The following is a 115297-nucleotide window of genomic DNA, read 5'->3' as shown; positions in this document are numbered from 1 at the left end:
CGGGTGTTAGCAGAGGAAGTACAGAAACGCGCTAATTAGGGGGCTTTCTCAAGATGATCACTCATGGGTCTTTCTAAGGTCCTTCTCTGAGTGTCTCTGGTCTCACTCTTCTCTACCTCTCCACTAACCTGGATAGCTGGGACTGAGATCTTCCCGGGAAGCATGCAGGACAGGGAAGTTCAAGGCATTTCTTGAAAGATCAAATACCAAGTACAATGTGACTGCTCCTCCTCTAAAGCAAGCACAGGAAAGCATTGTACTCTTCTGTAAAAATCATAATAAAGCTATTCAGAGGGGTCATCTCCTTAGCTGTGGCTAAGAGTGGCTTTAGTGGTTATTTAGAGGATGCTGGAGGGAGAAAGAGGCGGCTCCTGGTTGCTGTGGACATCATTATATCAGCTCTGTAATTACAAGGTGTTCAATGGATAAGAGGCAGTTGAGTGGGAGTTTCTGGTCTCCCTGCCTCTCAAGAGAGACCAAACAAAAATCTGCAGGTTTAAGGGTGACAGATACAGAACTGATCAGAGAAAACAGTTTCACATTGAAGCTCCGGTGCCAGAGGAAATCTCCCAGGAAAATAATTTGGCCACTGCAGACAGGATGAAATGTCCCATAAAGCTATTTAAATGTCTACCGAAAACAAATGTTTGGGCAGGAATATCATTTCTCAGGCCTCGCATCTGGAATGACTCTCCAAAACCTGGTGGGGAGAAGGAGCCTCTCCCCAGGATTAAACCCAACCAGGCGATCCCCTTCTCCCCCTGCCCGACAGCAGCCGCGGTTATCCTTTGAGGGAAAAATTTGACTAGAAAACGAGGTTTTCCAGTGGAAAAAGGCCATTCCAGAGATACCAAGACAGAGGGAAGGAGCGGGATTACAGCAGACACTACTTACCCAGCGGCAGAGAGGTGCCCCAGTCTTGCTTGAAAACTCTCCTTGCTCCAGTGCCTTATTGCTATGAGAGAGGATCCTGGATGCAGCTACTGGGAGAAACGGGATAGGAAACCGATGCGGCTGAGATCCAGGACTCAAAAACAAAGCTGTTTTAAGGCAATTCAGAACAGCAATGCTGGCAATTCCTAAAGTGAGTGGGCAAACCTGGTGTGTGAAGCCCGGGGAATAACCCCAGTACAGGACAGAGCCGGGACGCACAGCACTGCTTGGGCTTTACCCTTGTTGCAGAGAAGGCTTATTTTCATGACACATAGCTGAAAAAAATGAGTCAATGACATATGGACTGACGAAGATGGAACAAGCATCACATGGAACGTGGGGTGTCGCCATCCCCTGTGGGGAAATCAGCTGTCTCATCCCAGCTGACTTCTCCTCCCACTGCCCAGCAGCAAGTAGCAAGTTTGGGATCTCTCAGAGAGAAGGGGAGCTTTTCCTCTTTCAGACATCGGTCATGGTGTGAAGGGCATGGTAGGATCCATCAAACCATGCGCTGATAATTGTTTCAGCAAGCTGCTGCTCCCTGCTGAAACTGTGAGCTGGTGGGCAGGGTACGTGAACTGCTTAAAGGCTCATCTCATAGTCCGAGCAGAGGAAAATGAAGCTTCAAACTTGAACCTTTCCCAATTCTTTATAGCCAGCAAGTCCACTGCAAAGAAAGCCCTGCCACAGGCAGGATTCTCAAAGCACTGAGAAGCTCCCAGACGTGCAAGCCAAGACATGCGGTCCCCATGGGACCGACTCTCCCGAGCCCCGGGATGTGCAGGGCACAGAGCTCCAGCCACCAAACCCACACGCTGGGAGACAAGGACCAGCCCGTGGTGTTTGCTCTTCAGTTATGTTTCCAAAGAAGAGGATTGCCCCTGCTCCATCAGCTGGCACACGAGAAAGGTGTACCGCCGCTGCCCACCCCCTGCACTGAGCTCGGGGTTCATGGGAGCCTTCCCTGGCCCCCACCAAACCTGACCCTTTGCTAGGTGCTTTCACACTAAGCCACTGCTTGTGGGCAAAGGTGACACAGCTCACCCAGCCACCGCTGAGCACACTCCTTACGGGGACCCGCTGTCCCGTGCCGAGCCGAGCCCTCCCGCTGGCTGGGAACTGCAATGTTCTCGTGCTCCCCTGGGCAGTAGAGGGCAAAGGGCTGGAGGTCAGCCCTGTCCCAGCCGCCCCCAGGGACGGAACACGCAGGGATCTGCTCTCCAGCGAGCGGTGGGAGAGCAGCACCTTCCCCGGGGGACGTGTCTGGAGCCCACGGCAGGGGCAGTGGTTGGAGGACGAGCCATGATGAGCACAAGCCAGCAGAGCAAACCTCTGCCGCTTCCTCAGCCCTTCCTGCAGGTACCAGACAAGGTTCTTTCCGCCCTGGCAGCTCCACTCAACAACTCTGCTTTATTGCTAGAGTTTTTCTTTGTCCCACATGGCTGGCAGAGCAAGGTTTGCCTCCTGGTGCCCTGCAGCACAGACACCGAATGAGAAACCCTGACTGGCTCCAGCCGGGAAGAGGCACCAGCCGGGCGGGCGGGAAAGAAAGTGCCATTTGTTTGGAGCATCCATAGCAATTGCTTGCACAGGCCATGAATTAGGTCTTGAATTCAATTTACAGACTATAAAGGACGACCCCAAAAGGCCCATAGCTATATTCTGCAAAACTCGTCAGGTTCTCCTTAGTCGCTATTCTGAGATTAAACTTCTTTCTCACTGTATTTCTGAGCTAACTGATTTCATCAGCCCCTGGGACTCCATCCAGGCTAAGCAGGTAGCTTTCTGGGCCAGAAAAAAAAAAAAAAAACCATTAGCAATAGAGAACAAAAAAAAAAAATCCCAAGTCTGCAACATGGTGATGAGTGTTTTCTGAGCCTGCTGCATCATCTGGCAAAGGGGAGCTGAAGTCTTCGGGGGACCTGTGCTTGGCCAGGAACTCCCGGCAGCACAAAGTGTTTGCATGCAAAGACAAACCTAGAGTTTCCCCTGGCTAAACTCAAAATGGATCTCTGGAGTACCCTAAATCTGGGATATCCTCTATTTTATAGCCCAAACTGATAACCTCTAAATAAGCCAGAACCATCAATGCCTAACTTTCCCCAGGACTCAATGAACAAGCTTGCTTTGCCAAAAAAAAAAAAAAAAAAAAAATCAATTAACAGTGTTTACACAGCTACACAAAAACCCGCGGGCTGGGGAGCAGGACAGGGCAGGACCGCGCATCTCAGCGGAGCAACTGTGACACCTTGCGGCCACATTCTGCTAAAATACCTGAAGGTCTGCGCTCATTTCAGCTCCGAAACCAAAGTCTGCGGGTGGGAGAGTTCTAAGGAAAATTGAGGAAGCGAAGGAGAATCGGGATGCTGTCGAGCCGGCGGTGGGGATGTGTACCCTGTGTCCCCTCGGGATGCTCTGAGGGGCCTTTTCCCACCCTATGTCACTGGGGATCTTGTGGCCCGGCTCCAGGTGGTATAAAGGGACTTTGCTTTCTTGACAAACTCATCTCCGTAGAGCTCAAGCTCCAAGATTTTCTAACATCCCTGATTTATACTTTTTAGCACTACAGTAGGCGACCAAGAAGAGACCCTCATGCCTGCAACGAGCTTGCTGTAACTATAGGAAGACGACAGAGGGTTTCATTTGTATTGCAGCCAGGGAGCATAGCCTGGCTTTGCCCGGATTAGGGATGGTGACTGAGTTTGTACCCACCAGCACAGAGATTTTACGTCCGTTTCTGCTTTGCAAAGTACCGTGCTCACAGAGTGGGTCTCAGGGCAGTCCGAATGAGAGTGTCCTGCCAAGACACCTGCAAGTTCAACCTGCAGTGACAGGGTGGTGGCGGTGATGGGAGGGGGTGCCACGTAAAGGAGCAGCTGTAGCACAGATAGTGTGGGGTACCTGAACTATACAGCCTAAGAAAAGGGCTGGGCAAAGAAGATGAATGGAGGGCTAAAACCAGGATGATTTAAGGCTGAAGATATTTCTCCATGGCAATACCATCAGCACCTGTTGATCACGTTATTCTGCCAACTCAAGAAACTGAGGGTGTGGGAAAGATTAGCCCATTAGTGGTGATTCTTTGCTTGTTAAAATCACATGCAAATGAACAATTCATGGTGATACAGAGCTAGGTCATGTCTTCTTATGCTCCTACAATAGAAAAATCCCAGCAATATCCTTTCAGTGGCTGATGAGGGATACATGTGATACAGGAGCCAAGGCTAGCTAACCTGCAATAGCTGAATTTCCCTTACCATGCTGGGCTTTCATTTGTTTCAGGAGTTTTTCCCCTTTCTCTCCTGAACTTCCAGCATCGCTGCCGGGTGCAAACCGGCTGAGCACAGCCCCAGCATCACTCACGCTGCGGCAGCTCTTCTGTGCAAACAGTTTGTAAAGCAACTCGAAATGCGTCTGGGATAAAAGATACTCCAAAATGCTTTCCTACTGTAAATAAACCAGGATGATTTTCCTCCAAGTGTCTCAGGAGAACATGTGGATGTTGGTCTGGGGTTGGAAGGGGAACATCAAAGGAGTAAAGCAGAGATATTCTGGATGTTGAATTTCAATGCGTGAGTGGCATTTCCTGTTAATTAAAATTCACAAGCGAGCTGCTAATGTGAATGGCTTTTGTGATGGTTGTTGGATTTTTACATTCCGAGAGAAATGGTGCATAGGCAGGCAAAGTTCCTTTAAAATAACATAGTCAGTTACAGAAGGTTAATACAGCACTTGAAATGCTCTTTCCTGGGAATTCTCATATCTCTACTCACATCACAGACCCTTCACAAATAATGGGCTTGGCTTACCATAAAAAGCTGCTTTTGGCCAATTTTAGTACTTCCAGCAGCAAATGGAATTCGAAATTATTCATGCAGGCCAGGTCACCCTTGAACCCCAGAAATACTAAATCTTAAAAAAAAAAATAAATTAAAAATCGAGCATGCCAGAATACGCCTGCTCTCACAGATGCCTGGATATGAAAAAAACAGAATTAGGTAATATTGTCAATCCACATGCCTGAAACCAGATTCTCTGGGGAGCCCTGGGAAACACAGGGGCTGCTGATAAAGCTGGCAGAAGCCAGGTCTTTGACTAAAAGTAGAGGTTTAGGGTCCAGGTGCTCCCCACACCTTTCCCAGGTCTGCCAAGGCCCCATTGTGTGACCTCAGGTAAGTCGCTGGTCCCCTCTCTGCCTCAGTTTCCCACATCCGACACAGAGATGATAAACCTTCCCTGGCTGCGTTTGTGAAATACCTTCTGACCTTTGACTGACAGTGCCACAGACGTGCCGGGACATGGGGAGCGACTTTCAGAGACTTTACACAAACTTTGTGGACTCAGTTGTGCTTTCACGCCTAAGTAAAACCATCCTCCTGGATTCAACTAGGATGCACCACGCCAGAGCTGAGCCCATAAGTAAACCTGTGACCTCTTACATCTGCAATGGAGCAGGACTGGATGTTACCTTTTGAGCCTGGAAATTAGATGATCCAAGCCTGCCGAAGGCCCTCGCCGCCTGCCCTCCAGGCTGCAGGGACAGAGGCAGCCCTGTTCCAGCCACCGACTCCCATCCCCACAGCAGCAGCTCCAGTCGCAGCAGGGCAGCGGGACAGCAGGGCTCCTTCCTGCGGCTCCCGGACACGCAGGGTACAGCCCGTTCCCTGGCCCCGGGACAGCGATGCCGTGCTGTTCACGGGACAGACGGCTGGGAAAGGGAACGGCGGGGAGCAATTTTCCCTTCCCCGTTCAGCCCATCTTCGCTAAGGCATGACGAGGAGCATCCATGAAGAACAACAGTGCCTTAAACCGACGCACAGCTGGCACGGAGCTGTGCTGGGGAAGCGGGACAGTGGTACGGGGTATCCCCAGCAAAGGCGCTTGCCGGGGCTGCACCTCTTTACCACAGCAGCCCTGAGACACCGGGCTAGGAACCTTCCGGTCTCATTGCTCCTCTGCTTAACAGGGCTCCGTTTGGGCTCAGACTGGGAGGGAGACCTCCCTGCCCTCCTGGGGAACCACTGCCCGAATCAGGGGGAGAAGCTATGGGAGGGCTTTGCTTATCTCCTCTCACTCTACAGAGCAAACAGGACGATGTGACGTGCTAACAAATGTGCTTTATTGTACGTTTTCCACAATCATTAAGGATTTTGTTGAACTTAAGGATTTCGTTGAACATTAAGGATTTTTTTTGAACTTGACTGATCAAAGTTCCACACTCAATCGGTTTTGGTGGTCTCGGTTCAACCCCAACAAGTCCCTACCTACCATGCCACCCCAGGGTAAGCCCCCGCAGCAGCAGCCGTGGCTGGTGAGCATCACCCCACCAGCTCTCCCTCCTGGCCCCGGGGTTTATCAGCAGCACAGGAACAAGGGGATGTGCTGGATCCCTACCCCGAGCCAGACCACCTTGCCAGCTCCACCAGTTTACATCCTCAGAGAAATCCGTCCCAGCACAGGGATCCAGTCGCTCACCTTCCCTAAACCAAGAATCATATCCTTCGTCTTGCAATCCATCTCTTTCAGTGACTGATCTTTAAAATCAAATATTTTAGGTTCTTACAGAAAATTAAAAAAAAAAAAATCAGATAAAATGGTGATTAAAATCACAGTCAATTTGCAATGCTTTCATTGAAAGTACCCAAGCAACCTGATTTAAAAAGATGTTAAGAATCAAAGCCTATTTTTCAGAAATGCCAATAATATTCCAATGCAACTTGTCCTCTGACCTGTGACTCGGCAGGTCGCTCATGAGTGAGTCAATCTCACAAACCTAAGACTGGCCACGTTCACCAACGGTGAACCACCACCGATGCCCAAAGTCACGTCAGAAATTAATTTGGTCCCAAACCCCCATCTGTGTACTCAGTGCAAAGAACCAGGCAGCAATTACTGCCCCAGGTTTTCAAAACACTGAACATGTTTGGAAACAAACTGTTGCCTTCCTGTTTCCAAATCATGGAGTAAGGCACCGAGTCCTACCAACGCATCTCCTGAATCATCCCTTCACACACAAACCCGAAGAAATAGTCTTCATCCTCCACAAGAGAATTACTCATGAGGTGGTGATGAGACCCCATCCTTCACATCCTGCTAGAAGCACCTGGCCACGCCGCCTTCCCCCCGGCCAGATTTTGATACACTCACTCACATTGGGTTGCACGTAAATAATCCAGTTGCCTCCACCCTGTTCCCAGGGCTACTCTGCAAAACGAGGTAGGGTATCAGAAGCTGGAGCAGCAAAGCTCGCTAGCTTTCACGGGGGAAGAGGCATCTACCCAAAGATGCTCAACGCTTACAGGGTTGTCCAGTTAACAACCACCTACGACAGATGGACTCTGGGAGAGTCTGACTGGTACCTGTGGAAGGTGGGGAAAGATCTTCAGAGAAAAGAACAAATGGATGTTGTGACACCGACCAGTATTTCTAAAAATAAAATTAAACCAGAGGGTCCCATACAGTGTGAGCAGCCACGTGGCTTTCCTCCTGTGCATACTCTGACGATTCCAGTGCCCAAGTCCTAAGTGAGTGAGTCCTTCCCCGGGGGTGGCTTTGTTCATATTTTATTTAGTGCACTTAAAGTGACATTTTCTACAGCTGTCAAGAGTGAGGTGGCATTTTCTGCATGGATGTTGGCCCATGCAGGGAAGGTCCCCAGCTGGAAGATGCTCTTGGCCCACGTGTTCATTGCCAAGCTAAGAAGCAGAACTCCCATAAGATTCATGAGCAACCCAGTTCTTGCCTACAAAAGAAATACAAAGTCAACTGTTGAGTTTAGACTGGACAACTACAGCATGTGAAGCATGAAGCTATTTGAATATAAACATTATAGAAATGGAAGGCTTAACTGCCGTTAATATTAGCAACATCTTAAGTGGACTTTCTTAAGCCACAAAGGCCATTCTGCAGATGCTTACCAAGCTTTGATCCATCAAAAACATGAACATCTGTTTAGCCTCAGGAATGTGAGCAGGAACTGGGACTGAGCCTAATTTTACTCATAAACTTTATTTCTCTGAGCTGGGGAACATTTCCTGCACCCAGAAGCCCATGAAAGTTGAGCTGCTGACACTGGCAGGAACAGGAGCAGGGTCTGGGAGATGCTGAGCATATTCAAGACCAGCTTTGTCACCATTTGGAGCCACAGTGGCTCCAAATTTCACAGGGCTCCTTCCATATACCTGTGCCTTCAGACACTGCTGAGAACAATATTAGACTTCTGTTTTTTCACTTTAGCACATGTTGAACTTGTAGCACTCCTGAAAATTCCTTTTCTAAACACTCCACTCAGACCGATTGTTTCCAGCATTATCTAAAAGAACTTACCATGTCCTTGACCATCAAGTGTCCAGAAGAAAATGCAATTGAATTAGGAGGTGTTGAGACTGGCAGCATGAATGCGTAGGAGCATCCTATAGTTCCTGGTATCATTAAATAGAGGGGATTTACTTTCAGACGAATGGCCTTGAAAAACAGAGAGGAACAGAAATTGTACCTTGGGGATTTGGAGTCACAGGCAGATATATCAAAGACTGCAAATAGCTAGTGCATCGTGCAGAGCTGTATCCCACACTCCATGACAAACAATCACACATCTCGCCAACAGCGTCTGAAGGATTATTATCCTTCGGTGTCCACATTATGCTACAGGCACTTGCTTTGTTGCTCCCAAGGATTTCAAAGCCCCTGAAGCTCAGGAGCAGGAGAACCACATGGTGCCCGTCACAGCACAGACGCGACACAAACCTGCCCGTGCAAGGGGCAGAGCGAGGAGGAGGGCAGAGGAGCTGCCATGGGAATACCTTACCAGCTCTGCCAAGACAGGCAGAAAGATGATAATAGTGGCTGTGTTGCTGGCAAACTCCGTGAATAAGGCGATGACAATCGTGATGAGGATGACAGCCACGGGCGGTGGCACACCCTCCAAGGGATGCAGGCGGCCTCCTATCCAGACAGACAAACCGGACTCCTGCAGAAGGGGAGAGCAGACCAGCTGGAGAGCGGAGCTCCTGCGTCCCTGCAGGTGAACTGACCCTTTCCTAGTACCGCAAATTACGTACGACCTTCACCCACCCACACAAGCACCTATACGCAGCGTCCTCAGGGTAGTTAACAGCAAGCAGTTTGAAAGGAGTTGCAAGGTCTCTTAACCTCCTGCGTTGCTGTCACTCGGAGTTGCGAAACATGTCCTTCAAGTGTTGTGACCCCACAGATGCAAATTTCCCAGAGCCAAATGAGAAGCCCAAGTGATACCCCGATAAAATCCAACTCTGTTGGGCAGGATGACTGCAACGGGGCATCTGCGGGGGGCCTCACCTCACAGCCCTTTGCCATGGCAAAGCCTCCTCCAAGCAGCAAGATGATGTTCCACGGCACCGTCTCTTGAGCCTTCCTCCAAGTCAGCAAGGGCTGCGTCTCAGTGTTTGGTGCTAGATGAAGAGAAAACCCCGATGTCAAACACCCACCCAAAGAGGAGCACATCAGGCATCATCTGACAGAATGACATCATGAGCCTGACATCAGTGCTGCAGCTCACTAACCATGAGTTGCTGACAAAATATACATATGGAATCTCTTAAGCTAGACAATTAAAAGATCATTTAACTTAATATCAGATCTTTAAAAAAAAAAAAGGAAAAGAAAAGAATTCTAGCACTTAAAAGTTTTCTTAGAGGCTTTCTTGAGGCAACATTTAATATCAGGTTAATGTTCTCTCTAACAGACATAAACATTTTCTTCAACAGATAGGAGTCCGCAGAAGAAGGAAATCTTCTATCATTTGAATTATGAAGATGTTATTAATTTTCCAATAGCCATTCAACAGCCGGCGAGTTTTATAGTGAAGAGCTCATCTCCCCTAAAGGCCATCTCTTAATACACGATGAAGTGAGCTCTGTCATATGGAAGGACGCACTAATGGGACTGTAATTTTCTGCTGAACAAGGGCATGTATATTTTATCCAGAGGAGGCCTGATTAAATATCTTCCTGCATATGGACAGCACAATAAACGTGCATGACTCAGAGCAGCAGGTATTTTGTTCCCGTAGACCCCAAGCAGTGCGGCACCATCCACAAAGGGCCTTCATCAGCTGCACCTCCACATTAAGACCATCTCTTATTCCAAGTGGCTTATGAATTAAAATTTGTGTCTCATTGCTAGTCAAGAGGCCAGACCCAAGATTTCAAAAGACTCCTGGTACTAAAACCAGCTGGGAAGTTTGGGTTTTATGAGTTTAAATTCTAAATCATTCTGGGAACTGAGGAAAGGCCCCTATTTTTGAGTAAGGATAACTCGCCCAGCTCTGCCATCTCAGAGGTTCATGCTCCCCGCTGAGGGACAGGAGCTGTTTGTGAGTCAGCAACCAAAGCTCCGTTTCACAATCGGGTCTGCTATGGTAAATCAACACCGATTTTGGTTCGCTTCAACCCGCCATGGCATCATCTCCGACAGCTACATGAGCAACTGAGTCATTCCTGCAATCGGCAGCAGGGCAGTGACTGCTAAACCTCTTCTGGCACTTCAGAAAAAAAGCCTCTGTATGATCAAATTGCACCTTCAAACCACGCTGCTCCAGACGGCCAGCGCAGCTGCTGTGGGCTGGGGCAGGTCCAAGGGGAGACAGCCTTGGCTCTTGCTCCACGCCTGCCCTGCCAGAGCACAGGCAAGGGCAGAGTCCCTGCCCAGGGGGGTCTCCTACTCACCTTTCATGTCAAACCACCACCTGAAGGAAGGTTTTTGCGAAGGGAAGAAGAACAGTATAATCACAATGGTGATGCCCGTGACTGCATCTGAGATAAACCTGTCCAAAAGCAGCAGAAACACTTGTAAGAAGCACAAGCCTGTAGAATTACAAAGTTTATGAAAACAGGGATTTAACCAAAGAAGATTACAAGTTTCCATCAGGTTTGAACAACGCTCATTGTTCACAGTTCAGTTCTTTTTTAATTCCCTGCCGAGCTACATTTCTACGATGGGCTGTGAACCCCCTAGAAAAGCTGCCCTACAAATGTAAAAACCAAGACCTAATCCCCACCGCACCGATGCTCTGGCTGTTCTGATTGCCGAGCCGTGATCAGGCCATGAGGGGTTGTAAGGACAAGTTTCCTCAGCTCATTGCAGGGAGGAAGAGAGGCACAGCCCAAACCATCTCATTTATATGAGCTCTGCAAAACGCTCAGACTCTAAGATGAAAGGCAGGCTCCATCCAGTAAAGAGCTTAAGCATGTGTTCGATTGCAAGGAGCTATTAACGGATGAGGAAAAAGTCCATAACTACTTTGTTGTATTAAGGAATCATTTACTAAGCTATGGATTTATTTTAGAAAAAACTATGAAGGTCTCTTCTGTTAAGAAATTACAACACCCTCTCTGAGCTTTAGCATTCTCCAACTGTCCGTTCTCTTCCCAAGGTATGGATGTCACAGGGGAGACAAACTTGCCAAACAGACAGGATAGCACTCAGGGTCATCTCCTGCCAGTGAAATCAGTGGATCACATAAAGAATTCAGTATTTCACTGTAAATCTACCTATAAACAGCATTCCCAACATTAAAACCTTAGGGGTGGCTTCAGATAGACGTACACCAGCTTCCCACCAGGCTTCATGTACCTCATCCGGGAGACAGAAACAATAAATCTGGGTCTGCTACTTGAAGTCCAGTTTAATTTATTCCAGAAAACCTGAGTAATAGTTTAGGCAATGCAATCAGAAACCCAGGAATCTCAACGACTTGGAAATGCTTTTGAAAAATGTGATGGAGGAATGAAAATAAAATCTTACCCTGGTGCAAACAAGCTTGCCCAGCCTGGGATGAATTTGGGATCCCTGGAGAATAGCATGATTGCAAACATGCAGAAGAAGAAGAAAATTGCCTGTTCCGCAAACCTAAGATGAAAAGAAATCCAGTTAAAATGCTGATGTGAGACGTTAGGCAGGTTTTCTAAAAATAACGACAGTGAAACATCGGAATAGATTGTTAACCTATTTGCAAATACTGATATCTGCCAGCAATTATCTCTTATTGGAAGACATTAAGGAGAGACAAGACGGGCATCAGGAATGCCCAGATGTCACAACAGGCGTTTGCAAGGTTGACCCTCTGGCTGCGGCAGAGGGGAAGGGCCAAGCAGCTTCTCGTGGTGACTCCTCTCACGGCTGCCCTCTGGGATGTCCCTACGGCACGGTCAGTCAGGGGTGGTTTCACTCCAGTTCAAGCAACGTAAACAGACGGCTGAGATTCAAATCATATGCGAGACAGCAGGAACAAACGGTCGAGGTCCAAACCTAAGCAGTATCCCTTAGACACATGACAAACAGCAGGGCAAATGGTAGTATCATTTGCTAAGTACCAGGCTTGACTCTAGTGGAGACAAGATTTAACCAAGACAATGCCTCAAAACACTGTTTAAAATCTCTCCGAGCACAAGGAAGGTCATTTAAACCGTTGGGAAGAGGCCACTTGCATTGATTTTAAGTTATGGGATTGCTAATCGAATTGGCAGAGCACAGCTTAATGGACTTTCTCACTTCTAGACCTCAAAGTGGGACTTTGATTCTTTCGGAGACATTTTGCAGGCTGCTCGATAATGTACTGAATGGAACAAATAAACCAATTTCTTTCATTTACAGCACAGGCACAGCCAATTGTCTTTGAAGAACCACTCCATTTTCCGCACAAGAGCAATAATTACAATGTCGATAGCACGACACAAACATCACTGAATCTTCACAGCATTGCTGTGAGTATGAAAATATTATTTTACAGATGGAGAAACACAGACGATTTAAGATTAAGACATACAGTTTAAAAAACTTTCACTATCCCTGGTTGCCTATAATATCAGTGGCTGGTTTGATTCTTGGAGACACTCAGCTTTTCCTGCTTCCCTCTTTTTTTGGCATTTCTCGTAAGTCTAAAACTCAGGTTCTGCTTGTTCCTTTCTCCAAAACATGATCCCCATCACTGCAACTTGCACCAAGCTTTTTCCAGAAGACAATACCTTTGAGAAACTACAATAAGAAGCTAAAAGAGTCTTGTTCTTTCTTCACCTAATACAGTTGAATGAGTTATTCAGAAAAAAAAAATAATGTTTTCCATGACATGGATCTGACTTCTTTCCATGGACTTTCTTTGAGCAGCTATTAAGCATTCTTAATGTATATCCACAATCTATATGATTCATATCTGTCATATGATTCATCAGCTTCCTCAGCAAAAGCTTCCTGCTGCGCACAAGAGGTATGCACAAACCTTCAAAATTTAGCCCGTGTTGGCTAGTACATAACACACAGAGGATTGGTTTTGTCCCTGGAGTAGAAAAATTACAAACAGTAATGAAACAACCCAGCATGAATTCACTCTATAATACGAACTTTGTTCTTGAGAAGATTTGAGTACAAGCTGCTATGTGCAATTATTCCTGTTAGTGAAGGTGGAGAGGCTGGGGCATGCAAAAAAGCAAACTTTGGCAGGTTACAAACACTCTGAGTGGAAACATCTATTTAATTTTCTTCTAAAAAACTCCATTTCCCCCAGTTCTCCACTCTTAAGACAGGACATTTCCAACCCACTTGACTTCTTTTTCATTTCAATCACTACTTTATGACTCACTTTGTTGGACCCAGTTTCTGATAGTCCTCCTTTATCACTTCTCTGGCTCGGGCTTCTGCATCCGCTCTTATATTAGACTTTTTATTTCTCCAGCCCCTGCCAAGAAACACAGTTATACCTTTACATGCCTCTAGCGTACCCGACACACAGTAAATGCTGCATTTACTACTGCGGCGCAGGTACACACGACGCACTCCTTCAGGGCCTGCTCTGCAAGTTTCAAAGAGCTGCACATCTCTGGTGGCTCAGTTTGCGTTCTCTTCAGACCACGCAGACTGATGATGAAGGTCTCTGGTGCAGACACAGGCAATAAGGCCCTATTTTATATATCCTTTCTCTCTGCATTCATACAAAAGAGACCCTGCAGAGGTTAGGAAGTTTCCTCTCATCTATATTCTGAACTGTTTCCTCCAGCATGGGCTGTGATTGCCAAAAGAAAGTCCCATCATTGCAGGATTTCCTCATTTCCTTGCAGGATTTCCTCCTCTCTAGCAGATACCTACTTGGTAGGTAGAATAACTAGAAAGAGGGTGACACAGAAAATTAATCTGTCCCTTCACTTCTCAAGTCACTTGCAACTTCCTGGGTGATCCCAGGATGCTGCTCAGGATCAACAAAAATGTGAGGAATTTCTAACTGGTGGGGAATGTTAATGTGCTCCTGGCTAAGCCTCTTAGCCCAGCCACGCTGACCGCACACACTGTTTGATCCTTTGTAGTATGCGCATACAAATGATATATTCATACCTCACACTTCATCTCCCATCACATCCCATGCCGCTGAAGCTGGGTTCTAACCCTGACTGTGACCTTGATTAAACCTACAAACCCCAACTTTCTGCATCAGATGCACCCACCCGGCCCCACAGCGCCTGCGCTTCCTTCGCTCAGTCACTGATTCAAAGGGATGGCGTGGCTGGATCTTCTATGTGGATGAATGGTTGATCATTTGGAAGTTCCTGAACCTCAAATAGATCTGCCCGGCCCTTCAATTTCTTATTTTTTGGGGGGTGTTATTAATGGCAGCTTCATCTCAGCTCAGCCAGCCCATACCTAAGCCTTTTCTTGTCTTTTGGATTCAAGCAAAGCTGACCTGCTATTGCAGCGGTGTCCGTCTGCTGCAGGCACCAAGGACTTGTCCCCATAGAAAGTCCAGCCACTGTCCCCCAGTCGCTATGGCCAGAGCAGCCCGACAGGCTCCTGCAGACGCTCGGCTGTACTTGCGCAGCTTTCCAATGTCTCCTCCGAGGCACCTCGCCACTGGGGAATACTGGTATCTGCGCTGGCCCAGCTATCCCAATAAAGCTGGGCTTTGTGCTCACAGAGACGAGCCAAACAAAACAAAAAGCATCACGTTCTCCGAGCACAAGAGCAATTTTGCATTTCGCCAGGGCCTTTGGCCAGCATAGCTACCTCTTCCCTCACCTGACCGTCCCGGGCCGTGACGGCAGGACGCCGGGGCCGTGCCCCAGCCCTCACCACAGGACACGGGAATTCAGGCTCTGCATCGCACAAGCCCTGGGCACGCGATGCAGAGGGGCTGCGAGCCCGCAGAGCATCCCACAGCAGCAGGCAGAGCCTCCTGCGAAGCCCCATGAGCAACTTAAGGACCGGCGTTGCGGCATTTTCCGGACTGAAACTTTCCCATTGATTTTTTCCTGTCTCGGAGACAATGTAAATATTTGGACACCTGTTCTCTTTTTTTTTTCCCCTCTTTATTTGCATTTTTAACTCAAAATAACAATTAAAGACTTTTCTAATACTAAAAATTCTGGTCCCTGGAGGAAGCAAGACTGTGAGTTTGTTACTATCACATATGTGAGTGTGCAGGGGGAAAAAGGGCTCCAAATGAATCAGCATGGCAACCATTTTAAGTAGTGTACACTAGGGTTTGCATGTATTCATCAAAGATTTACCGGAAAAACATGTTATTCTCAGTTACAGATTAACACGTTGTTGTAAAATTAAGCCCTGTTGTGAAGTAATCTCTTCCAAACCCAAGTTTCTGCCCCAGGAACAAATCCTGGGGGGTTTTATGTTCTAGGAGATTTTTTTTCTACTAATTCCAAGGGAACCAAGATTTCATGCTGGTCTTCAAAGTTCGATCCCGCTTTCCCTTCTATCGATGAAAGTCTGCCATTTACCTCCACAGTCCCAGGGCAGGCACTAAAACAACCTTTAAAAATTGTATGTTTAATTGAATGAAGATATAACACCTACTCTATACATGTATGTATTTCAGTTAGATAAAGTGTATGTAACTATGAGATATCTTTAAAATCTTCCTGTTGTATATCAGCTTCTTAAAAATGGATGACTTGTTATAGCATCCTGACGTTACTTATGAAACCCCCCACCATCCAGGAGATGATCCTGGGTGATATCAGTAGATTTAATACGAGAATGATGATGAACGTGTACTGCACAATGCTGGTATAACCAGACAACATATATGTACAGTGACTATAAACGTACCTCAGGTTAATTCCTCCATACAGGATGGAGATCCATAGCCATCCCAGGAGAAGAAAAATCAGCATTAAAGGAAATGCAAACATAAACCAAGAACCAAAGTTCACCACATCACATTCTGGAAAATAACTAAGCAAACGGGAAAAATCAAGTTAATGCAAGAAGGGAAAACATCCCGTCAATTTAAGGGTAAGCAAACATCTGAAATCAGCATCAAAGTATCCCACAAACTTGCCAGTGTGCATCTAAGAACTATTCCTCCGTGTGCATTAGCAGTTACCTGGGCACTAGGAGATTTGGGGAGCGTTGCGTTGGGACAAATCCCCCCAGGCCACCCTGCCACCCACAGCCCAGCCCAGCTGCGCAAGTCTCCACGGGAAGATGTGGAAGATCTCTCTCCAGGTGGCTGATGCTTTCATACAATGATATTCCTGAAGACCCAGGATTAAACCCTGCTACGATAACTGCTGGGGAGTCTGAGCACGAACCTCGTAGGGATGCTGTACATGCCTAGGAGAGCCTCAACAAACTACTTGTAGAGGCCAGCAAAGTTAAGAAATGCCTGTGGGCACTTAGGATGGCACAAATTTCTGTTCCTATGCACACAGGAGGCATCTTTTATGATTAAGAAAACAGGCCAGAAGTAGTAGGTTCCTTATTTTTCTTTCTACCATACAGCACTGGATGTAATTGCTCACAAAACACTACACAGCCTGTTTCATCAGAACAGTTACCAGGTTAATTGTAAGCGTGTAGTCAAGTCCCATTAAATTCAAAGGGATTAAGAGCATCAGGAAGGCGAAGCACATATGCACCAGCTTGGCTGACAGCCTGGCTGGGTACACTGGAAACCTGCTTATTACAGCTAAGGCCGATACAACCACCCTCTGCTTTCATCTGCTCACAAAGTTTCTCAGAATGTTCTGGAAGGGCATAAATTTTCTAAACTAGTTCTCGGCCCAAAAGGAAATTTCCTAGAGGGATGGAGAACATGTCTCTGTTTTCCAGGATTTACAGGGCTCTCCAGGATGGCCTCCCGTACCTCTTGAGCTGTCCCAGGAGGATGAGGTTTGGTGCAGTTCCTGTCAGCGTGGCTGTACCTCCGATGCTGGCTGCGTATGGGATTGAGATGAGGAAACCTTTCCATATATTTGTTTTGTATTCCTCCTCCTTCTTTAAGTCTGAGAGAGTATCAGTGGTAACCTCCTTCTCCTCCGTCAGATCTTTGCTTTAAAACAGTCCAAAAGAGAATCCAGTGAAAGACCTGGTTTAAGTACAGCGCAACCACTTCAGAGCCTTGACAGATGGAAAATTCCCAGTTTTTTAGAAATCCAAGCTAACACTGTCCTCAAGGACACCTAAGCAGCTCAGTGCAGCAGAGGGGTCTGCTCGGTGAACTGCAGCCTCGCAGAGGGCAGAGCACCCTCAGCACCCGTCCGTCGGAGCCGAGGGTGCACGTGCCTTGCCCGGCCCCTCAGCAACTTGTAACACTTAGCATAAAGTCCACAGGACTGCTAAAAGGAAAAAAAAAAAAAATAAAATTTGATAGCACCAAGAGGAAAGAAACATCTGTTCCTGAAAAGATGCTTCCTTCCCATCGTTGTTATCAAAGCAGGACCATCACCAGCGTGTAAATCCTGGTGGTTTTACATCACCAGCTTCACACCGGTGTGTTTGATGTTCCTGAGAAAACCAAGTCACAATTTCCCGTCAGGAGACACCTCTGACTACCATTTCAGAGTGACTGGAAAATCTCTGCAATGATTTGGACATGCAGAAGGATGCTGCACACACAGAGGAGGGTTTCTATCATCAGGCTGCTAGTGATTGGGACGTTTAGTATAATCAAAACATTTCAGTGATTGAATTTCAAATTCCTAAAACTTGGTCTAGCTCAGGGGATAATTCTCTCTTTCAACTCTCTAATACAAACTTTATAATTAACTTACTCCTCAGTACTTGCCAGAAACTGCATCTCAGTTGGCACAGTGTAAAGTTTATTCTGCTGTAAAGATGCTGAAAAAGAAAGATGAGGACTTTAAAACAGTTCAAAGCATCTAGAAAATTCTCCTTGAACCACACAGAGGAACGGAGGAACCAACCGCCATTTACAGAGGGGCTGTGCAGACAAAGGGGACAGAATCGGGAGCACCTGGCAGGGATGAACGAGCCTGTCTCCTCCTGCCACCGCTCCGCTCCCACCACAGTACCCAGCTTCTCCTTCAACGCCCAGAGGCGCTTGGTCCTTTTACTACTTCTGCCACCGGTCAGATCTTCTAACATGACCAGGAGTTCCAGGGTGTCCCTTAGCAAGTCATGGGTTTGGGGTGGGGGGGTGCATTTTTTGGGTAACCATAGCTCTTTCTTGGGAAGAAAAACTGTTGGGCCTGACGTATCTGTAAGGCACGTTCCCCAAGGTACATCAGGAGCTCATCCTGCTGTGGAGCGCCATTCCCAGGGGACGAGAATGTTATCCCCTGCAGATATCTAGTGCAAAGTCAACATAAAGCTGTAATTCCCTCTTAAAAGGCAAGAGACAGACACATTTGGGGATTAGGCTTCGTACCAGGTACTCTGAAATCCACCCTGACCACAAGGACCATTCCCAAGCCCATCACCCCCTCCCTGCATGACAGACCCTGCAGGCTGAGCAACTCGTCCCTGACACAAGTTTAGGGCAACCACAGGAAGACTCTGTTTCATACCCAGCTACCAGGGACCGTCCTGCATATTTCACACAGACTCTGCATCACCGTCCTCCTTATCACCAACCACAGGGAACACAAGTGGGACTTAGGAGCACTTGAGGAAAGGGTATATTTTGACCAATGTTCTCTTTGGCAGTAAACTGGGAGCTGCACACCACTCTACCACACACATACATATGCAAGAATTCAGAAATCAAAAGAGAGAAATGCAATACAATCACTTTTTTTTTACCAGATCCCACACTAAGGCTTGTGACATTTGTAGCCCTGGTTCATGGCTTGACCTCCTGAGGTTGGGAGTAGACATGTGCTATTAAACCCCATTTTCCATATTCTTCCTCAGGACTGGAGCACTTGTGAGTTTTATGCACCTTCGGCCCAGGTGGCCCTTCCCTGTCACCACTGGCTCTGCTCCTTTTCTTGTCTCTGCATATTTTTGGGTCCAGAGGCCTGTGTCCCTGCACTTCTCCAGGCTCTGCAGACCACTGCCTGCAGAGCCCAATTCCTGGTACTGCCACCCAGCAGTCCCCAAATTTCCTTGCACCCCTCCTCAGGCTGAAACACCATCCTCTTCTACCTATGTATGCACTAGAAACCAAAAGTAGTGCATGGAGATTAGCCAGTGGTCAAAGTCTCTGGACTCATTCATGTGTGCGCCGAAGACACCGAGCTCGTTCCAGCTCAGTGATCCAAGGATTTTTGCAATGTCATGTTTTACACATCGCTAATTTACTGAATTGGAGTTAATTGGTTTGGACACACACATGCTGAGCTTTCATCCCAAAGATGCCGGGACAGAGGGATGTAATCAGAAGGACAAACATTAACCCATGGTTGACTGTTGATCCCCCAAAGCATTTAGCCCAAGGCCATCCCACTCAAGCCTAGTGCTGTCTCCGCAAAGGCACATATTTCATTCTACCTCTTAACATTTCTCAACTTTTTCTTCCTTGCTAAGCCCAAATTCCCACCCCATCCTGACAGGACAATCTGTGAGTTACCTCTCAAGGAAGGTTTGCAAAAGGCAACCATGCACAGGAAAGCCAGAGTTGCTGCAGAACAAACTTTTCCTACGAAACTTGTAAAAAGCAGTTGAAAATTGTTACAGGTCCGTAAGTCAGAAGAGGCCAAAGACCACTGAGGCAGGACCTGGCTGTACACATCTCTCACCGAGCAGTATTCAGTGGCCATTTAACTCAAATACCTTGTATACCTTAGAGGCAGAAAGGCTTGTCCTAAATAAGTTTGGCTTTAGTGACGTTTTTATTACTTCTAAAAAGTTGAAAAGGCCTGAGAAGGAGTATTTCCTGGGGCTGTACCCTGCCAGCAGGGCTGGGGTCAGGCAGCCAAACCAGGCAGTGGTGTCCAAAAATGCACATTTCCCACCTGCCGCTTCAGAGACCTCATTTCCAGGTCTGCGACCCAACGAAACACCTCAAGCACTGGCTGCAGTTTATCTTGAATTTGCAGAAGATATTTTCTATGCAGGAAAAAAAAAAAAAAAAAAAAGGATGGAGATAGTTTCTTGTGATTTTTACCAGGAGATACTTAAGCTGCTCAGAGAAATGAGATATTGCCAATGACGGGTTAGTGGGCAGAGCGCAGGAGATGGTCAGGCTCACTAGCACAGCGGTTTCCAGTTTGTCACATGTCTATCACACAGTTTGGGTTTAGGGCTGGAGATGTCAGATAGAGTTGTAGGGCATCTATAACCCACCTCCAAAAGGAAAGTTCTGGAAGTTGAAAAAAGCCTGTTGGTGTTCAGTTTATAACCCTGCTTGGATCAACCAGAACCAGCTGGGACTTCAGCCACCAAAGCTCATCTAACTGCATTCTGCCATCAGTAGCCAATAGGGTCAAAATCAACAAAACACTCCACCAAATTTTAGCTATCAATGACATAGGCATGCCAACATTTACTGCTCTATAACATGCTGCCCACATGGCTGAGCACAGACATAAGCGATTGCGACCTTGAGGTTCTCTCCTCAGCAAAAAAGCGTGACCAACTGATCAGAGACGCCGCTTTAATTCTGGCACTGTGTGCGTAAGCAAAGCCTTTCACAAAGCTGGTTTCATACACTTGTTGAGATTTCTTCAGAAAACCAAATGCTTTTACATGCTACATATTCTTTAATATATTTTTAATATTTTTTTTTAGCCACCCAAGTATTTTTTAGCCTCTTGGACACTACTACAGTATTATTAAAGCATATCCCAGATATTCTTTATCATATGCCATTGTAAAAGTTTGCTTCCACATACAGTCCTCTTCGCCATTAAATCTGCCTGTCTTTTTTGCAACACAGATTACGATTCAGTTGGATTATAAAAATTAAGTAAACTATGAAATGAGTATTCCTTTTTCTCAAATGTACGTTCCTTACATTTGGTTGGGTTTCATCAGGCCTGTGAAAAAACTAACCGGGACAGCCCCACTGGAGATGTGCAACCAGCCCTGGCCACAGACGACACCCGACAGCCAGGAACCCCCTGCAGAAAGCTCACCTTCACCTCTCCGCTCCTAGAGGTAACACCGGATTCGTCGCTTTTGACTGACTTCAGGTTTAGGGCGTCCTTCAAGGAACTCAGCTTTTCTCATCCATTCAGAAAGATTACAGAAAAGGCTGAGTTCACCTCGGGACACTAAAGTTCAAATAAGAAGTCTACAAGAAAACTTGCATTTTGATGTTGTACATTTTTCAGATGACCCCTCCATCACTTGTATTTATTTCTTTTATAAGTCTCTACCTCAAAAGAAAAATGCATCATCACGCCATCACATGGTATTTGCAAAGCATCACTTTATTCATTCTCTTTGCAGGCCCCTCACTTTGCCTTTTCTGGCTTCTCTCACCACTGTAAGCCTTGTGAGCCAAGGACGTTAATTTAGTGCTTGCCAATGCCTAGGGCAACAGGGGTCTTGATTTTATGTATTCCCAAACTCTACTGTATTTACAGTCACAACTACACACCCAAATCATTTCAGAGGATGGGGTCAGGTAGGTTAAAAGCAGACTGACAAAACACAACGCTTCTACAGAATAAGGAATTATAGCAAGAAGGTCAGGGTGTTTGATTTTAATAGATGTGAACAGTCAAAAATTCATAAAGCAAATGTGATAAAGCAACCTGGAGTGCAAAGATCTCATGATTGCTAGACATTAATGATGAATGATTAATTATATCTTTATTAGAGTACACACATGTTTGAGTCGTCTTCTGGGAACTCATTTTGTTCTGCCTTAGGACTCAGTGGGAACCAAAAAGCCATTGCTTTTAAATCACAGAAGAAGTAGTACTAATTAGTGCAAGAAAGAGAAGCCACAACTACTGCTCCAACTATCAGTAATAGCTGCAAAGGGGACTTCATGACTCATTTCTCTTTTGCTGTTTCTCATCACTGTCTGCCAGAAGCCCAAACTCCTGGTAAGTGACTTGTGAAGAGAGGGCTGGAGGAAGACCTTGTCTGACAACGTACCCCTGACCCAGCCTGGACGTGACCTGCTCAGGAGCAACACCAAGCAGTAGCACCAAGCTGGGAAACCACAAAGCCCTTTATAAATCACAGAATCACAGAATGGTCGGGGTTGGAAGGGACCTCTGGAGATCATCTGGTCCAACCCCCTGCCAGAGCAGGGTCACCCAGAGCAGGTGGCACAGGAACGCGACCAGGTGGGTTTTGAATGTCTCCAGAGACGGAGGCTCCACCACCTCTCTGGGCAGCCTGTGCCAGGGCTCTGCCAGCCTCAAAGTAAAGAAGTTCCTCCTCATGTTTAGGTGGAACTTCCTACGCTCAAGTTTGTGCCCGTTACCTCTTGTCCTGCCACTGGGCACCACTGAAAAGAGCCTGGCCCCATCCTCCTGACACCCACCCTTTGAGTATTTATAACCATTGACAAGATCCCCCCTCAGCCGTCATTTTTCCAGACTGAAGAGACCCAAATCCTTCAGCCTTTCTTCGTAGGTATTTAACCTACTGGTTACGTATTTAAATAGGTATTTAACCTACCAGCCTTCCCTTCTGTCCTCCCTTTCTCCTCCAGCTCAGGCTCCCGCTTCATGGGGGAACAAATAGGAAAATGAGAGGAGAACCCAGCTGTCCACGAGCGCCGGGCAGCCCTGTGTGCTGCCATGGAGGGGCCGCTGTCCCCACTCTTGCCCCGCTCTCGCTGCCTGGCCAGTCCCTGCCTGTCCCTCCAGCAACGCACCATGAAGCACCACTCATCTGCCCAGGTGTTACTATCCACAGCCCCCCCGGCCCCGGCTCTGGCTGTCCCTGCAGCGAGGCACCCTACGAATCCCATCACCACCGTGCCCACAGAGCTGGACCGTGACTGGTGCCAGCAGCAGGTTTATGGAGCAGGTTGGCTGGGCGTCACCACTTCTTGGTTTTTCCAGACAACTCATGAGCATTGCCTCCTGCATGACATGAGGAAGGGACAGGATAAAAGGGAATTTTATGCCACTACTATTCCACCGAAATAACAAAGTGTGTATTAAAATGGGACCAGCACTGAGATCAAGCTGCAGCAAAGAAAACTGGTACTTGTGCCAGTGAAGTCAATAAAATGGGGCATATTTGATGGCAGATGGGCAGACCTCAGCTGGCTTGTACTACTGTCCTGTCTCATTTACCTTGGTTTTCTTCATTATCCCTGTTCATATCCTTAGATGTGTCTTTGTCCCCAAAGAGGCTTTTTAAAATTGCATTTGCAATTGGAAGCATCATAGCAGTGGAGGCAGTATTACTTAACCACATGGACAGGAAAGACGTTGTCAACATCATCCCTAAAATTAGTCTGGAAGAGAGAAAAAAAGGAAAAGCTGAATTTCTTCAGGTTAGCAAGCTCTCTGATATATTATAGCTGTAGGAAGAAAAGCTCATGTGCAGGGATAACAAAACTAATAGCAAAAAAGACTTCTGTGACTATCCTGTAACTGGATGGAGCACAATTATGGGGCTGAACCAAATGATTCTCCTTGTGCTCCGCCGGCCTCTGAGCAAAGGCAAAGAGATGATTAACTCAATAAGCTGGAGAAAATGGGATGTGGGCAGCTCCCTGGCAGGGGAGACACCCGCATCACGGCCCACCACAGCAGAGCCGCTTCCCAAGCGCCTGCAGCTCACATCCCCCATGGAGATCCCCCTGCTCCCATAGTCACCTGGCTGGCTGGACTCCCACCAACATGAGGACCCGGAGCGCGATCCTGCGGTGTAAATTCCACTCCTCAATGGCCGAGGCCATAATTAAACCACTGAGGAAGAGGAAGTTGGTGTCTAAAAAATATTGTGGGCAAACTTTGTTAGACGGGAGGATCCCCAGGAAGGGAAAGAGGACGATAGGCAGCAGAGCTGTCACGGCCAAGGGCAGAGCCTCTGTGCACCAATACAGGGCCATCAGCAGGATCACATAGAGACATCTTCCCTCCTGCAAAAGGAGAGAGGAAAAGTAAGACATGGCATTACAGAGACATCTTTCCACTTGGAGACACTCAGACAAGAAAAACGCAGCAGTTACTCCTTGAAGGATACAGTATTTCTCCCAAATCAATTCCATCATGCGCAACACCTTCACCCCTATATTGCGTAGGGGTTCAGGACTTACACTGATCCTCTGAGACCACCGCAAAACCCAAATCCTCCTCGGTCGCCTGAGCTTCCTACGTGCTGCAGGGTAGCAGTGCACTGGGGCATCAACCAAGGAAGCTCCGGAGAGCAGGAACTACCCATCCACGTTGAGTTACAGCGCTAATCCCCAGCAGGCACTGCTGCTAGAGCAAGTGCTGCGAACACCCTTAGGTGTCCCATTTTCTGACCCTGCTACACTTAACTTGTTTGTGCTTTCTCTCCCGCTTCCACAGAGTGTGCTCTGCACGTCTATGGAAAAACAGCTTTGAGATGGCTGTATCGAGTCCCCACATTCGCAATAGGAGGCACACAGAAAGGTTTCTTTTCTTGGATCAGAGGCTCCCGAGAGACCTGCGAGAAACCATTTGACAGCAACCCATCCCAGTCCCCACGGAAACCAGTAAATCAAGCGCCCTGGTGTCACATCGCTTCCTGAGGGCAGGGAGCTCACCCATGCCCAGCATCGCCCCAGCCTGGGCCAAGGCTGGCAGAAACCCAGCACCCCCCGCGCCGTGAATTCATTCATCCACCCAGGAGGTGCAAACTAGACCAAAGCCATTTGTCACGACAGGCCACGGCCGAAATAATGAGCGACGGAAAGAAGTCAGGAGAACAGCTCCAAGCCCAGGAGGGGAGAGCCCCGGGGGGGCAGGGAGAGCCCGGCACGGAGCTGGGCTCGGGCACGGCAGGGCTGAACAGGGATATTGTCAGCGACCGCGGGGCAGAGTGCCCACAGTGCTATAAATAACAGCTGAGAGTCATTTGGAAGCCACAGAGCTATTTATTTTACCACTTTTCCAGCTTGTTGGACAGGTTGAATTGTTACTCAAAGGCACCTCTGTCCCTCTGCTTGGACCTTCCTCCCTGGCACCCAGGGCTTTGGTGAGGGAGATGATGGCTCCGTTCCCTGGCGTGGCTGGGTGGGGAACAGCGTGGGCTGGGACCTGTGTAGAGCTGCATTTTGGGGACAACGTGGTCTCGGCTGGAGCGTGCAGCAAGGTACGGCAGAGACACAACTTGCCTGGCCACCTGCAAACAATTCACTTCAGGCCTCAGCTGAATGTGGTTGCTCCCAAGCTCCTAGAGCAGACACCAGCACAGCAACACCCCCACAAACTGAGGATAAAAAATAACCACGGATATTGAGAAAGCCAAAGAACTGAATCTACCCTGAAACCCCGCTGGGTGCACAGAGTCGAGTGAATTGAAACCGATACGGGTTTATTGCCCAATACATCTGTACTGAGTGTTTGAAAAGTGGGAAGAATGACGGAATTTCTGATTTGTTTTGCTTTTAGCACTCAGGCTTTGCATTTCACAAGCAGTTCTGCTAGCAAAGCTCCAGTGCTTCAGTGCACGTGGGAACGCAAATATCACAGAACTGAGAGTAATTTGCTTTGATTTATTTTTTTTTAATACATTAATTGCAGCAGAGCCAACGCGTCATGTAAAGTTCCCAAGATCTGGATTTAAAGATCATTTGCAGTCCTAATTTTAGATCCCAGTAAAGAGACATACTGTGAAGTAAACCCTTTACATTCCCAGGGCTCAGCCCTGGCACCTGGCAGTTCCCATGAGCTCCCCATGGCTTCGCTTCCTCCAAACCAGCAGGACAAGAGCAGCAAACCTGTCAGTGATAATTTTTGCAAAAATAAAGAATCATCTTTTAAAATGTTTGCACGCTAGATCAGTGATTTCATTCCCATTGCAGCCAATAATTTCTCTTTACTCTGGTTCTTTTTATACACCAAAGAAACAGCTTTGCTCTCATTAAGCACTTTTCCATTTGATCTCTAAAGGCCATATAAATAATTTTTTCTCCCACTGGCAAAATATTCTTCAGTTTTCTGCAAGGAAAGTTGCACCAAAGTCAGCTTCAAAATAAAGACACTTTGCCTCTTACGGTGGTACAGCAACTGAAAATATTTAACAATGTCTTGATATAAGAGAATATCAGTGAGGGCTTTAATTGACTTGATGAAATAGATGAAATACAATTTAGAAAACTAATTATAAGTAAGGAATATTTATTCTCTGATGTATGGAAAACATTCTGGAAAACATTGCAATGAAACACAGCATGAATCTAATAACTAATCTTCATTGCAAAAATCAAAGGCCAAGGGGTAAAACCAAAACAGAGCAGAAAGAACTGCTATATGGAGAGTTTTCCTGAAATTTCAAAACCTATACGGATCAACAGCAAACCACTTGGAAAGACTGCTGTAGCATTGTTTATGCAATTTATTCTGCCCCAAAAGAGGGCAAACTGCACCTATATTAAACAAGTTTTTCACTGAAGATGGGACCATCATTCAACAAAAAAGGAACAAGACCACTTCAGAATAACTCAGATTTGGAGCAAGCACTCCCCAGAATAAAACAAAAAAATTCAAAACCACTAATAAAATTGAACCAAACTGTATATAAAATCAAAACGTTAATCAATGTTAATTAATTAATGCTCCCAGTGCCCAGCAAGTTTGGTTAGTATGCAAACAATAAATGCTAACAAACGGCAGAAGAATGGTCCTTTAGAGAGACGGCCGCAGCTGCCCCGGGACACTCCGGGCTGCATCCACTGTTGTGTGCAGCACCATCACCCCGACATGATCTTTATCCTTCGATCCCTCTGCTGTGTCACTGTCAAACGACTCCTCACCTCCCTGCAGCTTTTTTTCAAGATAAGTCTATCAAAGTTCAGGGGGGAAAATGGTAGCACATACGAACTTTAAAGTGGGTCTCGTGATTGGGTTAATTCTATAACCACTTAATGATTTCCAGGGAAGTGCTCTGGACTACAGCGGCTCTCCTTCCTGTTGCTCAAGAGCCTTGAGAGCGACCTCTGCCCCTCCAGACACAGATCCTGCCTTCGCTGCACTGAAAGCACCGGAATTTTCCACACTGGGGGACCTGCTGAGCTACGGCAGAGGAAGCCAACCCACGAGGTAGTCTCCCGTGGGCAGGAGAGCTGGAGGGAGCAGGTGGTCTCCTGGAATGGCCAATGAGGTGCCCCAGGGAAAGAAGATGCTGGCAGGGAATGTGGGTCAGATAAGGCAAATCGGTTCACCCAGGCATAGCACCAAGGCACGGGCATCCACGTGTCACCACTCCCCACCACCAACCTGAAAGGGAACATCAGAAGCTTCAGCTGGACCTTGTTCTCCACCAGCCCCAGGCGGCTCCTGGGCAGCCCCATGCCACCTGCCCAGTGCCCACAGCCTCCCTGCCAGACAGACACAGCGCTCAAAGACATCCTACCCAAAGGCACTGCCAAGCTTTGGTTTTTCTCCATCAACCTTTGCATGTTACATGATCATCACAGCCTGACTACCCCGATGTGGGCTCTCCCCATCGCCACGCCGCCCTATGACCAGGCAAACGAGTGAACAGGCTACTCCAGGACCTCAATCCCAATACCAAGAGACATTTTGGCTGAAACTAGAGCTTTCCAAGCCCTTTTATCCCACTGCCATCACAAAGGAACATCCTATCTGCAATACTCAGAACTACTCAGTACAAAAAAAGTACCAGTTGCTTTTAGCATCTCACTCGCAAACTGTTGTCACGTTGCAGCTGTGACCACGCTACTGGCCATCTCTCTCTCACCTTCTGCTCGCCAACACGATGGATATGTGAATCTGATTTCTACCAACCCAGCTCCTGCAAATATGATGTAATCTGGACACAAACCAAGCCCTGTTTACCAGCCTCCCTGCCAGCAGAGTTGTTTTGCTCCCACTGAGTATTTACAGAGTGGCTAGAAAGGGGCCAGTGACACAAGGGCACAAGCTCGAAGAGCTGCAGGGAAGATATTTTGCTCTGGAGTTACGCTAAAAAGACATAAAGCTTATTAAACATTTCTATTTAAACTTCTTGAAGTATTTTGTAGTTGGCAGCAAAACAGAATCATTTTCTCTATTTTGGAAACCGGATAGCCGTAGCTCAGAGAAAGTGGGCAAATTGACCAAGATCGTGTAGGAAACTACTGACAAAAATGAAATGGGCATCTTAGAGAAAATCCTCCCTGGCTCAGAGGTCTGAGGCTCACACCTTCTCTTGGAGGCAGCAATAGATCCTGCATCTTCAAACATTTCATGGACTGTGAAAGTAAAACAGCACGGTGTGATGACTTGACACCCTGTGCAAGGATAACAGGGCTCCCCTTTTGAATCTCCATTTCAGCATCTGGGTTTGGGATTGTTTTTAAGATAGATCCACCATATTTGGTTAGAAAAAAATAAGCATTTTCAGTGACGGTGGACCCGCCATAAATTTAGTAAGCCGTTCCTATGATTAATTAACTTCTCCGTTAACATTACGTTGTGATAATCTGAATCTGCCAGCTTCAACTACCTGCACCTTCTTATCTGCTCTTCCTTTATCGCCCTTACCCAAACTCTGCTCATGATGGATATGCCTTCAAGGTAGTGATCAAGTTACTCCTTACCTTTTTATTCTTTGGAAGAATAAGGTTGAGCTCCCATAGCCTTTCATAACATGGCCTGTTCTCCAGTCCTTTACTCGTCCTGAGATGTCTCCAATTTGTCAAAGCCATTTCTCAGCTGTGGAAGCCAGACTGTAAGGGAGTTCTGGTGAAAGCCACAACCTCAGCAAACAGCAGCCTGGTAGATCCTCATTGCTCTTTCTCAACTTTCACATGTCCATACACACAAATATCACATTAACCCTCTTGGCTGTGGGTAGCCCGTCTGGTAGCCATGTTCAACTAATTAATATCGCCATCTTAAGTCCTTCTTTGGAATCTGCTTCCCAAGAGTGACTCCGGATCATCCTGACCTGCAGCCAATGGTCCCACTGATCTCCATCTACCCTGGGGTTTGTAGAAATGCACCTGCTTTATTGGTTCACAAAACTTCTCTCATATGGAAGTTGCCTAAACCTGTAGATTTTAAAGTAGCCAGGGCTGGATGCAAGTATTTTAACTTCCTTTAGTTACTGTCGTAATAAAAATATTTCATTATCAGACAACTCCCTATGATATAGGACTGTACTACAAGTGCTTTCCCGAGTACAGAACAAAAATGCTTCATTGAATGTGGCTATTTCTGCGTTGCCCATCTGGCGACAGAATACCATGGGTCAGATTCCTTTTGTGCCACACACTCGAAACACCGCTCATCACCCTCAACACCCTGCCCAGGGATTTCGTCCTCAATTCTTTCACATCCCTTTTAATGTTTTCAGTGGTTCTTTGCTTCCAATATGACTCTTGTCAACATCCCTTTTCCCCTAAGTATTGCTGCTTTCGCTTCCTCTGTGCCAGCCTGCTCTTTGCCCAGCCTCCCTTCTCTCCAGACTGAAGCTCACAGAGCACGTGGTAAAATGCAGTCGCCCGACTTCCAGTTATCACCCCTTTTTCCCCATTGAAGTTCTTCCTCTCATCTCTTTCAACTGACCATTGCTTCCGGTTTTGTGAAACCAGCCTTTCTAACTCACCAAGCACGTATGTAGCAGGGATGGACTTTGTGCGTGAAATGTACACTCGGGCTACAATCACTTATTTCACCCGCCAGGCTGCCCTCCTGAGTGCTGCCTCCTTGCCCGCCCGTGCTCTCCAGCCCAGGATCCAGCTCCCAGGACACCCCGCTCCCAGCCCACCACCCCGCTCGCCTACATTGGCATCACCCCCTTTCCCCACAAAGCCTTTGTTTGGAGACTATTCATGTTCTTCGCTTTCGAGCGCAAGCAATATCATTTTTCTTCTGGAAGTTCTCAAAGTCTCCTTGTTCTAATCAGGAGGACTCATTACATTCAAGTTAATTTTAAATTGCTCTATGGCCACTGAGGAAGTCAAGTCTGTTTTCTGAAGGCATGGGGCCCTATTTGCCTGCTCTGAGCTCCTTTTAGCAGATTTGGCTGCCTCAGCTGTTACCAAGCCAAGAGGCTGTAGACATTGAGTTCATTAGAAGCTGTTGGAACAAGCTCTTTGCACAGCTCATTAAAAGTGCCCCCCATGCCCTTTCCAGCAGAACAGTTCCTCCAGCCCCTCCTGCCCTGCCCGAGCTCTCTGCAATCATTCACAGCCCTCCGAGCAGGGGGGGTCGCAGGCACTTCCACTCGCGGGACAAATATTCAGCCACTTCAGCAGCAACGAGAGCGGGAGGTGACAGAGACCCTCGCGCAGAGAACTGGTTCCGGGGAAGCTGGTCCACACAAAGCATTTCCTTCTCCTGTTTCATGCGACGGACACAAGTCACTGCTCCCGCCCCAGTTTGGGGAGCACACCCTGAGGTCTCAGCAAACCCACCCACAACGCAGAAATTTCATTTTTCTATTTAGGAGAAAGGAGATTGCAGACAAAACCACTTAGGCAAGTCTCCCTCTCCACGACCACAACCTACAAAGGGCATCAAGTAAAAGCAAGGGCTATCAATGTAATGTCAGCGTCATGTCAGCCCTGTCACTGTCCCTCTGCGAAGTGACTCACACAGAGATCTGGAGAACGACCGCTGCAGGGTGACAGCTGATGAGAGCTTTAGCAGCAGCTTGCAGGTAGGGATGCTGGAGTTCAGCAGCAACAAGCAAGGCCAGACTTGATGGATGATTTTTCTCAAAGGATTTTGTCTCCAGGGAGATGTCACCCAGGCCCAGGTTTCACTAGAAAAATCCACTGCACCCAGACCACAGGGTGTCACTCAGAAGTACACGCTAATCCAAGAAGGCACATCCTATTTGTAGTTCTCTGTTATATCAACTTTAGGTCATGATTTCTTGGTCTCCAGATCCAAGTGAAAGACTACCCTTGAAGCCAAAGCTCAGGTGGCTCCTTATGGCTGCAGTCCCCTGCGACATTAAGATTGCTGCGCATCCCAGTGGGGAGAAGGTAAATGGTGACACGATGCGGGAACAGATTTTAGCATCCCCAGAGCAGAGGATCCTGTAAGACACCTTTTTACAAGGGAAATCTCATCCTGAGGTTAGCAAGGGCTGAGCCTCACTGCTTCTCATCTCCTGCCAGTTTCTGTAACACCCTGTGGGGCAGCAAACCGACCATCCCAGCAGGAACATGGGGTTCTCCAGCCCACCCAGCTCTGCCATGCTCCACATGCGCAAGTACTTGGTAGCATCAAGGTTGCTACAATGACTGCACCACACCAGGAGCTCTTCCTGCCCCAGCCTGCTTTCCATGGGTGCCCTGCCTGGGACAGCCTCCCAGTAACACCAGCAGCAGCCCAGTCAGTCGAATTCCTTCTGAGATGAAACTTGCTGAACACCTGCAGCCATTCTTGCAACCCGGCTGCCCAGGCTGGACTCGAGCCCCGCGTTAGGAGAAACCATCCGACCCAAGCGGTGCAGCTGAGTGCGCACATCTTCCGTCACACACCAGGACACCTTCCAAACTCCACCACCACCAGATCCCCCGCCTGCTGAGCCCTCGCCTGTCACCCCTCCCCGTGGTTGTTTTTTACTGTGGTTAAAAGCATAACCTGTTCCCTTCCCCTCCTGCAGCCCCCTGCGGCTCGGGCTGCGGAGCGCAGTCCAAGCAAGCTCCGGACGTCAGAACTTAATCCCCTGTTGATGCAACAGCAAGTTTCCTTTCTTGCTGAACAACTGAGGGACAACTTTGTGTTGAAACTGTAGATGAACCACTGACCCCTGAACATGAATGCATACGATTTCCTGTGGTAGCTCACAGCTACAGATTCACCCCTGTGCCAAACTGGGGAGAACTCGGTGAAGCTGTAGTTGGGCAGCTTGAAATGTTGCGCTGGGTATCAGTCCCGTGAGCATCAGAGTTTTGACAGTGACAAGTGCAGGTACCAGCCAGCCTCACTGCTACCAGCTGCAATGCATTTAGCGCCCACGGAAAATGAAGAACTAAGGCGAGCGGACCAGTCGGCTCCGCCAGGGCCTCTCCATCCCCACCCACAGCTGCCCCTCTGCTCCTTCACCCCCTCAGCTGCAAGCACTTCCACTCTCCCATCACCCGTTTTTCTTTAATAAGGCGGCATTGATCAGACCGGACTGTCCACAAGGTCCACCGTAAGGGTGGAGGGGTGTGAACAGCACCATGACACCAGCAGAGACTTGGTTTTCTTCTGTACATGTGGAGAAATCCCTTTCCTGAACACCCAAATCTTTACGCAGCCTCTGTAACACTATACACTTCTACCCAGTACACAGAGCATCTGGATCGAAGGCTTTCTTGCAGCCCCGTGCCAGATTAATCTGCGATTTATTCTCACAGTTAACCACGGCGCGGTTCGGGCACAAGCTTGTGCGGAGCATACAGTGCATCTCCTCACCCTCTAACTGTATCTCACGATTTTATACATGCTCAAGTCAAACAAGATACTATTAAATATAATTGAAGTCACTTGGTCGGCTACCGTAAATGAATGTACAAATATAATTATCTACTTATGAGTCTGCAAAGGAATTAAGTACCTGTTGTGCAACATGCTTTCTGCTCTTTGAGGCAGACATTTAGTATATTCCTATTAAGAACTCACGCAATAATGCAAAATAGAAAAAAGGGAGATAAAATCCAAAGAATTTTCTCTTTTAACACATGGTATCATTAAATAAAGCAATGGTCATTCTATTTTTTTTTTTATTTGCGAGATTTATTTTGCTATCTTGAATGTAAAGGTTTCACCTGACAAGCACTATACTGGCAGAATTAAATGCCACCTTCATGTCCTTACAGCTTCTGAATCATTCTATAATCACTAAGTACTGAACATCACTTCTTTTCTGATGTAAACAAAGTCATTCTCAAATGGATCTGAGTCAGAATGTAAGAGTGAAATCTTGTCCATACTGAAGTCAAAGGCACAAAATTTCCCAGTGACTTCCCGTGGACTTCCACCGCGGCTGGGACCTCCTGGTGCAAGGAGAGCTGCGTACATGGGACAGCTGCAAAATCCTCCAGCCTCCAAAGTTTTGCCACAGATTGCTTAACGTGCAGCCTAACACACATGCCAAAACCCAAACCTTACCAGGAGTCCAGTCTATTCCACATCTACAGGACACCACAAACGTCTCACTCACAAAGCCTTTTCAGATACAGCACCAAAGGTCCCCCCAAGAATTGCCCTCAGTGGTACCGGTGGCACTTGCGGCTCCCCTGCATTTCCCAGCCCCGCAGCATCCCTCTCTCCCTGCCCACACGGCCACTACCCATGCAATTCCCATAGGAAAGGGATAGGACAGCAACGCCAGGCAGCCTCAGAGCTCCGAGCACTTGCCTTCTACCCCAGCTCTACAAACACCTTGCTGGGTGATGCTGGCTGTGGACCAGCTCGGCCTCAGTTTCCCCAGATCCCCTTTGAGGACTACTGATAAAAACCACGATAAGGCAGGTAGGTATCAGCAAGAAGTACTAGTTAGTGCTACTTAGTTTGAGCCGATTCTGAACCATAGGTCCCTTACCCCTCCCCATGTCTATATAAGCAACATAAATACAGTCCACACTATCTGTCCCTTCTTCCCCCTAAAAGTTAAGGTCACCCCAGGATGTCCCCTCCATTTGCGCTCTAAGGTGGCCGCAGAAGTGTGAGGAGCTGTGGCAGACTGCAGGCTTCGGCGGTCCCCTCCCGACGTGGGGGAACCCTGGCAGGTAGCAGGGTGACCCTCATGAGGACCAAATACTGCTGGGGCTGAGGGACAGGGGAGCAGCAAGGTGGGACAGACCACCAAGGCGATGTCCCCTGTCCGTGTCCCCAGGGCCGTGCCCCACAGTTCACGCCCCCAGCCTGTAACGCCGATCCGTACCCTTGGTCCATGCCCGAGTCAGTGTGCCAGTTTGTGCTCCTGGTCCCAGCCGCTGTGTCCTGCTTGGTGTCCCCTCCTCTACGTCCCTGGTTGCAGCCCCCCCCCATCCGCATCCCGGCTCAGTGCTCCCCACTCGCTGTCCCCTGCTCCGTGTCCCCAGTCTGCAACCCTGGGTGGCAGCCCCAGCTGGCGGGGGGCTCCACGGCGGTGGCCTCCGCTCCGTGCCCCCCCCGCCCCGGTCGCGGGTACCTTGGGGGGCAGGCTGAGCAGCACGGGTACCAGCGCCAGCGGGGCGCACAGCAGCACCACGAACCGCCGGACGCTCCACACCTTCTTCACCAGCGCCCCCAGCGCCGCCATCCTCCTCCCTCCTCCTCCTCCTCCCCCGTCGCCGCTCCCCCCCTTTATCCCGCGGGAGCCGAGCGCCGCCGCCCCGCCCGCCGGGAGGGGCCCCGCTGTACCGCCCCGCCCCGCCATACCGCCCTTCGGCCCCCTATACCGCCCTGCTATACCCGCGTTCTGCCCGCTATACCTCCCCGCCACGCCGCCCTTCAGCCCCCTATACCACCCCGCTATACCCTCTGCCCTGCCATACCACCCTTCCACCCTCTATACCGCCCCGCTATACCCCCTCGCCATACCACCCTTCGGCCCCCTATACCGCCCTGCTATACCCCCCCGCCCCACCATACCGCCCTTCCGCCCCCTATACCGCCCTGCTATACCCCCCCGCCCCACCATACCGCCCTTCCGCCCCCTATACCGCCCTGCTATACCCCCCCGCCCCACCATACCGCCCTTCCGCCCCCTATACCGCCCTGCTATACCCCCCCGCCCCACCATACCGCCCTTCCGCCCCCTATACCGCCCTGCTATACCCCCCCGCCCCACCATACCGCCCTTCCGCCCCCTATACCGCCCTGCTATACCCCCCCGCCCCACCATACCGCCCTTCCGCCCCCTATACCGCCCTGCTATACCCCCCCGCCCCACCATACCGCCCTTCCGCCCCCTATACCGCCCTGCTATACCCCCCCGCCCCACCATACCGCCCTTCCGCCCCCTATACCGCCCTGCTATACCCCCCCGCCCCACCATACCGCCCTTCCGCCCCCTATACCGCCCTGCTATACCCCCCCGCCCCACCATACCGCCCTTCCGCCCCCTATACCGCCCTGCTATACCCCCCCGCCCCACCATACCGCCCTTCCGCCCCCTATACCGCCCTGCTATACCCCCCCGCCCCACCATACTGCCCTTCTGCCCCCTATACTGCCCCACAACCCCCAGATTGTGTCTAGCCCCCCCATCTCACCATTTTTCCCCAGCTTTTGCAGCCAGCGGGGTTCGGCAACAGAGACAATTCAAAAGTGGTTCAAAAACTCCGGTGGTACAAGAGCTCATTCGGTTTGACCATCTGGATGTTGCAGGCCATCAAATAGCACCTGGCTGTGCTAATAACGTGGGCACAATACTTCTAAATATAAAGAAATAGTACAAGTGACTGCTAGGAAAAAACACCCAAATATCTGGTTTAGTTATCAAATATTTCTGCTCCAGGGACAGAAACAGTACACAAATACACATCATGAAAAACTCAAAAACATGAGGAAAACAGGGAGCTGTGATTCTTTTGACAATTCAATTTAACCAGTGACTCAGAGGTTTGACAAGTTGTTTGCAGTGCCATGTGAAATGCTCCTTTTTTTTTTTTTTCATTAAAAATAAGGGAACACAACCAAACAAAAGGCCAGTGGCGCGGAGCGGGATAGAGCCATGGGAAATACCGGAAAAGCAGGAGACAAAGTCTTGGCTCGCACAAGTGTGAGCCCAAGAAGCAAGCGAGTAGCATGACTATACCCTGGCTGCCCTTAAAATAACCAGGCCAGACTCATGCAGTTAAGGATGCTTCAATCATGAGTCAAAAAGAAAACACAAAAGCTGCCCAGTTCTAACTCCGAGGGCAGATTTCCCTGCCAGCTCTGCCCTGCGTCAGGGACATCAGAAAGAAAATGGGCGAGTACATGGGGCAGGAGAGGATGCCCTGCCCTGGACCGAGGTAAATCTCCGCGAGCGCTGCAGAGGTTGCGGGTGTCCCTCTGACTGCGGGGAGCCCAAGTGAGAGGCAGACACCACAGGAAACCAAGCGGAGGCACCATCAAGTTGAGCAAGAGATCAAAGTCAAGGGAGCTGGATTTTCTCTCTGCTTTTTGCATCGCCTGGATTGTCGCCATTGGAGGCTAAGCGAAGCTGAGTAATGAGGGGGAAAAAGGGAAAGCAAAATAACCCCCTGACTTGGTACCTCACCAGCATCCTGAGTGCTTTAAAACATACTCAAAACATGGGTGAGTTGGCCCCATGCATGTGAAAGATGTATTAAAAAAAAAAATCATGTTCAGCAGAGAAACTCTTCCCTTTCCACAATTAATCATCTCTCTGGAGAATTGCTGCCTCCAGGCAGGTCACTCCGAGAGCATCGAAGAAGTTGGAGTCAAACGCACTGGATAAAAAAGCAGATCCCTCCGAGGGAAGCTCTCCCCGGCTTGTAAAAACCATGAATCACTGTCACGCAGGGAACAAGAAATCAGAGAGGAAGACTGTGGTGGTACCATCGGCACTAGAGACAGGACTGTACCCCTGTCTAAACAGACTCTGCTCCCGGTCGGGACCCACCTCTGTTCCCTCCCCTCTCCTTAACGGCATATATATTTAGTTGTGCACAAATAGTAACAAACCAGTTAATCCCCACACCCATCCCAGGCAGGGGCTAGAGGATGACAGCATCACCACTGCAGCTCTTTTCAAGTAGCGGAACGGACACAAAAGCTTTTGCCGGGCACTACCAGGGGCCGCTGGCAAAGCCAGGATCCGGCATCCGCCTGGCTCCTGGCCCCATGGCTGCCCAGCCCCGCTGGCAAGTGCGCCTTCTTTTGGGGCCCAGAAGAAAGCACAGAGCTGACTGAGGGAAAGCTATGGGGATTTATATCTTGCTTTTCTTTAACTGCTAAATTACGTGAATAAAAAGTCATCATGATAAAAAAAAAAAAATGAGTAGGGGACTCCTGTGCCACCTTGATGCCCCCACACTGGGCTATGGTAGCATAAGCTGCTTTATCACTTGGGTAGTGATGCATGACCGAGAGGATGGGAGGCTGGATGGCTAAGGACCTGAAAGCAAAATTCAGCCCATCAAAACAACCCAACTGCTTAAAACAGGTCCAGTTTACCCAATAGACCCATCAGACCGGGAGCACGTATATGAGTGTGTGCCACGTGCCGGACCAAAGGAGCTCTACAAAGCTTTTCCTCTCAAAATCAGCCTTCTAAGTTAAAAAAAGCTTCAAAAGAATAATAAGCCATCAATGCCACAGTCTGTTCTTTCTCTTACAAAGGTACAGACTTCTGCCAGTGCGGAGGGCGAGGGGAACAGGAGCACATTCCCCCTCCGAGACACGAGTCACGTCCCATCCCATCCCACCCGGCCCCTCTGGGCTCAGCGCTCAGCGCTCCCACCCCAAAGCATCGTGCGGGGGCTACATGCTGGTTCCCTCGGCCTTCCAGGACTTCAGCTGACAATTAAGGTTTAATTAATTAGTTTCCTTGTCTCTACCACCCCCATTTCCAGCGCCAGCAGCAGCTGCCCTCACTGTACCGCTCCCCATGCTCCCCAGCCATCACTGGGCTCAGACCCCTTCTCCGTTACTTTCAGAGTAAGTTTAGCTAAGCACAAAAGAAAGAGGTGCTGCGTAGTGCCCGAAGGGACCACTGTGGGACCCAGCTTGTGCTCGGGCCGGGGAGAGGATTTATTTATCTGTAGTGACCCTCACATAGTGAACTCTGGGTTACAAATGAGCTTTTATGCTTTTATTGCACTAATTTGGTTTCCTATCAGCAGCGATGGGAGGGGGGGGGTCGCAAAAGGTTATCAGTGTTTTGCATCTTGCAAAACTGGAAAATATCAATTTCCTGCAGACATCAAGGCCTAGACTAAAAAAGGTTCACTCAAAAAAAACCTACACGGTATAGCTTGTATGCACAGTTTTTACATATACACACAGTAACTGCCGGCACAGAGCAGCCACTGTCCAAAAGTCACGGTAACAGCACACCCAGGTTATGCAACTGCATTTTCATTCCTCTTTCTTGCCACGCTCCTATGTGTTTTCCTCCAGGTCTGTTTTTCCTCCTAGCGCTCCTATAGCACCAACTCACATCTACTTCCAAAAATCCCCATTAAATGCACCTGTGGCATCAGTGGGCAAAACAGAACTTGCTGTTATTACTGCAAGCTGAAGTCAGGCTGGGAACCCCGAGCTCGCAAGCTGGCTCCCCACTTCCACGCGGGAAATCACTGGCACTAGTCAGACTCCAAAATACACAAAAAGGCAACCCCGTCAATAACCACTGATTTCCTCTGAAATCCTGATGCTGCAAATTCTGCTGATGGCACTCTGGCACTCCTCTACTTCCTTTTATTCCTCTTTCCACACCTTATTTGCACACTCCTTGTGTTCGTGGCACTTCACGTTATACCCGGGTGTGTTGTAAGATCGGGCAGGTGCTGGGAAGCCCCTGAAAATGAAGTTGTTCCTGGCAGGCCTGGAGTTGGTCCCCTGAGACAATTCATTCTTAAAAGCAGGAAGATTCAAGCAGCAGAAAGACCCAGAGTGACCAACAGCACACAGTTATAAATATTTTCTGTCGAGAGAACATTTTTCCCAAGTATAAAGTTTTTTCCGGTGCTAGCGACGGTGGCAGAGAGACCCCCAGTGGCCGGGTGCAACGTGAGCCATCACCCTGCACACCCCCGGCACCCCTTGGAGCCCCCCGGGAGGGTCTGGGGGGGATGAAGGCCAACACAGCCTTTGGGGCCGGAGGGAACGGCCCCTCGGGGTCAGCCAGGGCAGGACATCACCGCTTGTCCCGGTGTCACACAGCGCTGTGTCCGTGCTCAGGGTGCGACTCGCGCTCTGAAGAGGGTGGCACTGAGCGCTGGGCTGCTTTGGCCGGCAGTGCAAATACAAAACAAGACAGAGAGTTGCTCCAAGTTAAAAAGAAGCTTGGGCTTCTAGCCAAAAAGACAATTTATCACTTTCCAAAGACAATTTTCTTTCAATTTCACTTAAAAGAGTAGTTCTTATTTTATCGGGTTTCCTTCAAAACTCAGTTGAGCTAAACTTGGTTGCAAAATGTTTTCAAGACTTTGTAAAAAGCCAGACCAAACTCTGAAAGAATATTGGTGGCTTGAAACTGCATTTGCAGTGGATAAACTATTCATCAAAAAAAAAAAAAACCCACCACAAAAAAAGAAGGAAAACAGGAGTCCTATTTTACTTATGAGAACGCATGCACACTGGAGTGTCACCGAACAATAAGCGGACAGATAAAGCCTGAGTATTAATAATGCAATGGCAAATTATATCAATAATAATAGTAATTTGGGTGTTGCTTATGACCATGCAGATGCACTGAAAGCTAACACAGCAGCAAGACAAGCTATCCGCAGTCCAGCCAGGACTGGAAATTCCACCTGCCTTGCAAACCAGCCAAGGAATCAGAGCTTTTCATCCAAGAAGCTGCTCCCACAGGCCCAACCAGCGACACAGCTGTGGCTGCAAGAAGATGCGGGTGGACGTTTTGCAGGTCCAGAGCGTCCCCTTCGCTGGACCGGCACCTGCTGTGATTTGTCCACCCTCAAACAGCAATAGCCCCACATTCACCACAGCAACCCATACAGACACATCGGGGTGATCAAGAGGGAATATCAACAAGCCGTCACACAGATGTGCAAGAAGTAACACTTATGTAACAAGGAGGAGTTTTATCATGCAGTGAAAAAGCAAAACATCTTGCTTTACATTACCAGTAATCTCAGTTTTCATTACCAGTTCATCTCCGAGCACCGCGCCAGCCACAAAAACTTGCAGTCGATCAGCTTTGTTTCTACTCTGCGGTCCCGCAGGGAGAGCTGCATTTTAATAAACATACTGACAGTTAGAAACAGGCTTCTTCAAAGGGCTTTACAAACATCACTCAGCCCCGGCATCACCAGGAGAGAGTCAAAGCGGTGTTTGTACAGGTGGGGGACGGCGGGCAGGGAGGTTTAGGCATGCTGCCTCCCCTCAGTGGGTCCGGGATTCAGGGCTCAGATCAAGCCTTAGTAGGGGACTCGTTAGCCCACATCCACCTGCTCCCACCGTGGCGGATGGAGCACCATGGGCCACCCAGAGCCACCTGGGGAGCACTGTTTTGAGTCATCATGCACGGCTTGGGCTGTTGCGTTTGCTCTCCAAGCAGGCAGGACAGCGTGCGGCATCTGCAGCAGCTTCTAAAAACCCACTGCACGGAAACACAGCTCCTTCTTCTTGCCCCCATGGCTGTGCCATGCCGGGGCAAGCACGGCTGGTGCACACAGGCAATGAAAACAGAACACACACCATGGCAGAGGGGGATCCAAAGCTGTGGCTGGGCACGCAAGCAATGAAAACAGAATATACACCACAGCAGAGAGCCGGGGGGAGGTGGTCCAAAGCTGTGGCTGGGCGGTGGAACCCAGGTCCCCACGCCGGGGCCGGGCACTCGCCCAGGCGGCTCCTGTGGCAAGAGGTGAATGCGCAGCGGGCACAGGCAGCCCGCCGCGCTAGGACACTTGCGCCGCCGCGAACCAACGACCTCTGTATTTCCGACCAGCGCCGCTACGGCGGCGCCACCGCATGGAGTAAGTGATTGCTTTCGGCAGCGCCTTGTCCTTCCCAGCGCCCGCCCCGCCCCCGCCCCTCCCCGTGTCCCCGGGATGCTGCCCTGCTGCTCTCCCCACCTCGAGCCCCCCAGCTGGGGCCCGGTCCCCAGCCAGCGCGCTACCGCTGGCCCCGTTCCCTCCTGACGCGTCCCTAGGCCGGGGTTTGCTCAGGCTGCTTTGCTTTAAGCAGGTAGGAAGAAGCCCCCCATCCCCATGTCCCCAGCCAGGCAGGGCTGTGCCCACCAGGACCCCCCCACCGCTTTTTGCTGCTGCTTTTACACCTCCGGAGGGCTGTGACCTGATGGAAGGGACACTGCCATTGAGGAACCACACACCCACATGGCTCGCTCCCTCTTTAGCGGAAGCATTTTCAGGTAGAGCACAAGTGACAGCGTAATGGAAGAGGATCTTCCGATCATCTTCCCGGAGGGGCAGAGGCTGCCCAACAGCAAATCGCCCTGGGAGAAGTTCACCGTTTCTTTCAAATCATTATCTAAAGTAAATGATAGAGCTCACACACTCACCCAGCACACTCACCCCATCCTCCTTACAACACAAAGGACCGATTACCTTCAAACCCACCTACTCTGGGGTTTATAAGTTTTTCCTCTGAGCCATCTTACATTGACACTATTAGATAGTAACCCAGAAAATCAAGTAACATAGAGAAAACGCTACCAAAAAAGCCAGTGCCTACCTCTGCCAACTGCCTACCTAGGCAGGCCACCTCAATACAAACAGCCCCTCTAACAAAGCTCCAAATAATGGCAATTTACAGCAGACTGCTCGCTTAAAGTGGAAGTTTCTCAGCAGAAAACTGTTTTTGATTAACAATTTTTATATTTGCTTAAGGAAAGACCATCAACTGAAAGTTAAAAAAGACAAAATTACTGCTGGAAGAAAATGAACCTGTCTTATGTTCAGCACTGTATTTCCGCGTTGCTTACCTCCCGGAACTCAGTTTTCAGGACATGTAGCATCATTTATAATGGTTTTAAACACTTTGTTGTAAAGTATTCTGAGAAAAATAACACATTTGTTTTTCTTAATTACCTTCTGTAGATGCTCTGGTATCCTCAGGTCTCTCGTACCTCACACAAATCCAGAGTCCACAGGCTGAGAAAGATTACTTGGTATGATTCTAACCACACAAAGAGGGCGAGCTGAATGACACTGTAAACTACTTTTTAGAAGAAATATTTAACATTTACAAAAGAGGTAACCCTTAGTTGTTTCTGTCTTATCAGTGCTCCCATCTCACAATTGCTTTGGTTACTTTATGACACTTAAACTCATTCAAACTTATTTATTTGTAGACACAGTTATCAAAATAGTCAACTCTGAAATAAAACCAACTAGAAGTATAAATAACCACATTTGCAGAAACTAAGTAGCAACATTTCTCCGTCCCTAAGCCTGCTCTCTTCTACCCAACCATGGATCTCTTCCTTCCCCTTAGTCGTACTTCATCCAGCCTTTTGATCACGGGACCAGATTTTTTAGATGTAGCTGCATAGGTCTTTAGCAGAGTTTTAAACATAGCTTCAGTATCTGGATGAGTACTGAGGAAAGCTTTCTCCAGAACATACAAATCAACTCCTTTATCCTCCGGAAGACCCGAAATAAAACTGAGTCCAAAGTCTATCAGTACCAAGTCCAGCTTCTCCGTGGGTGGTCGCAGAAGTATATTGGAAGTTGTAAGATCCCCGTGTATAAGATCTTCATCATGCATTCTCGCTAACAGCTCACCCATCTTCTCTGCTAAGATAAGGAGGCTACTGGTATCATTTCCACTCTGCTGTAGAGAATTAATATGATCTTGAACAGTAATTGAGTCTACAATATCTTCAAGGTATATGGAGTTGGTGACATAATCCACAAAGTAGACCACTGGAGCTGAAATCCCTATTTAAAAAAAAAAAAAAAAAAAACAGAACAAACGAAACACTAGTGGTTAATTTACAGGATTTTCCAACTTTAAGAACAAAACACAACCAATACAAGCCTTAGCCAGAAATGCCAATTGAGAACACCCCCGGCCACTGATAACCCACATGGAGGAATGCCCTTCGTCAACCTCTGGGTTCCAACCCACGCTCTGCTGGCCTCCAGCCTTAAATCCCACCGGCAGCTCGAGCTTGGCAGTAGGATCAGCCCCTCCTGGGGCTAGACTCCCTGGAAAAACACGCATAGGGCCTTTCTGGCCGAGGACAACTGCGGGTTTTTTTTTGGCGGGGGGGGCGGGACGGGACGGGACGACTACTCTGAAAAAGCAGAGCAGGTCGCCCCGGGATGAGAAGAAACCACCGGCATCCTTGTGGATGATGCAGGAAAGCCACCAAATGTCTATTATCTGCTCTGAGAGACGTGCAGACCGGGGGGCACGGAGGCACCCGGCCCCCAGGAGTGCCTCTCCTGTCAGGGTAGCCTCGCCTCACACCGCCGCGGCCCGGCCCCGCCGCTCCCGGGGCCCACCTGCCCGCCGGCACCGCAGCAGCGACCGCGCCTCCTGTGCCGTGCGCCGCCGGCTCAGCCGCTCCTCCAGCGCCGGGTGGCGGTACCGCTTCGGGATGCGCAGCTTGGCCACCGCCGCCCGCCCGAGGAAAAGGCCCCGGTAAACACAGGCCTCGGCGCCCTGCCGCACCAGCTGCAACCCCGGCAGCGGCGGCGGCGGCACCGCCTCGGCCACCACAGGACCCGCGGCCCCCGCCTCGGCCATCGCGGGCCCCGCGGCCCCCGCCTCGGCCATCGCAGGGCCTGCAGCCTCCGCCTCGGCCATCGCAGGCCCTGCCGCCATTGCCCCGACGCCGGCCCCGGCCATGCCAGAGCGCAGGCCAACCACCTCCGCCTCAGCCGCCGCCATTACAGGAGCCCGCCTCCACACAGCGCGTGCGCGGGGCGCCGCCGCCTCGGCAATCTCCGTCAGCCCTCGCCGCCGCCTCGGCAATCTCCGTCAGCCCTCGCCGGAAACGCCCGAACTCCCCTCGGCTCCGCCCCTCCCTCCCCCGCCTTACCGCTCCCCAGCGCCTCCTCTATAGCGCGCTCTGGCCCCCTCTTCCTTGCTGTTCCCGCGCCTGCTTCTGCCAAAACCCGTCTTTGTGCTTCCCCTCCGATAAGTCCTTGTACCCTCTGCCGTGCTGCGGGGTACTGAGTGCAGCGGAATGGTGGGACCCGTGCCTGAGCCTGCCCCAGCACCAGCCACGGCGGTTTCATGTGTTTCTGCCAGTGCAAGAGTGAGACCTGCAGCTGGGCCCCAGGCCTGCAAGCAAGGCACTGGATGGGCATCTTCACAAGGTGGCAAGTGGGGCCCTGTGGTCACCCCACAGTGCTCCCAGCACCACCTTGGAGCTGCCTGCCAGGCCATGACTCCTGGGACGGCACCCCTGGGGCATCACCACCAGGATGCTCCAACACTGGGACATCACCATGGGGACTCCACCACCAGGGCATCACCACCAGGGCACCATCACCACGACACCACCACCAGGATGCTCCAACACTGGGACATCACCATGGGGACTCCACCACCAGGGCATCACCACCAGGGCACCATCACCACGACACCACCACCAGGATGCACCACCACTGGGGCATCACCACCAGGACATCACCAGCAGGGCTCCACCACCAGGACACCACCACCAGGATGCTCCAATACTGTCTCCTGGGGCTTCGTGTGCCAAAAGCCTTCACTGGAGCCCATGCAGATCCACTGGAGCCGCCCAGTTGGTGGCTGGGGAGGAGAAGGGGTTTGCCCGTAGGCTGCAGGGGATCACCAGCCTGCAACAGGTCATGGTGTCACCCGGGTCCCCGTGCTGGGCAGCAGCAAAGTTCCTGCCCCTGATGCTGGCACAGGCTGCTTGCATGGTGACTTGGGTGTCTCCAGTTCCTCAAGCGGCCAAGCCCCACATCTCCGCGTTAGTTAAAGATGGACAAACCTCATCATCTTGTGAGCAGTACTCGGGTTTTCATGGCACACTGAAACCCACTGCTCTACCGGGTGATCTGCACATACTGCAATTTATGTTCCTCAGAAGATACACGGGGCTCAGCCCAGTCCCTGTAAATATGTTTTCAATTGTTGCCTTTGGAGGTGCCACAAGTCCATTTTGTCCTTGTTTTCTCATCCGCAACATTTGTTTCCTTTTCAGAACATTTATATTTTATTAACACATTCCATACAGCTTACTTGTCATTGCATGGTGGGATCACGCCTGGCAAATATTTATCTTGCTTCAGCAACAACTTTTAAACAACCTTCCTGAGTTTTCAATGATGCGGGTAATGTATCCCACAACTCTGCCCGCTCGTGGCGGTCTCCTTGGGCTGCCCTCGCCGCGGCAGGGCCAGCAGCTTGGCCAGGGAAAGAGATGCATTCCTGAGCTCCATGGCTGGCATTTGCAAATGCCACAAACAATCATAAAAAAGAAAAAGAGAGATTTTTCCCCATGTTGCGGGCAGATTTTATCTAAGCATCCATGCACAGCCCCCACAGACATACATATATAACCTATGAGCAAGTGCACACAGATGCCCTGGGTTCGTTATTCTGGTAAATACAATGGTTTTCTCTCATGCTGGCCAAAAACATCCTCCGGAGCTTTCAAAATACAAAAGAAAATATTTTTGCTTTATTTTTCCTATTATTTTATTTATTTAAATTTTATCTTCCCTGTGATTTCACTTATTCTTTTCTCTTTGAATGTAATAAACAGTTGACATAGCCCTTGGAAACCATCTAGAGCCATTTACAATATTTATGGTATCACCCAGTATTTTTATTGGAATATTGAATGACCCCAGAGAATTGCACTGAGGCCACAGACTCGCTGGTAAATTGTTTAATTATGTAGCTTTGTTCTCCTGGTGACAAGCGTTTATAAACTCTCCTTTTGCAAACAATGTAATTGAGTTAAAAATTGCAGCCCAGCAAACTAAGCTAATGGAAACCGAGGCAGATCCCAGGGGCTCCTCCCCGCTGTCCTGCCGATCCCTCGGCATCGGGCAGGCTGCAGCGCTGCAGGCGCCTCTCCCCTCACCCCCCAGCTTGTATAAGGATGGAGGCTGAGATCCTCAGAGCTGGACAGACTGGAAAAGGGCTGAATTCGGGCTACATCAGGTGGCTCCTCGCACCCAGCTGAGGCACTTGTTGGCTCTGAGGTTGTGTCCTCAACCTGCAAAGTGCGGGCACAGGGATAAACCCTCCTGTGTGTGAATTGTCGTTGCTGACTCCCATCGCAGCTCAGAATTATGGATCTTGGTCAGTTCTCCAGGCAAGAGGAGGCTACAGGCAGGGCGGGCTGCAGGGACGAGCCACCCCATAGAGGTCACAGGGGTGGGGGGGGTCACCTTGGGTTGCCGCAGGCTGCCACGCTGGAGGCATCCCTACAATGTGCAGGCAACAGGACCCGTGGGGCAACCACCAGTACTGACCAGCATTGCCAGTGAACCCGCCTAGGGTTAAGATACTGTAAAAGAAAACGCATGCAGCCTGGTACCAAAACGAGCACCCAGCAAATGCAGGTGCCTGGCGAGCTGGCGCCGTCCCAGCCAGCTGTAACACTGGGCTCTGCTCATGGGTTATAATTTTCACCAATAACTGAGTTGATCTTGATCAGTTTGGTCCCCAGAATCCCTTCCTAAGGGTCAACTGTAATTAGAGAAAATGTGCTGGAGTGTGTGATAAGCATTGCTGAACACCGCGTCTTCCTTTTTCCAGGATGGACTTCTCTCTCCTCTGGTATTTTTATTTTCATTTGTGATTTTTAAAGCCACTTTTAGCTGCTCCAGCCCTGAGGTAGCAAGTAACATTTTCAGTAATCCGGGCCGGGTTGTGATACCAAACGCAAAGGCTGCTGTTTCAAACACCAAGCCCTTCAGGAAGGACATTCCTGCGGCTCGGCCCCGGAGATGACAGCCCCAGACACAACGTGCTGTTGGGCTGGGAAGCAGGAACGTGCCCTTGCGCCCGGCAAGCCCAGCAGCCAAGAGCGAGATAAGGATCAGACGGGGAGATGGCACTGCCAAGACACACAGTCTCAAGACAAGGAGGAGGAGAAGGAAAGCATCACAGGAGGGAGCGAGGTTAGAAACGTGCCAGCAGGCATGACGCGTGAGCCAGTCCTGGTGGATCCAACCCTTCCAGACCTTCTCACACGGAGCTTAAGACTAAAGCAACCAACTTCAGCAGGCCCAGAACGCCCATTAACTACAAATGGCATGATAAGAAAGGTATACTTTAAAAATGGCAAAGGAAGATTGTTTTCCTGCAAAGGAAAAAAAAAAAAAAGAAAATGCAAAGGAAAATTATCCCTGCTGTGCACCATCACAGGTTTTCACGTTTTTTTTCAGAGGACCATAACTCCCAGCCACGTGCAGCATCAACATGGTGGTTGCAATTCTGTACATACTGATGTCATATTTTTGGCCGCCTTTTGTAAACATACCATAACATTCTGCCTATGCTCCCCCGGACCTCGCCTCCTTCCTGTCTCTGCTAATACTGTTTATTGCCCTGCCAGAGAACAGGCAGCCTCCAGCAAATGGCGAGGTGACAGATAAACAAATGCTGAGAGACCACGGAGAAAAATATCATTTCTTCCTTCTGACACTGGAATCATTTGAGAAGGAAGGAATTGCTCAGGCAAATTGCAGATCCTGTAGCCAAGAGTGGGTTTGCCCAGCAGCTGCTGAGGGCTGTAGGTCCCCGCCGGCTGTCTGCCTGGCATGGTGGGGAACCATGAGTGGGTGACATCTTCAGTTCGTAACACAACGCACCCAAAGTGTGTAGGCTTGAGCTCCAGGGAGAAGCTGCAGGAGCCAGAGATCACAGTCAAGATCACGCTGCATCCCCCATGTTGCCAAAACGTGGAACATATTCCTAGACACAGAGCTGTAGTCTTTGCTGCCCACCATGAACGGCCTCACATGCAGGGTCTTGGGAAAGAGAGGAAACTGCAGTCATTTCTCCCTCCGAGTATCATGAGAGCTGGTCCTGATGTCAGAGCTTTTAAACTACTTTAACATGAATTACTAACCCTATTGAAAAGCTCCTTCCATGAGCACCATAGGTTTCTGTTGGCTGATGTTCATGTTTGAAGCCGTTCTTCACCATGTGTGTGATCCCTGTGCAGCTGTCAGTTTGTATCAGATGCGAGGTTTTAGAAAAGGTATTTTTAAATACCGTATTTACATTTAAATTGAATGGGAAAGCATTTATTTAATCTATAAACGGGGTAAGTGATTTGAAACACTTCTAATATTCAGTATGACTTTGAGAAGAAACAAACCCAAAACCTCTGATCAACTGCCACCCACGTTGCAGGTCAGATAACCAAGAGACTAAGGCTGAAAGGATATGCGTGATCCGGTATTGCCCAACTCAAGCATCCCAAAAATATGAGTAGGGGCAAACAAGAGTTGACACCGCTGGTCTCCAGAGCAGAGACATGACATACATTCCCTAATGACTCTTTAAAGATTTCTCTTAAATGTCCCACTAAATTAACATGTGGAATGAATGAAAAAGCTCGTTCCAAAAAATATCACGTGTTCCTCATTCTTCACTCAACCTGCTTACTTTTGCCCATGTCAGAGGGGTGTGCCTGCACTGCAGGCGCGATGGTCACTGATGCAGACCTTCCCCAGCTCGACCCTGTACTGTGGCAAACAGCTGTACCAGCACGGGCTCTGCAGGACGCTGTGATGGAGCTTGTGTTGTTATAACTGTGTGATTAAATGAAATACTACCTGCAGTCACATCCCAGCTCGCAATGAAGGGCTGTGGTCATTTGCACTCATCCTTGGGCGGCAGTGCCTGCTGCCCGGCTCTGGGAAGGCTGTGCGAGCCCTCCCCCAAGCCTGTGACAGCACATCATCTCTGCGCTGGCCCCCACGCCAGCTGGGCTACAGCAAACTTCTGAACATCGCGTGTACTTCACTGCACGCGTGTACTTCCCCACAGCACAACCCGCCCAGCAACTGCAGTTTGCACGAACAGCACCGAGGGAGAATGTTTACTTTGTGTTATAGAGTTTTGAAAGCACTTCTAGGCATATCGAGCTTTGTAAAATCCTCGTTTTACAAACTGGACTTTGGGACACATGAATTTAGCCTCAGGCTCAGAAAAAAAAATATCGTGCATCAAAGTGGAAGTCCCAGTGTCTTTTATGCAGTAACCAGCAGGAAGGTTTCTGTTGCAGTGAGCAGAACAAGAATGTTAATTGCAAGGAAAGCTGAATACTGAAATGCTTTGCCTAATGGAGCACTGTGCGGGGGGGAAGGAGATAAGCTCGACAGACTGATCTTTCTCTCCAACAGAAGAGAAAGGTAAGAGTGCAAACTCAGTCACGCTGCTCTTTATTTTTTTTAGCTTTGATCTGGCCATTTCGTTCCTAACAGGTTTCCTTGGCTTTGCAACGGAGCTACCTAAAGACTACCATAAACTGACAATCTGTCGTGGGCTTCCCAGGGGCTTTCTGGTGTGGAGGGGTGAAGCTCTGCATGAGAGCGGGTCTGCAGTCACCGAGGAGATTCCCATTCCCGGCTAAAGACAGACAGAGCCTGTCATCCCAGCCCCCCACGCCGTACCCTGCCACATCTTCGTTTCCAGACCAATTAGCAATATACCCCTGGTAAAATGTCGCCAGCCAGACCCGCTCACCGCCCCCGATTACGGTGTCCCGCCGGGGTCCCTCTTCCCCCCGGTGTCGCGCTCCTTCTCCCCGGCCCTTCGCATCACCGCGGGCGGCCGGTACCCCGAGCAGCACACCCCGCCGAGGGGTGGCCCGCTGGGGACAACCCCCACCTCCCACCCTCCACGGCTCCCCGAGGGGCGGGCAGGGCGACTACAAGCCCCAGGCTGCCCGGCCGGGAGGCAGGGCAGGAGCGACGTGGCGCTGTGCGGCCCCGCTCCGGCCGCCGGACCCCGCTCCGCCCCGCTCCGCGCCCGCCGCCCTCCGCGGAGCGCCGGGGGCTCTGCCCGCCGCGCCATGGGTGAGTGCGGGACGGGCGGGACGCGGGGCGGGGGGACGGGACACGGGGACCGCGGCGGGGCGAGGGGGGGCTTCCCAAGGCCCCGCACTGGCGGGAAAGAAGGCGGCGAGTCCCTCTCGGGATGGGAACGGGCGCGTCCTGCCCCGGGAAAAAGTTTTCCAAACAAAAAAAAAATAGTTTTCAACTTTTCCTGAAGGCCGAGACTGCGTCTCCCCGCTCCCCCGCCTCCAGCCCCTTTCTTTTTTTTTCAGGACTTCCAGCAGCAAACATAGCGAGACAAGTAATTTCCTGTGGCACAGCCCCTCGGGCCATCCCAGGAGCGTTCCCGGGAAGAGGGGGCTGCGAGCGGGAGCAGGGCTTGGGGACAGCACTACGGTTTTGTTAAAGGTAGCGGTGCCTGTTGGCACTGGCGTAGGCAAAGAGGGACTTCAGCAGGTCAAAAGTCAGCCCAGTCCCGGTCGGGACAGTGGCACTGGTTACGGCCCCATCCTGGAGCACGGCCCTCCGACCAGCGTTTGCCATAGGCAGGGAAATTCCTGGCACAGCTCCTTGGGAAACCCAGCAAACTTTCCATTCTCATGTGAACATCTGAAGAGTCCTCTGACTACATCAGAATAGGCTATATATGGATTTCAATCCAGGCTAGCTAGATTTCAATCAAAGTTCATAAACTGTTCCTGATCGTTAAGTTAACAAGAAATACAGCAAAATCTGATGGAACCAGCCATGGTATTCACAGCAGGGCTTTCTGTATCTGTGTGAGTTTGTGGCTTGAAGCTATGGCATGCCCAGTTTATGCAAAGCCTTTTATTCTCAGTGAGCAAATATTTTTTCTCATTATCTGCATAACTTGTACAAGGAGTGATAAAAGCAGTGCAGGTAGTCACACAGAGCATGGTGGGAGGGACTGGTGTGTAGCTGGGATGGTATAAGAAACACAAATGAAACAAATTACAGAATAAATATAAATATATCCATCACTGAGAAATAACCTTTCTTGCTAGCTGTGATCAAAGGCTGAATAGAGACAATTCTCATAAAACACAGTTTTTGAGGGGAAAAAAGCCCTTAGGCACAGTGAGGAAAGTTTTCCGTCGTCTCGTGGTTGTGTCCACATTCTTTCCACATACAGCCTACTGAAACTGTGAGTGAGTATTTTTAATTAAACAAAGCCAATGTGAGAATACAGATATTGTATGCTGGAAACAAGCACAAACCTCTAAAGCAATGCACTTTACTTGTGCCTTGAAAATTGTAACTGGGGGGGGGAGGTCCCTGCATCAGCGCTGGCTCTCCTGCCCTGTGCAGTCCCCCCTGCCGCAGCATGACGAATGGTTCACCCATGGTCACCCTTTCATCCTCTCCCCAGGGCGAGAAGCGTGTGCAGCTAGCACCTTGTTTTGTTAGGGTTGTTTGGGGTGGGTTGGTTGGTTTGGGTTTGGTTTGCTTTTGCTGTTGTTTTTTCTTATTTTAACTAAACTTGCATACTTACTAAACTCGCGTGCTCAGCTATATGGGAAAGGCAAGGTCAAAGAATTGCTTCTTGTATTTGAGGCAGGCAACAGTGAGCTTTTCGGCTCATGATAAAGTTTGTCCTGTGGTCCTGGGCCAGCCTGAGAAGGTTGTGCCTGGCTCAGGGATCCTGAGCGCTGTGTGCTATAGAAGGAGAGATGAAGACATTAGGGCCACCCCCACAAAGTCATGCCAAGAGTGCAAGATTAACTAGGAGAAATAAACTTCTGCGAGCAGCATTTTTAACAACAAGGTAGGGAGTGGGAGTGCAGAGCCTGCAGTGAGAGGTGCCACAAGCACTGAAACGTGAAAACGATAATGCAGAACAATTCAGAACCAGAAAGCAGAAGCTGTCTTTCCTGCCCAGAACAGGTTTTGTAATTAGAATCAAGGGAGACCACAGAGGATCCCCCGGTACAACTCCAGGCAGTACAAATCACCGTCCTCCACTTAAATACAAGTCTTAACTGTGTTAGCAAAGTCCCGTTTTCACAGTTCTGCACCCCAGATGAGTGCCCCTGCAGATAGTGGATGGGTGTGCGGGCCTGGTAGGTTGTGCAAATATTTGCAAGTGCCCCTACACATGGCCTAGTGAGCTATGGGGAAGTTCAGCATCGTGGCTTCGTAGATGGAAAACTTTGGGTGTCCTGGGAGAGCTTTTTCCAGCTCGTGCATGCTGATGGCTTGTCCGCCAGCGCCAGGAAACTGAACCTAGCATTCCTCGCTTGTTTTCCAGGTCGTGCACTGCTGATCCTCCTCTTGTCTGCAACAGTCTCTCTCCTGGGTGGGCTGATATTTGGATACGAGCTGGGGATTATCTCCGGTGCACTGCTGCAGTTGCAGACAGACTTTCACCTCAGCTGCTTCAAGCAAGAAATTCTCGTGAGCGCCCTCCTTATTGGAGCTCTCCTCGCCTCTCTGGTTGGGGGGATCCTCATCGACCGTCATGGCCGGAGGAGAGCAATCCTGGTCAGCAATTTGGTCCTGTTGGTTGGCAGCCTTATTCTCACATTGGCGAGGTCATTTATTGGGCTGGTCATTGGGCGCATGACTGTGGGCTTTGCCATCTCTGTCTCATCCATGGCCTGCTGCATCTACGTCTCAGAAATGGTGGCTGCTCATCAGCGAGGGCTGCTGGTGTCTCTCTACGAAGCGGGCATCACCGTAGGCATCCTGCTGTCCTATGCGCTGAACTACATCTTTGCGGATGTGGATGAGGGATGGAGGTACATGTTTGGGCTGGCCATTGCCCCAACGGCCATGCAGTTCCTCAGCATCCTCTTCCTCCCAGTGAACCCTGTTAAATTAAGCTCCTGGGATTCAGACTGCCAGAAGGGCCTCATTCAGTTGCAGAACACTGAGGACAGAGAGATGGCAAAGCGGGAGCCCTATAAGGAGAAGCATTACTCATTTCTTGACCTTTTTAGGACCAGAGACAACATGAGAAGGCGGACTCTGGTGGGCCTGGGACTGGTGCTCTTCCAGCAGTTCACTGGGCAACCCAATGTGCTTGGCTATGCCTCCAAAATCTTCCACTCGGTAGGGTTCCAGAGCAACTCCTCGGCAATCCTGGCCTCTGTTGGGCTGGGGGCAATAAAGGTGGTGGCCACGCTCATCGCGATGGCCTTTGCAGACAAGGCTGGCAGGAGAGCGCTGCTCATGGCTGGCTGCGTGGTGATGGCCATCTCTGTCACCACCATTGGCCTCACCAGCCGCATTGCTCCGCTGGCCATGGCCAGGGACTGCAAGGCAGCTGCAGACCCCAATGCATCCCACAGCCTCACCCAGCACCCCCTGATGCCCTCAGCCTCCCAGGCTGCTGTGTCCCCCATCCCACCAGCATCGAGTGCTGTCAAAAGTCAGGCAGACCCTGGTTTTGCTGCCTCAGGGAGCCTTAGAAGAGTTTTTGAAAGTACTCAAAACAGAGCGGTTGTTCCCGATTCTTCCCTCATTCAGAAAAGGGGCTTGGTAGGTCAGTCCAAAAAGGAGACAGTGGAAAGCACAGGCTCTCCTTTTGGTGGTGCTCCCTGGGCAGAACATATGGTTTTAAATTGGATTACGCTGCTGAGCATGATGGCTTTCGTGAGCGCCTTCTCAATTGGATTTGGACCAAGTAAGTATGGTGTTTACATACCCTTGCGCTAACCCAGAGAATAAAACTAGGGCTGATCTTTATGTTCTGCTTGAAATGTTCATTATGCATCTGCTTTACCCCGCAGCTCAGTGTCTGGGAACTGGAAATATGTCCCCTTCTGCCCCCTGAATCATTTTCTAGCACTGCAGCTCTGGCAGCTGTAGGGCTGGTACACCACTAGAATAACTTTCTCTTCCATGCGATCACTACCCTCGTAATGTATTTTTTTTCTGTGAAGCTCATTGCAAAATCAGAGCATCCCACAAGCACTACCTACTCTTCCTAGCACCCTGTAAGGAGGAAAAGAGAGGGCTGAGGACAGAGGGACTGAGGGGCTTCTGCTGTTTGATAGTCAGTGGCAGAACTGGAATTGGATTTCTGAAAGTTTCTCAATATCAGTTGGTCTTTTTCTGAAATCTGTTATTCATCAGATGGGAATAGAGATTACTCCTCGCTTCCACATGAGCTCTACTGTTTTCTGGCATTTCTTGCTTTAAATGCCTTGATGGGAGAAAGCAGCATCTAACTCAAGAAAAAAACATAGGTGAGCAAGTCTCGTGGGTTTGACAGTGACCCTGTAAATTGTTTCAAGCAAAATAACCCCGGCATAGGTGAGACTACTTTAAGATATGTACTTTAAGATAAAGCTAAAGCTCTGCTTTTAGCCGAAATGTAACGTAATCTCCCTAATACTACCCATTTCTCATTTCTTTACAAAGAGCGTGTGCTGACAAGCAGGTGTGCCAGACCTTTTCCATCAGCTCTGAGTGGAATAACCAACTCCCCTGCTTTTTCCTTTGCTCCCTGGACCTGTTCCTTGGTATTTCATTCTTCCATGGAGTGCTCAACATAGGAGTTTTGAAGTGTTCTGCTGTGACCTGACTCTGAGGTCGACGAGTGTTTGACACCACCAGCAGCAGGTTCTGGGTGAAACCCCTGCTGAAAATCTTCCTTGCCCATTTCCCATATAAACTGCATAACCCCTACAACTGTCTTTCTGATCTCTCTAATCCGTGCAGTGACCTGGCTGGTCCTCAGCGAGATCTACCCTGCTGGGATAAGAGGAAGAGCCTTTGCCTTCTGTAACAGCTTTAACTGGGCTGCTAATTTACTGATCAGCCTCTCCTTCCTGGACCTTATTGGTAAGTGGCCATCCCCCATCCCTCCAACTCCCACAGCTGGTCAGGGAAGGTGGCCACCACAAGCTATTTGGAAATTAAGTGGCATTTTGAACCTCTGGGGAACTTGATGCTGAAATAGGTCTGACCCTGATGCCTCTGAGAGCAGGCGCCAGCACCACTGGTCTGAGCCCCTCCACCACCCGTTTCATGAAAATCATCCATCGCCCACTGGGCTGCACTGTAATACTGCAGTATCAGGAAACCATGGAATTTGCAGCTTCCATGCTGATATCTTTATAACGTTTCTTGCTAGCAGAGCTCACGGCTGAGGCACTCGGTGGGCACTGCTGGGCCCTCGAGTTCTCCTTCCCTCTGTGGTGCTGCTGGCAAAGCCTGGTGTGGACCATCCTTATCCATTGCTGATTCCTGGTCCAGGCCTTGTGGATAAAGAGCTTTCCTGCCCTTTTGATGGCTTCTCAAAATAAAATGCCCCAGTCAGGCATCAATGACCACCTTGCAGTAAGCCACCAGCTTCCTTTGTATCTCATGGTGTGACCTGCCTTCAACAGACCCTTCATGCACTTGAATCTCTCTGCAGATGCCATTGGTTTCTCTTGGATGTTTCTTCTCTATGGACTGATGGGAGTGCTGGCTGTCATATTCATTTACCTTTTTGTTCCGGAAACGAAAGGACAATCCTTAGAGGAGATAGACCAGCAGTTCTCCAGGAAACGGTACGTGTGCTGTTGTCCCAGCGGGAGTGCTGGCTTTGGGTGCTTCCCACCAGCAGTCCCTGATGTCTGTGGCACTAGGCAGCTCAGGGCTGTGTCAAAGTCTGGTCCGTGCTGATGAGGAAATCTCCAGTTTGTGGTGGGGCTGTGGGGACAGGGTGAGAGAGCTGCAGTGGTTCATCAGCAGGTCACTGCACTGAGCCTTGTGGCCATGCTGCTGGAGGGCACTAGTGATGCTTGTGAGGAAAAGGGCTAAAAACCAGGGCTTGTGGCTGAGGGAAGGAGAACAGGACCAGAGCATGGCACAGGCAGGTCAGTACCACAAGGTCCTTAAAGCAATCTTGGACTGATCCTTCTCCTCTGGGGCAGAGACCTCTCCTGGCCTAACATACGCCACAGGCTCTCCCCCAGTAATTTCCCCTGCAAAGCCTGTAGTTCTGGCTGGGCTAGGGAAGATGGAGAGGTATTTGTGCAATTCTGGTTGAGAAGGAGGAGGCAGGGCAAACATCGCTGGAGCAGAGAGGGGTTGTGCGGCCACATGGCCACGACGCTAAGGGGCAGGAGCACATGGGAGGGATGGCCAGGAGGGGTAACTGCTGTAAACCCCTGCCTGGCTTCTGGCTCCTCGTGAGCAGCAGCCACTGCAGCTGACCCTCGTCATTGTGTGGCAGGGTCTGGGAAGGAAATATGTTTAAGCAGAGACGTGGAAGAGGAGCAAGCTGCCGACATGCACAGTACCAGAGAGTGGAGCACGCCAGCAGCACATGAAGCCAATGGCATGCCCACAGCATCACCCAGAGGAGAGGAGCAGACTGTGCTATCCAGACAGTTCTTTTCCGTGGCCTTTAACTGGCGGCCTCTGCTCAGAGATGGTTCTCACTGCAGTGCCTTAGATCTTGGACATGCCGATAGCTGTCCTTTGGGTCCTTGGAGAATCGCTGATTCCAGGCAGGGAACATATCCTTTGATATCTTCTTTTTTTTCACGGTTTGTATCTCCTATCGTTTAAGAGATTAATGGTTTTATACACAGGAATTAAAGCAAAACTTTTGCTGACAATGCTGTCCATCTGTGCAGTTCATTTGTGAGCCAGGTGTATTATTTTCCCGGTCTTTCAAGTATTTGATGCTTTACAGAGGGCACAACAGCGCAGGATGAATGCATCAAGCACTCAGCAGCATACATTAATATTGTCACCCTTTGTAACATCTATATGGAAGCCTGGTATCTGAGATGGGACCTGGTGCAGATAAACGCCCCGTTTCAGTGGAGGCAGGACAAGTGCTCGCTCACGGGCTGCTATTTCCCACAGCATCAAGGCCCAGCAGCTCACCTGCTGGTCACCCAAGGCCCTTGTTAAACGAGTGTAGAGGTGCATCCTACCTGCATGTTTGGCTACTTTCTTTTGTACTCACGGGCTGCTTTGTATTCACGACCAGGGCTTGCACATACAAAAGTGCACGCAATGTTCTGGTACTTTCTACAAGTTTTCCACCTCTTACAATTGTGCATTCTTTGATTAATTTATCCCTCCTCCTGACCCATATAAATTATAAAAAAACCACCCTACTAACACCACTCAGTCTCCAAATACTGTGAGAGAGGAGGAGCTGGTATCCTGCTGAACAGCCAGCCTTGCCCCTTTTGAACCCCTGAAGGAACTAAGCCCCAAAGCTTGAAGTTTTCCACTGAAAATGCAACTCCTTAAGGACCAGTGACTGCTACACTGGGCCACCTGTCTGGCACCACAGGGACAAACACAAAGGCTGTGGCCATGTCACTCAAACCCCTGTGTCAAAGAGAAGCCGCAAAAACACTGGAAAATGATCTGACCTTAACTGTAATTCAGTCCATGGCTGTCGAGTGTCTGCCATGGAAGTGCTTTTCTCTTCCCACTGAGCAATGGGGGGAAGTGCTTTTCCCACCTCACACCTCCGCTGGAGCTAGAATTTGGTCCCCTGCGCGTGGCAGACACCGTCACCTCAAGGCACACAAGGACACCTGCAAAACAGAGAATGAATGCTCTCTTCCTGCAAAAAAGCCCATGAATACTGAGCTGTATCAGGGGCAACTCTGATTTTCTGCGGGATGGGGGGAGAGGGGAAACATCAGCACCGCCCTAGGAGTTAGGGTCAGCCTCCAGATGGTGGCGGTTGGTAACAGGGCCGTGCATTCACCGGGGGATCCCTGGCCACGAGGTGTGGGAGCACAGCGATGCCCGCACGCACCCCTGTCCGTATTTGGTCGGAGCGGGGGGTACCGCGAAGGGGCAGCGGAGCTCATTAGCAGTTCTGCCGTCCGGGCTGTGCCCATTCGCCGCCCGGGCAGCCCCCGGGAGCGGTGCGGGGCCGGGGGTGCACCGCGCCGGGACAGCCGGCAGGGGACACCCCGCCACCGCTGCTGCGACGGGGACCTCCGCTCCCGCCCCCGCTGCGAGCGCCCCCGGCTGCGGTGTGTCACCCTGCGGTGAGACGGACGGACGGACAGACACACGGACCCACCCGCCACCAACATCTCAGCCCACCTGACCCCTCGCACACAGCGTTTGAGCCAGAGGGACCCCCCCCGCCCCGCAGAGCAGGGCTGCCGCTGCCCACCCCATGCTGTGCCTCCGGGCTTGGTGGAGGGAGATGGGAATGGGAATTCAGGGGCACCCCGGCACGGGGGCGAGCAGGCAGCTGGGGCTGCCCTGGGGGGCGATGGAGACCCTTGGGCCTCACAAGGGGGTGGTGTGGGCCCCAGTCGGGAGGCTGGTTGGGTTGGGGGGAAGCAGGCAAGTTATCTCTGGGGGCAGCAAACAGGGCTACTGAAATGGCCAGGTTCTGGGGGTGGTGATACAGAGAGCAGTAAATGAGTTTGTGGTAAAGGGGATTAATAATCCCAGGGTAAGGGGGCTATCATTCCTGTTTCTGCAGAAAGTGAGCGCGATGAGGGGGTGTACGCAGCCGGGAGGGGTGTCCTGCTGGGGAGATCGCTCTGAACCTGCCAGATGGGTCCCACACCTCCATCGCAGCAGAGCTGGGCTGGGGGGACTGAAAGAGGGAAAGGCCATGGAGAATTGTTTAAATGAGAAGCTGAGAGTCAGAGGGTGCAGAAATTCAGACTTGCACCCCATGTGAGGAGGATGTGGCCAGTATCCAGGGAAAGAGCAACAGGGAAATAAATGGTACAGCTGCAATAAATAAGGCGAGTTTGCCCATGTGTAGTACTGGTGGACCCACAGGACCATTAAGCAACAAATCAAGGGCAAAACTTAGAGGTGCTTCTGTCCCTATACTAGATATGCTTTTTGAAAAAAAAAAAAAAGGAAAAAAAAAAGATAATGCCAGGTTTTCCCATTGCCCTGAATGACAACTCCAGTATCCCTACAGATTTCTTGAGATGGGAAATCCCAGATTCCCACAGGAAAAAATGTAAAGCCAGGACTGCGTTACTCGCCCCTGATCAGGATAAAGGTAACGGTCAGCAAATATAAAATGCGATTAGAGAAGCTAGTCACCTCAGTGATCCATCAGGGAATAAAAAAAAATATTTTTGGATAGAATAATGAGTCTCCTGGAAGGAGGAGTGCTGGCAGCGGCGAGGAGGGCTGCTGCTCTGGGTTTGGTGGGGAGCGGTGCACAGGACCTGCTTCACAAGGTGTTTGTGGGAGACCTGCTCTCTGCTAGTGACCACAAAACAACCAATTTAATGCTGTAGTGGGAGAGAGCACACCAAATAAATCCAGCCTGTGGTTCTGCAATTTCAAGAAAGGGAACTATGAAAAAATAAGGTGATTAGTCAATAACAACAAAACGAAAAGGAACAGACAGAAAGCAAGGGGCCTGCAAGCAGTCTGGAGGCGATTACAAAAATGCTCCATTAAAACCCAAATAAAACATGTGCCACAACTCAAAAAGAACTAAGAAGTCCTAAAACACACCCTGCCTGACTCACTGCTAAGGTTAAGGAGGCATCACAGGGAGAAGGTCAGCGTTTCAAAAGTGGAAAGGTTTCCCACATGAGGAGAAAGGGAAAACCCATAAAACAGAGCGAGTAAAGCATAGACAGAAAATTAAAAGAGCTAAAAAAGAGCACAAAGATCTACTTGTAAAGATGTATTTAAAGAAACTTTTTTTTTAAAAAAAAAGATCAGAAGTAAGGAGCTGGCTAGGGAGCCATTGCTCCTTACAAAGGTGCAATTGGGTACCGAGGAGGATAAGGCATGACAAGGCAGCTCAGGCTCCTCTTTGTGTCGGTCTTCACTGCTGCAGGTATTTGGGAGATCCTTGCACCCAGTTCATTCTGTGGAGCCTGTAAGTTAGAGGAACGAGATCAATGTCACTTTACAAATGGCTACTGTACCAGGGGGCTGGCAGGCTGCTAGTGTAGCTGCCACCTACAAACCAGGCTCTGGGAGGGGACCTTGGGAGCCGGAGACATGTGTCACCTCTGTCCCTGCCGGGGTGGCCGGGTCTGCACCAGCAACGAGCACGTGGGCAGACAGGCAGGTGGGAAAGAGCCAGCAGATACTGCTGCTGGAGAGGGAAAACTTGCCTTGCCAGCGTGCTGGGACTCTAGGAAAATATCGGTATGCACACGGATAGGGAGAAACCAACAGGAAGAGCAGATAAAATAGTTCTGCCATCTCTTAAAATCTCTTAAAGATTGAAACAAAGGGGTTGAAACAAAGGTACTTTTATGGATTGAAACCTAGTTAAAAGGTATTGTAGGTAGCAAAGTGCAGGGTTTAACGGACAGTTTTTGAGGACAAATGAGATTCAGCAATGGGGTTGCCCAAGAATCTGTGCTGGGTCTGGTTTGAACATCTTCATTTGTGGCGCTGGGAAGGGAACAGACAGCAAAATCTTCAGGTTAGTGGATGATGCTAAGGTCTTTTGGAAAATAAGATGTTTTGCCAATGACAAATGGCTCTAGAGGAACCTTGCAAGAGTGAGTGAGTGGGCAAGAAGGGCAGCGGGGAAGGATGTGCCAGGGCAAGATGCAGGCTGGTGCCAGAGGCCTCTGGAAGCCATCTGAGGTTAGCATGGATTGGAAGCGTCCTCGAACGGGTGAGCTGGCTCCCTCCATCGTTGTCTAACTGGACAAACGTGTCCCTGCTCTAAATTTGTGACCCATTAATGTAGCAACAGGCTGTTTCTCTTTTTCTCTCCCCTGAGGCTGAGACCTCATAAGACTTGAGGATACAGAAATGCTTGAGGCAGTGATAAATCTTCTTTAGTGGGCTTTTATTTCCTTTTCTTTCACAATATTTTCTTTAGTTTCCTAGCCAAATTTTTTCTAAGGAAAGATTTCTGACTTCCTTTGAGCCACAGCTCAACATCTGTCCACATTGGGGGCTGAAGTAATACACTGTTAAGGGGTTTTGATGTCAAGCCCAAAACCCCACCAGGGATTTATGCAGCTCTCCCCTTTCCTCCCTCCTCCTCTTCAAACAGCCTTTCATTTGCTCTCACTAATTGTGCTGTCATGCCTTTCTTTTTTCCCCGGGTTGTGCAGACAGCCTTTCATGCAGACAGGTTTCGGTGACAGATGCCTGTGCCATGAGCTTTCGGAGGAGGCGGGTTGCGCTGCAGAGCGTGCGCATCGTCTGAACGCGCAGAGCCGCCCTGAAATGATCCAGGCACCCATCCAGCCCGGGGACAGATTAGGCAGTGGCTTCCCTGCTCCCACCCCCCCACCAGGAGCTGCTGGATAACCGCTGCCGGTCGGGAGAGCCCTGCCAGCCCCAGCCCACCCACAGACACCACTTGCTCCTCTAAGTGGGCAGGAAAAGATTAGCTGAGCATCTCTTGGGAAATGGAAGGGAAGAGTCTCCAGGAGGATTCGGGCTGGAGACAAGGACACTGCAAAGCCTGGTGTCCCAGGGGAGGTGGCTGTGGGCAAGAGGAGCACAGGGCGGTGTGGGGAGCATTGCACAGGATGGGGGGGGGGGTTGCAGGGCGTTGAACAGAGCGGTTCTGGGCTGTGCCCCCTTCCCCAGGCGCACACAGCCAGAGCCGTGGGGTGGGTGTGAAGACCTTTGCTTTCGATGACTTGCGTGAAATTGTGAAACAGGGCTCAGCCCTGGGGACCGTGTAAATCAACCTGCTCAAATGGAAACCTGCTCTCAGGCCCTGCCAACAGGAGAATGACACTTTTGAGCTCTGGCATCTGGGACACAACCAGAAGCTAATGCTGGAGGGGCTCAAAGCTTGAATTTCTTCGAAGTTGTGTTGTGCCAACTTTGTTGTTGGCAGGAGGACTGGGATATAGCAAGGGGGGCAATGCACATCTCAAGTTCATAGATAATCCTTATCCCGTTATCTCTGTTTTCCATCTCTTCTTTTGGTCAGAGGATAGGAAGGACAGTGAGGGGTTAACCCTGATTGTTAGCCAGCTCACAGACAGCTCCTCACAGGGGGATGGGTGCCCAATTTGGAGACCTCTGTTGCCCCTTCCCCACAGGGTGCCTGTCCCCGCAGCCCTGCATCCCTCCTGGTGCTCCCCCAGGTCCCCATCTCCTCCCCACTGCAAAAGCCACTGCCCTGGGGTCTGTATTAATACTGTGCCAGAGGCAGAGGGGGAAGTGAACTAGATGTTTATCCCTTTTTTTATCTGATTAGAATGTTTTTCTTGTGTTTTAAATGTCTGTCTGCAGAGATTTCCAAGAGAGACAGAGAAGCATTTCATCTGTCCCAGGGTCTGCAGACTGGCACAGGGATGGGCTGGGAGGTGGCAGGGTGAGGGGCACTCAGCACTGAATTGCAGGGGGTTTTAGTGAAGTTACGGTGCACTGTCAGGGTGGACTTTTAAGAAGCACTGACAACCACCGCTCCCACCGCCACGTACATGTGCTCCTGTAGCATGCTATAGTCAAAATCTGAATGATGTAAGAAATCAGTACAAACCTTGGCTTGTTACTGCTAGTCCAGACTCACTTCAGAAACCAGCTTGTACAGAGGTGATGTAAAGTTTGAGGGGCAGCATGTGCCATCACCGAGTCCTCGAGCTCCAGCGTGGTAACGTGATTGAGGTGACAGACTGAAAAGAGAGGGAAGTGTCAGTCCCTGCTGCAAACGCTCCCACAGCTCAGCAGAAAGACGCAGGGATGGGGGTCCACGTCGCTCTTGTGCATGTGAAGGCAGCACGCTCAAGCACTGGATCCTGCTTAGTCTCTGCTCGGGGGGATACAGGGCTGGATGAAAGGAGCCAGGATACATGAAATACGATAACTGGAAAAAATACAAACCAGAAGATGGGCTGTTTAATGCACTACAGATCCAGGAAAACAACCAGAGCTGAACAAAAAAAATACCTCGTATAGGAACAAAGATACTGGCTGGACCCTGGGAGAACCTGGAAGGAGAAGAGTGTGTTGAGATGTGCTTTGTTAGCTTGTCTGTCTCCAGGCACTGTGTGGATCAGACGCAAGCCCACCATGTGGTGGTGGCTTTCTCAATTCACTGCATCTCTCCCGTCCTCTGCAAAGTGCTCCTTCCAGCACAAGCACCTCCAAGCTCCCCACATTCAGTGTCTATGGCCCATGCCCTTGTTCTTCCTGCTCTATCTGGTCTTCTTGCTACTGCTTCTGTCCTCCACTTCGCTCAGCCCCAAGGTCTTCCCTTTGCTTATTGAATTAGTGGAAGGAGAGTTGCTGTCACTTTTAATCATAGGAGTAAAGCAGAGACAGAAAAACAAGGTTTTCCCGCAAACACCAGGATGCTGATGGTTTGCAGACTGAGTTGCTCTGGCAGGTCACCCACCTAGAAATGTCTGTGTGGAGATGAGATACCTTGGGCAGGGAGTGAGACCTGAGGGGTGGTACTGGACAATGCAGAAACCACCGCTCTGTCCCTGGACTTACCGGGACAAATTCAGCCTCTAGATAAGCAGGAATCACATAATTACCTTTACTGGGGAGTTTTTCCAGTTGTCTCTCGGTACTTTAGAGCGGCTGCGCTGAGCTTTCAGCACTAGGAATGGTTTTCTTCTTGCCACAACGGCAGGAGCTGCAAGGAGCTGGCAGTTGTCAGGACCCTTGGAAAGGTCCTCTGCGAGGCCCTGGGGGAAATAATCATGCTCGGGCACGATGGTCCCACCGTGACAATCTGGCACCACACCCGTGGCTGTATCTGCGCTCACCGACATCTCTTGGGGGTAACAACCATCCCTTTATTCCCAACTCACACTCACAGCTGAGTGCTGGTGCCTGTTGTGACCTCTGCAGCAATACAAATAAAAATGTCAGTACTATGACTATTAATAGTGTTTCTATTCCTGCTGCCATTATGATTGCTTTTGCTACTATTAATAATAATATTTACATATGCAAAACCACAGATGCAAAACAGATGGTTTGGTTAGGACCTCTGAAAAAACTCGTCTCTGCCACACATATTTATGACAAAGACAGAGGGTTAACCACACAGAGTGCCATATAGAGAACAAATAGACGGGGAAAAAGAATGAAATAATTCCTTCCATATTCCCGACAGAGGCCAAAACTCATCCATTCCTTCTCTCTGTTTCTCTCCTTTCTACCATTTGAGACTCTTTTCCAATACCAGGCCAGGGATGGTTTCCATATTTGTTCAGACTTGTCTAATTTTATTTTCCAGTTCAGCTATTATTTTTTCAGATGCAGCTTTTCCTGATGGATGGAAAATACAAAAGGAATCGCTCATCTGCTCCCTGCAAGCTTTTTCCTGACCGCTGGGAAGCCCAGGCACTATTCCAGGCCTGGAGTAAACCTTGCCTTGTGGAGAAAACTTGATCCTTGTTTGCTGAGTTCACACGTCTGGGAATAATTTAAGCTAAGGGGAAAAGCAAAAGTGAGAAAGACAACCACCATCCCCGAGCCCATCTCGTTCCCTTCACCATGCAGCCCTGCCTGGGAGGACATCCGTGAACATACGAGATGAACGGCCACATCTCCACTAATGGCGTATACTGTAAGGCAAGAAAGCGGCAGCACAGGGCCGGGCAAGAATTTTGGCAGTTTCACCCAGGCTTGTTTCACAGAAACGGAAAGTAACGGAGAGTCTGCCAGCAACACGGCATCCCCCTCTGCTTTCGGCAGTGGCTGCCGTAGGGCTGGGCTCTCGGCAGCAGAGAGCAGAGGGCTTGGCTTGGGTGGCCACCTTGCTCTTTGCTCCTGCTTTTCCCTCAAGGATGAGGAGAAACAGAAGGACAAGGCCAAAACAAAGACCTCTCTTGCCTGCATTGATAAGTAGCTTTGAACTAGAATTATGCAGGAGTCCCACGAGCATGAATGGCTTCCCTGTGGGCATGCTTCGGTCTGTTGTCCATATATGTATGGTTTTGTGGACACCAGAGGCAACCATGGCTGTTGTGTTTGTGGCCAACATGACTCCCCAGCTCTTTTCCATTGACAAACACCCTCAGGGACACCCTGATCTCCCTGAGCAGCCCCAGGCCCAGCTGCTCCTTCTATGAGCAGAAGGAGGAAGAAGAGTCTATATGTTCTGCCACAACACAGCAAAGCTTAAATGGACAAAGCCACTGAACAGCATGCTAATGAGTACAGCACAGCATCCCCGGGCACTAATGAGTAATAAAGTGCCCCAGAAACTAAAGAGCCCCCAAGTGCTACTGAGGACTAAGTAGTCCCCAAATACTCACATCTCTCTCAGGTCAAATTCCACTCTTTAAACCAATCCCCATTACATTTTACACATTGGGCTGCAGAAGGCCTCAGAGGGGCTGTTAGGTTCTATTGTAGGGGAATAAAGCAAGTGTCAAAAAGACTTTTAATGCCCAGTTAAAAATGGCCAAAATACAGCCTGCAGTTACCTGATAAGCTGCAAGGTCCCTACTGGGAGAAATATTTTGGTTTTTAAATTGTCTCAACCTTTGCACACTTACAGGAGGCTGGCCTTGGCTCTAAAATAAAGCTTTGTCAAGTACATTAAAACAATATTAAAAGCTTGGCTTTTGTTCCATAAAGACTTTTAATGCTTGTTGGTTGGGGTTTTTATTTCTTATAATGGTTATGACCAGTAATTATTGAGCGTATCGGAGCACTGCAGATCTCGGCAGCTCTGTGCAGTTTACAGCATCAATACTCCTCCCAGCATGGTGGCTGTCCCATGCTGGTGTGGGAACCAAAGAGCTTGGGGGGATTAACATCTCCAGAGATGCACAACAGGGCAGTGCCAGAGCCAGAGGACAACACCGGGTGCCATGGCCATCGGCTCTGCTCATTGCAAGAGAAAATATCCCTGGTCTGCCCTCAGTGCAAATCACCCTCTTACTCTTTACAGGGAAACTTGAGATATTGCACCCTTTTACTGGTTCAATTAACGTTTTTTGTGAAAAACTACCTAATGGCTATGGACTATGCCTAGACTATGGTGCCCATCACCGTGGCTCCATTGGTGTTTTTTATGTAGCTATTTGGACATTCAAAAAGTTAGATGTTTGAACAGATAGAGGTGGGTTTTGTTTGTTTGTTTTTTTTTTTTCAAAACAGATCTGTAATTCATTCAAAGATTCAGCCTCAGAGTGTCAACAGCCAAGAAAGTCAGGGTTCAAGGTGCAACAGGGTGTTTCTTACCATCCCGCGTTGTTCCTCTGTGCTGTAGGGGCTCTCCTGGGCAGACCAGCCTCATGGTGCTGTTTTGCTGCTATCGCTGTGCTTTGGGAGGCACGTTTGCATAGTAGCAAGCAAGGCCAACACACAAAATTAACGGCATTTGAAGTTCAGTGTGAGTCTTGACTGTCAGGAATGCAGCATTAAAAACAAAACTTAAAGCTTCCATATTGCAAAACCTATTAGCTGCTTTACCGTTTTTGCAGTCATGCCAGTTCACTCATACTGGAGCTTTTACCAAAGCATGACAGCTCATATGTTTAGCTTGGGCCAGGCTTAAAGTTCTGATGAAGCCTAATCTTGTGACCTGTATTTACTTTGGCCGGGGATGCCTTTTGCACAGACGACTTCCTATCCTTCCTAATCTTTCCCGCAGGAAAGGAGCTGGGAGTTACGAGTCGGGGGAGGAAGGCAAAGCCAACCAGACACGCAGCGAGAGAGAAACAAGCGCTGCACATGTCGGTGAAGTGGGCCAGGTTCAGGGACCTTGTCTGTTAAGGGAAGGAATTAAAGAGGGTGTCAGCACCTCTGCTGTCATCATCTGAGATGCATCAAATCCATCATCATTTCTCCGGAATTTTACCCATCTGGAAATATGGCTGGGTGCAACTGCGACAGCTTCACAGCTTAAGGATGGAAAAGTCTCTGCTTGGCTTGAACTTGTCAAACCTCCCACTGGAGCAGAGAAGAATTTTGTGGGTATAAACCCCCAGCAACCCCCCGGGACTTAACACCAAAAGGCTGTTCACGGCTCCTGGCCGTCAGTCCCCTACGGAGCAAGCTGGCTCTCAGCAGCGCGGCAAAGCGCCCGTGGAAGGAGCTGCTCTCTCCCGTGTGACAACAGAGGGAGCATGGACCCTTCGTCAGCCTGCCTAGCTGGAAGTCAACAGTTAGACAACACGAACTCCCTCGCTCCTTACCTCCATTTCCACAGTCCAAATCTAACCCAGGAGAAGCATATGTAAATACCAGCCTTGGGCATCATGCTTTTACCACCCCTCTAAAATCTGCCTCCGCACCCCCTACAACCGTGGGCCATTTAACATTATACTGTGATTTGCTGCAAATTCTTTGAAAGGAATCAGGGACTCTGGAATCTCTTCCAGTCTTCACCGTCTGCTTTAACTCGCAGGCCAAGGTCCGTGGAGAAACCGTATGGGGACCCTTCTGGTGCAATTACATCTTGAGCTACACGCAGGAAATACCCAACCTCCCCCTTGGCCTCACCTTCCATTTATTTCACAATCCCTAAACAGTAGCTGTAAGATTAAAGGCAGAGAAAAAAAAAAAAAAAAAAGAGAGAGGAAAAACCCAGCACACATACTGGTTGTTTTCTAAGAGAAAGCCAGGACCCTGCGGTGGCATTTACCCAGTTCCAGAGGCACAAGTCACCCGGGACATGACACCTTTATCCCCACTGAAAGCCAGATGCATGAAGAACCAAAATGCTTTCTAGAAACGTTTTTCCTATGTTTCGAAATAACACGGTAAGCACAAACATACCTTTGTAACGCAGCGGTGAGACACTATGCACCGCGCTGGCACTAGAAGTGCTGTTGAGCTTCACAAAATCCCTACTTTATATTCAGAAATAGGGCTCCAAATGCCGAGACACGACAATGGGGCGGAAGGTATTTTCAGGAGACGGAGAACCAGTCAGGTTTGGACTCTGATATCTTGGGTTTGACCAATTCCTATGAGTTAAAATAAAAAAAATTCTGAGTAGCTGGAAATATTCCCCAGTTTCATTCCCACGGAAGAGAAAGTGCTTAAAAGCATCTAAGGTTAATGGGAACGTGATGAAAGAACCATTTCTGTAGAGCAGCATTTTGAGTAAATGCCTCCTTTAAATGCATTTTCCAAGCATTATAGCAGAGAAATTTGGGATAGGGTTCAAATCTCTCTCAAACTTCTGGAAAGCGAGTTCTGAGGAAGCAATCTATTGCGCGGCTGCAGAGATGCTCCAGTTTGTGGCTTGAGGGCTCCACAGTGGCCAAGTTGGGGCTGCCGGGAGCCAGCACCCGCGTGAGCAGATCACCCATCAACAGGGAAACAGGGCACCCTCGTTTGCTCTGATAAAAGCCCTAAAACCCAGTGCGGCCACCCAAAAATTGTACGCTCACCGCCCACAGAGATTTGTCCCAGAATAGCGTCTTTCCAAAGCTGACTGACACTTTTTGCCTCGGAGAAGAAAACTATCATCCTAAAGCTTCCCTAGTTAAGCAATTGGGAAGTGTGGGAGCGCGCTGCACCCCTAATACTCATCTAACCATTGGGCTGAGAACTGGGGGTTGGAAACCACAGAATCACGCAGAATGGTGTGAAGTACAGTGAATTTAATCAGTAGAGGAGGTACGCTTTCATCCTGGTGTGAAACAGCGTATCCCAGGCTTGCTTCACAAACCCAGAAGTGCACTGGGGCAGTCAGTGGTGCCCCACAGCAGCTCAGAAGCCATTAATTACTAAACGAGCGACAGCGATGAGTGTCCCTCACCACTGGCGTGTGGTTACCTGGCTCCAAAGGGGGCTGGAATTTGCAGCGGGGATCCCCACAGTTGCAGGTGCACCTCGGGCGTTTTCCAGCACTGTGCCAGCCAGCCAGGCTGCATACGCAGTACCTGGGACCACCTGCAAAAGTTGGTAATGCAATTACACACATACCTTGTTCATTAATCAGTACCACCATTTTTTACAAAAGAGAAAAAAGAAAAACTCCTGAGCATCATAAATAGTTGAATAATTACTATTTAGCCATTATTGTATTTTTTTTTCTATTTACAAATACTTACATTGGGCTGGAGTGGTTGCAAAGATTTTGATAAGAATGTCAAACCCACTATCAATGTTAGGAGAAAGCCTTTAAAAGCCACTGGTTTTTAAACTGCTTAAGAGCAGCTTAATGTGAGCTGTGATTGAGTTTAGTTCTATAAAAACTGCCTTGCAACATTACCTCGCAGCAAAACTGTTATCAGTAACAACAAACCTTAAAAAGGCTTCAGATATACGTTTACACAGCTATACATTTCAAACGCGATGGCTCCAGCGCAGTGAGGGAGGTACTTACGCAGAACACACGCAGAAGTCTCACGTGCAATTTGCTGAATCAGGACCTTAAAGCAGGAGCTATTTTCTCCCACTGCACAGCGCTTTTGTGAGGCACTGAATTTTAAATGACCCTACCAAAAATGAATGCTGACCTTGCCACTGACGTGCCCTTGTCCCCTCTGCTCCGGTACGGCCCTGCCCGTGTGTGTCAAAGCCCAGAGGTGAGGGCACAGCAAATCAAATCGATTGCACACTCCCACGCCATGGATGTTAACGAACAAGCTCCTCATGACCCCTCACCTTTCTGCCATGGGAAAAGGTTGGGAAACTTATTTCCCTCTGTTTGCAGGAACAAACAGCAGCAGCTTTACATCACAGGAAAGCATTACATTAATGAGCATGCTTCATCACATAAGCTACACTTTGCGGTGTAGTTAAGCAGTTATGCAAACCACCAAGCTACCCCAGCAAAGTTCTCAAGATCCATCGGACTGAGGAAATAAGAGAGAAGCTTTGCATTTCTATTGACTTAGCTTATAGTACCACAGAAGGCACCGGGAAGGAGGGCTGGAAAGAAAGGCTCTGGTGATAGACGGATCAAGCCCGAGTTAGCGAGAAGCAATCGGACCAAAGCAAAGCAAATAAGAAGGCTGCCTGGAGGCAGCCCGGCCAGGAGGCTGTGCTCGCCTTCCTGTTTGTATTTACCAGCGCAGAGCTCCTGCCACTGACTGCATTGTGCTCGCAGGGAGCAGCAGCTCCAGTGACGGATGGCTTCTGCCGAGATCCTTTGTACCTGCCAACAGGGCTGAGCAATAAACAGCCCGAGGCAGCATCCGCTTCATTTCCTTAACGCGTAAGTGCGCTGTGCCCAGCTTTCAGACCGCGCGCAGGAGCCAGCTTGCAGCTGCAAAGCGTATGTGTGTCCAGGCAGCCACACACCAGCACATTCCTGCAGCGCTCTCCGTTTCGGGAGTGAGGGGAGATGCATAGAGCTGAAAGCCAAAGGCAGAAAGCAATGGGTGCTTTATCTATTACCTGAGGGTCACTGACCGTTTGCCTGTACGGGGTGCATGTGGAAAACAAGCCCCATCTTGCAACTTAGCAGCATTCCCAGCACGTGCTTGCTTTTAGTTAGGAAGCCGTGTTGATGTTCAGTCACTGATCACCTCCCAGAGCCACCAGCCTGTCTCCCTGGCCCGCAATGTCAGCACTGAGCACGGCTGGTGCTGGAAGAGTCTCCAGGAGGCAGTACCACCTCGCAGCTCCACAAACCGGGTATCAGAGAAAGGGCAGGAGAGGGATTTAGCTGCATTCAAGCGTTCATTACCAAGCCATCTTAATCTGGGGAAGGAAAGAGGCAACGTGCCCCTGACCTGGGCATCCGCAGCCGTCTTTCCTCTGATAACCTGCCCCGATTCGCCCGCTCTGACAAGCACACGCTCTACTGCCTGTAGCCAGCATGGTCGGCTCTTTACATAAGCCCACAATCTTTAATTTAGCATTGACCTTGGCCTGCAATAACATCCAGCAGTGAGTATCAAGGTGTGTGACCTCAGCCCGCCCTAATCCCTCAGCCCCGGGACTCCCACCGATGGCGGCGGGAGCTCCCTGCCCCGAGCAGCTCCAGCCTCAGCCCGCAGCACTCCAGCTTGCCGGCGTGTTCGCAGAGCAGAGCGTGTCATACTTCTAAAGAGTGACAAATTACCAGGAAGGGCTCCCCCCGCACCCCAGCTCCGCTGTGCACAGCCGAATTCCCCCGTGCCGCATTAACAGCTAATAAAACAATAGAGCTTTTAGTGGTGGACTTCAAAGGCATCTCGGGCAGATGAATGAATTTAGCATTTCTTCACTTACTGTCAGCACTGGGGAGAGAAGGGCAGGCTGAGGTCGAAGGCTTCAGCAGGCAGCGGCAAACAAATACAGCCTGGTATTTGGGCTACTGCAGAAAAACGAGTGGTAAATCAGCCAAGCAGTTGGTAAGTACCAGGTTTTTTCTTCTCCTTTATCACTGCTCATCCACTTCAGCTGCCTCTTTTTTTTTTTTTTCTTTTTGTTTTGTTTTCCTGTGCTACAAAACCACTGCAAAAAATACCCTCAAAATTAAAAAAAACCCATAGTTACACCTAAACCACAGGCCGAGTCACCAACAGCTCATGACGGTGTGGAGAATCTTTAGGCAGCCTGGCCCAAACTCAAGCAAACATAATTATTTTCAGACGTAGCAACACAATTGCATTTAGCAAATGCGCCTTGAGGTCCTGCAGCTGATTTACAACTATATGTCCATCTACAAAATGGTTTCTGCAAACCATTAGCTCATTGTCATGTGCAGTTACAATAAGCATCCATATGAATTAAGGTTTAAATTGTGCAACTAAGAGTGGATTAATGTTACTTAAAAGGTATCTCCCTTTCAGGAGCTGGAGAAGGCAGTACAAGACAGCAAGAAAAGCAGGGGGAATAGTATTTGTTGCAGATATCATAGCTCAAAACACACCACCTTAGCCATGCAGACCAAGATTCTCCAGCAGCTTATGAGGGAAACTCAGAGCTGACCGGCATAAATTGCACCTACAGTGGAGATGCTTGCTGGTGGAGAAGACAGTCAAAGCTCCACAGCTCCCACCACCGAGGCTGTGCCAGTCTTCACCCAGGACAGAACCTACAGGGCAGTTTGGAAGGGATTAGAGACGGAAAGGGTCTTAAACAGATGAAGCATTGATTTGTAAAGCTGACACAAGCAACATGGCTCAGTTTCTTATATTTCTCCTCCGTGTTCTGACCAGATCTTGTTAAGTCACAGCCTTTACTCCCACACAGTATCTAAGAAAGAAAGAAAAAAAAAATCTCTGATTGTTCTGTGCATTTTTTTTAATCCTTATGTAGTACACGATACCCAAAACAACAGGAATGAATTATCCTGATTTTTAGAGTTGGCATGTTTTAGCCTCTTGAATACCATCATCTATATTCTACATCATTTCCAAGTCCAGCCCAATGGCTTGTTCTGGAAAACAACTTTAAAGGTTGCAATCATTTATGTCCCATTCACATCTGCTGCCAAATTTTCAAAGCATTCTCCATTTGGCTGGCCTACAAAACACTTCTGCAGAGGACACTTCCCAAGCGTTCCCCACTGCCATGCAGCTACAGGCTTTGCATGCAGTCAGCTCATGGGGAGATGCGGCGTTGCTCAAAAGCAGCAGGCTCACAAGCGGGGAGGGAGGCAGCCTCCTGATAACTGAGCTGACAACTTCTAGGTTCTCTAAAACCAGACCCTTCCAAGAATGCCCTTTGTTCAGCGGTTGCTCCATTCAGTCTCTCTCCCTGTTTGCTTGTAATTTATTCCTTCTAAAAGTCTTGCCCTAGGCTAGTAGAAAATTAAAACAAGGAGCCAGATTTTCTTCTTTTTTTTTTTTTCTCCTCACTTTTGCTCTTTCATCAAGAACAGTGAAAATTTGGCACAGTTGAATATTTTGTTCAGCTCTTTCTTTCAGTCTTTGAAGTCCCCTAAAGCCTTGGTAGGAGTCTAGGCTTCCACTCACATCTGCTTTCCATGAAGCCATTTACCGCACTTTATTTGTGCCATACTATATTTTTCAGGACAGGGACAGAACTAACGAAGCATTTACATTCCTGGGAAAGTGGCATATATACAACTACCATATTACTCTGATAGAAACAAACTACAACTGACATATTTCAAGTTCTCAAGCAAGCAGCCATGTTGCGCTACAGGCAGCAAAGGGTCCGGATCTATTAGTTACTTTCCTCCTTTTTAACACCCACTTAAAATTAAACACCCTCGGTGAAGTTTTAGTCTAGACAGTTACCAAGAGATGCTCTAGCACCTGTAAGAAAGTGCAGGAAAATGCCTTATAAAAGGGAGATCTTGGATGAAAGCTTAATGAAAACAAATCATGGCTGAACAGAAGCTGCATCGGAGACAGTATCAGTGACACTGAGTGCTGTCAGCAAGATAATGGCATCACGCTGCTAACTAACTGCTAAGGCATTTCTTTTACAAGCAGAAGACTAATCTCGTGACAATGCTCCATTCCAAGGACTTTATTGCTATCAGAGCAGGGAAAGGGTGTTGATTGAATCTCTTTTATCAGATGGATCCTGGCAAACCACAGGGACCATTGATTATCCTGCTGGTTTTTATATTTCTCCCTTCAGTAACAACAACAAAAAACCCTAAGAAATATTTGTCCACTTCTCATATTGAGAATGTTATTGAGATTGTTCTAAGACAGAGGCGATAAAGTAGCAACTGAGAAAAATATGCCTTGGAGGAGTCAACATCAAGGGCCCAGCAAGCTCATTCTTTGAGCACGATCTCCAATGGCCCTCTGAGCTTAAAGATGGGGAGTTTGTTAAGAAGCCAGCTGGAACTTGGAAAGTTCATCAGAGGATTGCCTATCCAAGCTCAGCACAGCTCCAATCACTGAAGCTCACGGAAGAAACATTTTTTGGAATCTATCCCTTTACCATCCAGGCAAAAGACCAAATCACAACCAAATGACAAAGTGTGAAACACGTGCTTACATTCATTTGGGCCTGGAAGGAAAAAGTCACTTATTGGTTGAGCTTGATCCCAGGGGCTGCGCATCAGACAGCAGTCAAAAGTCTTCATAATATTGCTTCACATTACTTAAGGCAGAAGTGACCACCACATCAAGGTCTTATATGCTGTTTTGAGTATCCAAATGCCAGACTCCGCTGTCTAAACAGAAATGAAAATCACACCCCACATATAGCTATGAACAGCTGCAAGGACAGTGACAGCACAGCCTCCTAGCTCAGTTTCTCTCGCTGTTTGAAAGTGAAAGAATAACGTGTCCATAATGGATGTTATTTACTGTATCCCGTCACTGAGAGGTAGGATTGTGGCTAGACACAGGAGGGTTATCCTGGTTTGGTGGAGAAGGCGCGTATACCCCATCTGTAAAGCCCTGTTCAGTTTCCCCCACCCCACGTTGAACAGTGGTGGTTCCTGGGCATCTGGTGTCCCAGAGTCCCCTCCCCTTTTTGATACATCTTTCTCCCCAGCGCTCTCTGTTTCTCCACGTCTCCCCACGGAAAACATTTTCAAATCTGGAGGGTATTGAAATAACCCATGAGACAGTCATTGGGGTCCCCAAAAGATGACTGCCCCCATCTCCCTTAGGTTACAAGAGGTATCGTGTACCTATGCGCCACTTTCCCTGCTGTCCTGGGTCTTTGCTGTTGAATTGCTATATGAATCAGGTGCGTAAGAGTAGTCTGGATCCTGAAGCATTCCTTAACCTGGGCAGGGGATCGGGTGCCCCAACGACGTTCAGGTCTCCCCTGCCCACCGAGACACGGCTCTTGCTGGGAGGCTTTTGCAGTCACTGGAACAGGGGCTGGGGTGGATGTCAGGAGGTAGGGGGCCCGAGAAAGGGATGCTTTTTTTCCTGCTGCTCCAGTGATTTGAATTATTTCATGATGGCAAAAACCAGGAGAGGAAAAAAAACCCACAGCGCTATGTTAAAAAAAAAGAAAAACGTGATTTAAAAAAGTGCTGTGCCAGGTAAAACTCCTCTGCTTTGTTATTATGAGAATTCCCAGTATTGATAATTTCTCCTAGTTGCTGGTTTGTAAGTTACTTCTGAGTAGAAAATTCAATTACATGGGCCAAGTCAACAATAATGTTTTTCCTGGCAACGGTTCATTTTGCCAGTGGAAACATTTTTCCCCCCTTCTTTTCTGGATTCAGCTCTGCAAAGTTGCTAAATTCTTCCAGATCTCTGGTCTGATGTGATCATAAATATCCTGATTGTATTCCACTGATTGACAGACTGGGGATGGATTAAGTGGGGATTACAGCCTGGAATGATCAAAATGTGCTTTCATGGTTAGTAACTCTGCAATAAGTCATAGTTCCCATGTACATTAACTATATAATCTAATTAACATGGCTGTTTATGTATTTAATATTATTCTTTAAACTTTTTAATAAAAGAGGTTTTAAGGAGAATTATAAGTTGTTTAAAATATAAGAACCTGTTCCTTAAATGTACAGTAGTTTGGGGTTTGCACTGTCATTAATGTTAAGATGACTAATAAAACTATCTCTTGCTATTAAAATGTGACTTCAGCAGTATAATGGGCCTAATTCTGCCCTCACCGATAGGAGGGTAAACTCAGGTTTTCTGTTTTATTTAAAGTTACTTTGGGTTTACATTTTAGTAATTCAGGGCAGAATTTAGTTCATTAAGATTAAAACACTGCCTTTTTAATAAACCGAGACTATTAAATCCATAACAGGCACATAACTAAAAGCATCTGAATTTTCTAAGGTCCTCAGCACTCACAGGTCTCAAGGCTGTCATTATTTACCGAGTAGGAGCAGCAGGAATTAGTCTTATGGGTACAAACCTTAGATGTTTTACTGCACAGGTTCACAAACACACAATACACACCTAATGATATCAAACCAAATGAAACAATTCATCACAGCAAAGCTCCAAACTACAGCAATGTGTTCAGCAGCTGCACTTGTGAACATAAAAAGAGCTTGCTATTTGATTGCAAGGTCAAGGAATTATAGTGGAGATGTTACACAGTTGTCCATAAAAACTGAAATCCGAAACGAGCGAATATTTTGCAGGACCGCGGATTCTCTGCTGTCTCCAATCCACCCGGCCTGAAGGTCAGCATCCCAGAGCTGTCACTCATATTGCTCTGCGGCGATGCCTCTACTCCAAGACCATTCTTCAGCTTTCAGAAGATTTTGCTTTGTCATGTGCTTTTGTGCCTGCTGGAAGTGCAGCTGAGCATCCCTGCACCTGTGGCTCCCCCGAGGCCGTGCTCCTGCAGCAGAGGGGGGACCCCACAAACACGCCGGGCACAGCAGGGGGCTGCAGCTTCTGCTTCAGGAGTTCAGGTGGGGATTTCACGGTCCATCAGGTATCTCAGGACTCTGCACTCAGCCCAGGTGACAGGGTGGCAAGAAAGTTTAATGTGGTGCATAAGTATTGCTGAGCAACGCTGAGGAGAGCCAGGGTGAGAGGGAGCAATTCTGCCATGCTCTCTCTCACACTTACGTTGGTCTTCTCCTTCCACCATCCTCTGGCCTATGTTCTTGCAACCTTTCCTGACCTGGGACCTTTTAAAATAAAAAGGAGCTGAAAAGTTTCGGCATGTCCAACTGTCAGTGTCTGACGTCCCTGCTGCTGCTTTCCCAATTGGAAAATATGTCCGAGGGACTGCTTGTCCTGGTGCGCGGACATCGCTAAACAAGGAGCAGGGTGGACATCACCTGACTCGGACTTAGGACCTGACCCAGAGATCAGAGTTCAGCCCTCTCTCTGCTCACCCGACACCTGGGGTCCCGGCACAGATCACAGCTCCCCTGGGCTGTCACCAGAGATCGGGTGGTGATGGCTTTGCCTTGAGACTGACCTTGTGCAGGAGTCAATCCATCAACCCCAGGATGAAATGCACTTCATCCTGCTGCCGGTCCTCCAAGCCACACAGAAAGCTCTACCCAAAGTCCCTTAAATGAAGTAGGAATGTTTCAATTTAAAGGAATTAGAAGCATCTTTAAAATGTGACGGTTCCCATCATACAAAGTCCCCGCGCAGTGCACTGCCCGACAAGCCTGATTATTCCCCAGCCGACCTGGGGCTTAGAAAATACGTCGAGCACTCAAATCATTTTAGATCCTGCTGCACTGTACATACCCAGAATCCGAGCAGGGTTCACATTCAAGGGCTTATAAAAACTTGAATACGCTCCAATAACTTAAATCACTCAGTGAGGTTTATAGTGATTTAAAGCCATTGGAACTCTCCACGTTTGGTGCACAAGGGCTCCAGCTTGGAAGAGAATCAAGGCATGTTCCAGCATGGCAGCTCCAGGCATATTGAATCAATTTCAGCATGTAAAAATAATTAACAATGATAAAAATACATTAATAATACTGTAATTATAAGGCCAGACCAAAGTTTCAGCCTGAAGAAAAAAAAAAAAAAAAGGCTGCAGAAATTCAGCAAGGTTTGTGAACAGCTTGAACTAGGAGTAATGAGGGATTTCAGTGACAGGAAAATAAATGGAGGCAAATCAAGGGTTAGGAGCAAAGGAAGATCACATTTGTCAGTAGTTAAAAAGTTTTACTGGCCTGAGCTGCAGGACCTGCTAAATTCTGCCCTGGAGCCGTGCCAGCACAGCATTTCTAGGCCAAGGGATCAGAAACAATTCAAGGTCCAAGATCTTGCAAGCCATCAGGATCAGGATCAAGTGCCATATATCATGGAGTTGGCTCATAAATCTCTGCTTTCTAGTAGCACATAGCAGGAAGGCCAAATTTAGCACCTGTCTGGAAAGGATGCAACATCATCTGAAGGATGCTTTTCCAGAGCTTCCCAGAAGCAGCTCAGTCCCCGCAGGGTGATGTCAAGCCCCAGGGGACAACAGGGCTTTGGCTATTTCTACGCAAGCTTTCCAGCACCTGGTACATCAGCTTCCAGCCTGGACCAGCACCAGGAAACGCCCGAGGCTGCAGGAATAAATACCAACAGGGACAGCTTTAACCACCAAATGGCGTTGTCACATCAAATGACTGATTTTTGTTTCTGTCAGCAGTTCCGAATGGTTCTTACTTCATCAGGGCTGATTCACCCATCCCAGCTTGCTCTGTACTCAGCCATCACACAGGTGCCTCCTTCAGCCTTTCAATAACACCATCCCAGCCTGCAGAAAAGTTTGTAAAATAAACTAATAGCACAAGGTCTGTCCAAAGGCTGTGGGGAAAGAACATACGAAATATAACGTAATTTCCAGTGCACATGGTGGGGAGAAGAGGGTTGGGCGTAGGCAGGTGATGTCCTTTTTTGTAGAGGAAACGCATATTAATTTCAATTCCCCTGGCAGAAGGGCAAGAGATGTTTTCTCATTGTTCACATTAAGGTGAGGTCCTGAGCACAGAAGATTGGGACCCTGCTTCCAGAGCTACCAGCAGAAAAATGAAGTCTAATCTATGCCATTACATTCACAATTCTACCGTGGTTTTGAAATGAACCTTTTGCTTTGGCATGAATTCCCATCTCATTTTCTGTGAAATACAACAGAACTCAGGACAACTGTAACCAAGAGAGATTTCTATGGAAAAAAAAAAAGCCTGTAAACCCTTTACTATCTTTAATCATGAAAATAATTCAGTTGCTGCAAACCTGATATTCATGGCTGGGGCCCAAGGACCTTGCAATTCACAAAAGCACTGAAGGGATCCATAAAACGTGGCTTGCCATGAGGAATTTACACTTGTTTTTTAAAGGGAGTAAAAATGTGGCTATAGCAATTTAGAAGAGTTTATGTATTCAAGCCTTAGAGAGTTTTAAATCACTCAGTTAAGAAAGATGCATTGGTGCATTAGTGAGCCATCAGGCAATGCAAGGAGCCAGAAGAAATTATATGACAGAAGCATTTCTGGGCAAAGGAGAGTGCTTTGAAGCTCGCTCTGCCCACAGAAGGGGTCCCCGACTCAGCTGTGTGGTAGACTCCAGCTCATCATGCCTCCTGTTCAAAGCATCTTCCCAACTCCCCCATGTTCCTTCCACCCTACATGCCACCAGTCAGGGCCCCTCACAACCCACGCTCAGATCCCCCAGCTCCCCTTGAGATGCCCCTTGCATCCCCCACCCTCTCTCAGCACCAGGGAGGTCCCCTGCCCTGGCACAGTCATGGTCCCCTGGGACAACCAGGAGCCTTTGGCCAACGGAAACATCCAGGACAGGGAGGCCCAGGAGGGAAAGCGCTTTCAAAAGGCTCAAGATAAGACAGGGTCTTTGAGAGATAATGACAAGCCCTGGCCTCACAGCATGCAAGACTAATTGCAAAGCCCATCTCCCTGACCCGAGTTTCCCACTCTAAGCCCTTCTCTGTTTCTCATATTCACTTGCTAATTCTGTTCAAGCATTTTAATCCCACCTACTACCACGACAGAAAAGTAAGTATTTACTATTTGGAAATAAAGCTAGTAAAAACACAAGAATGCAGTGAGGGAAGAGCTGCTGGTGTGCAAGACCCATGATCTCTGGTTTTAGAGGGTCTCAGGGCCCCTGACCTGGTCTCCCCGTGTTGCCCTCGGGTATCTGGGGGATATCCTGCTCCTCTCTGCAGTGTGGGGTCAACACCACAATGCTCAAGCTGCCTTCCACGGTGTCACACATCTCTTATGATACTTTCAGACACTGCTGACAAAGATTTGCTGGCTGGCTGCAAGAATCTGGGGCACTACATTTCTGCTGCTTGCAGGGGACAGGGCTGTCCCACCACCGCAATGCTCCTCACTGCTGCAGCACGGGGTGGGCTGAATCGCACCTGTAGACAAGAGGGACCAAGAAAAAAATGGCTGATGCCAAGACATTGAACCAGGGACAACACAACATTGACAGAAGCAGCTGGCATTCAAGTGGCACGTGCTTCACAGCTCAAAGGGCCATAACTCCACTTCTGCACCTCCTAACACCGCCATCCCAGGAAATGCCCAGTTGGCTTTGCTGGCTGGGTCATGCTCCTGTCTTGGGAGCAAGTATGGGGAAAGGCACTTTTCTTGCTTTAGCTTTGGGTGTGCGTTTTATTTTCCTTGCCTTGGTGCCCTCAGGGTGGTTGTTGGCTGCAGTAGATGGTGGGTTTTATTTTTCTAGCCTGTTGTACCCCTCTTGGGAGAGGTTGTTACAGTTGTAGTTGTATTTTTCCAGCTTTTCCAAGCTTACCAACTCCCCAGGGTGCTGTTTGCCTGAGTGGTTTGGTACAGTTTTATTTTTACAAAAACTATTACAATTTTTAATTTTATTTTTGTATGTTAATTAAATACTTTTTAATCACAATGCAGACGCAGTTGCAGGGGCCAAGAAAAATACATAAACAAGAAGAGAATCCAAACATATATCTGCCCAGCATGGTGCAGAAAAACTTTCCAAACCCAAGTTCAATCTAGCCCAGTCCTGGATCTCTGCATTAAAAATTTAACAACATGACTCAGCCACCAGTAGTCTGCTCTTCACTGCAAAGCTTTTCTTTGGATTATCAAGGAGAAAGGTAAAATGCCCAGAGAGCAGCCAGCAAGAGAAATGCTGACCTGTGGCACCAACTCTGCCCACTCCAAGCTCACAGCAGTCCTTGGATCAGAGAAAAATAACATGAAGTTCTCTTAAGTAGCACTTGTCAGATCACACTGAAGGCGTGCTGACACTGTACAGCAAGCGTGACTTCTTACCCCTGGAGCTAGGGTTAGGTCAGCCAGTTCAGCCTACCACTCTATACGGTTTCTCCTATCCCAGTATTTGCCCCTGCAAAACCCACAGGAATCAGCTTGTCCACCCACGCGCATGCAGCAGAACAGAAGGGACACCTGGAAAGACATGCCCTTGCCTAGCATGGTCAGAGCCACCTCTTTAAAGTGCTAGTGCTGAAAATTCGTGCCATGCCTGAGAAATAAAATGTGAGATTTAATTTAAAATGAGAGATATTAGAAGGGAGAGCTGCAGGTGATAAGGTGATGGCATTTCTTTGGATCAGGGCCAGGAGGGTAGGAAAGGAAAACAAGCTAGATGCGTTATATCCTCCATACCTTGGCAGCTCAACAAAGTGACACTCATGGAGGGCTCATGAACAAAGCAATTAATGACAGGGAAGTGGCATTAGGTGCAGCCTAAGGAGCAATGCAGAAATTAGAGCTGAAGTTCATTCAAAGCACAGGAGAGACAAGGCCAAAAAAAAAAAATCCAGCAGATCCAGCAGTGGTACGTACGTGAAAAGTCAACATACTAGTCATGCAATGGAAGTGGAGAAGATATTTCTTCTGAGAACCTATGGGTGATCCTTGTACACCTGTCACCTTTATTTTTTAAGTGTTTGACTAAACGGTAATTTCTTTAATATCTCCACGTATCTGAACCATGTTAATTAAAGGCTGTGAATGGTGCAGGATGGATCAGCTAAGTATGAAGACCCCTTGTGCTCAAGAAGGGGTCTTCTGCAATACTCTCAAAATCATATGATGAAAACTCCAGCAATGGCATTATCAGAATGCGTACAAAAGCTAAATAATATTATCTGAGATATATTCCTGCCTTTCTATTGCAAGCACAGTGAACAAACGTCCATGCCACCTCAGTGACAAATGGACTGTACTGGGCACAAGCACTGGCATGAGTGGTGGCTCTAGTGGCCCCTGGGCCGTGCAGCTACAGGCCATCCTCAGCAAGAGGCTCGCTAAGGGTATTTCACTGCTGGTTATCTCTCTTATGGGCCCAAGGACCCTTCCAACCACTTGGAGAACTTTTGGGACTGGGCCATGTTAGAAGGACGTTTTCCTATTCTTAATTATTATTATTACCACCAAAACTACTTCTGCTGTTTAGCTTGAAGAGACACTTTTAACAAATGTGTCCGATCTCTCAATTTAAAGCTGGGCAGAAAAATCAAAGCAGTTTAACTTCATAAAACATGTTTTGATGAAAATAGGTTGTTTCATGGTATTACAAAGAATATTCAAAGGGCATTTGAAAGAAAAGATTTGCTTGGAAATGTCAATTTTTAATGTTTTCCCACAGTAAAGTTTTTTTCAAGATTCGTGCTTATTTCCTTGTTGCAGGGAAAAAAATACAGCTGTGCCTGCCCCCTCAGCAGAAACTCTGAAGTCGGCCTAGCATATGACAAACTTACCAAATTTGTTGTAAATAGTTTTTTTGGTAATTTATAGCAATTTGATTAGAGCATTTCTGAGCAGGCAGCAGCTCTTTTGCTCTTGTAATTTGTCCAGAAAGACAACAACAAGGCTCAGCTGCTTGGCTGCCAAGCAGCAAGGTCAAATTACTGACCTCCATTTCGGGGTATCAGTTACAGCCACCTCAGCACTCCCCATCCCCTGCTGCAGTTGTCCGTCTTCTAAATATAGCTGCTCTTAGTTGCAGGATATTCTCTCCGTGTATACAATGGCAATGTGCTTCATCACTCCCCAAAAAAAGCATATCACAGGACACTGGCAGTATTTATCATTAAAAGTTACAGCCTGTGTGCTACCTTATTTATTGAGTGTTGACAGAGACTTTGATGCTGCTGCTACACCCAAGTAAAGACAGCACTGTTTGAACCATTTAAGCTTAAAAAAGCAGAGTTGGGCCAAATCAAGCTGGATGAGTGGCTTGACAAAATCTCAAGTCATTTTGAACACAAAAATTAGAGATATATGCTACACTGAAGATCGTTTTACATTTATTTCAATCGTAGGAGCACAAGCTGAACCTGAAATGCATGATCCAGATAGTAAAGGCAAAGAAGTGCAGGGCTGGGAAATAAGACCTAGACAAGTCTTCATGGAAGCACATCAGCTCCACCATGAGCATCCCTCCCTCTCCAGTGCAGTGGGTGGCGGGGACAAAGCCAACCCTAGAGCTGCATTCTGGCTTGGCCTATTTTTAGACACAAATATGTTATTCATAAGAAACTCTTGGTGGGTCTATTGGTTTGGGAAGTCACAACACAACAGCAGGAGACTGATCCACCTTCCCTCAGGGAAAAACCAGTGGAGTTTGCCAGCATGCCACAGGCTGGGGCAACCAGGGTCTGAGCAATGTGTTCCTTCCCAGTGGCCTCCCTGTCTCTCCTGCTACAGTAGCATAAATATATAAAGCTTCTGTCCTTAGAGGATCCCTATCTTCAACTAATGACTAGAGGGATCCCTTAGTACCAACAGTAATCTACAGAGCTCACCCTGCAAGGATAAACACAAACCAATTTCACTACCCATCATCTGAAACCAAGGTTGGACTTGGGGGACAAATATAAAAGCCTTTCAAAATACGCAAGGGATAAGTGAGAAAGTTTGGCTTGCACAAGGCATTTTTGACATTCCCACACGTCTCAAATGTCCACAGCTTAAACACAAACAAAATCATTGGCGATTAAAAGAACTTTGACCCTATATTCTTCTTGCCTTTCATTTCAAAATAAGAAGCCAGAAGTCCCCCAAGCGTGCTTGCAGGCACACAGGCTTGCCCAGCATCCTGGCTCAGACCCTCGTTCCATCTCTTCCAGGGGGATGAAAGTCCCCCTGGAGCCCAGCCGGGCTGCCCAGGGCACGTTGTGCTTGTTTTCGTATCTGCAGTCCCAGCAGAGCAGTGACTAAGCGTCGTCAGGAGTGTTGAACAAATGTCATGCCTGACTTTTCACTGGGCTCTTACGGGCCCAGAACAAAAGCCTGGATCCCAACCCACTGAAACTTTGGGGCAGTTGAAATCTGGATCCAGATCTGAAGCTTGTGGTTGGACTTCCATCTCCAGGGTTTCAGTTAGGAGTTTGGTTCATAAACACTTCTGCCATGGCCTTTTTCTGCTTTACTCTGCCATGAATCAGGAGTTACTGCTATGAAATTAAGTTAGACCTGACCACAAGTGGGAATAAAACAGAGTTTACTTGTATAACCAGCCATACCTTTTTGCTTTTTCTTTTCTGGGTATAACACGCAGTTAGGGACAGTGGCTCATATATATGTCCATGGTGCACACAGTCCCGGGGTAAAGCATGGCAGTGCAGTGGTAGGAAGAGGTGAAATTAAGCAGGACAAATACTCAGCAGAAGCACACAGGTAGAAAGTGGTCAGAAGTGGATGTAAAAATTCACCTGCCTCTTCTGCCAAATGATCATCACCAGCCCCAGTGCAGGCACACGCTGCAGACTCCACAGCCTGTTACAAGCCCCACTCACATCCACCCCGAAATGTTCTCACTCACTGAAAATTCAGCTCCTGAGCTTTGCGTGTCACTCAGAGCAGGCGGGAGTCACACGTTTGAGATTTCAGTAGGTGAAGTGCTTCTGTGCTGTCAATGAAATAATAAACATTTTAACATAAATTAAGAAAAGCTGCCTATGGGCTTGTAATAGTAGAACTCCAAACCTGCACATCCCGGCTCCAAGCTTATTGCTTTAAAAACGACTTGTAAAGCTTTTCTGCTGCTCAGACACCATGGAGGGAAGAACCCGAACTGGAGGATGCTCCCCAACCTGCCACTAACGCTCTGTGAAGTGCTGAGCTTGGGGCACCAACGCAGCATCTGCTGGACCACGGGGAGCCCGGAGAGCCTGACGGCGGTTTGGCAACGGTTTCAGGAGGTGATGCTATCACCTTTCTTTCTCCCCCTGACTTTTTGCTGCTGCTAGTCCCTTTCCCGCAATTACAGGAATTCCCCAATTACAAATTCCCCAACCATTGAGGACTCCCTGGTAGAAGGTCTAACAAGGACTTTATTCTTTGCTGAGCATTATTCATGGCATGATATCATTCTAAGGTTAAAATCTGTTAGGTAGATTCTTCCTACAGTTAATGTAACCAGCTTCTGACTTTCCTCTAGGATCTGATACGCTCACAGCATGCTTCAGGATGAGTGTTAATTACCACAAGTGCAGAGTATTATTTTCTATTCACAGAAGGAAGAAGGCAAATGAGCTGACGGTGGGGGAAGCAATCAGATATAAACCATCACCCACTTCATCAGCAAACTTTTCCTAACCCTTTGCATATTCAGTGCTTTAGGGGTTAATAAAGTCTCTTAGAAAGCAAAAGGTTTCCATCTGTAATTGGATCCTTTGTATGTGCTTTCCGCCATAGGAATCAACTTAGCATTGACATTCTCGTAAAAATTTCCATTAGATTGAGGACTGAATGCCCACTAAGGCTCTGTGTGGTTTTGCAATTGATTCACTGAATGAAATCTTATCTAAAATCTTTTTATTTTATGCTATTATGGGCACAGGGGAAAACAGTGATGTAAAAATTTTCACCGCTTAGTTAATGCACAGTGCCTCTTGGAAATGGCCTTCAGGTTACCTAAAAAGATTGCCATTTCTATTTCCCACTATTTTGTTTCATATTACCAGTAATTGAAAAATGTTTCATTTGTTAAAAAGTTACATATTGACACTTTGAATTGAATTCAGAACCTTTATCTTTAATCTTCTTATTAGATAGCTTCAGACAGCACTTCATGCTATCTAGGGGGAGAAAAACACAGTTCATCAGCTCGCTTTTTTTCCCCCCCCGCCCTCAACAAGACGTAATTTTCACAAGACCTATGTAAAACTTTTCCTGTGCTTTAAAGATGTGAAGAGCAGTCTGGCCAAGTAGAAGATACAACTCAGACTTTATATCGCTAGTGCCCTGCAGTGGTGGTCCTCTCAGTGGCTCTCCAGAGAAAACACAGGGATAGGTCAGAATACCGCTTAAAAAAATGTCAGATCTTTTACTTCTTTAAAATTATGCCCAATCAAGAAGAGGGGGAACTGAAGAGGAAGAACATTTTGTCATCGATTAAGGTCTTCAGGGATACATGGGTTAGCTACTACATCTTTTCCTTCTTTACATGCTATGAAGAATAATCTCCCAAACCAAACTCAGAATTAAAAGTCAGAATGAAGGCTGAACTGAGGAATTATCAGAGTTCTTTGCAAATTTTTTTTTTTTTTTTTCAATGTCCTCACAGCCTACAGACTGGCCATTCCCATCTATTCACCACAGCCTCAAACAGAACCATATACTTACACCATGTATTTACAGTGCACACAGCCAGAACCTCATAAACAGCGGCATAAACCCAGGACAGAAGCCTGCGTACAGCACCTGCACGCTCACGCCCTGCGCACAGGCGCTCAGAGATACGCTAAATGCAAGCACATGGCTTACACAAAGATATGCACTTGGATACAGCACGTGGACACACGGTGCACATGTGCTTTGTACCCACAAGTTACATATTTGAAACCAACAGGTTTATTTTCCTTTTCTTTTTACTGGTCTTAGCCTGGGAACTTCTAGTGCCCCAGCAGCTGTTGCAGTGTCCCTTACTCCAAGCCATGACATTTGGGCCACTGAGGAACACCATCCAGACTTAACTGGGGGATCCTCATCTGCTCTTGTGCACTTCCCAAAGCAGAGAAGAAAAATAATAAGGTTTGTCTTTGCTTTCCCACCTCTCATTCCTCTTGCCGGAGGTTTCTGCAGTGCATAAGAATGAAAATAATGCAATCCTTTGCCCTCCTGCTGGAGGGAAGGCAACGCAGTGCTGGATCAGTGGGAGCAGCGTAAGACTGTGCTGTCCTGGGAAGCACTGCACGCCCCAGGAGGTGGAACATGCCCCATCCCCGGGGCTGGAGGCAGTTGAAGGAAAGAGCAGCCCCAAGCCATGTTTGTGACGTCTGGATGGACCCCGCCTGCCCAAGCTTCTCCACTTTCTACAATATATGGTTCTGTACACAACACTTAACAATAATTTGGAAATATCAATCCAGCACATACTAGCAATGTCATATTGTCAACTTTCCAATCATTTATTTCAAGTTGAGCTGGCTGGCAATTTTCTAAACTTTTCTTTCCGAGAAAGCCATTTTCCTAATATTTTTTAGATAAGCATAAGTTTTTCTTTAAAAAAAAAAACTAAACAGATTTCAAAATTAAAATGTATAGCTTTTACTCAGTGTGATGAGAGCTCTACCCTTTCCTCTGCTTTCCCTCATCTCTTCAGTGCAAAACCATGAGAAAGTAGAGGAACAAGATAACAGGAAAGAAAGGATACAAAACCAACCAAAATCAGAACCAAAACCATAATTTCAATATAATTTTTCTTATTTTTATGTGTTTTCTACTGAAGATGCCAAAACCGATTCTTTTTCACAAAACAATTTTTGAAGTAATATTAATGAAAGTAGTCATTTTTCCTAACAGCCCACATCTGGCCTGGCTAATCCTGAAGGCACCTGACATTAGACGAGCCATGGGACCTTTGGCTCAGCAGTGATATTTGTCATTAGTCCAGGAAGAAACCTCGAACTGGCAGAATTTTCATTCTCTGCATACACGAACACACACAGTGTGACCACAGCCTGGAAACTCCCCAAGACGACAAATGAGCTGAATCCCAGATTTCATTTCAAAGCCAACCTCAGAATTTCCATGGTGCATTGAACCCTCCAGCCTTACATCCAGAAATCAATGAGGTGACACTGGCATAGAATAGAAATAATGTAGTGACGAAACAGACCCCTACAGTACTTAGCAATGACATTTTAAAATCAAAATACCATGCGAAGAAAACAACAAAAAAAAAAAGTAGTCAAATTCCCTTTAATCTCCATGACTCTGTAGTGTCATAGCCTAATTAAACCCTCGGCCTTCTGCTGAGCTAGAGCTACTCCCACCGAAAAAGGATGCCCTGTGATAGACATTATGAGCTGCCCTCTCCCATCCTAACATCTGTAGAACTGCCCTTAGTTCTAATGAATGCACGTGCTGGAAGAATGATGGGATTTCCTACAAGCTCAAATTCACCCCATAAACTGCAAAGCATTGCTAATGTTTTTGTCTGTCCTGCTAAAATCCTGTCCCTGGATCAGAAACACAGAAGAAACGAGCTAGACCCCTCGACTGAAGTTCCTTGCTGTTCCCTTAATGTAAATCTAATGCAGAAATGATGGCAATTTATAACCCAGACAGCCAGAAAGCAGTGAAATGAAGCAAGTGGCCAGTTTATAGCCTCAACAGTGCTTCTGAGGCTGAAATACAATTTCTGGCCCCAGAGGGTGGTTTTGGTAGAGCGATACCACCTTGCGCACATTCCTGCTACGCACCACTCCCACCCCCGGCACGCAGACCTGTCGAGGATCACACTCTGGGCGCAAAACTCTTTCCCTTGGCCATGGTCTCTTGCTCATCCACCTGAGCAAACTCATTGTGCATATTTATGGTGTGCTGCCACTGCTCTCCCCTTTGCTGGGACACTGGCGTCAGCACAGCTGGTCACAAGCTGGTCACCCACCAGCTTGTGGGGGACACTCAGGAGAAGCTGCCGTAGAGCAGAGTACCACGCTGCTAAAACTTCTGTCGCAGGCAGCAGCTTCACCCAGCACCCTCTCTCCTGTCACTGGAGCCGGCATGCTTGGGGACACACTGTCACACACCTTGGCACCGTCTCCTCTCTATCCCCATCCATGTCTCCGTGCAGCTGAAGAGCTCTGCAATATTACATTTCAACAGACCAGTAATACCAATGAGCTTATAACTAAAATGGCCATCTCTCTGCTGAAGAGCCCCTTACCAAGGAGGATTAAATGCCCACCTGGTCTTACTGCACACGATACAGATGGGTAACAACCCTACTTGTTTCAGGCAGAAAAGAATAAGGCTGAGATTAGTCCTTCTCTCACACATTTACCATTAACATTCCTATTACTCTCTATTCTCATGTCACATCCAGGCTGCCAACAGCAGACTTAGTGCTAGACACCACTCAAATACCTCGCACAGAAACTTTAGAAAGAATAAACAATAATAAAAATGTGTTAAAACGCACCCCTGCTTGCAGTAGAGATCCCTAATCACAGACCACCCCAACACAAAGACCTTGCAATCCAGTCTGAGAGAAAGGTGAAGGGACATTTCTCAGGTCACACAGGGCTAGAGAAGACTTGCCTCCTCCAAGTCAGTCCTACTCCAATTACTTGCCCTTCCTGAGGCCAAGCTGCCTCCCCCAAGAGGTGGATACACCCAGCCAGCCCATGCTGCTGGCAGCTGTCAGAGTCAGGCTCCCTGAACCTTTTTGAGGAAGAACTAGTCCACCTGCAAGCAAAGACAGAGGCAACAAGACAGCAAAGAGGAAGCAAGGGGGAAAGCCATCTGGAGGGGTTGCACGCACAGATGGGATCATCAATGGGATCATTCATTGATGGTCACACCAAAAGAATCCCTATCCTATGAACATTTTTGAGTACAGACAGATTTTTCAAAGCTGTTTTGGAGGCTTGAGCCCCAAATCTCCAATTTAAAGTGAGCATCCACACCTGGCTTGGCAAAATGAATATGTGTTTCACAAGTAGGTGCTCCTGGCTTCCCTCTCTGTGCACCTCTTGGGGAAAGTGGGCACGGGGCGGGGGCTGAAAAAGGAAACAGCAGCCCACAGCACCCAGCCAGGTCACCTTATTGCCAGGAGCAGGGCATTGGGATGGTGCCCTGTGGCTGGCAAGGTGGGAACCTGTAGCAAGAAAGCAGCAAAGCGCAGCCAACATCTGTGCTGGCACCACTTAAGGAAGCAGAGAATACGCGTCCACAGCCCACATTGCTTATGATTTACACCGACATGAATAAGATCAGAACCAGGCCCTTGTGCTTTGTTACGACAGTGAATGCAACAGGGAGCGTAGCCTCTCTTCCTCAGGGTATATGCCTTCCCTACCCCTTTATGGTGCCAGCACAATAAATAATGCATTCCTGGAAAAGGAGATCCGAGGAGGTTTCCATAAACAATTCAGGATTTCTCCTTTAAAAACCTCTGAAATATTTTCTTAATGGCTGAGCCATGTAAGTCATTAGGTTTCTGTCAGTGTGCTCAATGCATATGTATGTGCCAGAGACCAGAATCCTGGTGGAGTCTGTACTGCAGGACATCTATAAAAGAAAATTACAGTTTAAGTGTCCAAAACAATGATCTGTGGGTGGTCCTCTGGTTAGCAGATGGGTTTTTATAGCACACATATAGTTCTTAGTAGCAAACACCTCCTTGTTTTGTCTCAGGAGCCTCTGCATATGAAGAAGAGTTAGCGCACAGAGGATTCACTGCCTACAGATTAGCAGTTCATATATCTTTGCTGTATAGACTGTGCAATCCTACCTGCGGAGGTTTGGTAGGTCTGATAGCATTTTCACTCAAAATAGAGGTACTTGTAAAAGTTTATCAGCATGAAATAATAAACAAAACATGACCCACTCTCTGCTCTCACATCACATTACATCTTCCAAGTGAAGCCAGACCAGAACAGGTATGGTGGAAAAGGTAGTTAAAACACCTTTTCCTTAGATACATAGAGACACCCACACAGCCACTTGGATGTGGCCTGCTTGACTTACCAGCTTCTATCACAGTCATGGTGCAGAGCCTCTTCCATCTAAGGTTTCTTTCAAAAAAGCCATGAAATATCACCTTGAACTTCCCAGTTTCAGTTTAACCTGAACAACGCCACTCTTCTGATTTGGAGTGCATCCTAAGGAACAGTTGCATAAAGCACATTGAGGCAGAGAGAAGCATAAGGAACAGGAACAAGGAAAAGACTGTCAGGATGGTAAGAAACCTTTTAAATCAGATTTGCACCTGCAGAAATTGCATCATGGAACCATGCCCTGAGGGGAACCATGCACCCTTGTCTTCCCACACCTGCAGGGAATCTGAAATTGGACTTCCCCACCTTGTTAATCAAAGTGTTAACTCAAAGCCTTCTCATAAGTGTTAAGACTACCAGGAGCCGCCCAGTAATTTAGGAACACCATATATGTGGTGTTCCAGATATTGGGCTATTGGGCTGAGTAGTGTTGTACATGTGTGTTGAGTTTAATACAGACTTTAGGAGAAACTGAAAAGTAAACAAAAGTGTGTCTCAGGATATGCCACTTCTCAGCAAACATTTGGGAGCTGTTAAATGACAATGTCAGGATAAGGAAAGACCTGCAGCCACAGGAGACCATCAGTTTTAAGGAAGCCACTGTGACTCTTGGTTACAGGCTCTGAGAGGGAAGACCCACCAGCAGCAAATGTAGTCATAGAAGAAAGTCAAAATTCAGGATCTTCAGTCCAGAGCCTGCCCCATGAGTGGGAAGAACCATACTGCACCCTTCAGAAAGGGGACAAAAGGGTGCGAAGGCAATAAAGGCTGAGGGGACGGATGCAGCCTGACCAGAGGGAGCAGATGCACAACTGGCACCATGGCCAGGAGCAGAGTAATCTGGTACCATCAATTATTTTGCCCTTGATCCCTCTGGCAGACACCCCGGGAACCCAGAAGGAGTTGGGAGCAATTAAGATGTAAAGGTGTACTCTTAGGAGAGATTAGGTGACGTGGTCCAAGGCACGCGAAGGCGGTGTCTACGCACCAGATGGCCGGATGGCAGAGGGATACCCGCTCCCTTCGAGTGAGCGAGCTCAGGTTTCAGCAGCGGGCTGGCCATCACCACCACTGCGCTCGGCAGGGGCTGATGGATAAGCTGAAACCCAGGATAAATTAGCCTCCGCTGAGCTCTCTGTCGTGCTAGCTAGAGCGCTACCAGCATCTGCATGGTTAACTGCCTACATTATGCTGCCAGCTCTGCTGTTACTGCCATACGGACACGTTTACACCAGAAAAAAAATCACTAGGCAGCACAAAGGGTAAGAAAGAGTTTGGTGCAGAGGCTCAGCTAATCCCCTGAGAAAGTACTGCTGGTTTATGGCTTCAATAGATCACCTCTGGCCAACTCACAAAGAGCCGATCATCTCCAGATCCAGGAGCTGGCTGTGCTGTATCACTTTTCTGACCATAATTACACATTAAAGAGAATATAGTGGAAGATATTTTGCAAAAGCTTAAAAAATCAAGCAACTGACAGGCTTCTGGATGAAGTGGAGCTGCCTGCCTATGAAGGCTCACACCTGCCGGGGAGAGCTGGGAGGGAGGGAGAAGGCTTTAACCCACTCTTTCTTCCAGCTCTGTGGCCAACAAGTGGCCACAGCACTCCCCAAATCCACTGCACGCCTGCATACAGCCCGGACTTTTCTGTATGTGAACAGGGATCACCAGTGATGAGAAGACAGGACCGAGAAACACCAAGCAGTGTTGTTCTGCACTTCCACAAACGTTGTCCTTCACAGGGCTTTCAAAAATTCAGCTGAAATGACCAACAGGCCTCTTGAAACTTTCGTCCCTGCCTCCACGGTTCTTTGAAGGGTGAAAATTAACTGATTCTAGAGTATACTTCACTGTATGGACTGTCAGAGATTACCTTGTCTCTCTTGCCTTTAGTCATCAATTAGGCCATGAGGATCATTGTTGGAATGGGACATTTTGGCCAAAAAAGTACCAAAATAATGAATGTTCTAAAACACTCACTCCAAAGGGAATCAGTTCATAAGCACTTCCAGGGCACACAACATCTTATCCTGCAGAGCATTTCTTAAATTTTCCTTCTGGGAGTAAATCCTAGAAGATGTCACCAGCCAGCTCTGAGAAGTGAGAGTGTCATTAGCATATTGCTTTAATTGTATTTTAAATATTATATTAAACAATTTTTTGTACATTTCCTAAGAAGAGTCTTCTTTCACAAGGTGTCCCAAGTCTCATGTCAACTTACTGTGGCTCAGATGTGTACGTGAAATCCAATTAGCACATTCCAAACTTCATTTCCACTGAAACACAATCAATTGTAACTTATTTTCAAATCACGCTACTTTCTCTAATTGTTAGCTCCAGCCTCTGCTGAATAGGTGGTTAAGCAAATTATTCCATCTCGCATATGAAAATTGTGCTATTTATGCTGGCAGCTTTCATGGTTGCTGATGAGGTTTCTTGAGATAATGAAATAATGAAAACACAAAACAGATTTACCTTTCTTAATAAGGAAAAAGATAATGAACTAAAATAAAAATTGAAACTCTCACTATAGACAGTTGCTGTAATATTGTTTCTGTTTTGAATTAATGCCTGTGTTTTTTTATTTCATTTTTTACATGCCAGTGACAAAACTAGTTAAAAATCCACTTGAACCATGGCATTGTAAGGATGCTTTTACTTTATTGCATTTTTTGTAATAGAATTATGGGACATAGAGTTTTGGTGACTTTTCTCTTCCATGCGATTAGGCACATATGAAAGGGCAACACTTTGACTAGACTCTGTGCTGGGCTTCAGGGAGAGCTGTCATCGAAGGGGAAAGGGAAGGATGGATGAAGGTGGCTTTTGGCCACCTTTGCATCCTTCTATCTGTGCCCTGATGCTGGGCTGGCACCTTCCTGGTGCAAATCTGCTGGGATTTGCATTGCTGAAGCCCCGCAAAGCAAGCCATGCTCCTTGCTCACACACTTCCCAGCCTCTGCTGGTCATATGGCTCATGAGGAAGCTTTGCCAAGGAGAAAACACAGCCATATTGGGCTTAAAATGCTCATCCTCTCACTCTAGGGGCAAAGAGGGGAGGAAACCTCAATGTGTTTGTGTCATCTGTCTGGCAAAGCATTCTTGCTTCTTCTAGTGTACACATACTGAGTTCGAAACCATCTAGCAATATTTTTTTGCTCATTCACTCATGGACCCATGGGGAGGCCAAGGACCAGGTCTGTGAGACTCCAGGTAACACTGAGCCTGTGTTTGATGCCATGCTGGAAGGAGCCCAGTCACAGCCGCATGGGCTATAACAGGAGATGACCCCCTGGCATCACTTCAGAGCCAGGACCCTACAGGTATGCAGCCCCTCTGTTTTCTAAATATGTATTTCTAGAGCTGAGAGCAACCAGTTTTCAGTGTAGGGATATCTTGGCTGGAATACAAAATCTGAGAAATTCAGTACAGGGCAACTGTCAGGACACGTCGGTGTATCTGTCAAATAACCGACAGCAGGTCCAGGAGGTGCTGCATGTGTCCATGCAAGTTGGAGTTTCACAGGGTTGCCAGCAGGATCCTGAAATCATACCTCAAACTCCTCTCGAAGTCAGTGGAGTTTGCTGGAGGAAGGGCAACAAAGAGGAACGACAGCAGAGCCCGGTGCCGAAGGGACCTGGGTGCTCCCAGGGGTCCCAGCGCTGGCACCTCAGGCAGTGTCCCTGCTTTGCTGTACAAGGAAATTGCAGCAAAAGCCCCTCAGGCTCCCCCTCTCTCACAGAGCTCTCAGCTCACGCGTCCCTTCTGCATGCGGCAGCACCCAGTTTTCTCCTTAAGCATAAAACAATTATACATTTCTGTCAATAAATACCATGCCATAAATTAGCGGGCTTGCTGGCTCCCTGCCAGACGCTGGGGGAGGAAATGGCCCCATAAATATTTGTGCAAGACATCAATAAATTTGAAGTGTTGACTCGAGTACTCAGCTTCCCTATCTGAGACCTGGAGCAGAGCTTCCGGAGTTCACATGTTTCTGCCACGAGAGGCCAGTGCTGGCGGCTAGCGATATCCCCAGGATGCTGAAACTGGAGATGGAGAGAGAAAACCCTTATAAACCCCTTTGCGAGGTCCCTTCATGTTACTAATCCAGGTGGAAAAGGTCCTTGCAATTCAGACAGAGAAGGTTTTAGGAAGGAAAGCGTTCCTCTGGCCAATTGCTGCTCTTCATTTTTTCTTATTTATTTGACTTATCAATTTGTACCGGCCCTTACTACAAAAACACCATTGCTGTAGAGCTTCATATGGCCAGACAGCTGGGCAACCCCCTCCAGCAAAGCTCCTTCAGGCTGTGCACAAGAACCAGAAGAAGATGGGCCAATGTGATCCCGCTTTTTGCTATACAGCCTCAGGACGCAGGGACATCAGTGTCAGGAGCCCCCCTTGTGCTTCTGGGATCTGTGCCATTTAATCTGGGTTAAAAATATTCTTTTAGGCTGGCTCTGGGGGCTGTTTTGCTGGCATTGCAGTATTATTCCCTGTCCGGGCACATTTAGAAGCTTTTTGATTCAGTACTGACTTCTCCAGGTTTGCAATCTGTCTTTTGGGAAGAATAACTCCATTCTGTAATGCTCGCCCACTTACATTAGCGCCAGATCCTCTTCTCCAGCCGAACAGAGTCTTCATCAGGAGCAGAAAATGGGACCCAGTCATTACATACTTTTTATTTTTCTTGCTGCTTTGTGTCGATGCATGTATGTACATAGCATGTATGTACACATACGGACCAACCCAGGAAGTGTGCCCTGGGGAACCGCTCCACTCCATCCTCGGGAGATGGTCCCAGTGGTTTACTGAGTCTTTCACTTCTTGTAAATCAAATATTTGGGAAGTGTCTAGAAGTACTCTCTTGCTACTTATGTAAAATCAAAGAGTAAGGGACAAAAAATGAGCCTGAGGGTCTAAAGAGAAGAGGTGAGGGTCAGGAGGTTCCCCCGGCTCCGTGTGGGCTCCTCTCTTCTACCCAGGAAGAGGAGCAGCAGCCAACAGCACCATTCAAATGCAGTGACATTGATTGCAAAGACAAAAGAGATGGTTTTGTTCCTGTACAGGCAACAAACTCTCCTAGTTCTCAGTCTAAGGACGCCTCGAGTTGTGAAAACTAATAATAATTGTGAATAACGCATATTTACAAAACTTGGGCTACAGGGTGGAGCTGAAGTACTAGGAAGTTACTCTCTCTGCCTCGCTTTCCCCGCTGTTCTCAGCTCACTGTCTAGACTCAGCTCTCTTGGGAAGCAAGAAGGCGAGAAGGCTCAAGAAAAAAAAAGAAATAATGAAACTCAAGCTAGCAATTGTCAGATTTGTGATAATGCTAAATTCCATAATTATTATCCAGGCTACTCAGGAAACCATTTTACAAGGCTTAGTAGACATCTGGGAGTGAAGGAAAAGAGATATTTATTAAGCCACTCACGTTTCCAGGTTTGCTAAAACAATTGCTTTATCTCTTAATTTCCTACGTATTAAGACACAGTTACTGAAACGCAGACCTGGGGACACTCCCCATCAGCACCCCGTCGCATCGGGGACCACAGGTTAGCAGTGGCACAGCACAGACTTCGTTTCAAGACACCGTTTGCTGGTGTCCAGGGTGGTCCACGCACCAGCCCGCTCCCTGCGGTGCCACGGGGCCGGAGAGCAGCTCGCACCGGCGCTGCCCCTGGCACCCCCCCGGCAGCAGAAAATTCCTGTGTAACGGGGGCCCTGGGTGTCCGCTGGCTCCGTGGCCATGGTTTGTTCACGGTTCAGTGTTCTCCCCAGTCCGGCCTGGCATCCCCGGCTTCCCCGCTGGAATTTGCCATTTCACTGCAGCCAGGAGCTCGACATCATGTTCCCTCTTCCCTGTTGGGACCTGGCTGCAGATTATTCTTTCCGTGTTGTTTTCAACAGAAGAAAGAGCACTTTTTTCCCACCCTGCTGCCCATAAAAGAGGAAACCAGGAAGCAGGACAAGAATTCTTCTATGTTTGGGGGGGTCTTTTTGTTATTTTGTGACAGGGGACAAGGGCTGGCATGCAGCAATTGGGCTTGTTCCCCAAGTTATGTTTCATGAAATAAACATTTTAGAGAAAAGACAAAGCACTGCTGGGGAACTGAGACCCCCAAAGAGGCTGTATAGCTGCTGGTTGCATAGACGTGCATACATCCATCTGTTGGGTTCCCAGCTACGGTTTCACCATCAGTAACCTCATTCTCAGCATTTCCCTGCCTTCACCGGCAAGAGCTTCAAGGTCAACCCCACCAGTCAGTCCTCCTGGCTGTTAAAACATGAATCTTTATCATTCTCGCCTAGATAAATGTTACAACAAATTGGAAAGCTACATTGAAATTGCAACTATAATAAAGTCAACCTAATACAACTACTGAAAAGTGGCTGCAGGGAAGAGAGACGAGTGAGAACTCCCAAAAATCGTTTGCCTTAAATCTGCAAAGACCCATCAGGCATCACCAAACTGTTCAGAGAAGATGGCATTTATTTTGTTTACTATCACATCAGCTCATCCTAGTTACCATCTTCTACCTTCCTTATGCTGCTTTTCTTTTTGTTCAACATTTTTATTTTGTTATCTTAAGAAAAGAAACATTGCAGAACAGTAAAATTAATGTACAGAGGGAGAATTGCTGACTAAGAGGATTTATGCTGGCAACTTTATGCACAAAAGTTATTTTTCAAAGGGAAAAATTTATGCCACGCTTCCTTGGCCATCAGAGATCACTCCCTTAAAAGAGAATTTTTTCAGCCGAGTTGATGGGAAAGCCTCTCCTTATCAGCTGCTCGGAGGAGATACTGGCACCACACCTGCAGCAACTTTCTGAAGTTCTCAACTTGGAGCCCCAGCGTCAGACCACAGAAAAAAACAGAAAAGGGCAAGAACAGCCAGATTTTATGTCTAACTATCTTGACTCACTAGGGCTCCTATTCTTAATTCGCTGTGACCTTTAGAGCGGTAGGGCTGATACTGAGCAAACAATACGGCTCCATCCTCTTTGGGAAGCCCCCGCTCCTGCCCTCCGCCTGTCTCCGAGCGCTTCGCTCAGCGCTGCCAGCCACACACACCGCACGGCCCGGCTGGAGGAGCAAGGATGACGCACCAAGTCATTTTGATTTGTGGCATCTCCCTGAGTAGGATGTGCAAAATAAAGACAGATGGTAATGGATAAACTCCAGCGACTGTGAAGCTGCCATTAGCAATAGCTCTCACACTGCGCAGAGCGCCCTCGAATGAACTTCCCTGTGGCCCAAAGTCCCTGGTGACACACACAGATACCACAGCTCTGCTTTTAGTGAGAACTTCTGTGCCTTCTACCATCTTACCATCTCGTTTTGCTTTTTCTGAAATTTTATTTCAGCCTCCTGATCTTCCTCATAAAAGCCACCATTTCCACACGGCTGTTCCTGCAGTCATCCTGCCCAAGTTGGTACCTCAGCAAAGCAGGGAGACCTTTCACCTTCAGGGTCTACATAGGAAACCTCCTTCCAAATCAAAGCTTCAAAATGCCCTGGGAGCCACGATGTTTTTCATGTGTTCCCATCACCAATCTATTTCCTTAACACCCTTTTCTCCTGGGATTTTTTCAGGGTTACCAAACCATGCTGAACCTCAGCAGAAGGACCCAGGTGATAATCCAGGCACCTTTCTGCCAGGGGGGCAGTTTGGCTTCTCTCTTCGTTCTTCACATTACCTCCAAGTTCAGAAACCTGAAGTCTGCAGCTGACCTGTATGTTATTTCATCCCAAAATAAATGCAAGCACACCAGTGTTTTCTGATATGCTTTTCCTTAAGTATATCAACAGAAATCGATTGCTGGCGGTCTTTTCCAGAAAAGAAAATGAGAAGCAAAAAATAAGCGAAAACCAAAAACCGTTCTCGGATAGCATTTTCATAAGGCACCTCCGCGGTTTCAGAGGTTACCTCCCATTTTCAAAAGTAATTTTCTCCACCATGGATTCAGGTCGGTTTTGAAGAAGAATCCCACCTCACTTACGTGCTTTTGCAGTTGCTGCCTTCAGCTTTCAAAGCTCGGCGCGCTCTGCTTCCTGCGCCATGCTGCTGTCTGCAGACAGCCAGAGCCAGCTAAAAAGCCGCTCCTGAACACACATCGGGGCTTTACAAGCAGCATTTGCTGGTGGGTTCATGCTGGGAGCAAAGATTTGTTTTATCTTCCAGTAAATTGGTTCTCCAGTTGGCAAAGTCCACACCGTCTGGTAGCACAGGGAAGCGGCATCAAGAAAACTGTGGGTCAGTTTCATGTACATTATAAAATCTGAGCCTTTTATGAAAAAAATTTGAAAATGAATGGTACGATGAGCACAATAACCTTTGCGGGGTGTAGTCTGATTATTGTTAGTATGGAGGACATGATAAATGAAATCCCACACAACTTTTTCAAAGTCCAACTGAGAACGAACCGGGTCTCTCCAAGTCAGCTCCCCAGTGCACCAGAGGCTCAGTTAAAGCCTTTAGTAGTCTTAATAGCAGATTTCCAAGCCACTCCAGTGAAAGCAAAGAATTTTCTCATATGTGCAAACATACCTGACGATTGGCATAATCCCAACGAACACACATTAGGTCAGTTAAAATATTCCAGTGTATTGACATTAATTCCACAGCTCAGGCCCAAGATCATGTTCTCATTTGTCTGAATAACAGCACATTTAAATATCTAGTTCAAATATAAAGACTTTTAGATTATATAGGGGGGGAGGGGGCAGGGGGGTAAATCCAGGGGACAAAAGTTTTCCTTGTAGCATGCACTGTGCTGATTTCCAAACCTTGGCAGCCATGAGCACGACACAGCAACGGCAAAAGTCTGGCCAAGACAAATCTATAAAATTTGCGCTGTACGTATACCCCCTCCATGCATGAAGGTCTAATAAGCCCAGATACTTTCTGTGTCTCTGAACAGTGGAGCTACAGAGGTTTCCCCACGGATCCGAGCAGGGCCAGGAGCATGGAGACTTTATTATGTAACAACCCACATTATTTAGCAAAAATCTGGAATACGCTTTATTAGTTGGGCCTTTGTTTGGCCAGGAAATACCTCCAGACAAATGTGATGACACAGGCATTTTTAATTTGCCACTTCACGTTCATAGCAAATTAGGTGATTTTACTTGTTATTCCCTCCATTAAAAATGACAGGCTGCAAGGTTAGCAGTTTCCCTCAGAAGCTCTTGATGACATTACAGACACACATAGAAAGCACGAGCACATCAGAACGAATTAAGATCACCTCCCTTGCCTATAATCCAAAACACTCCATGTGGTCTCCCTTAGCATCGGTCCCAAATGCCAGCGCGCTGGAGCAGCATGTGCAAGTGGTTGGAGGTAAGGGAAGGGAGAGGTCAAATTCTGTGTGCTCCGTACGATCAAATTTGTGGTATAAAACCAACAATTACCAGCGAAGCGGTGAGTGAAAAACAAACGTCCTATCTATTACCCAATTTCAAATGCCAACGCGATGCCCCCAGGACTCTCAGTCCTTAGTTATTTTTTTGACATATTTGGTAATGTGTCAAGTCTTAATACCTGCTCTCAAATGAAGTTGTTGGGTTTTTCCATTTGTGAGCTCAAAGTCATTTTCATTTCAGAACAGACTTAGAAAAAGGCCAGCTAGGCTGCTGCTAAAGTAAAATTTGAGGATGTATTCCTCTGTGAATTACACTTCTGCTTAGGATAAATAGAAAAAAATGTGGCAGAAATTATGTTAAGTGCAAAATATTTAATCTTGAGTGAATATCACTGAAGCAGCTCAGTGCAGACCCAAAGGAAACACTGATAAAGAAAAAAAAAAAAAAAAGAGAGGGAAATAAAACAATCCTAGCTTTCTGTACACTCAGGATTAGGAACTGAAATGCGGCCAGCATAGAAACATGCACTTTTGCTGGACTTCAGTCCAGATAATATAAAAAAAATTACAGATTATGTAGAGCCGGGTAATAAAAGAGGTAGCCATGGTGAGTCTGCAACTGCACATTTTTTGGCTGCAGGTTTAATGAACGAGGCTGAGGGTCTGCCAAACGGTGCTGAACGAGACTGACGCGGCTCCTGGGGTTTGCTTAAAGAGGGGAAGCGTCAGTGGAGGTCTGCAGGCCGGCCATGGCGAGTGGGTGGGAGTTTTACGGAGGACCTGCTGCTCGATCCATTAGCAGCATGGGACACCTCACCTGCGCACCAACGTCTTCTTGGGGAGCACTGGAGTTACGGCTGTTTGTGTAGGCTGGAGGACACTGTGCGGTCCCTCCTCGGTTGCACATAGCTATTTTATGGGCAGGCAATGAAGTATGGCTGGGATTTTGAGGAATACCAGGTGTGTGTCGGAGAAACCGATTTCCATGTCGGGAAAGACTCCCACATTTGGGTCCCTCAGCCCGGCCAGCTGGGTGGGCCTCCGCCTGCCACCAATGTCCCCAGGAGAGCACAAGTGCTCGCCCAACTGGTCAACAGAGCCAAATGCCACCAACATGCTTCTGTGTGATGGTGCAGGAAGGGAGCGAGGAGGAGGAGGGAAGACTCCACATGGAAGTTGTCTCCCAGGGCCAGGAGCTGAAGACTTTTCATCTCTTCCCACATCCTAAATTGACTCGAAGCCTCTGTGTGACCTTTTTCCCCAAACTGCTCTGAATTTAGGCACCTAAAACTGTCCATTAAACTCAGGTTTCAACGCACGAGGAATAATCAGGCTGTTCTCTACACAGGCACTTTCAACAAGCACTTCCACAGTTGATTTTGGGTGCATTTTCACACAACGGCTTTGTATGCTGTTATCATAAACAACCCAACACGGGGCTGGGTAGAGATGAAAATTAGAGGGAGCCTTTTTCCTTCAGGTCAAGTGAATTTGGCCTGTGTCCGTAACCACTACACGCAATTTCCAGGTGCTGTATGCTCACTGGCCTTAGCAAGCAAAATACCTCTTCAGAATTCATTCCAGTCCCAAAGAGACAATCCCATGATGAAAACATCATCTCACTAGCAAGGCATGCTTCCTTGGAAGCCACCTCAGCAGATGAGACACGGGCATGTCTTCAGCTCTCAGAGGTGCAGGCTCTGCAGGTCAGCGAGGCGCGAGCCCGGCAGCCAGCACTCGCTCCTCTTCCTTCTGGTAGGCAAGGCTCCAATGCAGGAAATCCCATTCTTGTATTTTTTTTTCCATCTTCAGATGAATAACCTTTATTTTTAAAGGAAGAAGAAGCGACAGATGTATTTTCAGCCATATCTGCCCTGCTGACGCTATTCCTCACCCTCCTGCCACCTCCGCTGTGCTCACCAGCATGCAGTAAGCACTCTCCGTTGACTTTGTCCACCCTGCAGTGTTTTAAGCCTATGTATAATTGCTGAGAAACCTTCTCTACCAAAGAGTCAGAGGAGACTCTTTCTTTGTGTTTCTTTTTGCTCAGAAGGGGCTGAAGCAGCAATCTTGACTTAAAGGCTGACTCTGATTGGAAAATAAACAACTATAAAGTACAATAAATCCCATTGAAGAGTCCAGTCAAAACATCCCAATGAACAGCTAATGCTCTACTAACCAAATCCAGATGTCACTGCCTTGTCTGGCACTAATTGGTTGACTGGAGAGTAAGTAACTGTGTAACCTGAAGGAAATCTCTACTGCTTGCACTTGGGATGAGTTGCTAAGGCAAAAAACGGTTTGGTTTTGTTGTGTTTCTTAATTTCCTAACTACAGAGGAGTTGCGGGCACCTGCGCTCATTAGGACCCCTGCTAACATCCCCCCTCTGGCAGGACACGCTCCTCTTTTAGGCACCTTAAGGCACCTCACAAAAAGTTTCTCAAGCTGCCTTTGACATCTGATGTTCCTCCATTCCCAAACATTTCTGGGTTTATTTGTTTAACTGAAGGACATGCCCTAGCAGATTGCAGCTAAGTTCTTAGATAAAGGTAGTTGCAAATTCCAGCTGGAAGTGTTTGAAACACCAAAGAAACCATCAAAGAAAGGAATTGCTTTCAAATATAATTAAAAAAATAAAATCAGAAGACTGGAAATGAGTTTGAGAATAGAAAGTTGATTTCTAAAAATAAAATTATTCCAGAGCACCCTAATTCTTACGGCCTGGAAATTCCATGTCTGCCTGTTCGACTCTGCATTGGTAGAGGACAGGCAAAGTGGCTAACCAGGATTTTCCAATCATTTTTTTAGGCATATTTGACACGATCATATAATATATTCACATTTTAGAAATAATTCTGCATAATACTGTGAAGTAACATGTGTGCCTGGAAGGATCTTCTTTGTTTTACCAGAATACTTCCCAGTGCCGTGAATCTGCACACATTTATTTAAGCGGTTTAACTTCAAGTAAAGATACGTCATTGGCTTCAGTGGCTGCCATGACACGAAGAACTGCTATTCATAATTCATTCTTGGCAGCCTAGTCGTATCCCGAGCACATAGCAGGACGTTCTGTGAAAGACCTTCCTAGGAAGTTAGTTAATAAGATTCTGTTAAAAAAAAATACTGTACATATTCCTTACGATTTTATATTAGTTAGTAATATTAATTTTATCTTTAATTAACTTTTTCTTTAATTTTATCAAATAACTTACTAACAACATGAATTTGAATACACGTTTCCCTTAGCATCACTGACATGTTGTTTGTACTTTATAAGAGCATTTTAGAACTATGTAAATTTGCACACCAAAATCTAATTTTGAGCTTCTGCTTACTTTATATAACTGATTTTTTTAGTGCTTGTAAAAAAAAAAAAAAAAGCGCCTATAACCTGACCCCCAAGTGTCAAAGCCATTTTTCCAGTGGAGCAGTGTACAGTGTAACATCTGTCCGGACACATCCAGCCGTATCTTTCACTCATGATCTGCAAGTGGATAACACAGGATTTGAAATACAGTAGACAGTTGTGCAAAGCATGAACAATGAAAATTATATCCAGCCTTCAGTCCCAGGGATTCTGGGCTGAGCTCAGCCCCCGTGAATATACATATCCAATCCACATTTAGTTCCACATACTCGAAAACGGAACGTTCCCCTAGAAGAGTCACATGGGAGAAAAAGTGGTATTAAGTAGCTTTCTCTCCATGTTTTGTTATTGGTATTACACACGTAACATGCAGTCACACAAGCAACTGTGCTGCACAATCACCAGCAAAGAAACTCGTTTCTTCCAAGATACCAGAAGGTTTCACATTTCATGCACCATCTTCATTTTGTTCTTGGCCTTGGGAGAGAAGGGGTGGAAAAGAAGCAGAAGGTCATTCATACACCATACATTTGGAATCAGAAAAATTTTGATAAATCTTCCTCCTTCAAGCCTGAGTGAAGGACTATTTCCTGCCAACAGGACTCCGAATGCAAAACCAGCTCCTTCACCAAACTTCTTCCATGCTTGTAAAACTGCCAGGAGCTGACCTGGCCTTGGCAGTGGTGATACAATGGAGGATTTCTCTCCTGTGGATGCTGGATATATATCAAAATAAATAAAACTACCATCTTGCCGGTACAAAGTGGCACCTGTTAGCAACCTCACAAAAAGGCCGAGGACAAAGCAGGTTTCTCTAAGGACCATCTCCTCTACCTGTTTTTTAATATGGGCTCCCAAGGGTCTCAGGCTGGTATCTCTCACCAGCAGGAGCTAGATGTATAGCTTGAACAACAATAGGAATTTTTTACAGCGTATAATGCATGAAAGTACCAAATTTAAGTAGACAGGTATTGAACTGCTCGTCCTAGGGGAAAGTATTAAACTTTCTGTTCAATTTTATCTCAAAAGTTCCTACAAAGAAATTGTGGGATGTTAGGAACAAAACGCCTAGAGAAGTTAAATTTCTGTTTCCATTGAGCTGAGTTAATTAGAAAAAATGGGTGAATTCTGAAACAGGTTTTTTACAGCAGTGCGGAGCATCCATGCTTACTGACATTTAACATTAAATATCTCTCTTTATCACTAACCTCTTTAGAACACTTAAACATATCTTCAAAAACCAGCCTTCGACTTTGGCAGCAAAGTTGACTGTTAAAAGAAACTGTTAACATTCAGCGGAGTGGCATGTGGAAGAAAACTGGCAAAGTAAACTCAAGGGTTAATGAAAGTAAATGAAATAATCCTCATTGATCCCCCATAATCCCCACGGTCTGAGTGCAGCTGTCAATCACTGGGAGAGACTTGTTTCTAATCTATCCCTCTGTGAATAGGTCATTCCAAACTGAATATACTTTATATACAGACATATATTCAAACATACACACACACGCTGAACATTTAACAAAAATCTTAGCGGGGTGAATTCCAAAATGAAGGGGAAAATAAAGCACGGTGTGTAAATTTAACAAATACGAAATTTCTTTTGCTAGTCGAAATATGTTGAAGCTGTCTGTTCATACTAACTCATCGCTTCCCATGTAAGCTGGTAGCAAGCAATGAATCTGTTAAACCTCTCCTCCAAAGGGAAGAAAGACTGTTTCCATAAAATTAAAACTAACTGTTTAACAGATTGACCTAAGAAAAATATGGTCTGGAACATAAAAGAAATTATTTCAGTCCTCTTCAGAGAACTGCTGATGTAAGAAATGAATTAAATCAAATGATGGCATATCTGAGGCTTACAGGAGCAGAGCATGGTGCTCTCTCTTCCAAGAACTACACTGGACTCACAGGCAGCATGAGGCATCAGTCTCTCTCTTTACCTCCTGTTTCACTTTGGTCCTTAGCTACCCGAGCAGCGCTGTGCTCTCCCTCCTCTGGCACAGCCCGGGGAGGGATGCGCATGGACAGGCACCAGATGTGCGCTGCCACAGCTGGGGAAGGAGCTGGCTCAGGAGGCAGCATGATCCAGGGAGGTGAACACATCTGGATTAGAAGGGCACCAGTCTATAGTCCAGATTCCATCACAAAAGCTCAGCTCTAAACCCATGCCCCATTTTGTAAGAAATTCATCCAAGACGCCCAGTGCATAGAGACGCTGTTATTTACAACATTTAAAAGTACCTGCTTATACTGAGAAATTTCCATCTAATACTTTGCTTCTGGAATTCTTGATAGAGTAGACATGGCACTCAACATGCTTTAGCGGTGGACTTGGCAGTGTTCAGTTTATGGTTGGACTCAACGATTTTAAGGGTCTTTTCAAACCTAAATGGTTCTATGATTCTATGTTATAGCAATCACTTGCAGAGAAAGTCTAGAGGATTTAAGAGAAAGACAATCTTTCTACAGAGCATTCAGACCCACCTGTAATAACGTTATGGCGTGCTGCAGCGGAAAAGGAAATTGTCTGTCAAAGGTTTGGGATCGAAATGCCTCACACCACCCAAAGATACCTCTTGATAACCCAGTGTAACAGCTATTCTCCTCCTGTAAACACTCAGAGCAAACTTTGCTGCCTAAGCCACCACTTCTAACCTGAGGCTGAGTTGGAAATAAATGCCCCACTCTCAGGTTTAAAGAAAAACCAGCTTGGTAGCCATTTGGCCTGCAGCCAGGATTAAAGTGTTAACTCCTTGTCTGTCAACCTGTCACTTAAACATTTACCAAACTACTGACCACTTCTATTAAAAGACCATTAAACCAGGATTAAGCTTTTCCAGGGTTAAGCTGATGTAAAAATGCAAGGAATGTCACACCAAGGGCAGCTCATTTCATTTGTATTGTAAACAGGCAGAAGATGGGGGATAAAATGTTACATGTTTATTAAATATGGGGATATACCCCTGCTTGGCTTTTTCCCTTCTTTCAGCTTCCTAACCCCAGATCCCATTACTCAGTGCTCTGATAGCTGCAGCATATTGCACACCGAACATGGAAACCTCCAATTGCCTTAAAACCGGCACTGGCTGCTTCACAACAGCTCAGGACCACTCCGCCGGGAGTGGGGATGCCATATGGAGTCCAGCAATAGTGCACAGGGAGAACCATTGTTATAAACACAACACTCGGTTAATGTGTCACATCATAACCAGAAACCAACTGTTAGAAAAGTACGGTCTCATCAAAAGCAAGAGCCTATTTTGAGCAGTCTGTGAATTTATTTTGTAGTAGTGTTTGCAGCCAAAGACAGGAGGCGTGTGCACAGGCAGGGCAGGTGCTGCTGCTGCTTTCAGGTTAATTTGATATCTCAAGTTAAAAAAGTCCTATAAGAAAAGGCACAAAGCTCTACAAATCTTCATCTCATCAACCAGGAGAGAGTATTACTTCTGAAAATGGTCAAAGGAAGGCAAAAATGACTCGTAAATAAAGGATACTGTCTCATTTTTATCTTTTTCAGTTCCCAGTAACTCAGTGATGTATCACCTAAGAACAAAATCCTGTAAGACACCACCACAGAGAGTCTGTACTTACAGTTAAAATGGTCTGTCCAGCCTTTCTGTCTCTGATGTCTGGGCTCACATCATGCTGGTCAACACTGTTGTAGGCGCTGGGTTACCCCATCCAGGTCAACACACACACACATCCACGTAGTACCAGAGAGCAACTTTTGGATTGTGCAAATCTAGTGGGTCTGTAGAAGATGCTTTCTTGAGAAATACATATACTCCTAAGAGCTACCCACAGATAACATTAGAGCTAAATAACCAGGTCTATAGATAACTACAAACTCAAAACAACAAGGAGAATTAGGAAGTCAATACCAATGCCAGTTATCCTTGCTGACTACTGTAAGCAATGTGTGTTCCTTTTGATTTAACACTTATTTAATGCTCTGATTTCCATGCGGTTCTAGATGTAAAAGAAATAAAGAAGTACCAAGCACCTCAGTGGAAGTCTCTCCAGCTTAGCTCGCCAGGAGCCGTGACGGGACACATGATGTTGCTCCTGTTGTCTTACATTTACCCACTACCAGCCCTCGGTGGAGACAAGGTGCAGGGCTAGGTGGACTTATGGCCTGTTCCGCTTTGGGTGTTTGTATCTGCCACTTAATTAGTTCTGAATGAAAGCACGCTGGCCTGTGTGAACATTGATGCAAAGACAGAACTGTTGGTCTCTACATTTAACTACTATTCTGCAGATTTTCAAAATATAAGCCACTGAGCAAATTTGCCTACATAAAGACCACGGAACTGGTCATTCCCAAACAGGGAGGTGCATACATTTAATAAGATTCCTCCCCTTCCCCTTAGCCCTCCCCCCTTCCCTAGCCTGTTATCTATATTAAATATAATTTTGCTTTCAGGAAGTATCTATGACACTTCCATCTGAAGCAAGGCTTCCAGTATTTACAGATATCAAAGAACTGGTCTTAATTTCATCTGATACTTTCAAAAGCCTTTTATTCTAAAATAAATTATTGAAATGCGGTATTGGTAAAATGGGTTGCTCCAGTAATGGATTTACTGTGACGGTGCAATCAATTTCAGAGATTGGATTTCAGGATAGAAACTATTCATCACTCTCCATGTCAATGCAAGGTTTACCTTCACACTGCGGTCACCCACTGTAGCTTATGGATACCAAGGGCAGAGGAGGATCTACTGGAGGAAAAATCTTTTTGTCACTTTTTTCCATTGTTGCTGAGGTCAGAGCCTCAGGAGTTTGCACAGTTACAGCGGCTCCACAGCACTATGGTGCCATCCCAGGAGATGCAGAGGGACTCATCCCTATGCAATAGCAGGCATGCTTAAATATCCCATTTAACTACTCTGCCGTCATTCAAGTGCAGGCTTTCTTCTCTGTGTTTTCCTGCTTCTCTGTCTTATTTCAGGATCAGCAGAGCCTTTCAGTAGGTAAAGGCTTTCAGGGGTAAAGACTGCAACGGTTTTAATAAGAATGATGGGGAGAGACCTTGGAGCGATACAACTTCTTCCCATCCTGTAAAATAAAGCACCCAGCACATGAATGATGCTAATGTGGGAAGGAGAAGAGGAGCTGTGACATTAACTGTCCCTCCTTCCCCCTGCACTGACCCTCCCTTTCAGTAAATTCACTCCTGAGGTGTTTCAGGAGCTGGAGATCCCAATGACTGCAGGTGCACCTGCCCTTCCATAGCTATGCTCATATCTCCTGGGAAAAAAAAACAGGATTTTACACCATTTATTTTTGCTGCGCAGAGGCCCACGTGCCTCTATTAGCATATATACATATTCACGGTCTCATTAGTCCCTCTTTCTCGTTGCTCCCTGCCTGGTAGAGCCCCTTTGGTCCTGCCAGGGCCACAACCCATAGAGGCTCCACAAACCACCACAAAACACAGCTCATTGGCAGCATCCTGATCTATCAGTGGCAGGAACAAATGGCAAATGTAAACCTTGTGACACGCAAAACATGAAAGCTATTTTTCCATCCTCATCTCTAACAAGTTTTGTTCTTCATTCCTAGAAAGAAAAGTCAACTCCATAAATCAAGAAGTCTGTGGATTTGGGGTTTTACATTAACACCTTCATTCATGCTTTGCTGTGACCTCTTGGATTGCGGTGAATTATTCTACTGTGCTGGGAAATGGCAGCTCCAGAGCCAAATTTAGCACCTAGAAAATTTCCTTTGGCTCTTAGGTGCCATAATTTTAAACTCGACCCCCTGCTTAAAGACAAAGTCATGTCTACATTTGATTTCAGGTGTAATATACAATAATTTGAGAAGTTAAATGGGGATCTGGCAAGTCTCTGACTATGGAAGGGGTTGGAAAATATTATTTGGAGCCAGAAATGCAGCTTTCTTGGCTATGGTCTGTACTCTGTCTACCAACATCAGCTCTGCATTTAGTCTTCCACTGACTTTCTCAAGAACTATAAATGGTGAAGTTTTGCTCAGCTGGAGAATCACCATCAATATATACAGATGGTTTGGAATACCTAATGAAGGGTGAAAAACTGGGCTTGTGGTAATTATTTATAATGCCTCTTAGGACAGTTAAAAGTAACTGAAAGGTCTCTGTGGAGTTTTAGAGCTTTCTTCTCACTGCACTCTACTGCTTCCACTCCTTCTTTTGCTCTGTTTTTTCATATAAAATATGGCCTATCCTGGAAATTCATTTAAAAAAATCAAAACTCTGAAGAAACTCACAACAGGCACCTTGCAATGATTAAATTGCAGTAAGCCACAGCAAGAAAACTACTGATGATGCCACGATGATGCCTGCAAAGGAAGGGCTCCTGGAAGGGCACCATCTCCTAGAGATAGCTAACTCTAAATTTGGTCCCAGCAAGTGCGGGCTTAAGGTTCCTTTTAATGCTGCATTTAAATGCACCAATCCTGCATTTAAATGCACAAATCCTTCCAGCCATCCGATGCGGAGCTTACGCTTTACTTACTCTCAGACCTGCCCACAGCCTCAGCAAGTCTATAAGAAAGATAACTTGGTTCTCTTCTCCTTAGTCTCTATTCAGGGCTTTTGATTTTGCCCAGGTACAAGATTGGGCTGCTGTGTCTGTGCCACAGACTCAATATTTTCCACCTGTGGTAACCTCACTTGAAACACTACAGTTAATGAGGTCTTGGAGCACTTCACCTTCTGCAATCCAGTGCTCATCAGAGTAGATTTACATAACTCGGTGGTCACCAACACTAGTACATCTACTTTGGAGCTGCTTTTTGGATGGGAGGTGCTGGAAGGGTTCAAGAAGAAGAGGCAATACTGAATGGGGAATGAAACTATATCATAAATTAGACTTTTACTCAGAATTTCTAAACGTTGAGTGCTGTAATTTCAAAACAGCAGTCATTCCAGAGATGAATGAAGAAATAATTTCTTTATTACCTACCCAGCACTCCTCACTGCTCCGATAAGATGCCAGCACTCCAAATACTCCAAAGAAAAAAAAGATAAATCTATTCTCAAGTCTGACCACCATGCTATAAGGGACTGTTCCTGCAATTGTTTTGTGTTTCCTAACTTAGAAATACCAATGGACAGAAAATAAGTTAAACCCAGAATACTCCTGAAGCCTTCTTAATCAACCGTAAAAAGGGAAAAGAAAAAAAAAAAAAAGTACCCATAGATACAACCAGATTCAGCAATAACAAGTAGAAATCATGGCTAATGTCAGCTGGAGTGCAGGATGCTAAGAAGTTATCAGTGCTATGATATTAGATATATACATATCTAAGCAGAATCGAGCACTCTCTAAGGAAGCATTAAAAGCCACAGCTCTAAGCTCACTATCTGACTCTGGCATAGTGCCACAAACGCATTCCTTGGGGTCTCACACACCATATACCTGGTTCATCTATAAAGAGATGAGCTCTCAGACCGCAGATCTTCCCTCAATGAGACAGCAGTGCCTCCTGCTGTACTCCAGGCTGCATTTATTCCCAGACGTCCAGCTCTGTCTGGTTTCAGTTACCAGTGAAGCTGTGGTTGGCATTTTGAGAAGAACTGAGGTGAGTAATGGAAGATGTGTCTAACTGGCCTCAGCAGCTCTGGAAACATCAGCCTGTCTCACAGAAATACACTCTGCACAATCCAACACGGGACAACAGCGAGTTGTGCAGTGGGTGAGGCAGCCTGAAATACAGACATTCTGTTCATAAACCAGCTTTTAATCCATTTCTGAGTACGTTGAGTATCACAGCACATCAGGGCTGACCTGCGGCACCCACGGGGTTTCAGCCTCCTGGGCCACGCTCCCCTCCTCTTGCTTTAACACGCTCCAGCACTGATCTGCAGGAAGCCCTGCTGCAGCTCTGCGACCTTCTGCTGAACAGACTCTCGCTTGTGCTGACCCACGACAAACTATCGCAGTTGGGGAATGCTGACTGTATCACAGCCCACGTGAATGCCAAGTCTGCCTTAATCCAAAAACATCAGAAAAAGGAACTGGGGGTCAATCTTACTTAAGGAATGTGCCAAACTTCCTGGAGGTCACAGCGAGAGAACAAGCCCAATGTTTTACCTCTGAAATGGAGACACAGAGAGGTTTTAAATCCTTTTGAGTCATCAGCCTGTAAAGCAGGTAGACTAGCGAAATAAAAGAGGGGCTTGTCTCCGCTCTGGGCTGTAACTGGGAGCCTTTCACTGGAGAGGGTTCTTCCTCCCCCTCGGGGTGGTTTTCTGCATATCAGGTAGAAAAATCTCTTTGAAAAACAGCAAGTCAAATCTTTCAAAACAATCACTATGATAACAAAGAAGAATAATAATGTTAAAGACGACTAAGCCACCACAACTTCCACCCAAAAAGTTTCTGAAGGCTTTGCAGAACCTATTTCTCAAGCCTCAGTGCGGGGCAGCCAGCTCTGGGGAAGAATATCAACAACAAGCACCTCCACGACTTGGTGTGGTCATTTCTCACTGCAGTGGGAAGAGCTTTGCAGTGGTGAGGCTGCTCGAGCCAGAGGACGAGGCTCTGGGCTGCTCTCAAAGCTCACTGACCGGCACTGGCCGCCCACCACCCTTCCCTCCCCAGCACCACGCTAATCCCAGTAACACGCCCCCAGGACTTACATCAGATGATGGCACTGCTGAGATGGATGTCCGTCTGTCCCACCCTCGCACCATTTGAATCAGCCTTGTTTGTCTGACTTCCAGGCTTTGGGGCTACGTAATGTCTGCAAAGCAGTTTGAGACTTTTGACTCAAAAGATGCCATGGGTGCAAAGGATAGTCTTTTCATTCCCAGGCAAGTTTTAGACAACCAGTACGTTTCAGAGCACGTCTGGGAGACTTCTACATTTTATATTTGGAGAAATTGAGGCAGGAGGTTACATGGTTTCTAAAGATCACTAAACAAAACTGTGGGAGTGCCAGTAACTGGGTGTAGACAACTACAGCTCTTCAAATGACCTGTTCCATTAGAAAAATTTCTTTTCTACTCCTTTGCCATTAAGGATTGAGAAATATCGTAACGGTCCTGCTCACAGAAAGCAGAGAAGGACATTTATACCTGAAACAATTTTCTTCAGTGAACAGGATTGCCAAATCACCTTCTTCATGCAAGCCCCTGTTCAGTGTCGGGGTAGAAGGGGTTAGTGGGCCTGGAAGCTGTGACACCTCCCGTGCCAGGACCGCCTGTGACCGCAGCGCTCCTGCCAGCCTGGCTCTGCCGCCTTGTGCCAAATCCAGCCCTGCTGCAGTAATCCCCTATCATCAGCATGGCCAGGAAAAATGTCGTCTGCAAGCTGTGATGCCAACATCACTGCAGCGATGAGCCTTAGGAAGGAGTGCCAGGATGAACGTTAGCTCTTCTGTAAGTAGAAGCCGCAGAAGTGGTAGCTGAAGACCTAACGGAGCTGTGGTGCAAAGCCTTGCAAGGATGGCCTCAGCTGAGGACAAGGTCAAAAAAGCAAGGAGGGACTTGTTTGGAGGCAAGAAAGTACCTGTGAACACTAGCAGAGTCACTCCAGACTTACTCTGGGGTAAATGAGAGAAAAAACTTGGTCTTGCGCATGTACAGCCAAAAATGAATCTATGCAAAACCTGAGTAACATGGGGGAAGTATTTCTCCTCAATTCTTCCCCACTTTGCCCATTTCATACTTCTTTTCTTCCTCATCCCAGAGGAAAAGCTCGATCCACCAGCTGACAGGCAATCCATATATGATTTCAAATTTTCCTGAAACTCTCCTCAGAAACACTTTTCCTTAGAAAATTATCTGCACCCTCTGCAGACCAAAGAGAGCATCATCTTCTGAGCATTTATGCAAACCAAGCCAAGCTTTTAAATCTTTGGCAGTTCAAAATTCACAGCATAAAACTGGGAGATTTCAGGAGTTTTTCATAGCTCTGTTACTGAATTCTTAAAACTAAGCAAGCACGGCATTTGAGCATTCATGCAAAAATATAAAACAATTAATTTGCATTATTAAGACGGTTTTCTTCAGCTTCATTGGTTGTCTTCTTTCCAAAATTGTCCTTGAGAGTAAGTAGGAGTAGTCAGAAAAGTAATCCTTCTGCCATCAATAGGAATGCGAGCATGTGGCGTCCTTTCTGAAATGAAATAGTTGATGCTCATTGTCGGCCAGAGGAAGGAAATTGTGACCACAGCATCTATCTACATTCTTATCAGACATTTTGTGTGCAGTAGCAAGAAATGCTCAAAGTGAAAGTTTTTATCGGGGAAGGGGAAGAGGCTTCTCTACTTCACACACTAAGATCTGACAAAGAATATTTGCAGAAAGGCAATTCTGAATTCATTCAGGGAGACCTTGAAAAGAAAATATAAGGCTAAAGATTGAGCTCTTCAGAGACTAAGGAGACCGTTCCTGCGCCAGCCACCTAGTACTATACGCAGGAAGTCCACAAATGAACTACGCCCGCAAATAATGGAAGCAACAAGTATGCATCAGGCTGCTGCAAGACAGTTCAAGAGTATGACTCAGAATATGTTAATTGTTGTTAATTTTGTGACCTGCTTTATCTGTTCCACTGTCTTTTTGCTTAGTTGTTTTTTACTTGCTTATCTGTTGAAATTAAGCATCCCAGCTCCATTTCCCAGGTCAACAGTTAAAGGGATTAAGTAGGTTCCTTAATTACAAACAGTGAGACAGGTCCGGGTATGATTGCAGAACTTCATTTATCCTGCCCAGACAGCAATTACATCTGATGGACTTTCTGGCTGCCACAAGTTTTCTAGAGCCCTCCCTGTTTGAGCAGGTTAGCGTCCATGCTAACCTGAAAAGGCTCTGACAGACAGCCAAACACTCATACTTTCTATCATCTCTCGCTTTTTTTTTTTAAGTTGAAATAGCCCGGTTTTGGCTTTCTCTGCAGAAGAAAACTTAGGCAAGGTCTTTTCTTTCATGCATGTTCACAGCTTTGTGCCAGGATCTAATGAGACTCTGAACCAAAGCTGACACAGTCGGTCTCAGACAGCATAATCTCTTCTCGCAGTGCATGTAAGTGCTTTTTGGACTGGTTTCCTTTCTCTCAGGCAATTATAGGTGATTTTAAAGAGACAGATGTTGTCAGATTCCTCCTTTGTCTAACATGCTTTTTTTTTTTTTCCTTTGGGTCTCTCTTTTCTGAACAGTAATAAAAAAGTTGGCGTTTCTGGGGGACTTCCCAAATTTCTGACCACACTCACCACAGGGTTGCATTCCAGCACAAAATCCCAGCCGTTTCCTGTTTTTCTGTCACAACTAGTAAACAAGCACCCCAAAAGATCAGCATTTGTAGGGAGGAGCTGTGGATAGTCTGCTGGCAAATGACTGCATTTAAGTACAATTTTATATTTATGAAGAACTCTCCTCTCTTGATAAGAGACAAAGGTATTTTTGGTACTTAAGAACGACGTCTCACTGAGCATTTTATTACAATCTGATAGCCAGAAGTATCCTTGGAGGAATAAAATTACCTGTTACAATCCCTATGAACAGCCTGGCAATTAGAAGCAATTAAGATCCCCATTTAGCCTTTCACAGCTCTCACCCAGCTGCTTGCTCCAGCCTCCTATCTTAGCAGCCCTTCACTGGAACTCCCTCCAGTTTATTGGTATCTCAAACTGGGGAGCCCAGAACCAGCGTTTCACTCCAGGAGGGGTCACACAGCGGTGGGGCAGAGGGGAATCACCATTTTCTCCAACCTGCTGGCTGTGCTTTTATTAACACTACCTGATGTGCCTTCATCACCTTTGTGTTCACCATTCCTTCCCTCTTCTTGCTTTCCCTGTGGAGAGATGAACAGATTCCTCCAATCAAAGATAATTTTCATGTGCTCTTTATCTTTCCATTGTGAAAAAAATAATAATAAAATGAGGTGTTATTGGTTTTGCAGTAACCTCCCAGTTTTGGTAAAACTTCAGCCTTAATTGAGCCTACTTTGCAGAATACTCTGGTTCTAGGAAAGCCTGAAGGAATTGAATGGAGCCCAAAATTGAGGCCTTGAGCAAATGTTAGACAGCTGCATGCATCTTTCCAAAGTAAAACAGATACTGAATGTAGCTGCTTGGAAATGAGGATTTTCTGCTTCTGCTATGCTTGTCATTTTGCAAGTTCTTGTTGTTTTATTTATCAGTTTGGATGCACCTGACCTTGTCTGTTCCATCTTGAAAACCTCCCTGTGCAGAGACAGCAGCTGGGCAACCATCCCGCGCACAGTCCCAAGCAAAGCAATCAAATAACCCAACGAGGTTGTAGATGTGTTTGTTTCAGACATTGTTTAAGCAAAAAGAGGGTGGAAATAAACTTAGTGAGGTTCACCAGCCTTCACCAGAACAGACGCAGCAGGAAATCCCTCTGGGCTGCTCAGCTCACTATGGCTGCTGTCCCGTGGCTCCCTCTGACCTGACCACCCTGTCTCCTACCTCCCAGCTGCCCCTTCCGATGTCCTTACCTAACCGAGATGGAGCAATAAACTCATCTGGGTAAAAAAACACACTGTAGGAAAAGAGAAGAAAAAAGTCACTCTCTGTACAAATTTCTTTCTTGATGATGAAAATGTCAAATGAAAATGTATCTCCCCTCCAGTCATGGGAAGATGTCAAGCACTCGGTCTCTTTTTCCTGCCCCTGCTCTC

The 115297-nt window shown here is 47.6% G+C and overlaps 4 protein-coding genes across 9 annotated transcripts in view; 1 reads left to right on the top strand and 3 right to left on the bottom strand.

Moving 5' to 3' along the window:
* Positions 1-1184, bottom strand: part of OCSTAMP (osteoclast stimulatory transmembrane protein) — a 7465-nt gene extending 6281 nt beyond the window's left edge. For both annotated transcript variants that reach the window (XM_074604893.1, XM_074604894.1), the window contains exon 1: positions 895-1184. The gene's annotated coding sequence lies outside the window, so the exon portion shown is untranslated. The remainder of the gene's footprint in view (positions 1-894) is intronic.
* A 4846-nt stretch (positions 1185-6030) lies between these two features.
* SLC13A3 (solute carrier family 13 member 3) lies at positions 6031-42089 on the bottom strand. 4 transcript variants are annotated; one of them, XM_074604785.1, is made up of 15 exons: positions 41891-42089; positions 39984-40066; positions 35414-35575; positions 23892-24157; positions 23364-23527; positions 17967-18033; positions 17060-17245; positions 16021-16146; positions 13547-13642; positions 11716-11820; positions 10638-10735; positions 9250-9362; positions 8741-8902; positions 8260-8397; positions 6031-7675 (listed from the first exon to the last, which is right to left on the bottom strand). In XM_074604785.1, the coding sequence occupies exons 3-15, from the start codon at positions 35414-35416 to the stop codon at positions 7490-7492; spliced, it is 1710 nt and encodes a 569-aa protein (XP_074460886.1). In that variant the 5' UTR covers positions 35417-35575; positions 39984-40066; positions 41891-42089; the 3' UTR covers positions 6031-7489. The 4 variants fall into 4 exon arrangements, with proteins under 4 accessions (XP_074460886.1, XP_074460887.1, XP_074460885.1 ...); XM_074604786.1 differs by lacking the exon at positions 41891-42089 and having other exon boundaries at positions 39962-40066; XM_074604784.1 differs by lacking the exons at positions 35414-35575; positions 39984-40066; positions 41891-42089 and adding an exon at positions 34348-34476.
* Positions 42090-42128: 39 nt separating this feature from the next.
* Positions 42129-43738, bottom strand: TP53RK (TP53 regulating kinase). The gene is made up of 2 exons (XM_074604788.1): positions 43313-43738; positions 42129-42742 (listed from the first exon to the last, which is right to left on the bottom strand). The coding sequence occupies exons 1-2, from the start codon at positions 43698-43700 to the stop codon at positions 42264-42266; spliced, it is 867 nt and encodes a 288-aa protein (XP_074460889.1). The 5' UTR covers positions 43701-43738; the 3' UTR covers positions 42129-42263.
* A 5060-nt stretch (positions 43739-48798) lies between these two features.
* Positions 48799-56388, top strand: SLC2A10 (solute carrier family 2 member 10). 2 transcript variants are annotated; one of them, XM_074604892.1, is made up of 5 exons: positions 48799-49165; positions 52080-53456; positions 54497-54619; positions 55197-55332; positions 56001-56388. In XM_074604892.1, exons 2-5 carry the CDS (start codon positions 52391-52393, stop codon positions 56095-56097), a joined length of 1422 nt encoding a protein of 473 aa, XP_074460993.1. In that variant the 5' UTR covers positions 48799-49165; positions 52080-52390; the 3' UTR covers positions 56098-56388. The 2 variants fall into 2 exon arrangements, with proteins under 2 accessions (XP_074460993.1, XP_074460991.1); XM_074604890.1 differs by lacking the exon at positions 48799-49165 and adding an exon at positions 49726-49831.
* The last annotated feature ends 58909 nt before the right edge of the window (positions 56389-115297 follow it).

This window comes from Larus michahellis, chromosome 12 (genome assembly GCF_964199755.1).
Source record: "Larus michahellis chromosome 12, bLarMic1.1, whole genome shotgun sequence".
NCBI classification, from domain to species: Eukaryota; Metazoa; Chordata; class Aves; order Charadriiformes; family Laridae; genus Larus; species Larus michahellis.
Note: the sequence above shows the minus strand (reverse complement) of the source record. Positions and strands in the feature narration are given on the sequence as shown.

What these genes read in the sequence shown, in the direction of transcription:
- SLC13A3 (XM_074604787.1), bottom strand. Translation starts at nt 24,289, where the DNA reads ATGATGGAATTGATTTGGGAGAAATACTGTATCCTTCAAGGAGTAACT. An exon ending in GTGGGAGTCCAGCCAGCCAG is followed by an intron (nt 23,528 to 23,891) that starts GTGACTATGGGA and finishes TCTCTCTTCCAG; the next exon opens with ACTAATTTTAGGGATGATGT. An exon ending in ACTTGATGGTCAAGGACATG is followed by an intron (nt 7,676 to 8,259) that starts GTAAGTTCTTTT and finishes TTTCTTTTGTAG; the next exon opens with GCAAGAACTGGGTTGCTCAT.
- TP53RK (XM_074604788.1), bottom strand. Translation starts at nt 43,700, where the DNA reads ATGGCGGCGGCTGAGGCGGAGGTGGTTGGCCTGCGCTCTGGCATGGCC. An exon ending in GCTGCGGTGCCGGCGGGCAG is followed by an intron (nt 42,743 to 43,312) that starts GTGGGCCCCGGG and finishes TTTTTTAAATAG; the next exon opens with GGATTTCAGCTCCAGTGGTC.
- SLC2A10 (XM_074604890.1), top strand. An exon ending in CTCCTTCCTGGACCTTATTG is followed by an intron (nt 54,620 to 55,196) that starts GTAAGTGGCCAT and finishes ATCTCTCTGCAG; the next exon opens with ATGCCATTGGTTTCTCTTGG. An exon ending in CAGCAGTTCTCCAGGAAACG is followed by an intron (nt 55,333 to 56,000) that starts GTACGTGTGCTG and finishes ATTGTGTGGCAG; the next exon opens with GGTCTGGGAAGGAAATATGT.